General features: G+C 45.0%; 1 protein-coding gene across 3 annotated transcripts; it reads right to left on the bottom strand.

Annotated features, from left to right (window-relative positions):
• Window positions 1-30,924: 30,924 nt before the first annotated feature.
• On the bottom strand, window positions 30,925-110,880 carry LOC122926764. Of its 3 annotated transcripts, XR_006387714.1 has the most exons (6): window positions 110,681-110,880; window positions 103,434-103,556; window positions 59,851-59,998; window positions 33,523-34,268; window positions 32,693-32,847; window positions 30,925-31,016 (listed from the first exon to the last, which is right to left on the bottom strand). XR_006387714.1 is itself a non-coding variant. In XM_044278239.1 (5 exons), exons 2-5 carry the CDS (start codon window positions 103,544-103,546, stop codon window positions 32,775-32,777), a joined length of 1,080 nt encoding a protein of 359 aa, XP_044134174.1. In that variant the 5' UTR covers window positions 103,547-103,556; window positions 110,681-110,880; the 3' UTR covers window positions 32,375-32,774. The 3 variants fall into 3 exon arrangements, 2 of the variants coding, with proteins under 2 accessions (XP_044134174.1, XP_044134175.1); XM_044278239.1 differs by lacking the exon at window positions 30,925-31,016 and having other exon boundaries at window positions 32,375-32,847; XM_044278240.1 differs by lacking the exon at window positions 30,925-31,016 and having other exon boundaries at window positions 32,375-32,847; window positions 59,863-59,998.
• Between the last annotated feature and the right edge of the window lie 33,299 nt (window positions 110,881-144,179).

Below are 144,179 nucleotides of genomic sequence, written 5' to 3'. Positions count from 1 at the left end.
ACTTAGGGCGATGATGGAACAGGAGGTGGCCCAGGAGGAGGAGGAGGAGGATGAGGAAGAGGGGTCATTTTTAGCACTTTCAGGCCAGTCTCTTCGAAGTGACTCAGAGGGAGGTTTTTTGCAACAGCAGAGGCCAGGTACAAATGTGGCCAGCCAGGGCCCACTACTGGAGGACGAGGAGGACGAGGATGAGGAGGAGGTGGAGGAGGATGAGGATGAAGCATGGTCACAGCGGGGTGGCACCCAACGCAGCTCGGGTCCATCACTGGTGCGTGGCTGGGGGGAAAGGCAGGACGATGACGATACGCCTCCCACAGAGGACAGCTTGTCCTTACCCCTGGGCAGCCTGGCACACATGAGCGACTACATGCTGCAGTGCCTGCGCAACGACAGCAGAGTTGCCCACATTTTAACCTGTGCGGACTACTGGGTTGCCACCCTGCTGGATCCACGCTACAAAGACAATGTGCCCACCTTACTTCCTGCACTGGAGCGTGATAGGAAGATGCGCGAGTACAAGCGCACGTTGGTAGACGCGCTACTGAGAGCATTCCCAAATGTCACAGGGGAACAAGTGGAAGCCCAAGGCCAAGGCAGAGGAGGAGCAAGAGGTCGCCAAGGCAGCTGTGTCACGGCCAGCTCCTCTGAGGGCAGGGTTAGCATGGCAGAGATGTGGAAAACTTTTGTCAACACGCCACAGCTAACTGCACCACCACCTGATACGCAACGTGTTAGCAGGAGGCAACATTTCACTAACATGGTGGAACAGTACGTGTGCACACCCCTCCACGTACTGACTGATGGTTCGGCCCCATTCAACTTCTGGGTCTCTAAATTGTCCACGTGGCCAGAGCTAGCCTTTTATGCCTTGGAGGTGCTGGCCTGCCCGGCAGCCAGCGTTTTGTCTGAACGTGTATTCAGCACGGCAGGGGGCGTCATTACAGACAAACGCAGCCGCCTGTCTACAGCCAATGTGGACAAGCTGACGTTCATAAAAATGAACCAGGCATGGATCCCACAGGACCTGTCCGTCCCTTGTCCAGATTAGACATTAACTACCTCCCCATAACCATATATTATTGGACTCCAGGGCACTTCCTCATTCAATCCTATTTTTATTTTCATTTTACCATTATATTGCGATGCTACCCAAAGTTGAATGAACCTCTCCTCTGCCTGTGTGCTAGGCCTAAATATATGCCAATGGACTGTTGCAGTGGTGGCTGACATGAAGCCTGATTCTCTGCTATGACATGCAGACTAATTCTCTGCTGACATGAAGCCAGATTGTCTGTTACGGGACCTCTCTCCTCTGCCTGGGTGCTGGGCCTAAATTTATGACAATGGACTGTTGCAGTGGTGGCTGACGTGAAGCCTGATTCTCTGCTATGACATGCAGACTGATTCTCTGCTGTCATGAAGCCAGATTGTCTGTTACGGGACCTTTCTCCTCTACCTGGGTTCTGGGCCTAAATTTATGAAAATTGACTCTTACAGTGGTGGGTGACGTGAAGCCTGATTCTCTGCTATGATATGAAGACTGATTCTCTGCTGACATGAAGCCAGATTGTCTGTTACGGGACCTTTCTCCTCTGCCTGGGTTCTGGGCCTAAATTTATGAAAATTGACTCTTACAGTGGTGGGTGACGTGAAGCCTGATTCTCTGCTATGATATGAAGACTGATTCTCTGCTGACATGAAGCCAGATTGTCTGTTACGGGACCTTTCTCCTCTGCCTGGGTTCTGGGCCTAAATTTATGAAAATTGACTCTTACAGTGGTGGGTGACGTGAAGCCTGATTCTCTGCTATGATATGAAGACTGATTCTCTGCTGACATGAAGCCAGATTGTCTGTTACGGGACCTTTCTCCTCTGCCTGGGTTCTGGGCCTAAATTTATGAAAATTGACTCTTACAGTGGTGGGTGACGTGAAGCCTGATTCTCTGCTATGATATGAAGACTGATTCTCTGCTGACATGAAGCCAGATTGTCTGTTACGGGACCTTTCTCCTCTGCCTGGGTTCTGGGCCTAAATTTATGAAAATTGACTCTTACAGTGGTGGGTGACGTGAAGCCTGATTCTCTGCTATGATATGAAGACTGATTCTCTGCTGACATGAAGCCAGATTGTCTGTTACGGGACCTTTCTCCTCTGCCTGGGTTCTGGGCCTAAATTTATGAAAATTGACTCTTACAGTGGTGGGTGACGTGAAGCCTGATTCTCTGCTATGATATGAAGACTGATTCTCTGCTGACATGAAGCCAGATTCTCTGTTACGGGACCTCTCTCCTCTGCCTGGGTGCTGGGCCTAAATTTATGACAATGGACTGTTGCAGTGGTGGCTGACGTGAAGCCTGATTCTCTGCTATGACATGCAGACTGATTCTCTGCTGACATGAAGCCAGATTCTCTGTTACGGGACCTCTCTCCTCTGCCTGTGTGTGTGCTGGGCCTAAATATATGCCAATGGACTGTTGCAGTGGTGGCTGACGTGAAGCCTCATTCTCTGCTATGACATGCAGACTAATTCTCTGCTGACATGAAGACAGATTCTCTGTTACGGGACCTCTCTCCTCTGCCTGGGTGCCGGGGCCTAAATATCTGAGAATGGACTGTTCCAGTGGTGGGTGACGGGAAGCCAGATTCTCTGCTATGGAACCTCTCTCCAATTGATTTTGGTTAATTTTTATTTATTTAATTTTTATTTTAATTCATTTCCCTATCCACATTTGTTTGCAGGGGATTTACCTACATGTTGCTGCCTTTTGCAGCCCTCTAGCTCTTTCCTGGGCTGTTTTACAGCCTTTTTATTGCCGAAAAGTTCGGGTCCCCATTGACTTCAATGGGGTTCGGGTTCGGGACGAAGTTCGGATCGGGTTCGGATCCCGAACATTTCCGGGATGTTCGGCCGAACTTCTCGAACCCGAACATCCAGGTGTTCGCTCAACTCTAATTGTGAGTTCACTCGCAAATCTAATGAAAGGATTACCTGCCTCCACTTTGCCATAGTGTCACTGTCCTTACAATATTTGCCCTAAGTTTACAAGGGCCGGTTATTGTATTAACGCTTGTTCCAGATAATTGCTAAAATGCTCGTTCATCTGGTGAAAGCATTGTTGATGCGGCAAAATCATTGTCTCTGCACAGCAGATTGTACGAAGTAAAAAAAAAAAAATATCTTCTGCTCAGAATCATGGAATCTGTATGGGGACGAGCAATTGTAGTAGCGATAACTCTCCTCTATATACAGACGTGATTGCTGCATGTAAATGCTGCTCTCATCGCCGCAGTCGGGTATTTATCGGGAACATTCAGCTCGTTCCCAATAATTGTCTGTGCATCGACCCATGTAATGGGGCCTTTAGTGTGTTTCTGTAGCCAGCCTCAAATCATTAGTGAAATATTCATAAGGCAGATAAGTATTGAGCATTTCTTTTCCCTCCTGGAACGTTTTCCCTGCGTCATAAAACTGACCTGGTGAGTAGGAGAACCTGTAAGCTAGCAATCAGGATAGTGCCTCTGGTCCTGTAAAATGGATTTGTTTTCTCATGATAAATTCTTTTTAATATCCTTGTATGCATTAAACAGTTTCAGAGTGTGATCTTTGACTTGGACACATTTTCTATTTGAAAGTGGCAATATGGATATGTAGCTCCAGAGGGAGGAGGGGGAAGTCACAATATGTACGGACAGAGGCCGGCTCACACGCCGCTATTCCTAATGAGTGCCAGATATTACCAGTATAGATTTGGATATAAGTAAAGCCCTCACTTGGGGGAAAAGATTCTAATACTGATTGAGGATGATGGGAGTAAATTTCACACCCACATGATTGTATGTTTAACCACATGGGAATTCTTAAGATTTCAAACAATAACCAGAAGAAAATGAAATAAATTCTTTAAGGCATATTAAAATGTGAAAAATTGGTTTCTTCTGTGCGGAGACTGGACTGAACCACTGAAAGTTGGTAAATTTTACTAAAGCATTTCTAGTTCTTAGCCGCTGGAGGGAAATGTATTACTAAATGTCAGGCGGATGAATGAATGGACATTGTTGACATCCATATGCACTAATACAGAATATGGAACAGAGAGTAGTCTTGGTGATATAACCCATTTATTTCAATGGGGCTGCAAAAGATGGCAGCACTCCGTAGTTCCGTTCCGCGGACTCGCTGAAAAGATAGAGCATGTCCTGTTCTTGTCCAATAGGCATCTCTATCATGTATGGTCCGCAAAATGCACATGGCCAGTGTCTGTGTTTTGCGGATCCGCAATTTGCAGACGGCAAAACACTTGCGGAATGGACCCTAAACCACAAAGAATGGACCCTAAATCACAATGTGTGAATGGACCCTAAACCACAAAGAATGGACCCTAAATCACAATGTGTGAATGGATCCTGAACCACAAAGAAAAGCAGTAACATGGATTTAATATTAATGGGGCTGTCCAGAATCCGGAAATCATTGCTGCTTTCTTTCACATATGTCCACAGATTCTATATACTTTTGCAGATTTGTCACCTATTAGATCTAAGCTGCAAAACCAGACAGAGCCTGCGGACTGGTATGGCACGGTTTATACAGTATATGGAAGAAAGATATGTTTTGCAAATCCTGGACAACCCCTTTAAACACACATTTTTCTCAGTATATAGCTTGGCTCCTAAAAGCTGAATAAGACTGGTCGAAAATATTGATGTTGGGGTACTTTAACACTTGCGTTGCCGGGACTGCCTGCCGGATCCGGAAATCCGTATGCCAATGGATAGTATTTGTATTTTCTCTGGCCAAATACCATAACGCTGGGTTCACACCTGAGCGTTTTACAGCGCGTTCCTACGCGCTGTAAAACGCACAACAGGCAAGAACCAATGATTCCCTATGGGAATGGTTCTCACCTGGGCGTTTTACAGCGCGTACGATCGTGCTGTAAAACGCCCGACGCTCAAACAAGTGCTTGAGCTTTTTTTTTGGGCGTTTGTCGCGCGTTCCCGCACATAGAAATTCGGGAACGCGCGACAATGTGTGAACGCCAGTCTCTGTATGCGCGATTGTAAACGCCCGTACAATCGCGCATACAGAGCGCTCGTTTCAGAACGCTCAGGTCTGAACCCAGCGTAAGAGGGACTGAACTGATGCATCCTGAACGGATTGCTCTTTATTTAGAATGCATTAGGATTAAACTGAAGCGTTTTTTTTCCCCCCGTGACGGAACTCAATACCGGAAAACTTTAACACTAGTGTCAAAGTACCCTTAGCGTTTTCTTGCATGATAATTTCTGAAACATGGCAATATAGTCTGTTGCAAAAATCTGATTAGGTGGTAATATGCTTGTGTGTACCAGGGAGATTTGCTAATGAAAATGCACCAGAACTCTGTTTGCGTCCATGCTTTGCATCACATATATGTAGGGGATTCTTCCAGAGCCATTTTCCAACTTGTATGATCAGGGGACTTGGCTTATAATGCTAGAAAAATATTTGCAGTGTAATTCTTGGGTTAAATAAGCTGAGTTGGAGTAAGGGCTCATGCACATGACCGTATTTTATTTTTGCAAAAAAAAAAAACAACTGAACACACACATACAAAAAATACGTTTGTGTGCATGAAAGCTGGGAGGCTAAAGGTGCTCCAGATTTATCATCTGACATCAGATACTGTGATAAATCTGGCACCTTCTTAGACAGTCTAGTTTTGGTTTACACCATAACCATTAGGCTACCTGCACGCACACCTTGCGGATTACACACAGTTTTTTCATGTGGAAAAACCGCAGTGTAATACAGTACCAGCAAAGTGTATGAGATTAGACCAATCTTGTGTACATTTTTCTTTTTAGTTTCATGCTGAAATTAAATTAGCATGTCAGTTATAGGTGTGTGGATTAGATCTGCGGGCAATACAGCATCAAGTCCTCAAAAAAAACCACAAGTAACGCATGCAAAATTGGTGCAAAAACACACAGGATTTCTGTTGGCCCACAGCGATATGCAGGTAGCCATAGTCTGCATTAAAGAAGGCCTGTCACCACAATTTGACAATATAAGGCTACTTTCACACTTGCGTTCAGAGCGGATCCGTCTTGTATTTGTACAGACGGATCTGCTCCTATAATGCAAACGATGGTATCCGTTCAGACGGAACCGTTTGCATTATATTTCACTTAGACTAAGTACAATTTGTATTCAGATTGGATCCGTCCAGACTTTACATTGACAGTCAATGGGGAGGCGGATCTGTTTGAAAAATGCACCATATTGTCTCACCTTCGAACGGATCCGCCCCCATTGACTTCCATTGTAACTCTGGACGGATCCGTTTGCCTCCACATGGCCAGGCATCCGTCTGCTAAGCGGAGCGGAGGACAGACGGTGCCAGACTGATGCATTCTGAGCGGATCCGCATCCACTCAGAATGCATTAGGGCTGGACGGATCCGTTCGGGGGCGCTTGTGAGAGCCATCAAACGGAACTCGCAAGCGGAGCCCCGAATGCTAATGTGAAAGTAGCCTAAACTGCTTACATGGCGCTCTAGCACAACTACACAAGATTCCAATGGTATCTTTCTTGTATTCTTCTGACTTTCACCAGCTGAAAAAAGTTTTATTTATATGCAAATGAGGGCTTGCAAGTGCCCAGTGGCGTGGTTCTTGTTGTAGGTGCCCAGGCTGCTCTGCCTTCTTTTCCCCTCCCCTGCCTCTTGCTGGTCCCGACCTGTAAGGCCATTTCATTATCCCAAGTACCGGCCGAGATCCGGCACGTGTGCCGATTTAGCGCTGGCCTGGACGTGCACACTGCGATGCCCATTGTGGAGAGCGGCATCGCTTCATGTTGTGCGTTGGCAAATGGCGCGAAACGAGCGGCGACGGAGCAGAAGGAAGCAAGCAGGAAGACTGGAGGCAAGCAGAGCGAGAGAGAGGTAAGTATATCCCCATCGCAGTGCGCATGCTGGTGGTGAACTGCAGTGCGCAGGCTGGTGGTGAACTGCGCACGCACCGGATCTCGGCCGGTACTTGGGATGACTAAACGGCCTTACAGGACGGAACCAGAAAGGCTGGGGAGGGGAAAAGTAAGCAGAGCAGCCTAGGCACCTACAACAAGAACCCTGCCCCTGGGCACTTGCAAGCCCTCATTTGCATATAGATAAAACAAAAAAAAAATCATCCGGTGAAAGTCAGAAGAACGCAACAAAGGTACCATTGGAATCTTGTGTAGTTGTGCTAGAGCGCCATGTAAGCAGTTTGTATTGTCAAATTTTGGTGACAGACTCCCTTTAATAAATCTGCCTCAATGTGTTATATGGTGTTTCTACTGTGCGCATAGTAATTATTCTCCTCCTTTCCTTCCAGCTGGAGAAAAAGCAGGTTGTTCCTCCTTTCAAGCCTCAGATCACAGATGACTATGGTTTGGAGAACTTTGACACTCAGTTTACCAGTGAACCAGTTCAGCTTACACCGGATGATGAGTATGTACAAGATGAAAAATGATGGGGTCATTTATCAAACTGGTGTAAAGAAGAATTGGCTTAGTTGCCCATAGCAACCAATCAGATTTAATCTTTCATGGCTCCTTTGAAAGGTGGAATTGGTTGCTATGGGAAACTAAGCCAGCTTTAAAATACTCCTGAGGCTCCCAAGTTCCACAAGCGCACGGGTACACAGATATTCAACTGGCAGGTAGCTGGTCCCTCTCACCCAGTCAGCGGAATGCATGTGCTAACGTCTTAAAGGGATTATCTGGGAATATATATTTATGACCTTTGCCCTGGGTAGGTCATCAACATCAGATTGGCGGGGGTCCGACACACGGGACTCCTGCTGATCAGCTGTTCGAAGGGGCACTCAGGGCATTTTAACGTGTTGTAAGGCTACCTTCACACTAGCACTTGTACCCATTATAATGGCAGTGCCGGAAAACAGAGAGATCCATGTTCCCTGCCAGATGTACAAGCGCTCGTGTGAAACTAGTGTAATGTCTTTAAAATGCGGTTGTTCGTTTTCAATTTTGGATAGAAAGAAATACTTTACATTTATTTGCATTATGTATGTATCAAATACCATTAATCTATCAAATCAATTATATATATTTTTTTTTTTACAGAGATGTAATAAAACGAATAGACCAATCGGAATTTGAAGGCTTTGAGTATATTAACCCATTGCTGCTCTCCACTGAAGAGACAGTATGAAGGACTGAGATATTTATGGACAAACCACACGATTGATCCCGAACTTGTATCCCTAACTACAGTATATGCATGCGAGGCTGGAAACTGATGCCAGGTTCTTAGTCCAGATCAGCACTGCAGGATTTGCTGCTGAAAATCATCTACAGCGGAGACGCTTCTAGTGGATCTCTTCCTGCGTAGTAGCTGCTCTCTACATGAGGAGATGGCTTTCCGGCTCAGTTACACAAGGGATTTCACTTTTTGTGCCTGCCTATTTGAAGGGTCTACAGTGTATGTAAATTCCATCTGAGGGCGCCTGTATGGAAGAGCTGTTTTATTTCAGGCAATCATGTAAGCAAGCCGCTTCCATTAGTGCATTAGATGCTCTGTGCTGCACTCCGCTGGGAAAAAAAACTAAAGGAGAAAGTAAAGGCTTTGGCAGCATCTGGAATATAGTGACTTTCTCCTCCCATCAGCAATGTGGCACTTGTCAATCTGGGTAATAAATAAAAGTTGTTACACTGATTATATACAAGATTAATGTTGCCCCGGCACCTATACGAATGAATTGCACTGGTAATATTACAAGAGTAGATTAAGACGATTTGGACTTTTTCTAAAACAAAAAATCACAGTGATTTTGCACTTAAACTAAATCTACAACCAACGTGGTGCAGTAAAGGCAATAAAAAAAACAAAAAAACAATTTGTTGGGAGGTGAAATAACAAATTTGCACATTTGAATGGCTTTCTGGAAATCCACAATGTAATGTGCCTAATTCTTAGCTTGTAGTTGTGTGACATTTTGCTATTTGAACAATTCCAATGCAGTATTCCATGCAGAGACCCGCCCAGCCATAGGTCCTGGTAACAACATATCCCTATAGCCTTAACAGGTGGAATCGAAAAATCTCCTAATCACTTCTAATGCGTTTCCCTCATTTCTCGTCCTAATCGAGCACACATTTTCCACATGTTGGCTACTTGATTCGTTTTATAGCTGCAGTTTGGAGGTAGAGGTCAAGACACCCAGAGACTTGAGCCCATGCCACCACAAGTTATATTTCCACCTAAGCTTCTACTGGCAAATGTGTGATTGCTGATTTACACCAATGTCTTAACTTATGAGGCAAAATAAACTGCTTCTTGATCATTTATCTGGGGTCTCGCTTACATAAAATGTTACGGTCATCAGATCTAATTTACATGATTATTTGTGGCATAAGAACAAAATAACATTCCATACGAATGCCCCAAATATTTCAGTCATTTAAACAATATAAAAGCACACGCTGACAACTGTAAAATAAATAGAAGCATTGAGAATACATGGGAGTTGAACATCTGACACACTTAACATATACTGACTTGTGGCCACCAGTCCTCAGCACATTCCAGATTCACTATCCTCATAAAGAAAAGAAATAAAAAAATCATTGACCATTTACTAGCTACTAAGTTATTTAAAAAAGTATTTAATCACGAGACCTGTGATCGACCCTCCTCCGAACAACGTTTGATGTCTGCTGAATTTACAAATCCATTTTGCCGTTTGGTAAACCAGGGGGCGAGCTCTGTAACTCCATGTATCAGACCAAATGATATACTGCATCAGGGACGGGAGCAAAGATTTGGTCCTGTGTAACGTCTCGTGCGTGGATTTGGTGAAGGATGAATTACAGGTTCTGTATATTTGCTGACCATTTAACACCGAGAAAAACACACTACTTGATTTTATACATTTAATTTAAGGCATTTAAAAATGTTCCTGTGTTGCCAAATAGTTTTGTTGCTCATATGCAAGTGTATGAAAAAAAATGTTTTGTTCACAATGAAGGGGAAATTTTTTTATATATATATTAAAAAAAAAAAAGGACTTGTTTTATAAATTCAAGAAAATGAAGGCTGTAATTAACTGTGGTTCTGGTGGTTGACTAATATATGAAGAATATGGCTCTGGTAATTATCTAGTCGTCTTATTTGGAATAGTAAATGAACATTACAGCTAATTTAATGATTGTAAAACAGTAAATATGTTCTTGTAGTTTTGTAAATTTCAATGACCTTACGACCTTGCTGACTAAGTTAATTGTGCAGACGATGGTATACTAATCCATTAAACAATTAAGATCATTTATATTCTTGCACATTAAAAGACTTTATTGGACAATAAAAAGACTGTGTTCCTTTATATATCTGACTGAAGTAGGCCCATCTCATTCATTTTCTATGTCTGCGCCTCTACATAACTTCAGCTACTCTACCGCCAGATATGGGGGTTATTAAGACTGGTGTCTAAAATGCCAGTCTAAATAAATGACCCCCTTAGTTTTTATTAACTCAATGAGGGCAGCATAAAATAGTGACAGAAATGCGGATTTCGGCGATGTGTCACTCATGAGCTAAAAGTAAGTGGTTGCTGAGAACCAGAGTCATAATCATTGCAGCAGGGCTTGAAAAGAGTTATATCTACCTGAGAAGAGTCCTGGTTATTCATAATCTCCTGCTCTCTCGCCCATCTGCTGATGACTGGCAGTTCTCTCCTAGGGAGAAAACTAGGTAGAAGCCTGTCAGTCATCAGCAGGTGGGCAGGAGAGCAGGAGATTATGAAAAACCATGACTCTTCTCAGGTGGCCGTGACTCTTTTCCAGGCCCAGTCTGCAATGATTGTGATGTTGGTTCTCGGCAACCACTTAATTTTAACTTTTAAATGACAGACCACTGAAATCAACTCACCTGTTAGTATGGGCAGCATAAAGTTGATGCCAGATTCCCTTTAAAGATGTACCCTATGTCTGTGTGTTGTAGAGCTATGTATGTATGTAGGTGTGTGTGTGTATATATATATATATATATATATATATATATATATATATATATATATATATATACAGGTCCTTCTAAAAAAAATTAGCATATTGTGATAAAGTTAATTATTTTCTGTAATGTACTGATAAACATTAGACTTTCATATATTTTAGATTCATTACACACCAACTGAAGTAGTTCAAGCCTTTTATTGTTTTAATATTGATGATTTTGGCATACAGCTCATGAAAACCCAAATTTCCTATCTAAAAAAATTAGCATATCATGAAAAGGTTCTCTAAACGAGCTATTAACCTAATCATCTGAATCAACTAATTAACTCTAAACACCTGCAAAAGATTCCTGAGGCTTTTAAAAACTCCCAGCCTGGTTCATTACTCAAAACCGCAATCATGGGTAAGACTGCCGACCTGACTGCTGTCCAGAAGGCCATCATTGACACCCTCAAGCAAGAGGGTAAGACACAGAAAGAAATTTCTGAACGAATAGGCTGTTCGCAGAGTGCTGTATCAAGGCACCTCAGTGGGAAGTCTGTGGGAAGGAAAAAGTGTGGCAGAAAACGCTGCACAACGAGAAGAGGTGACCGGACCCTGAGGAAGATTGTGGAGAAGGACCGATTCCAGACCTTGGGGGACCTGCGGAAGCAGTGGACCGAGTCTGGAGTAGAAACATCCAGAGCCACCGTGTGCAGGAAATGGGCTACAGGTGCCGCATTCCCCAGAAACAGCGGCAGAAGCGCCTGACCTGGGCTACAGAGAAGCAGCACTGGACTGTTGCATGTCATTCGGAAATCAAGGTGCCAGAGTCTGGAGGAAGACTGGGGAGAGGGAAATGCCAAAATGCCTGAAGTCCAGTGCCAAGTACCCACAGTCAGTGATGGTCTGGGGTGCCATGTCAGCTGCTGGTGTTGGTCCACTGTGTTTTATCAAGGGCAGGGTCAATGCAGCTAGCTATCAGGAGATTTTGGAGCACTTCATGCTTCCATCTGCTGAAAAGCTTTATGGAGATGAAGATTTCATTTTTCAGCACGACCTGGCACCTGCTCACAGTGCCAAAACCACTGGTAAATGGTTTACTGACCATGGTATTACTGTGCTCAATTGGCCTGCCAACTCTCCTGACCTGAACCCCATAGAGAATCTGTGGGATATTGGGAAGAGAAAGTTGAGACGCAAGACCCAACACTCTGGATGAGCTTAAGGCCGCTATGGAAGCATCCTGGGCCTCCATAACACCTCAGCAGTGCCACAGGCTGATTGCCTCCATGCCACGCCGCATTGAAGCAGTCATTTCTGCAAAAGGATTCCCGACCAAGTATTGAGTGCATAACTGAACATAATTATTTGAAGGTTGACTTTTTTTGTATTAAAAACACTTTTCTTTTATTGGTCGGATGAAATATGCTAATTATTTTAGATAGGAAATTTGGGTTTTCATGAGCTGTATGCCAAAATCATCAATATTAAAACAATAAAAGGCTTGAACTACTTCAGTTGGTGTATAATGAATCTAAAATATATGAAAGTCTAATGTTTATCAGTACATTACAGAAAATAATGAACGTTATCACAATATGCTAATTTTTTTAGAAGGACCTGTATACATACACACAATGTATGTGTATTTATTTTTTCTGTTGTCTAAACCTGGAGTGCATCTGTTTTCACCTCACAATAAGTGGTCTGATACTAGTGTAATTGAGCCCTAAGGTTCTTCAGAAACTGGTTTTAGATGTCTGAAAAAAGATCACACTTTTCTCCTAAACCATTTTTGTATGCCACATGCCTTATTTCTCTAATATTTGTTTTAAAGGGGTTGTGCCATGATTTATGTAAAAAATTTAAATTAGACCTCATATAGTACACGACAAACTCTAACACAGATAGAACCAGCCCTGGACCTCACATGGATCCAGAGATCTCCATTCATTGCTGTGCTCAATTTATTTCAGGCTCAGGGGTTGTCCTTTCTGTTGCAGCTCGTTCCTCTATACCTGACAAAGCTTTTAACAGAGGATATGGCTGGTGGCAATTGAAGATTTAAACTAAACGCATGTGACCACGTGAGGTGGATGGAGAAATAAGGAAAAGAGCAAGCAGCAGGTGGCGCTTGTGGACAGATTTTATTGTATAACTCAGTGGCTATACCACAGGTCAATAATGCCTGTACAAGCGTCAGACGCCCACACCGGCCATTTTACTCTCTAAAATGCACTGTGTGCAATGAACGGCACAGGCAGTACAGCAATACTGCTGCTGCCTGAAATATCCAATAACAAAGCTCCATACAGTAAGGAGCTTTGTTATTTGCAAGGAAGCTGCCGATTTGTCAGTTTCTATAAGATGCCACACTATTCAGTGCACTGCTGTGGAGGAAGACTTGCTGCAAATGTACCACAGTACTTTACTGGCTATAATTGCCTGCTGTGCCCTCCAGACCATGCACATAGAGGTCACACTATATTTTTTCCGGAAGAGTAAAAATATTACTGTTACCATTTTTGAGAATTTTAGTGAAGGAGGAGTATGAAAGTCTACGTTGGAGGCTCCATTCAGGGCCTCTGTTGCAGATCTGTCAAAAAGACTGGACCCAAAAAGTCTTGCATGTAGGACTTTTATTTTGTCTGGTAAAAAAAAAAAAAAAAAAGGCAAGAAACTGAATTGACTCCATCATGGTCTGCATCTGTTCAGCTCTGTTCCTGTCAGGCTGGGTTCACATGATTATTTTGTCATAGATTTAATGTACACAAAAAACATATATATGTTAACGGATGCCTCAGACAGATGACATACTGTGGCATCTGTCACCATAGAGTTCCATTGTTAAAAAAAAATAAAACATGGAACACTACACTTTCCTATCCTACAGTCATGCCTCTGAAGGAACCCAGGGCCCACTGCATCTGGTCTCACAATGGGTCTGAGGATCTCATTTCAGAACCTAATGGCAGTCAGGGTACCATCTGGCTAGCACATGGAGGGCGGTGCGGCCCTCCAAAGAAATGGCTCCCCACACTATTGCTGACCCACTGCCAAATTGGTCATGCTGGAGGATGTTGCAGGCAGCAGAACATTCTCCACGGCGCCTCCAGACTCACAGGGCCCCAATGTCGAATCTTGATGTTCTCTGGCAAATGCCAATCGCCCCGCATGGTGTTGAGCTGTAAGCACAACATCGACTCGTGGATGTTGGGCCCTCATGTTTCTGACAGTTTGAGCAGACACATGGATATTAGTCATTCTGCAGGGTTCTGGCACTGCTCCTTCTGTTCCTCCTTGCAGAAAGGAAGAGGTAGTGGTCCTGCTGCTGGGTTGTTGCCCTCCTACGGCCCCCTCCACGTCTCCTGGTATCTGCTCCATGCTCTGGACATTGTGCTGACAGACACAGCTAACCACAGCTCACATTGATGTGCCATCCTGGATGAGCTGCACTACCTGATCAACCTCTGTGGGTTGTAGACACCCCCTCATGCCATCTCTAGGGGTGAGAGCAATGACCAAATGCAAAAGTGACCAAAACAATAGCCAAAAAGGATGAGAACAGAGAAGTGGTCTATATGGTCACCACCTACAGAACCACTCCTTTATAGGGGTTGTCTTGCTAATTTCTACCTGTTGTCTGTTTAACCCTTTCATGACCAAGGGTCATTGATGCCCCAGTGTCCAGGTCAAAATTTACAAATCTGACATGCGTCACTTTATGTGGTAATAGCTTTGGCACACTTTTACTTATCCACGCCATTCTCAGATTGTTTTCTCGTGACACATTGTACTTCATGATAGTCATATATTTGAGTCAATATATTTCACCTTTATTTATGAAAAAATCCAAAATTTAACCAAAATTTGGAAAAATTCACAATTTTCCAAATTTCAATTTCTCTGCTTCTAAAACAAAGTCATACCTAATAAAATATTTATTACTACTTTATGCTGGCATCATTTTGGAAATGTCATTTTATTTTTTTAGGACGTTAGAAGTTTAGAAGCAATTCTTACAATTTTTAAGAAAATTTCCAAAACGCACTTTTTAAGGACCAGTTCAGATCTGAAGTCACTCTGTGGGGCTTACATAGTGGAAACCCCCATAAATGACCCCATTGTAGAAACTACACCCCTCAAGTTACTCAAAACTGATTTTACAAACTTTGTTAACCCTTTAGGCGTTCCACAAGAATTAGGAAAATGGAGATGAAATTTCTAAATTTCACTTTTTTGGCAGATTTTCCATTTTATAATTTTTTTTTCTTTAACACATTGAGAGTTAACAGCCAAACAAAACTCAATATTTATTACCCTGATTCCGCAGTTTACATAAACACCCCACATGTGGTCGTAAACTGCTGTACGGGCACACGGCAGGGCGCAGAAGGAAAGGAATGCCATACGGTTTTTGGAAAGCAGATTGTGCTGGATTGGTTTTCTGAACGCCATATGTTTTATATTTTTCTGCCGATCGTCTTGTGCAGGGGCTCGTTTTTTGCAGAAAGAGTTTAGGTTTTTATTGGTACCATTTTTGGGTACATAGGATTTTTTGATCATTCATTATTACACTTTATGGGGCAAGGTGACCCAAAAATTCTGTTTTGGAACAGTTTTCATTTATTTATTTTTAGAGCATTCATCTGAGGAGTTAGGTCATGTGATAGTTTTATAGAGAAGATCGTTACGGACGTGGCAATACCTAATATGTATACTTTTTCTTATTTATTTAAGCTTTACACAATAATAGCATTTCTGAAACCCAAAAAATGATGTTTTAGTGTCTCTATAGTCTGAGAGCCATAGCTTTTTTATTTTTTGGGCGATTGTCTTAAATAGGGCAAAAAAATTTGCGTGACGAGGTGACTGTTTGATTGGTACTATTTTGGGGGTCATAAGCCTTTTTGATCGCTTGCTGTTACACTTTTTGTGATGTAAGGTGACAAAAATAGCTTTTTTGGCACTGTTTTTTTTATTTTATTTTTATGGTGTTTATCGGACGGGGTCTATCATGTGATATATTTATAGAGACGGTTGTTACGGACACGCTGACACCTAATATGTGTATTTTATTTTTTCATAGGAAAAGGCAATTTCTTTTTTTAATTTACATTTTTATTTATTATTTTCACTTTTTTTTTTAAGATCCAGTGGGGCTGATAGTTGTACTATACTTTGCAATGCTCTTGCATTCCAAAGTATAATACTTCCAGATGTCCTGTAGGTGGCAGCACTGGACACCTTTCCATGGCAACCATCAGGTGCTGCAATCACAGCGCTGCAGCCCCGATGGTTGAGAGAGGGAGCTCCCTCCCTCTGTTAACTCCATGGATGCCGTAACCGTGGCATCTATGGGGTTACAGGAGAGTGTCAGCATAGAGCTGACACTCTCTGCTGATGGCGGCGGCTCAGTAATGGATATTGAGGGAGGCTGGGGCAGGAGGGGCGGCTACAAAATGACTGCATGGGGCGGACCGCATCAGGGCAGCTAGGAGTTGAGCTGCAGGCGGCACAAGGGGGGGCACAGCCACAGATCGGGGGGTATTACGAGGACACATTACCCGATTTCATGCTCTGATCTGCAGAGCGCAGATCAGAGCATGAAACCGGCATTTTTTCACTGCCGCGATCCGATTGGTTAGTCTGCACAGACTAACCAATTGGATCGATTGCCGGCAAGGGGCCACTCCGATTGGTCCCTTGCCGGCATTACTGCACTGTATGCCGTCGGTGACAGCATACAGGGCAGGGGCAGAAGCTTTAATCCAAGCGAAGAGCTGCCAGAACGTTTATATACGTGGAAGCTGCACGGGGAATGTGCAGCTATCACGTATATATACAGATTGCGGTCGGGAAGGGGTTAATTTGCTCAACAGCAGGAGAAATTTATTCACAATCAGTGTTGCTTCATAACTGGACAGGTTGATTTCACAGAAGTGTGATTGACTTGGAGTTACATTGTGTTGTTTAAGTGTTCCCTTTATTTTTTTGAGCAGTGTATTATTACGTGACACAACCCTTTTAACCACTTCAGCCCCGCTAGCTAAAACCCCCTTCATGACCAGGCCACTTTTTACACTTCTGCACTACATTACTTTTACCGTTTAGGCTACTTTCACACTAGCGTTCGGGCGGATCCGTTCTGAACGGATCCGCTCATAATAATGCAGACGGAGGCTCCGTTCAGAACGGATCCGTCTGCATTATATTAGCAAAAAAAAGCTAAGTGTGAAAATAGCCTGGGACGGATCCGTCCAGACTTTCAATGTAAAGTCAATGGGGGACGGATCCGCTTGAAGATTGAGCCACATTGTGGCATCTTCAAACGGATCCGTCCCCATTGACTTACATTGAAAGTCTGGACGGATCCGCACGGATCCGCACGCCTCCGAACGGCCAGGCGGACACCCGAACGCTGCAAGCAGCGTTCAGCTGTCCGCCTGTCCGTGCGGAGGCGAGCGGAGCGGAGGCTGAACGCCGCCAGACTGATGCAGTCTGAGCGGATCCGCCTCCATTCAGACTGCATCAGGGCTGGACGGCTGCGTTCGGGTCCGCTCGTGAGCTCCTTCAAACGGAGCTCACGAACGGAAACCCGAACGCTAGTGTGAAAGTAGCCTTATCGCTCGGTCATGCAACTTACCACCCAAATGAATTTTACCTCCTTTTCTTCTCACTAATAGAGCTTTCATTTGGTGGTATTTCATTGCTGCTGACATTTTTACTTTTTTTGTTATAAATCGAAATTTAACGATTTTTTTGCAAAAAAATGACATTTTTCACTTTCAGCTGTAAAATTTTGCAAAAAAAAACGACATCCATATATAAATTTTTCGCTAAATTTATTGTTCTACATGTCTTTGATAAAAAAAAATGGTTTGGGTAAAAGTTATAGCGTTTACAAACTATGGTACAAAAATGTGAATTTCCGCTTTTTGAAGCAGCTTTGACTTTCTGAGCACCTGTCATGTTTCCTGAGGTTCTACAATGCCCAGACAGTAGAAAACCCCCACAAATGACCCCATTTCGGAAAGTAGACACCCTAAGGTATTCGCTGATGGGCATAGTGAGTTCATAGAACTTTTTATTTTTTGTTACAAGTTAGCGGAAAATGATGATTTTATTTATTTTATTTTTTCTTACAAAGTCTCATATTCCACTAACTTGCGACAAAAAATAAAAAATTCTAGGAACTCGCCATGCCCCTCACGGAATACCTTGGGGTGTCTTCTTTCCAAAATGGGGTCACTTGTGGGGTAGTTATACTGCCCTGGCAATTTAGGGGCCCAAATGTGTGAGAAGTACTTTGCAATCAAAATGTGTAAAAAATGGCCTGCGAAATCCGAAAGGTGCACTTTGGAATATGTGCCCCTTTGCCCACCTTGGCTGCAAAAAAGTGTCACACATCTGGTATCGCCGTACTCAGGAGAAGTTGGGGAATGTGTTTTGGGGTGTTATTTTACATATACCCATGCTGGGGAGAGAAATATCTTGGCAAAAGACAACTTTTCCAATTTTTTGATACAAAGTTGGCATTTGACCAAGATATTTTTCTCACCCAGCATGGGTATATGTAAAATAACACCCCAAAACACATTGCCCCAACTTCTCCTGAGTACGGCGATACCAGATGTGTGACACTTTTTTGCAGCCAAGGTGAGCAAAGGGGCACATATTCCAAAGTGCACCTTTCGGATTTCGCAGGCCATTTTTTACACATTTTGATTGCAAAGTTCTTCTCACACATTTGGGCCCCTAAATTGCCAGGGCAGTATAACTACGCCACAAGTGACCCCATTTTGGAAAGAAGAAACCCCAAGGTATTCCGTGAGGGACATGGCGAGTTCCTAGAATTTATTATTTTTTGTCGCAAGTTAGTGGAATATGAGACTTTGAAAGGAAAAAAGAAAAATCATCATTTTCCGCTAACTTGTGACAAAAAATAAAAAATTCTAGGAACCCGCCGTGCCCCTCACGGAATTCCTTGGGGTGTCTTCTTTCCAAAATGGGGTCACTTGTGGCATAGTTATACTGCCCTGGCAATTTAGGGGCCCAAATGTGTGAGAAGTACCTTGCAATCAAAATGTGTAAAAAAATGGCCTGCGAAATCCGAAAGGTGCACTTTGGAATATGTGCCCCTTTGCCCACCCTGGCTGCAAAAAAGTGTCACACATCTGGTATCGCCGTACTCAGGAGAAGTTGGGGAATGTGTTTTGGGGTGTCATTTTACATATACCCATGCTGGGTGAGAGAAATATCTTGGCAAAAGACAACTTTTCCCATTTTTTTATACAAAGTTGGCATTTGACCAAGATATTTTTCTCACCCAGCATGGGTATATGTAAAATGACACCCCAAAACACATTCCCCAACTTCTCCTGAGTACGGCGATACCAGATGTGTCACATTTTTTTGCAGCCTAGATGCGCAAAGGTGCCCAAATTCCTTTTAGGAGGGCATTTTTAGACATTTGGATCCCAGACTTCTTCTCACACTTTCGGGCCCCTAAAAAGCCAGGGCAGTATAAATACCCCACATGTGACCCCACTTTGGAAAGAAGACACCCCAAGGTATTCAATGAGGGGCCTGGCGAGTTCATTGAATTTTTTTTTTTTGCATAAGTTAGCGGAAATTGATTTATTTTATTTTGTTTTTTTTCTCACAAAGTCTCACTTTCCGCTAACTTAGGACAAAAATTTCAATCTTTCATGGACTCAATATGCCCCTCACGGAATACCTTGGGGTGTCTTCTTTCCGAAATGGGGTCACATGTGGGGTATTTATACTGCCCTGGCTTTTTAGGGGCCCTAAAGCGTGAGAAGAAGTCTGGAATATAAATGTCTAAAAATGTTTACGCATTTGGATTCCGTGAGGGGTATGGCGAGTTCATGTGAGATTTTATTTTTTGACACAAGTTAGTGGAATATGAGACTTTGTAAGAAAAAACAAACAAAAAAAATATATATTTCCGCTAACTTGGGCCAAAAAAATGTCTGAATGGAGCCTTACAGGGGGGTGATCAATGACAGGGGGGTGATCACCCATATACACTCCCTGATCCACCCCCCTGTCATTGATCACCCCCCTGTAAGGCTCCATTCAGACGTCCGAATGATTTTTACGGATCCATGGATCGGATCCGCAAAACACATGCGGACGTCTGAATGGAGCCTTACAGGGGGGTGATCAATGACAGGGGGTGATCAGGGAGTGTATATGGGTGATCACCCCTCTGTCATTGATCACCCCCCTGTAAGGCTCCATTCAGACGCCCGAATGATTTTTACGGATCCATGGATCGGATCCGCAAAACACATGCGGACGTCTGAATGGAGCCTTACAGGGGGGTGATCAATGACAGGGGGTGATCAGGGAGTGTATATGGGTGATCACCCGCCTGTCATTGATCACCCCCCTGTAAGGCTCCATTCAGACGTCCGTATGCGTTTTGCTGATCCGATCCATGTATCCATGGATCTGTAAAAATCATACGGACGTCTGAACGGAGCCTGACAGGGGGGTGATCAGGGAGTTTATATGGGGTGATCAGGGGTTCATAAGTGACGGGGGGGGGGTGTGTGTGTGTGTGTGTGTGTGTGTGTGTGTGTGTAGTGTAGTGTGGTGTGGTGTTTGGTGCGACTTTACTGAGCTACCTGTGTCCTCTGGTGGTCGATCCAAACATGGGGACCACCAGAGGACCAGGTAGCAAGTATATTAGACGCTGTTATCAAAACAGCGTCTAATATACCTGTTAGGGGTTAAAAAAAATCACATCTCCAGCCTGCCAGCGAGCGATCGCCGCTGGCAGGCTGGAGATCCACTCGCTTACCTTCCGTTCCTGTGAGCGCGCGCGCGCTCACAGAAAATCTCGGGTATCGCGAGATGACGCGCCGATGCGTCCAGTAGGAGTAAATCAACCACCTCCCGGACGCATCGGTGCGTTAGGCGGTCGGGAGGTGGTTAAACATTACAAACGTGTCTATATTACTTACCACTCGCAGGTACAGGGGAACTAAACAAGCTTTGCCAACTGTCGGCAGACAGAGCCTGGACTCTAGAGCTAAACTGCCTCCAGGAGACTTTTCAACAGACAGAGGTCAGGCGAGACTAAAATAATTCCATTTATGCTAGTCATAACCAATGTTATTCTGGAAGGATAACCTTCAGACTAGCTTATCTACTTCTAACCAGCTTTTCCTAGAAAGTAGAGATATCAAAGTCCAGGGAGTAAACTCAATGACCCTGGTTTTCCACCAGTCAATGCAGTTATGAGGACTGGAAAACATTCACCTGCTGTGGATCTAATCTTTAGTGCAGTCTACATACAAATATTTGATATACTCTACAGGTATGGCATACCACAAGTCAGCGTAATGATTATTATTTATTTATCTTTTACAATAAATGCATTTATAGACATGCATGCAGCAGGACTATTAACCTGTAGAGGACCAGCACCGTACATGTACGGCGCAGATGTCTGTGACTTAGGGACCAGCGCCGTACATGTACGGCGCTGTGATCGGGCGGGTGCAAGAGGTTATAGCCGGACCCCTGCTGCATGTGCCAGCATCGGTGAAGTCACTGATGCCGGCGCATTAAACCTTGATGTGCCACGGTCAGTGCTGACCATGGCACCTGCGATGTCCATGCGGGTATCTGAGCTTCCATCGGGGACCCGATGGCAAGGAAGGCAGCCCGATGCCTTCCGGGAGATCCTGTTCCTGGATCTCACAGGCAAACGGGCTGTAAGTGTATTACAGTCTGTAATACACTTACAGCCAATGCATTACAATACAGAAGTATTGTGATGCATTGTAAAGGGGATCAGACTCCCAGAGTAGAACAAAAAATAAAGTGTAAAAGAATAAATTGTTTTACCTCCAAAAAAATTAAGTTTCAAGTAACCTAATTTGTAGTACGTTCGCCTTGTGGTATTATGGAACACCCCCCCCCCCCCCCCTCCCCGTGTCAGTGTGTTTGTCATACCCGGTTGTCCTTACACATGATAAACTGATTTGGCTTATGTTAGTCTTGCTTTGTACATGATTATTTGAACTACTGTTGTTCTTCTCTTGAATAGTATGAACATGCTTGTCATTTCACTCTTTTCAATAAATTCTGATTGAACCATAAAGTTTCAAGTGGTAAAAAAAAAAAAAAAAAAAAAGCATTCTTGATATCCTAAGAAAATCGCCAATTTTTTTTATTTTTATATTATGGCTCTCCGACTATGGAGAGACTAAAACATGATTTTTTCTTTTTTTTTTTTCTTTAAAAAAATGCTGTTATTTTGTAAAAGAATATAAAAAAAAAAAAAAAAAAGGTATACATATTAGGTATCGTCGCATCCGTAACAACCTGCTCTATAAAAATACCACATGACCTAACCCTTCAGGTGAACACCATGAAAAAAAATTGTGCCAAAACAGCTATTTTTTGTTACCTGGGCTAATACAAAGCAACCAAAAATCAGATGTACCCTAAAATAGTACCAACAAAACTGCTACCTTATCCCGTAGTTTCCAAAATGGGGTAACTTTTTTGGAGTTTCTACTCTAGGGGTGCATCAGGGGGTCTTCAAATGTGACATGGCAGCTTAAAATTATCCCAGTAAAATCTGCTTGCTAAAAACTATATGGCGTTCCTTTCCTTCTGCGCAATACCGTGTGCCCATACAGCAGTTTACGACCACATATGGGGTGTTTCTGTAAACTACAGAATCAGGGCCATATAGAATTTTGTTTGGCTGTTAACCCTTGCTTTGTAACTGGAAAAAAATTATTAAAATGGAAAATCTGCCCAAAAAGTAAAAATCTGAAATTTCCTCTCCATTTTCCATTAATCAGAATGGCCTGTATAAGTAAAGGCGTTTTAAAGTTATCACCACATAAAGTGACATGTCAGATTTGCAAAAAATGGCCTGGTCCTTAAAGGGGTTGTCCAAGCTATTTTTTTTTTTTATTCTTTCTATGTTTCTAACTAGGCAATTAACTCACTTTATCTCCAGTGGCTGTTTCTCAGATTTTACTGAGGGTCACATGACCTGTGATGTCAGCTTCTCTCCCTGCTCTGATAATGTTCCTGCACAAAGCTGTGAGAGAGAGATGTCACTGTCTTGGCCACATTGCTCTCTCCCAGGATTCTTAACCCCTTCAGCTGCACAGACTCAGGGCTGAAGTGTTTACTGTGTAGCTGCAGGCAGTGAGGAGACAAATGCTGGGGCACAGGAGCTGAAAGAGAAGTTCTGCAGAGCATTGCAGGTAGGGGGGAGATCCTGTGTGTATTAGCAATGTCATTGTACAGCATCACTCAGGGCAGCACTTGTATTCACTCCCTTAGCAGAGCAGGGGGATGGGCAGAGAAAGTTTTTATTGCATGTAAACAAAGTGCCAGAAAAGATCCAGGGAAATGAGGAAATATATTTTTTTTTTTTGCCTAAAACTTGCTTAGCTTAGTTATATATTGCTGACCATCAGATTTACAGTGCTATATCTTTTTTTTCTCCCCCTCTCCCCCTGCACTGCTAAGGGAGTGAATACAAGTGCTGCACTGAGTGACATGTCTGCCTGCTGGGAGACTCTGCAGCATGTTGTACAAGTCCTAGCTGTACAATGACTCGGACAACCCCTTTAAGGTGAAAAAAATGGACGGGTCCTGAAGGGGTTAAATATCTTCCTATAAACACAGACAAAAATGTTAAAAAACCATCATTAAATTGCATAATGTGAACAGAACACCTTCTGAACAATGCTGCATCTCAGGCCACTGCCAGTAATAGCATTTCTGTGAGAGGATAACCCAGCACGCAGCATATTTGCAGTCCATTACAAATCTCCACAATTAATGAAGCATGTGCGAAACATCAAACAGCTTGATTGTACCTTATTATTGCTGGTATATGTGATTCTCTGCAAAGAGTTTCAGTCTACAATGTGCGCTGCAAATTCTAAAATGGACATTTACAGTAAATCATTTATCATAGTCATTCAGCAGATTGAATTGTTAGACAGTCTGGCACCATCAACCAGGTTTTGCTGCCATAAGTGGCCGTACACATTAGTCTAAAGTTCATCGTAATGGATGATTTCAACCACAACGAACTTTGTCGGTTGAAATTTAACAAGAAACGATCATTTTAAGCGACAGATGACAGATCATAATAGTCTGAAAAGAAGTCGGCCCTGTTTAACATTTTTGTCCAATAGTTGGACAAAAAAATCTTTCATTCAAAGAAAGATGGTTTGTGAAGGAAAGATCTTTCTTTAACCCCTTGCCGCAAATGGACGTAACTGTATGTCCTGGCCACATGTAACCTACTGCAATGAGGCATACAGTTATGTCTGAACCGTTTATCGTGTCACAGCGCCGGTTAAGTGGTTCCTTGCCCTTGTGATCGCTGTGATTGGTTAGTTTGCACAAACTAGCCAATCAGAGTGTAGTTACAACAATATTGCCGATACCAGTCTCTGATCTGCACAGTTCATGATAGTGGAGTTCAGAGCCTGTAATCTATTTGCGGCCCCCTCTCTAAACGCCATAACTATATAGAGATGGCAGCAGCTCAGGAACATACTGACTAGGGATGAGCTAATCGACTTCGGATGAAACATCCGAAGTAGATTCGCATAAAACTTTGATTTAATACTGTACGGAGCGAGTTCTCCGATGCAAAAAAAAAAAAAAAAAACATTTCCCGAACGCTGGTTTGGTTCCAAGGTAACACTTGGAACCGAACCCGAGTTCGGGAAATGTTTTTTTTACAGTATAAATCAATTTCTGAAGTTATTATGCGAAGTCTCGCGAGACTTCCCAAAGTAATCACTTCAGCTCATCAGAGCCAATACATTCTATGCTCGCTCTGTACAGTATTGAAACAAAGTTTTATGCGAATCAACTTCGGATGTTTCATCCGAAGTCGATTCGCTCATCCCTAAGGGTCCATTCACACGTCCATTTTTTCTTTCCTGATCTGTTCCGTTTTTTCAGGAACAGATCAGGACCAGATCTGGACCCATTCATTTTCAATGGGTCCTGGAAAAAATCGGACAGCACAATGTGTGCTGTCCGTTTCCGTTGTTCCGTTCCGCATGTCCGTTTAAATATAAAACATGTCCTATTCTTGTCCTGAAAAATCGGATCCTGGTACAATACAAAGTCAATGGATCCGCAAAAAACGGATGACATTCGGATGTCATTCCGTATGTCTTCCGTTTTTTGCGGAATCCGTTCCTGGAAACACATAGCAAATTTTTTTTATTTTTTTTTTCAATTTTTTTTCAAAGAAATCCAAACAACTTTATTTGATTATTGAATGTATACATGTTTCCGTTTTTTGCGGATCCGCAAAAAACGGATGACATACGGAAACATTTTCAGGAACAACGGATCCGCAAAAAACGGACTGAAATTCGGATTATAGAAAAATACTGACGTGTGAATGGACCCTAATACTGACACTGCTGCAACGGCCGAGATTGGTGCTGGCAATGTTCCGTGCCGTTTAACCCCTTACATGCTATGGCCAGTATCGACAGCTGATGTAGGGTTAACAGAGGTAGCTCCCTCATTCTGTTAACCCCTTACATCAGCTTTTGATACTGGCCGTGGCATGTAAGGGGTTAAACGGCATGGACCACTGCCAGCACCTCTTTCATAGAGCCACTGGTCTGCGATGGCGGAATCCGGATGTTTGCCATGGCAGATGGAGGCCTTACAAGGGCATCCAGGATTGTCATGTAACAAAGCCTGACAGGCCGAATGTCAGTGTAAAACTGACATTACAATAGACGATTACTGTACAACCATCAGATCCACTGGATCTTGCAAGAACCAAGTGAGGCTTGGTAAAAAAAATAATAATAGCTTTTCCCCCATATCTACTAATTTATAATTTGTAAAAAAATAAAAATAAACTACACATAATTGGCATCATCGCATCCGTAATGACCTGATCTCTAAAATAATAATGGTACTTATCCCACATGGCCAACGCAATAAAAAAAAAAAAAAAAAAAAAAAAAAAAAAACTGTGAAAGAATGGCTGTTTTTGTCACTTCACCTGCCCAAAAATTTGTACGGCAGGTGAATTACCAATTTGTAAAGTGGTAATTAACCAGATGGGCCCCTATAAAGCCTTCCTCCAACACACATCCCGTGCAATATTTTTCTGTCCTGCAGACAGGAGGTGGTCTCTTTGAGACCAACATCTCTACTTTTTATATTGCAGCACGGTTCCTCTCGCTGCGTTCTGCACCCCTTCTCCCCTCTATTTACCTTTAGCTATCCCTTCCTGTAACGGACAAGCTCTTAGGTACAGCCAGTGCAGTAAAGGTGTATCCAGCTCCAGGAGAAGCTTCTCTTCTGCTGCACTCTGCGCCCCCTGCTGATCGGAGGGGTGCTGCGCTTAGCCGGCCGCTCTCTGCGTCCTCTCTCTCGGCGGGCAGCAGGGAACTGACAAACTTCCGGTCCGGCTTTGGACCGGAAGTATGCTTTACAGTTATAGTTTTTTCCAGATAGAAAACATTGTTTTCTGTACTTCCACTCCGTTTTGCGACCTAAGAGTCTCTTTCTACATTATTACTCGGATGCAAAAAAAAAAAAAAAAAAAAAAGGGGGGCATATGAATTGGGTTCTTCCCCTCTTGGCTATTTCCGCTGGCTAGATCAGGATGTTGGGGCCAGCGCATGCGCAATAAACGCTCGGATGCCGATAATGGGTAATGCTGTGCGCAGGCGCCGTAATTCGGATGCGCGGCGCAGGTGAGGCATTTCACACTGAAGGGAGGCGGTAATAAGAAGAACCTAGGGCCGGCCTGAGTGTTTAAAGGGGAGGGGTTTCATATGAATAGCGAAGAGAGGCCTGGGGACCGGCCGCTTGAACGCCGCCCCTGGGCACCTTCAGACCTAATTTGAATATTGGATGAAAGTGTTTTTTGAAGGAAATAAGCGACGGACAGCTAAACAGTAAGTAGCATTCACATCTGAGTACTATAATGCTGAGAATGGTGTTAGTGTTCAAAAACGGTCAGTATAGGTGAAAGACTCCTTTTAAGAAGAGGCTATTCTGCCGCATCCGCTTCAGTTGCCGTGACGTCCTCGGAGGTTGCTAATTTTCTCAGGAAGAAGCTCCTGGAAATCCAGACGGATTTAAACTGTGGCATGGCTAGAGCTGATATCAATTCCCAATTCAAGTCTGCCCTCTTAAGTGCGGATTTTTTGAGTGAGGCTGCATCTCAACAGCTGAGGTTGGCTTCCAAGTCTATGGCTCTGTCTGTGGCTAGTAGGAGGCCCCGCTGGCTCAGACCCTGGAAGGCAGACAATGCCTCTAAATACAATCTCTGTGGCCTTCCTTATGAACCAGGGAGACTAATTGGGTCTGAACTAGATAAGATTATGGAGGAACTCTCTGACAAAAAAAGAATGTGTCTCCCTCAACAATCCTCTAGGGGGAGAGGTAGGCAATTTAGGGGATCCAGATCCCAATCCTACTAGAGATCCCGCAGAGGTCAGGGCTCTCATGGGAGAGGATATCCTCGCACCCAGGACCCGAGGGAGAATAAGTCGAGCCTTTGACGCCATCTCTACTCCTCTGGCATATCTTGTACTCGACCTGCTTATTCCCCCCGGCTTGCTCACTCCTGTAGACGGATGTCTCCGTGATTTCCCAAAAATTTGGAAACACATGATTTCAGACTAGTGGGTCCTTCAAGTAATAAGAGAGGGGTACAGAATACGTTTTTCAGCTCCTCCTCCTTCGATATTCGTGAAGACCTTTCTCCTCTCTCCTGTAAAACAGATCCTTCTTTACCTACAAAAACAGGCGCTGGTTGGTTTGAATATTGAAATCAGCTATAATTCACTACCGCACTGGTGTCAGCACTTTGTCCCAGCCACTATTACATGCCGCGCGGCTCCTCTCAGCTCACTCTGATTGACAGGCCTCTCAATCCTAGTGAGACATGCAGGACAGACTTCAGAGTTAAACACCTGATTATGAACATTGCTTCTCATAGTTAGAAGCATTATGATGATAGGTTCGCTTTCAGGAACATTTCTACCTAAAACCTGAAAATGCCCATATATTAGTTCAGAGATATTGGCATTTTATGCAGTTCTAGCAGTCATTTTGCAAAACAGTAGCCTTATTGTCAAATTAACTTCTTAAAAACAGGTTATGCTTCTCTCATCATGTTCAACAATGGTCTGTTTTACCAACATTTACGTTAAAAAATAAAATAAAATCATTAAGTGACAACTAGGGATAAGCGAAATAGACTTCGGATGAAACATCCGAAGTCAATTCGCATAAAACTTTGTTCTAATACTGTACGGAGCAGGAGCTCTGTACAGTATTAGGCCTCTTTCACACAACCATTTTTTTTTTCCCGTTTACGGGCCATTTTTTGCGTTCCGTATCTGGAACCATTCATGTACTCCGTATGCATTCCGTTTTCGTATTTCCGTTCCGTTGAAAGATAGAACATGTCCTATTATTGCCTGCAAATCAAGTTCCGCGGCTCTATTCAAGTCAATGGGTACGCAAAAAAAAAAAAAATTAACACATACGGAAATGTTTCCGTATCCGTTCCGTTTTTGCGGAACCATCTATTGAAAATTTTATGCCCAGCCCAATTTTTTCTATGTAATTACTGTATACTGTATATGCCATACGGAAAAACGGACCAGAAATGGAAACACAACGGAAACAAAATACAGAACAACGGATCCGTGAAAAACGGACTGCAAAACACTGAAAAAGCCATATGGTCATGTGAAAGCGGCCTTAGAATGTATTGGCTCTGATGAGCCGAAGTTATTGCTCCAAGTGGTACCTTGGAACCGAACCAGAGTTCGGGAAATGTTTTTTTACAGTACAAATTGATTTATGAAGTTATTGCGCGAAGTCTCATTGGAGCCAATACATTCTAATACTGTACAGAGCTCCTAGAACGAAGTTTTATGTGAATCGAATTCGGAAGGCGATTCGCTCATCCCTAGTGACAACGAATATGACTGCACTTCCTGTCTCTATACATCTGAAGGCCCTGACATACGGGCAGATTAACGCTAATGAGCGTTTGTATGAAAGCTCATTAGTGATAATCAGCTCATTTAAAGGTGCCGTCGATTACCCGATGAAAGAGCAAAATCGTTGGTGCGGACACCTAAATCACTGTTTGCCGGCAGCAATGAATCTGTATTTGGACGAGCGACGGCATTAGTGATCACTCCTCCCCATACTGTGGAGGAGATCGCTGCATGTAAATGGAGTGTTCTCCACTGATGAGCAACCATCTGCTCCATTGAGCATTTTAAAGACTTAAAGGGAGTCTTTCACCTAATCTGAGCGTTTTAGACCACTCAGATCAGGTTTTAGACTCTTTGACCCTCATTACAATCGTACCTTTCTCTTCTGTGTCCCTCGTCCAGATAATGAAAATAACACTTTTTAAACTTATGCAAATGGTCTTCTAAAGGTGCCCAGGGGTGGAGTTACTGGGCAATGTGCCCAGAAAAACACACCTCCAGCCGGCGGACGTCACGAGCGGCACCAGATGGCGGCGGGCTGGGAACTGGCCACCTGCGCACTGCTCTGCCCATTAGGGGCAGCGGAACAGCTTTTCATGTTGCGCATGCGCCGGCCAACTAAAGACAGCCGGCCGGCGCATGCGCAATATGAAAAGCTGTTCCTCTGCCCTTAATGGGCAGAGCAGTACGCAGGTGCGGGCCAGTTCCCAGCCCGCCGTCCTCTGGTGCCGCTCGTGACGTCCGCCGGCTGGACGAGGGACACAGAAGAGAAAGGTACGATTGTAATGAGGGTCAAAGAATCTATAACCTGATCTGAGCGGTCTAAAACGCTCAGATTAGGTGAAAGACTCCCTTTAAGCTACTAATAGACAAGTATGTGTCCATTCTTGTAAATTCTTTTTAGGATAGATTCACATGGGGCGGAAAATCCGCAAAGCAGATGATATATAGCCAAATCTTATTCACCTGCTGCAGAGATTTTTAAAGCGTCTAACCCCTTAAAGGGACACTGACAGGCCCAATAAGCATATTTAGGTATATATGACAGTACAGGTCTTATAAAGTGTATTAAAATCATCTAAGTACCCCCCCCCCGTCCACCTTATAAATACAGTAAACTGAAGGTTTATAACCTGCTTGAATCATCTTCAATCTTCCCAAGGGGCCGTTTTGAAGCGCCGCCCAGCTCATCAATATTCACTTCGCTGGGCGGCTACTACTGTCCCCGACTTCACAAGATACAATACAATCCTATGGGCATCGGCCTCCGTCTCATCTTCAGCGCATGCGCCCGGGACCCTCACTGGCCGGGATCACATCGCGCATGCGTACAGTCTGCATCTTAGAGGCCGCTTCAGCCTCTGCATTATGCGCATGCGCTTCAGAGCGGGGACAGCAGAAGTCGGCCAGCAAAGTGAATATTGATGAGCTGGGCGGCGCTTCAAAACGGCAGTTGGGGCAAGGCTGGCTGGGCGCAAGTGGAGATGAAACGCCGCCCCTTGGGCAGATTGAAGACAATTCAAGCAGGTTATAAAACTTCAGTTTACTGTATTTATAAGGTGGACAGGGGGGATACTTAGATGATTTTAATACACTTTAAAAGACCTGTACTGACATATATATACCTAAATATGCTTATTGAGCCTGTCAGTGTCCTGTTAAGGACCCTGGGATTTTAAATTTTTGCGTTTTTGTTTTTCACTTCCCGCCTTCCCATAGTCCTAACTTTTTCTATTTCTCCATTCACATAGCCTTATGAGGGCTTATTTTTTGCAGGACAAGTTGTACTTTCTAATGGCTCCATTTACGGTTGCATACCATGTAGTAGGAAGCAGGAAAAATATTCCAAATGGGGTAGAATTGGGGAAAAAACGCAATTCTGATAAAGGTTTTTATTTATTTTACACTGTACACTATGCGGTAAAATTAACCCGTTATCTTCATTCTCCAGGTCAGTACGGTTCCAACGATACCACACTTGTATAATTCTTCTTGCGTTTAAATACTGAAAAAAGAATTAAAACCTTTGAGGGAAAAAAAATTTCCAGAAACATATTTTGACCCCTATAACTTTTTTGTAGCTATGTGTACGGGGCTGTGCTTATTTTTTGCCTATCTGTTCTTTTCAGTGATACCAATTTTAAGTGTGTGCGACTTTTTGATCACTGTTTATTAAAAAATTATTGGGTAGTTTAAGTGACAAAAAATGGCAAATTCGCTATTTTTATATATTTTTTCCAGCTATGCCATCTGCCGTATGCAATTAATATTGTTATATTTTAATAGTATGGGCATTTTCGCACGCGGCGATGCCCATGATGTTTATTCTTTTATTGGTTAAGTATTTTTATTTTAAGGAAAGGGGGGTGATTTGAACTTTTAGTAAATTTTTTAAAATATTTGTAAAAACTTTTTTTTAGTCGCCTTGAGTGACAATAACTGTCAATCATTTGATTGCCCATAGTATTCAGTGATTGCTAAATCGCCATCATTGAAGACAGTTCATTTGCACTATATCAATACAAGGCTGCCACCTAGTTGCCTGTATTGATATATACATCTAATTGACTCTGAAGCCTGCTTGAGGCTTCGGTCAATTAGCGCAAGGTAACAGGTTCCCCAATCTCAGCCGGGGAACACTGTTACCAGACCGGAAGCACGCGACTACCGGTTCCGGTCGGCGCACATGCCGTGGTCACATTTGACCACGGCATCTGAAGGGTAAGATAAATGCGATCAGCCTTACCCACAAAGTGCTGTCACTTCTAAGCAACAAAGCAATTTATTACGGTAAAGGAATTGTTAATATATGCATTGTTTCAGCCATTCTGCAATCTAATATTGGTTTTTATTGTATGATATACAAAATACAAAGCAAAAGAAGAGTTGCAATTTTTGGATTGGAGCCACAGGGCGATCTTGGTGGTGACAGCCATCACTATGTAGAAGTGCACTCAATGAATTGAAAGGGGAAGTAGCACAACTTGCAAGTTTCCACGGCTCCAACCCCTAAATTGCTAAAAAAAATCCTGAAGTATTGTATTTTTTGCAATTCTGGGGTTGCAGCTGCAGAAAGTTTCAAATTGTGCTATGACCCCATTCAATTCAGTGACTGCACTTATACACAGCCAAAATTGATGTGTGGCCCCAGGCTTAAAGGGGTTATCCAAGACTATTAAATGCCCCCCATACGCACAACCCCCCCCCCCCCCCCCCCACAATGAATATACTTACCTGGCTGCCCACGCCGCTCCTGTTCCTCATCACCCTCGATGCTAGGGAGGCTTGTCCCCGCCTGCCATTGGCAGCTTCTTTCCCACCCAAGACCACCTCCCCTCCCCCCCGCCCCCCCTTCCACCCCGACACCGGATGTTTTCATCCACAGCAATGGCAGTACTGGGACCAGAAATGGCGAAGGGAGCAGGGTAAGTATATTCAGTGTGAGGGGCCCCGGACATGTGGGGCGGCACTTAATAGTCTTGGATAACCCCTTTAAAGTAGTATTCTAGACATGCATTAGGGTGGGTTTAAACACAGGCACCACCCCCTACCCCAGGAGTTGTGGTATGGAGAGGTTGAACATACACATACACACACACACACATTTGGAAGTGCCATACAAATCTACAGCAGGTATGGAAACAGCATGATACATAAAACAATACCTAATTTCACATTTACCTATGTACTATACATGTATAAAGATGTGCATCGAATACTCTCTCCATCAATTACAATCTGGTGACGCACTTGTTCGGTTAAATCACCACGCTACATCAACCGTTGTTTCCGATAAGCACTGAGCCAGATGGCTGTCCATATCAAGCTGTGAAAACCTGTTCATGAAAAAAATACATTGTCTTGTTATAAAAAAAAAAAAAAAAAAAAAAAAAATAATTCTTATATCATTAAGGCTACATTCACACGTCAGTATTTTCCTATATCCCGATTTTCGGTCCGTTTTTTGCGGATCCGTTGTTCCTGAAAATGTTTCCGTATGTCATCCGTTTTTTGCGGATCCGCAAAAAAATGGAAACATGTATAAATTTCAATAATCAAATAAAGTTGTTTGGATTTCTTTGAAAAAAATAAATAAAAAAAATAAAAAGAAAAAAAATTTGTTATGTGTTTCCAGGAACGGATTCCGCATAAAACGGATGACATACGGAATGACATCCGAATGTCTTCCGTTTTTTTACGGATCCATTGACTTTGTATTGTATCAGGATCCGAATTTTGCGGAAAAGAATAGGACATGTTTTATATTTAAACGGACATGCGGAGCGGAACGGAACAACGGAAACGGACAGCACACATTGTGCTGTCCGATTTTTTCCAGGACCCATTAAAAAAGAATGGGTCCAGATCTGGTCCTGATCTGTTCCGCAAAAAACGGAACAGATCAGGAAAGAAAAAACGGACGTGTGAATGGACCCTAATGTACAGCGTGTCAGTATAATATTAAATTCTCAAGAACAGCTAAAAATAATAATATTTTATGTTGTACTTACTGCTTTGGAAACTGCAGTAAACATATGGGACATTTGTCCAATGAGCTTGTAGCACCTGCTGATACGCCTGCACTCTCTTTTATCTTACGTCCTCTGCTACTTCCTTCTGATGCATCGGCTGTTATAACATGACTAGGCTGAGGCTTTTCTTCAGTTTCTGGTTCCCCTTTTCCATTGTGGACCTGTATTGTCTTGGTACTTTTCAAAGAAGTTACTGTAGCCCATAAATTAATCTTTGGTTTCTGTGAGGTCTGCTGCTCCTTGGTATGTTTTGTGGAACCCTTTTGTGATGGCTGCAGCTCCTTAGCGTTCCTTGAGGAACCTTTCTGTAATATCTGTGGTTCTTTGACATTCCTTGAAGAACCCTTTAGTAATGTCCGTGGTTTAGTGACATTTTCTGACACGCTTTTTTGTGACGTCTGAGGCAACGAGATATTCTTGGTTGAACCATTGTGTGGTGTGGGTAGGTTCTCTGTATTTCTTTTGGATTCCTCACTACAGACTGGAATCCTCACTTGCTTGATGGGCAACACTGTAGATTTTGTTTGCTGAACGTTTTCTGGAAGTGCTTCTGATAAGGGTGTCTTTATGTGCTCAATATTCTGCTGATTGTCCTCGACCTCTGCTGCACAAGGCTCTTCTGCATTATCAATAGTAAGGGCAGTAGGCAATGGAAACCATTCAAAGTTCATGTCTCCAACTTTAAACACTTCGGTGTCAATCATCTCCTCTTCCTTTCTGCTCATCTAAAGGTAATTTTTAAACATTAAGAAAAATGTAATGGGACACAAAATTCACCAACACAAAAGATATACCACAACTCTACCTGGCCTGCAGGTATGATTGAGAATATTATCAGTATTTCATGGTATAAAAACAAATAGTGTTATAGCATTAATTGCAGATTGACATTTAGAATATGTAATTTCTAAACTAGTGTAGTTAGAGATGAGCAAATCTAAGTTGACAAAGTGGAATTCGATCTGAATTTCAGGAAAAATTCGATTCGCCCCGTAGTCTAATTTCCTCGCTCTTCGTGGTAACGAATTGCATTTTTTTTCCAAAATGGCTGCTGCACGTGTTAAAAAGTGAGAGTAAGAAGCCCGGGAATGAGGGAGCACCCACAATGCCATGCAGATAGCCAATCAGCGGATAGCCAGCCCCTTTGATGTCACAGCCCTATAAAAAGCCTGTTCTCCGCCAGTTTACAGTGAACTTAGTGCAGGGAGAGACGTTGCAGGCACTAAGGACAGTGATTAGAAAAGACTAATAAAAAATAAAGCGATTGAGCAGTTCAGGAAAAGATCATTCATAGTGTATGGAAAGGATAGAGAGGCATCATCTACACTATAGGAAGAGCGGGGTAATAGGATGATTCTATTACACCTTGCTGCACTAATTGGGGTTACAAAGTGATCTTCTACTACAGATTTTAGGTTGTTTGCATTCTTTGATACATCTGTAATTCCAGTAATCCTTGATTCTGTTATTGGGGTAAAACTACGGTCTGATCGTACAGAATTTGGTGCGTTCACAGCGTTTCATATATATGATTCAATCCGTTAATCCTTGAATGTCTAATTGGTGTGACATTGTGGCCTGCTACTACACATTTTAGGTTGCTCAAGTTCTATTATGCATAAATATATCCGTTAATCCCTAATTGGGTAATAGGGCTGAAATTGCGGCCTGCTACTACACAATTTAGGGTGCAAAAGAAAAAAAAAAAAGAAAAAACCTGTTTGCAGAAAAATATATTCTTCACTTAACCTCCGACATAGGGCGTATATCCCGGTACTTAAGGACACAGGGCGTACGTCGTGTGTAGTTTTTATCACCGGACGACTGGCAGTGATCGGAACGGGGTGCCTGTTGAAATCATTCAGCAGGCACCCTGTGACAATGCCTGCCCCCGCTTTGCCGATCGCTACAAACCACAGGTCAATTCAGACCTGCGGTTTGTAGCGCTTATGCAAGTTTCTGATACCCGTTTTAACCCCTTCCATGCCGTGGTCCGTATGGACCGCTGTATGGAAGGGGAGGGAGCTGCCTCTCCCATCGGGGGGCTGCTGTGCCTTTGCAGCCCCCGGACAGGATGGGGTCACAGAGGGAGGGAGCCCCCCTCTCTCCCCTTCCCCGTCTGCTCAGTTGTGGCAGACGGGGAAGGTTCCCATGGCTTCTCAGGCATCCTGCTGTCCATGGTGCTGAACAGATCTGTGCTAAAGGCAGAGATCTGTTCAAAGTGTGAGTGAAATACAGTGCAGTACACTATATAGTGTACTGTACTGTATTATACAGAAATCAGACCCACTGGATCTTCAAGAACAAAGTGGGTCTGGGTAAAAATAAAAAGTTAAAGTGAAAAAAAGTAAAAATTCAAAAAACACATCTATCCCTGATAAAAAAAAAATATTAAAAAGAATTCCCTACACGTTATATATCACCGCATCCGTAACGACCTGATCTATAAAACGGTCATGTTACATTCCCCGCACGGTGAACGCCATGAAAAATAAAAAATAAAAACTATGATGAAATTGAAATTTTGTCCACCTTACTTCCCAAAAAAAGGTAATAAAGTGATCATATGTATGCCAAAATAGTACCACTTCATTCCGCAAAAAATGAGCCCCTACATTAGACAATGGCCCAAAAAAAAAAAAAAAAAACTATGGCTCTCAGGCTATGGAGACACTAAAACAAGTTTTTTTTTGTTTCAAAAATGATATTATTGTGTAAAACCTTTTAAAAAAAAAAAAAAAAGGGACACATTAGGTATTGCCGTGTCTCTAAGAACCTGCTCTTTAAAAATATCACATCATCTAACCCCTCAGGTGAACAACTTAAAAAAAAAAAAAAAAAAAAAATGGTGTAAAAAAAAAAAAGCCATAATTTTGTCACCTTACATCACAAGTGTAATAGCAAGCGATCAAAAAGGTATATGCACCCCAAAATCATACCATTAAAACAGTCATCTCATCCTGCAAAAAATGAGACCGTAACTAAGACAATCGCCCAAAAAAAAAAAAAAAAAAAAAAAAAAAACTATGGCTCTCAGACTATGGAGACACTAAAATTTTTTTTTTTTTTTGTTTCAAAAATGATATTATTGTGTAAAACTTAAATAAATTAAAAAAAAGTAAACATATTAGGTATCTCTGCGTCCGTAACAACCTGCTCTATAAAAATAGCACATGATCTAATCTGTCAGATGAACGTTTTAAATAATAAAAAATAAAAAAACAGTGCCAAAACAGGTATTTTTTGTCAAATTTTGAATTTTAATCCATTTTTTCCCGTAACAAAGCAAGGGTTAACAGCCAAGCAAAACTCAATATTTATTGCCCTGATTCTTTAGTTTACAGAAACACCCATATGTGGTCGTAAATGCTGTACAGGCACACGGCAGGGCACAGAAGGAAAAGAATGCCATATGGATTTTGGAAGGCAGTTTTTGCTGGACTTGTTTTTTGACACCATGTCCCATTTGAAGCCCCCCCTGATGCACCCCTAGAGTAGAAACTCCAAAAAGTGACCCCATTTAAGGAGCTACACCCCTCAAGGTATTCAAAACTGATTTTACTAACTTTGTTATCCCTTTAACTGTTCCACAAGAGTCAATGGCAAATTGAGATGAAATTTCAGAATTTCTATTTTTTGTTACTTTGCTTCACAAAAAGTTTAATATAGAGCAACCAAAAATCATATGTACCCTAAAATAGTACCAAAAAAACTGCCAACTTAACCCGTAGTTTCCAAAATGGGGTCATGTTTTTGCAGTTTCTACTCTAGGGGTGCATCGGGGAGGCTTCAAATGGGACATGGTGTAAATAAACCAGTCCAGCAAAATCTACCTTCCAAAAACCACACGGCGCTCCTTTCCCTCTACGCCCTGACGTGGGGCCGTACAGTGGTGTACGACCACATTTCGGGTGTTTCTGTAAACCGCAGAGTCAAGGCAATAAATATAGAGTTTTGTTTGGCTGTTAACCCTTGCTTTGTTAGTGGACAAAATGGAAAATTTGGCAAAAAAAAGTAAATTCTGAAATTTCATCTCCATTTGCCATAAACTCTTGGGGAACACAAAGGGTTAATGATGTTTGTAAAATCAGTTTAGTTTCTAGAATGAGGTCAGTTTTGCGTTGTTTCTATTATGTAAGCCTCACAAAGTGACTTCAGACTTGAACTGGTCCCTAAAAAGTGGGTTTTTTTAAAATTTCAGAAAATTTTCAAGATTTGCATCTAAACTTCTAAGCCTTGTAACGTCCCCAAAAAATAAAATGGCATTCCCAAAATCATCCAAACATGAAGTAGACATATGGGGAATGTAAACTAATAACTATTTTTGGAGGTATTACTATGTATTATAGAAGTAGAGAAATTGAAACTTTGGTATTTTTTTAATAAATAAAAATTATTTTTTTTAACTCCATTTTACCAGTGTTATGAAGTACAATATGTGACGAAAAAACAATCTCAGAATGGCCTGGATAAGTAAAAGCGTTTTAAAGTTTTAACCACATAAAGTAACACTGGTCAGATTTGCAAAAAATGGCCTGGGCCTTAAGGTGAAATATGGCTGTGTCCTTAAGGGGTTAAAGGGGTTGTCTCACATCAGGAAATGGCCTTTATCGGAGACAAAGTTAGTACAAGGCACTTACTAATGTATTGTGATTGTCCATATTGCCTCCTTTGCTGGCTGGATTCAATTTTCCATCACATTATACACTGCTCGTTTCCAGGGGTACGACCACCCTGAAATCCAGCAGTGGAGGTCATTCTTGCACACTGTAGGAAAAAGTTCTGGCCTATCTGGTGGCTGGGACTGTGGGAGTACGCATAGGCCAGTGCATTTTCCTATAGTGTGCAAGCAAGGCCACTGCTGCTGGATTACAGGGTGGTTGTAACAATGGAAGTGAGCATTGTATAATGTGATGGACAAATGAATCCAGCCAGCAAAGGAGGCAATATGGACAACAACAAAACATTAATAAGTGCCTTGTATTAACTTTCTCAACATCATACATGCCATTTGCTGAAGTGACACAGCCCCTTTAAAGAGCACCTGTCAGCAGATTTGTACCTATGAAACTGGCTGACCTGTTACATGTGCACTTGGCAGCTGAAGGCATCTGTGTTGGTCCTGTGTTCATATTTGCCCATATTGCTGAGAAAAAGGATGTTTTAATATATGCAAATTAGCCTCTAGGTTGCAATTGCAGAGAGAGCTGAGCCCATTGCTACTAGAGGCTTTTTTTGCATATATTAAAACATCATTTTTCTCAGCAATGCAGGCACATATGAACATGGGACCAACACAGATGCCTTCAGCTGCTAAGTGCACATGTAACAGGTCAGCCAGTGTCATAGGGACAAATCTGCTGACAGATGCTCTTTAAAGCACAATTAATGCAGATTATCTGAAATAGACTGTGCAGAATTCATGTCTTATGAAATCGACAGCAGAAAAATGCCTTCATTTATGTAGATGAATGTGAAGGCCTGTCTACGGTCCAAAAACACAAGACTAAGTTAGAGTTCTATCTGACAGCATTATTCAACAGATGGTAACTTTCAATCCTCTAAGTATTCTGTATCCCACCCAACAGAACTGAGGCAGTGCTTTTTACATAAAAGTCCTGTAGCCATAGTAACGGTAAAAATACTTAAGAGACATCACCCGAATTACTGAAGTAAAATGAAATAAAAGGGTGCATTTCCTGACTTAGGGCAACTGCAAAATTCACGTTTGTGCCAATACAGCTGGAGAGCATTAAATGCCATATAAATTGTTATTTAACTACAGAATTTTGGGAAACAGAATTTTTATTTGCAATCTACTGTAGCCAGAGCGGAAAATAATTGACACTGCCAGTTTAAGTAATGCAGGTTATTCAATCAAAAAGCTTCACAATCTGTTCAAGTAATAACTCGGCTCTGAGCATGCTTGTCATCCGCAAAGTAAAAATCTCTGTACAGACGCACTTAATACCTCACTCCAATCTAATCTGATGCCTGTGGATCCCTGTACTGCCAATGACCTGTAACGTACTGCCATTAACTCATGGCCAGCGCTAGGTCTAACAAAGGTGATAATTTATATCCTGAATTTCTTTTTCCACTAGAAACATCAGACTTTTTTTTAAAGATGGATGGACCACTTGTCTGCAGTTTCTATAGGACACACTTCTTATGTTCCCCTGTATTATCAGTGGTACTGGACCTGTCACCGCTCCTGACATGTCTGTTTTGATAGCTTCATGTATTCCCCATGTAACAATAATTCTGAAGCTTTTATTCTTACGGCTCTATGTTGTGCCATTCCTTTATTATTTCTACTAGAAGTTATGGATGAATTGCTAGCAGTTTACAGTAAGGGTACAGAGGGGTGGTAACCAGTTGGGGGAGGGGGGGGGGTGTCCCTGCACAGACTCACTCTATCCAATCAGTGCTGCCTTTTTCAGACTGTGCAGGTACAACACCCCCCCCCCCCAACTGGTTAGCACCCCTGTGTACTCTTACTGCAGACTGCTAGCAATTCTTTCATAACTCTGTGGCGCCAGGGCTGTTAGTACATCCAGTGATATACTCAATTGGCTAACTGTAGATATGGTCCAAAAGACGTTAAATTGGGTAAATGTGAACAAAACACCGGGTCCAGATGGATAACACCCAAGAGTCCTTAAAGAGCTCAGTTCAGTCATTTTTGTTCCCCTGTTTATAATTTTTAAGGATTCTCTAGGGACTGGTACAGTGCCAAGTGATTGGTGCAAGGCAAACATGGTGCCCATATTCAAAAAAGGTACAAGGTCCTCCACAGGTAATTATAGACCAGTTAGTTTAACTTCTGTTGTGGGAAAAAAAATTGAAGGACTCTTAAGGGACTATAAATAATATTATAAGTGATAACCAACATGAGTTTACCAAGGACAGAAGTTATCAGACTAACCCGATTTGTTTTTATGAGGAGATGAGTAGAAGCCTGGACAGAGGGGCGGCTGTGGATGAAGTGTTTCTGGATTTTGCAAAGGCTTTTGATACTGTCCCTCATAGACGCTTAAAAATTAAAGTAAGGTCTATTGGCTTGAAAAGTATAGTTTGTAATTGGATTGAAAACTGTCTGAAGGACCGTGTCCAGAGAGTTGTGGTCAATGATTCCTATTCAGAATGGTCCCAGGTTATAAGTGGTGTACCCCAAGGTTCAGTGCTGGGCCCTCTATTATTTAATGTATTTATTAATGATATTGAGGACGGGATTAATAGCACCATATCTATTTTTGCAGATGACACTAAGCTGTGTAGAACTGTACAGTCTATGGAAGATGTCCACAAACTACAAGCTGACTTGAACACTCTGAGTGATTGGGCATCAACTTGGAAAATGAGGTTCAATGCGGACAAATGTAAAGTTATGCATTTTAGTAGTAATAATCTCTGTGCTTCATATGTCCTAGGTAATGTAGCACTGGGAGAGTCACTTATAGAGAAGGACTTGGGTGTCCTTGTGGATGGTAGATTAAATTACAGCATACAATGTCAATCAGCTGCTTCTAAGGCCACCAGGATATTGTCATGCAATAAACAAGGTATGGACTCGCGGGGTAGGGATGTAATATTACTACTTTACAAAGCGCTGGTGCGGCCTCATCCGGAATATGCAGGTCAGTTCTGGGCACCAGTCCATAGAAAGGATGCACTGCAGCTGGAAGAAGTACAGAGGAGAGCGACTAAACTGATAAGGGGCATGGAGGGTCTTCGTTATGGAGAAAGATTAAAATAATTGAATGTATTTGGTCTTGAGAAGAGACGTCTAAGGGGGGACATGATTAACCTATACAAGTATATAAATGGGCCATACAAAAAATACGGCGAAAAGCTGTTCCATGTAAAATGTGCTCAAAAGACAAGGGGGCACTGCCTCCGACTAAAGAAGAAAAAGTTCAGTCTCCAGAAGCGTCAAAGCTTCTTTACTGTAAAAACTGTGGAATAGACTTGCTCAGGACGTGGTCACAGCAGGAACAGTAGACAGTTTCAAAAAGGGTTTAGATGAATTCTTAAAAGTAAAAAACATTAATGCTTATGAAAACGTGTAGAAATCTGAGTCTCACTTCCTTCTGGGATTCGTGTCTTTACCTATCCCTTGGTTGAACTTGATGGACGTTTATCTTTTTTTCAACCGTATTAACTATGTAACATGGGGAATGCATGAAGCTATTAAAACAGGCATGTCAGGAGTGGTGACAGGTCATATTAAAGGGGTTGTCTCATCATGGACAATGGGGCATATCGCTAGGATATGCCCCCATTGTTTTATAGGCTGGGACCCACACCTATATTGAGAACGGAGCCCCGCAAGGTGGTGGCTGGAGGACTCCGGTCCGGCCACCACCAAGCCGGCTCCCCAAAGAAGTGAATGGGAGCGTACCGCACATGCACAGTGCGCCCTCCTCCACTTGCAGCGCTCCGTTCTCGATATAGCTGCAGACTTGCACCTATAAGACAATGGGGATATATCCTAGCGATATGCCCCCATTGTCCATGATGAGGCAACCCCTTTAAGGTGTACTGTATGAAATAATAGAGGAAGGCAGTGGAATGTAATAAAATTAACTATTTGACATCTGGCATGGTTTAACCCTTTAAAGATATTTAGGGCAGAAGTGGAGTATGGATCAGGTTTAGTAGCTGAGCCTTCCTCATATATGCGGCAGGACCCAGCTGGGTTTTAATATAGCTAACACCCGCCTGCAGTGACAGGGATGAGTCCGATACTGGTCATTTAATCCCTCAGATGCAGCAGTCAATATTAGAAACTGTGGCATCTAAGCAGTTAGACAGAGGGATGGTGTTCCCTCTGTCCTCCGATCAAGTCCCCCTGGTGTAGATTGGTTGTTTTGTCAGCCTGGGGCCTTGTGAAGGAAGGCTCCCTGGACCGCCTGTGTCAAACCTTGACAGGAAGACTGCAACTATGGTATAAACGATCAAACGAATCTCCTAGGGGGAATAAAAATATAAAAAAATAAAAATATAAATAATTGAAATCACTCATTTTATCATTTTACATATGAAAACAAAAGTTATGACTGTCAGAATTTTTTTTAAGTAGTAAAGCATGGCAAAAAAACAAACAAAAAAACATAATATAGTAAATGAAATAATGCAATTAAAATACTTGTCCTGAAAAAAAAACAAGCCGTCATACAGCTTTGTGAACGGAAATGACTTTCGGAAGGTGGGAAGGAAAAAAATGAAGAAAAAGAAAAGTTTATGGCATCAAGGGGTTAAAAATAAATCCATATATCTCACATTTTACTTGCTTTGACTATTTTATGATATGGCTTGTCTTAAAAAAGGAGATTTTTGTATAACTTACCAGTTAAATCTCTTTCTCGCTCTTCCTTGGGGGACACAGACCTTGGGTATAGCTCAGCTCCCTAGGAGGCGTGACACTAAGTAAAACTGTTAAGCCCCTCCTCCATCAGCTATACCCTCAGCCTGGAGATAGAGGCTACCAGTTGCGTGTCCAAGTAGTGAAAGGATAACAACCAATAACGGAAACAACCAGCCAGCAACCCAACGGGGCGCCAGACCATAACCCTGTAACCAAACACAGAAGGGTGGGTGCTGTGTCCCCCAAGGAAGAGCGAGAAAGAGATTTAACTGGTAAGTTATACAAAAATCTCCTTTTCTCGCCCATTTTCCTTGGGGGACACAGACCTTGGGACGTTCAAGAGCAGTCCAAGAAGGGAGGGACCACAAACCCAAGGCGGAACACCACCAGAGCATCAGGAAACCGCTGCCTGCAAAACCAGGCGGCCCAACGCAGCATCCGCTGATGCATGCGTATGCACCCTATAGAACTTTGTGAAAGTGTGCAGAGAGGACCAAGTGGCTGCTTTGCACAACTGTTCAGCCGAGGCCCGATGCCTCTGCGCCCAGGAAGCTCCGACTGCTCTGGTGGAATGAGCAGTGACGCCAAAAGGCGGAGGTCTGCCCTTGGCTCGATAAGCCTCAGACACCGCCAGTTTAATGAAACGGGCAATAGCCACCTTGGAGACCGCCAACCCTTTGCGCGAACCCTCCGGAACCACAAACAGGGAGTCCGTGCGCCGAAAGGACCCGGTGACCTCCAAGTAAATCCTCAACGCCCTGACCACATCCAGACGGTGCAGTTCCCGTTCTCTGGGGTGGGAAGGAGAGGGACAGAGCGACGGAAGGACGATGTCCTCATTGATGTGAAAGGCGGAGACCACCTTTGGCAGGAAAGTCGGGACAGGCCGAAGCACAACCTTATCCTGGTGGAAGATCAGGAAAGGTTCGGAGCAAGAAAGAGCCGCTAACTCCGACACCCGTCGGAGAGACGTGACGGCCACAAGAAAGATGACCTTGCAGGACAGAAGGCGAAGGGAGACCTCCCGTAAAGGCTCGAAGGGGGCTGATTGGAGCGCCGAGAGCACCACTCCAGCGCTTGAAATGTCTCCTGTGAAGGAGAACGTAGCTCCGCCCCCAAAATGACGCGCGGAAGCCCCGCCCCCTGCCGGGACCGCTAAGCCCCGCCCCCCGTTCTCGGCGGGAAGGGGGAGAGAGAGAAGAGAAAAATTGAGTCAGCCCCGATGAGGGGGAGGGGGGGGGAGAAAGATAGCAGCGTGGGGGGGAAAGCGTGGGGGTGCTGAGGATGCTGCTGTGCTGCATTGTCCTGCAGATGAGCGCTCAGAATGAGCGACCACGGGTGCCCCCCTTACCCAGAGGGGTAGATGCTGCAGATAGGGACGGGGTATGGGCTGGAATAGCCATCTCACCGTGCGACGTCTTCACCCTCAGTCCTTTCCAGCAGGGTCGCCCCTTCAGCCACTGGCACCGCAGTGGCAGGAAGCTGGAAGAGGGGCTTGGCGTGCGGGCGACCCCCTAGCTGGCGGGATGTAGGGGAGCCATTGCTGCCCAGATCCTCCTATTGCTTCTGTGGGGGAGGCAGCAGTGCAGATAAGTTGGCACTGGCGCAGCTCAACCCCGGGAGAGCAGAGAGGTCAAATGCGTCTCTGGTATCCCTAGGAAAAAATAAAATAACAAAATTAGAAGAAAAAGTAAAAATAACAAGGAGAAAACAGCCCTGCAGTAGCAGGGAGTGTCTTGCCTCCTTGGACACTAAGCTAAAACTGGTAGCCTCTATCTCCAGGCTGAGGGTATAGCTGATGGAGGAGGGGCTTAACAGTTTTACTTAGTGTCACGCCTCCTAGGGAGCTGAGCTATACCCAAGGTCTGTGTCCCCCAAGGAAAATGGGCGAGAAAAAAAAACTTCACATAGCAACCTTACTGTCAGACCTGTCAAGAGACTGGGATCATACATGGGCAATGTCCAGGTCAGTACATCTTAAGATCTCAATTAAAGTAAATATGAGAGGTAACCTAACTCCTGGCAGAAATATCTGACCCTGAGGCATAACCACCATTGGCCCTGTCCTCATTCTGGTTCTTGTGTTCATGCTAGGCAGCCATGCCTGAATATAATTATTTTATGGGAAAAAAGCAGAAGATCTTACTAAAATCATGAAGTGGTTATCCAGGTACCACAAAATAAAAATAGGCTGGATACAGAGATAGCTACTTGTACTCCTAAAATGCATAATTTAGAGTTATTTACAGCTGCTATATGTATCGTTAAAAAACTGCTTAAAACTACGGTGGTTTGAGCTGACAGGAGAGTGGAGAAACATTGCAGCAGCCCTGATTTATCCCCTCCAGCCACAAAAAGCCCTAAAACCTATCTTCTCCCCTACAGCTCCCTGAATCTAAGGGGAGAAATGTTCAGATTGCGGTGGAACAAGCCTTGGGCTTAAAGGAGTTATCCAATAGTTCAAATACCCCCCACAATGCCTGCGATGCTAGAGATGCTGGTCACCGTCGCGGCCTGCTATTGGCTGCTCCCCCCCGCCGGTTGTTTTGATCCATGCGACGGGAAGATTCAGCGGTGGAGGGACACTGGTGCCAGCGACCAGGTAAGTATCATCTATAGGAGGGGCCCAGACATTGTGGGGGGTATTTGTACTATTGGATAACCCCTTAAGGCCCAAAGGTTTTTTGTTTGTTTTTTGCATTTCTGTTTTGCGTTCCCCGCCTTCCCAGAGCCATAACTTTATAGCCATATGAGTTTTTTTGTTTTTTTGCGGGACAAATTGTACTTTCCAATGCCACCATTATATTGCATATGATGTAGTAGGAAGCAGAAAAAAAACTGGGGTGAAATTGCAAAAAAAAAAAAAAAAGTTACTTTTTAAAAAAAAAAAATGACGTTTGATGTGTGATAAAAATGACCGTTACCTTTATTCTACAGGTCAGTACGAATCCAGCTATATGTTATAAGTATAGTTTTTCTTGCGTTTTGATGGGGGGGGGAATCAGTTTTATTTTTTTTGTTGCCATATTTTGACCCCTATAACTTTTTTGTAATTAAGTGTACGGAGCTGTATGGGGACTAATGTTTTGCAGGGCGATCTGAACTTTTCATTGATACCATTTTGGGGTGTGTATGACTTTTTGATCACTTTTTTAATATAATTTTTTGCAGAAAATGAAGCGACCAAAAACGGCGAATCGGCCATTTGGACGCTTTTTTCCGTTTTGCTGTTTGCCATATGGGGAATATATTTTTATATTATGGGCGTTTTTGCACATCAGGACACCCATGATGTGTATATTTTTTAGTTCTTTTATTTTGGGAAAAGGGGGGTAAATCGAATTTTTTTAGGAACCTTTTCATTTTTACACTTTTTTTTTTATAGTTCCCATAGGGAACTATAACATGTAATCATTAGATTGCTATTATCATAGACTCCAATGCACATGCATTGGAATCTATGACGATTTTACTAGTTTCCTATGGAGCCCTATTACAGTCAAGGGCTCCATAGGAAATACTATGCAGCAGACTACTGTCATTCATAAAGACAGGGACTGCTGCACACAAGCTCCGGCTCCTCCGATCGCTACACACGGGGGAGCCGGGGCACAATCAAATGTGCGCACTTTCGGTTTCAGCGTGCTCAGATGCCGTGGTCAGGATTGACCACAGCATCTGAGGGGTTAAATGTCCGCGATCGGCATTACTGCCGATTGCGGACATGAGCCGAGGGTGTCTGCTTGAAGAAGCAGGCAGCCACCCGCGGCTATGGTGCCCGCATCGGGCCCCATCTTTAAACACCCGCCCAGCGCTGTACATGTACACCGCTGGGCGTGAAGGGGTTGATTATATTTTTACTCTGGCACTCCCTAGAGGCCTGCTGTGTACACACTGGGCACATCAGAGACCCACCTTACATGGGTAGGGGCCCATCGATATACTACAGACCAGGGGTGTACAGTTGTGTTCAAAATAATAGTAGTCAGACATCACTAATTGAATGGGGCATGTTCAAAATAATAGCAGTGTGGAGTTCAATGAGTGAGGTCATTCATTATTTGAAAAACAGGTGGCAATTATTTCCCTTATTTAAGGAAGGAAGGCAGCAAATATTGTACGTGCTGGTTACATTTTTCTGTGGAATTCAGAGGAAAATGGGTCGTTCCAGACATTGTTCAGAAAAACAGCGTACCTTCATAAAATAATTGATTGGAGAGGGGAAAACATATGAAGAAGTGCAGAAAATGATAGGCTTCTCAGCTCAAATGCTCGCAAATGCTTTAAAATGGCAACCAAAACCTGAAAGATGTGGAAGAAAGCTAAAAACTACCTTTCGAATGGATAGAAGAATAGCCAAAATGGCAAGGACTCAGCCAACAATTAGCTCCAGGAAGATCAAAGAAGGTCTAAAGTTACCTGTGAGTACTGTTACAATTAGAAGACACCTATGTGAAGACAAGCTATCTGCAAGAAGCCCCCACAAAGTCCCACTGTTGAAAAAAAAAGACATGTGCTGAAGAGCACATTGACTGGCCTATAGAGACATTTTGTGGACTGATGAAAACGAGATTTTTGTATAACTTACCAGTAAAATCTCTTTCTCGCTCTTTCCTTGGGGGACACAGCACCCACCCATTCTTTGTTTTTCTCTACGCGGTTTCCGAGTTGTTTTACCCGTTGGGTAGTTGGCTTGTTGGTTCCACTTTTGGACTTTGCCTTTTTTCACTACTTGGACACGCAACTGGCAGCCTCTCTCTCCAGGCTGAGGGTATAGCTGTGGAGGTGGGGCGCAACAGTTTTCACTTAGTGTCACGCCTCCTATGGAGATGAGCTATACCCAAGGTCTTCTGTGTCCCCCAAGGAAAGAGCGAGAAAGAGATTTTACTGGTAAGTTATACAAAAATCTCGTTTTCTCGCCCAGTTTCCTTGGGGGACACAGAAGACCTTGGGACGTTCAAAAGCAGTCCAAAAGGGGGAGGAACCACAGCACCAAGGCGAAGCACCCGAAGGCATCAAGAAACCGCCGCCCGCAGACCAGGCGGCCCAAGGCAGCATCTGCCGAAGCCAGAGTATGCACCCTGTAGAACGCTGTAAGGAAGACCAGTGACCGCCTCGCACAGACGCATGGCCGAAGCCAAATGCCTCCGGCCCAGGAGGCACCGACCACTCTGGTGAAATGAACGGCGACACCAAAAGCAGAACCCTGCCCTTGGCGCGGTAACCACAGCAATAACCACTGTGAGAAAGCGGAGGAAAGCCACCCCGGAGGCCGCCAACCCTTTGCGCGGACCTCCTGGAAAACCAAGAGACCGAACGTCGACAAGAGTCGGAGATCTCCAAATAAAAAACCGCAAGGCCCAAACAACTCCCAAATCGGTGAAGTGTCCGTTCCCGGGGGTGGGAAGGGGAGGACGAAAGCCTCGTTAAAATGAAAGACAAACACCACCTTCAGAAGGAAGGAAGAGACGGGATGGAGAACAGCCCTGTCCTGAGGAAAGAGAAGGCTCGGAACAAGAAGGGCCGCCACCCAGGCACCCGTCAGAGACACGACGGCTACGGAAACACAACCGTACAGGACAGAAGGAGTAGAGAGAACTTCTGTAACGGCTCCAAGGGAAAGATTGGAGTGCCAAGAGCCCGGTATGCAATGCCCAGGGCGGTACCCAAGGGCAGTACAAGAGAACCCCAAAGCCGCTCCACGGAAGAGGGTCCTGACAGGCCCAGAGGGCCGGGGAACGCTGAAAGGGGAAGGACAGCGCTGACACTTGACACTTCAAGCAACAGAGTCCCAGTCCCAGACCTAGGTCGGACTGGAGAAAGACAGAACCATGGAGAGAGAAAGGCAGAGTGGGGGAACGCCCAGCTTCCCACAGAACCCCCGGTAAAACCCCTAAGTCCTACAACAGATCCTGGACAAAACACGGCCAGGAGCGAACACTAGCGAGCCCGCTAGAGTCGCCTGGGCAAGCGGGTGAAAACCCAATGCGAACAGGCGCAGACCAGTAACACGGGCAGAACGGTCGGCAAAACTGGTCCCGTCGGCCCCCGAGCAACGGTGTCCTGTAACCACCCGGAGTGGGGGAGCAGAAGGACAGACGGAAAGGAACCGAAGGGTCCGCCCAGCAACCGCCAGGACAAGACAGGCTAAAGTCCATGTCGATGTAGCCACCACAGGAAGACGTCCTACAGTCCCGGTGTGGAAGATCTAATGACAATCTCGACCGAATGGGAGTCCTCCCAAGTTACCGAGAAGGTAAGTCCATAGCAGGACCATTGCCTAGAATGGAAAAAAAAAAAAACGCAATCTGCACCCAGCGGGAGGACAGAACGCGGTAGACCCGGTAACCAGGCACACAGCTAGTACAGCCAGAGTGAACAAGGGAGACAGTACAAGGCCAAGAGGAACATCAGAACCATCCACATGAACAACCAAGCTCTCCCCAGAGGGGAGGGCAGTGAAGGAACAGCCACTGAAGCACGGCCGGGGCAAAAGCCACATCGGAGGGAGCCGAGCCGAACCGAGTGGGAGCCAAGCAGAGCCGGCGAGAAAAGGCAGTCGAGACAGAGGCCGGCATAACACCCTCCAACCGAAAGGAGGAGTGGGCAACAGGGAAGCCATAGGACAGCTCAAAGGCAGAACCCCACTCACTGAGACGCCCGGTTCACTGCCACGCAGAAGGCGAATACCCTGAAGAACCCAAGGTGGAGGTCCTACGGACCTGGATAAGCGAGCACCCAAGAGAAGTTGGGTGACCATCCCGAGAAAAGCGGCCCGAACCCGGTAGCGGACCAGCCTGAAGCGCAGAGGGGGCGCCAAAAGAAAAGACTCATACTGCACGACACCCGAAGAGGAGGAAACAGTAGTAGGCGAGGGAACAGCAGTCCCGCCAGAGCCAACGCAGAAATCGAGTGGCACTGCAAACGGCACTCTCGACCCAGTGACCACTTGCGCCGGGAAGCGAGTGCACGGGAGAACGAAAGGGTACGTATCAAAGAACCACGAACACTTCCCAGGTGGAAAGGCCAACGGACATGGTGGAATGCCGACACAACGGGACCACAATATACAGGCCAAACCAGAGAACGAGCACCACCCAGCTCGGCGAAGTAGAGAGCAAGTAGAGCCCATCTACTCATATCTAAAGAATACACCTTTGAATACAATGGCATTCTTCTAATGCTTGTATGACAGCACCCAAGGGTTACACAGGTGGACAGAATGATCTCTTTAGAGAAGAGTGCAAGGCCCGTGACAAGCACCACATCCCAAGAGAAAAAAAAAGGTATGTCGCAGGAGGAAGTGAGGCATACGTACGAGCAGCCCCGCAAGCAGTGAGAAGGCCAACCCACCTATGGGAGGAGAAGGCATACACGGCCCAAACAACGGACAGAGCGCACCAGAAATTCCGCTCACTGCAAAAAAATAGTCACCCAGTGAAGGGGATCAGCCACAGAGTCCAACAGTATCAACGGAAGTGCAAAGTGCAACCTGAAAGGGAGTTATGCACAAGACATCAGTATGGCATGCGATGGAAACGCAGGCAGGCCCCCCAGAAAAGGGGGAAATGTACCTGGCAACACTGCAGCTGGTAAGAATGCAAAGGCCCGTCCCAAAGGGGGGATGCCCAAGGCCAGTAACAACTTCAGAGAAGTAGAACATACCATAGTTTGCCCAGAAGGTGACCATGCACATGGCCGCACAGTACCCAGCGGGAACGCAGGAGGTCCGCCCAGTGAAAGGGGGACATGCACGGGGTTATCCTAGCATTAAGCGAGTGCGCAATAACCCACCTAACACCGAATACTGTGAGAGTGCAACTACTCCACAATGAAGGAGAACATGCAAGAGTCCCGCACAGCATATCAAGGACAGCCATGGGTCACGTGAGGGTGTAAACTTTCGCCCATGGATGAGGAGGGCCGTGTATGGCCCGCAACACATCCGGCGAAAGAGCAGTATTCCACCCAGAAAGGGGCGGGGTCATGCACACGGCCGTCATCGCATCCAGTAAAAATGCAAGCACCCCGCCAAGGATGCGGGACATGCACATGGCCAGCAACTCACTGGAGAGAAAACAACCACAGTCAGTGGCGTTGTGCGTATGCCGCCTGAGGAAAGGATACATGCCCATTGCTGGCAGCGATTCCAGTGAGTGCAGCACACCACCCAAGGAAGGGGTCGTGCACATGGCCGGCAGCGAATCCAGTGATAGTGCAGCAATCCACCTATGGAAGGAGTTCATGCACATGGCCGGCAGCAAATCCAGAGAGAGTGCAACATTCCGCCTATGGACGGAGGTCATGCGTATGGCCGGCAGCGAATCCAGAAAGTGCAGCATTCCGCTTATGGAAGGAGGTCATGCACATGGCCGGCTCATGCATATGGCCGGCAGCGAATCCAGCGAGAGTGCAGCGTTCTGCCTATGGACGGAGGTCATGCATATGGCCGGCAGCGAATCCAGAGAGAGAGAGCGCAGCAGTCCTCCTTTGGACGGAGGTCATGCGTATGACCAGCAGCGAATCCAGAGAGAGTGCAAAATTCCACCTATGGAAAGAGGTCATGCATAAGGCCGTAGCGAACCAGCGAGAGTGCAGCATTCCGCCTATGGAAGGAGGTCATGCATATGGCCGTAGCGAACCCAGCGAGAGTGCAGCGTTCCGCCTATGGAAGGAGGTCGTGCACATGGTCAGCATCGTATGCGGTAAAAGGGCAGTATTCCGCCTACAGAAGGGGGTCATGCACAAGGCCAGCCCGCAGCCAGAGAGAGTGCAGTATGCCGCCTATAATGGGGGGTCATGCACATGGCCAGCACAGTGACTGGAGAGGGCGACTAATTCTGCCTATAGAAAAGGCGGCCTGCACCTGGCCAGCGCCGTAACCCAGGAGAGGGCAAGGGTCCGCCTAGAAGGGGAACATGTATACCTGGCCAGTGCCACGGAGCGCAACATGCCACCTATGGAATAGGGGCAGGCATACGGCCAGCGCTCTAAGGCCAGGCTGCAGTATCCTGCGCAGCCAACATAAAATACAGATATTTCTTATATATTATATATTACATATTACACACACTTCATCATTAGTATTATTTTATTTATTTTTTTCTATTTATTATTGTAAAACACAGCCTCTTTGAGGCAGGAAGGGGCCACCATATAAGAGCACAGCCTCACTGAGAGGCTAGCCACCCTAGGGTCTCCTCCAGATGGGAGCCGTCGGCATCCAAAAGGTTAATACGGATCGGACCTGAGGGCGGTGCAGCGATCCCCTGGGGCGGGGGACCTCCGGCGGGAAGAATTCGCGCCTGGTAGTGCCCGCCCCCTCCAATCGAGGCCGGAATATTGCGGCCTAGTAGGCCGCGAAGCCGGGGCCTAAATTTTGCGGTGCCCGGAGGTACCGGCCGGGATCTGGAGGGAGCGGAGCATGCATACTACCGGCCGCGGGAGCCCACCCAGCGGGCCGGAAGAGTCAGGGGGCCGGGAAGGAGCCCGGGATAGAATCTTTCTGCGGCGCCCGACCGACCGGAAGACAGCCTCTCTGAGAGCACCTGCGGTCGGCCGGGGGCTGCTGGAAACCGCAGTCATGCCGGCCGCGGTGTGCCACCGCGGGCCGGGAAACAAGGGCCTACGCGCAGCAGTCAGGAGAGGCCATGGCCCCTGAGCCGTCTCAAAGGAGGATGCCTGCGCACCGGTAAGGCGAAGGGGAGGGGATGGGGGAACATGAAGGAGAGAGGCAGCTCCCTGGGCGGCATGATAGGGACGCCAGCATAACCCCTCAGTGATGCACCTATAGTGGAGGGGAGGAGAGGGAGCTAATAAAACAAACTAGGATGGCCAGACCAGCAGGGACCAGTATGGGGGTCAGTCAAGCAGGAGACCGGGGTGGGGGGGGGAGGGGGTCGTAGGGCTGGAGAAGCCACTCTCTCACCACAGCCGTCTTCACCCTCGGTCCGTTCCAGCAGGGTCGCCCCTTCAGCTACTGGCACCGTAGTGGCAGGACGCTGGAAGAGGGACTTGGCGTGCGGGCGACCCTTACGCTGGCGGGATGCAGGGGAGCAGGGCTGCCCTGGTCCACCTTGCCTTCTGTGGGGGAGGCAGCAGTGAGGATGACCGGCACTGGCACAGCTCAACCCCGGGAGAAACAGAGAGGTCTAGTGCGTCTCTGTTGTCCCGTATCTGGAACAAAAAGAAAAAAAAAGTAAAAATCAAAAATTTTAAAACAACAAAGGAGAAAACAGCCCTGCAGAGCAGGGAGTGTCTTGCCTCCTTGGACACTAAGCAAAAAACTGGCAGCCTCTCTCTCCAGGCTGAGGGTATAGCTGTGGAGGAGGGGCTTAACAGTTTTCACTTAGTGGCACGCCTCCTATGGAGATGAGCTATACCCAAGGTCTTCTGTGTCCCCCAAGGAAACTGGGCGAGAAAGTAAGATTTATCTTTTTAGGTCTAGTGGCCGGAGACAGTTTGTCAGATGACCCCCAAACACTGAATTCAAGCCACAGTACATTGTGAAGACAGTGAAGCATGGTGGCGCAAGCATCATGATATGGGGATGTTTCTCATACTAAGGTTTTGGGCCTATTTATCGCATACCAGAGATCATGGATCAGTTTGAATACATCAGAATACTTGAAGAGGTCATGCTGCCTTATGTTTAAGGGCTTATTCACACTTGCGTTCTTTTCTTCCGGCATAGAGTTCCGTCATCGGGGCTCTATGCCGGAAGAATCCTGATCAGTTTTATCCTAATGCATTCTGAATGGAGTGAAATCCGTTCAGGATGCATCAGGAGGTCTTCAGTTCCGGAACGGAACGTTTTTTGGCCGGAGAAAATACTGCAGCATGCTGCGCTTTTTGCTCCGGCCAAAAATCCTGAAGATTTGCCGTAAGGCCGGATCCGGAATGAATGTCCATTGAAAGGCATTGATCCGGATCCAGCCTTAAGCTAAACGTCGTTTCGGCGCATTGCCGGATGCAACGTTTAGCTTTTTCTCAATGGTTACCATGGCTGCCGGGACGCTAAAGTCCTGGCAGCCATGGTAAAGTGTAGTGGGGAGCGGGGGAGCAGCATACTTACCGTCCGTGCGGCTCCCGGGGCGCTCCAGAGTGACGTCAGGGCGCCCCAAGCGCATGGATCACGTGATTGCATGGCACGTCATCCATGCGCATGGGGCGCTCTGACGTCACTCTGGAGCGCCCCGGGAGCCGCGCGGACTGTAAGTATACCGCTCCCCCGCTCCTACTATGGCAACCAGGACTTTAATAGCGTCCTGGGTGCCATAGTAACACTGAAAGCATTTTGAAGACGGATCCGTCTTCAAATGCTTTCAGTACACTTGCGTTTTTCCGGATCCGGCGTGTAATTCCGGCAAGTGGAGTACACGCCGGATCCGGACAACGCAAGTGTGAAAGAGGCCTAAGAGGAAATGGCCTTGAAATGGGTGTTCCAACAAGACAACGCATGCGCATTGACATAAAATACATTGGCGATGCGAAAGTATGATGAAACAGCACTGACTGTGGTGAGTGGTTACATTGTCTCACTGTCACACGAGTGCCTAGTATTGATTGGATGTATGATAAGGAAAGACCCACCCACAGTAGTTAAAAACACTGGCTCACCTGGCGCTCGTGTTGACAGTAGCTCCATTTCCCCTGAAGACGCCACATCTGTGGTGAAACATGTTGGGGGAGCTGCAATCCGGCCTTTAGTTTAGGTGCGACTGTAACTCAGTGTCCGAACTTGGTGTAACTGCAGACACACATCGTGTAAAACACAAAGGTGGCAGGGAGTCGCAACAGAGTACATACGAAAAAAGTGAAGCTAGGGACTGAGAATTAATGCGACTAGATATGCGGCCTCCATGAATGCGATCTATATAGACATGAACATAAGAATCCAGCTAATAGAATAAAGAGCTGGCAAGTGGAAATTAGAAACCTGTTGAAATACTAAGCATGATAAGGGTAGACGCATTCTGATAGGTAGAATATATAGGTGAAGCAAACTATATTCCTAACCGCCTGAGTTCACCAGCACCTATAATTTTAAAACATTTTTTCTTTTTCCCGATTTACATTAGTCTTAATAAAAGGAAATAAATGTTATGTTTTAAATGACCAGAAACGGGAATCCATTAGCCTTAGGCTATTTGAACCTTATTATTTAAAGGCTTTCTACCACTTTGTTTTCACATAATTAGCTTTCAGACACTAGCGCTCCGCTAGTGTCTGCTCTGCCAAACAATCCTAATATAATAGCTTTTGGGGCAGCCGTTTCGCTAAAAAACTAACTTATATTGATATGCTAATGACCCTCTAGGTGCTATGGGGGCGTCATTAGCACCTAGAGGATCGGTCTACCTTCACAAGATGCCGCCGCCCAGCGTGTCCCTCCAGCCCGCCCATCTCCTCCGGAATGCGATGACGTCATCGCAGCAGGCGCAGTGGAGATGTCTGAGCAGGGAAGCGGTCGGACATTCACTGCGCATGCGCCGAATACAGCAGCGCACGGCGCATGCGCGTGAAGTCGTCCGTTTGATGCATTCCGAAGCAGATGGGCGTGCTGGAGGGAGGCGCTGAGCGGCGGCATCTTGAGAAGGTAGACCGATCCTCTAGGTGCTAATGACGCCCCCATAGCACCTAGAGGGTCATTAGCATATTAATAAAAGTTCTTTTTTTAGGTAAACGGCTGCCCCAAAATCTATTATAGCAGGATAGTTTGGCAGAGCAGACACTAGCGGAGCGCTAGTGTCTGACACCTAATTATGTGAAATCCAAGTGGTAGAAACCCTTTAAAGTGGCCCTGGAAAAAAAAATTAAAGTGGCCCCATGTTGCCGCGGAACTAAATTGATAGAAGACGGGGCAATATAAGTAGTCATTGACAACAGAAGTAGAAGTAGGGCCTGAATACCACAGTGAAGCACAAAGTACCACCCCTGCAGAATCAAATACCACTAGTGCAGCACAAAATTCTGCCGCCTTCTCCACAGTATTCAACTGTATCATCGTCGTGAGGATGTAAATACAGTTGTGTGGAGATGTCTGAGCAGGGAAGCGGTCGGACATTCACTGCGCATGCGCCGAATACAGACGCGCACGGCGCATGAGCGAGAAGTCGTCCGCTTGATCGCATTCCGGAGGAGATGGGCGGGCTGGAGGGACGCGCTGGGCGGCGGCATCTTGTGAAGGTAGACCGATCCTCTAGGTGCTAATGACGCCCCCATAGCACCTAGAGGGTCATTAGCATATCAATATAAGTTCTTTTTTTAGCGAAACGGCTGCCCCAAAAGCTATTATATTAGGATTGTTTGGCAGAGCAGACACTAGCGGATCGCTAGTGTCTGAAAGCTAATTATGTGAAAACGAAGTGGTAGAAACCCTTTAAATCCTGGGCCAAAGGGTCTTTGAAGGAAACCAACAAGACAACGACCCCAAACACACCAGTAAACGTGCAACATCTTGGTTCTAGACCAACAAGATTGAAGTTATGGAGTGGCCAGCCCAATCCCTGGATCTTAATCCAATAGAAAACTTGTGGGGTGACATCAAAAATGCAGTTTCTGAGGCAAAACCAAGAAAAAGAGAAGAACTGTGGAATGTAGTCCAATCATCTGGGCTGGAAAACCTATTCACAGGGGCCAGAAGTTGGTTGACGCCGAACAACACAGATGTAGACTAGTTCTCAGAAACAGCGGTTATACTAGGGCTGCAGCTAACGATTATTTGAATAATCGATTAGTTGCCGATTAATTTCTACGATTAATCGATTAATCGGGAAAAACGACAAAATTACAAAACAGAGAGGTTTATATGATCTTACTTGAAAAATTATGTTCAAAGGCCATATTAAAACAAATTGTGGACGACACTATTATGGGGGATCTGTGGACGACACTATTATGGGGGATCTGTGGACGGCGTAGTTATGGAGAGGGGGATCTGTGGACGGCGTAGTTATGGAGAGGGGGATCTGTGGACGGCGTAGTTATGGAGAGGGGGATCTGTGGACGGCGTAGTTATGGAGAGGGGGATCTGTGGACGGCGTAGTTATGGAGAGGGGGATCTGTGGACGGCGTAGTTATGGAGAGGGGGATCTGTGGACGGCGTAGTTATGGAGAGGGGGATCTGTGGGTGGCGCAGTTATGGAGAGGGGGATCTGTGGGTGGCGCAGTTATGGAGAGGGGGATCTGTGGGTGGCGCTGTTATGGAGAGGGGGATCTGTCGGTGGCGCAGTTATGGAGAGGGGGATCTGTGGGTGGCGCAGTTATGGAGAGGGGGATCTGTGGGTGGCGCTGTTATGGAGAGGGGGAACTGTGGATGGCGCTGTTATGGAGAGGGGGATCTGTGGGTGGCGCTGTTATGGAGAGGGGGATCTGTCGGTGGCGCAGTTATGGAGAGGGGGATCTGTGGGTGGCGCAGTTATGGAGAGGGGGATCTGTGGGTGGCGCAGTTATGGAGAGGGGGATCTGTGGGTGGCGCTGTTATGGAGAGGGGGAACTGTGGATGGCGCTGTTATGGAGAGGGGGATCTGTGGGTGGCGCTGTTATGGAGAGGGGGATATGTGCACTGTTATGGGCATAACAGTGCACAGATCCCTTTCCTCATAACAGTGCACAGATCCCCCTTCCCATAGCAGTGCCATACACAGACCCCCCCTCCTCCCCATAGCAGTGCTATACACAGACCCCCCTCCCCATAGCAGTGCCATAGACAGATCCTCCCCCCTCCCCATAGCAGTGCTATACACAGACCCCCCTCCCCATAGCAGTGCCATAGACAGATCCTCCCCCCTCCCCATAACAGCCCCGGCCCCGATGCTTATAAGTCGAACTAATCACTGCATCTTTATTTTACCTTTTTACAATGACGCTCCTGTAACAGCCAGGCAGAGCGGACGGCGGCGTAACGTCACTCAATCACGTGACGCACCTGCTCCGCCCACTTCATGAATGAAGGAGGCGGAGCAGGCGTGTCACGTGAGTGAGTGATGTTACGCCGCCGTCCGCTCTGCCTGGCTGTTACAGGAGCTCATTGTAAAAAGGTAAAATAAAGATGCAGCGACCGCCCGCCCGCATAGCAACGAATCGGCGATTATTCGATAACTGGATTCGTCGACAACGAATCCAGTTATCGAATATAATCGATTAATCGTTGCAGCCCTAGGTTATACAACTAAATATTAGTTCAGTGATTCAAAGGAAAGCAAAATCTTCCAACATTTTTCAGTTTATATAGTGAATGTTTGAGTTTGTAAAGAAGAATACAAACACTGCTATTTTTTTTGAACAGTCAGATATTCACTTTTCTTAATTTTTTTTTGAGGAACAACACAAATTTTTCTTCATGTTCGCATTTGGAATAGAATGTGTAGTGTTCCCAATGCATTTCTGCGTATGGGAATAAAAGCTATTAGAAGGATTTTGAGCTTTATTCACTTTTTTAAACACACTGCTATTATTTTGTATTTCCTATCTAGGACAGGTGGCCCTGGGGCTCCAAAATGGACCTGAAGTACCGCATCTAGCAGAGGTTCTGCCAGCACTCCTGCAATCACCAGACAGTGTCACCTCCAGTGATATAGAGCAGATGCTCTGTCATAAATGATTACTGAAATCTACAAGCTGCCATATATTTCAATCAGTAGCCTGTACTGTATCCGCCAGCAGTGCAGGGGATATCAAGATCAGCGTAGCACAGTCCTAGGAACACTCCCAATAATTGCCCTGTGTAAAGGTGCCGCCGATCACCCGATGAACAAGCAAATGTTGTTTCACTGGGAGAAGGCCTTATGCACACGATCACCCGTATGTTCGTTCCGCAAACAGATATATGGGCGGACAAAGATAGGCATTTCTGCAATAGTGCGGAATGGGAAAGTGCAGGGTGCACATGACTGGTATCCGTGTTTTGCGGCTCAGAAAACACTATAGTGTGCACAGTGATGCAGGGGAGGATGCATTGGAAGGTTAGGGGAGATGCAGACAGCAGAGAAGATTGGCGGGCTTGGGCACTTTGAAAAGAAAAGCCCAGTTGGGCACTTGGAAGCAGTTTTTCATAGGAATAAAAGTGACTGGACATGGAATAAACACCCAGATCACATAAAGGTATGGTTCTAATCCTTTTACAGCGCTCTAATGGCTATTGCCGGTAGTTATTTTAGTAAAATTTACGTGACAGACTCCCTTTAATCATTGCTTCAGCCATCTGCTTCCCAGAAACAATGATTGTCTGTGGCGGGGCGATCACTCGTCCCCATATAGCAGAGGTGATTGCTACATGTAAATGCAGCTTTCACCTCCTGTAACGAGAAGGAAATTATCAGGAACTTTTTTGTGACCAATTTTCACGATGCAAATCCACAGCATTGTACAGTACCAGCAAAATGGATGAGATTTTATAAAATGTCATCCACACGCTGCGTAATAAAAAACATGTATTTTTGCTGCCGATCTTCATCACAGATTTCACCTTTTGCAATGGAGTGGGTGAAATCCACAGCAATCTCTGTGGCAAACCCCCCCCAAACACATGCGTTTTTTGCCACAACATGAAAATGAACCTTGAGCCTCATGCACACAGATGATGCTCGGCCGTTCTGTGCATTGGAGACCGCAATTTGCGGTCCCCAATGCACGGGCACTATCCGTGCATTGAATGAGTCTGTGATCCGTCCACACCGCAAAGAAATATAATTTTTTTGCGGTGTAGAGACACGGAGAGAAACCCCACGGAAGCGCTCCGTAGTGTTTCCGTGCCTCCGTTCCGCACAGCCCCTTCAGGATTGCGGACCTATTCAAGTGAATGGGTCCGTATCCGTGATGCGGTGAGCACGCGGCCGGTGCCCGCAACAGCCATGTGCATGAAGCCTTAAAGATATAAAAGTGACTAGAAGTGAGTGAACAACAACACGTTAATTAACATCTTCTATTGACTGCACCTTGAGACTGACATCTGGTAGGCTAGGCACGGCTCCCCAGCCCACATTGCTGAGGTCTAGATACACGCTGCTCAGGACCTGCTTCCATATTTGTTCAGCAGCAGTTAATTCGATTTCATCAAACCAGGAACCAGTGAAGTCCTGTCTCCTGAAAGAGATCAAATGCAGCAAACCATGAGCAGGAGCAGAAAAGGTTCACACCAAGTGCCACTTCTGCCAAATCAATTCAGCTTACACAGTAAGTGCTGGAAACATGTAATGTCAGGAGGGGACAAGGAATGCTTCTGAACCGAAAAAAAAACAACAAAGCAAAAAACATTAGTCTGGATCATTAAACCTTAGTGACTGACATTTTTCACATGTATAAAGATGCAGCTGCATAAAGCATGCACGACTTTAATATAATACACTGGTTTGGAGATACATTACAGAAATAAATTGCAGAAAGCAATACTTGCTGCTACCTATACTCCTTACCAGGAGGTTGTACATGTCAGTGGCTCAGGTAGTTTAATTTTCTACATTATGTCAGTCGACATGCATGAAATAAAAATCATATTTAAGGTATTTTTTTTGCAAGCGCCTTCAAAAGCAGTTTTACATGGTTTTGGAAATAAAGCCAGCTCTGAGTTTGCATGGGGGAGGGAGAATACAAGATCATGCAGCGAGTAAAGGATTATTATTTTTTTTATTCATTTAATTTAAATGCACTCTTAGGCCTCTTTCACACGGGCGAGAATTCAGCGCGGGTGCAATGCGTGAGGTGAACGCATTGCACCCGCACTGAATCCAGACCCATTCATTTCTATAGGGCTGTGCACATGAGCGGTGATTTTCACGCATCACTTGTGCGTTGCGTGAAAATCGCAGCATGCTCTATATTGTGGGTTTTTCATGCAAAGCAGGCCCCATAGAAGTGAATGGGGCTGCGTGAAAATCGCAAGCATCCGCAAGCAAGTGCGAATGTGGTGCGATTTTCACACATGGTTGCTAGGAGACGATCGGGATGGGGACCTGATCAAGGGAAAATAATAGCATTCTTAATACAGAATGCTAAGTAAATTAGGGATGGAGGGGTTAAAAAAAATAATAATAATAATTTAACTCAACTCATCCACTTGTTCGCGCAGCCCGGCTTCTCTTTCTTCCTCAAAGAAGAAGAAAGAAGACGGGCCAAGCAGCGCAAACAAGTGGATGAGGTGAGTTTAATTATATATATTTTTTTAACCCCTCCATCCTGAATTTACTCAGCATTCTGTATTAAGATTGCTATTAATTTCCCTTATAACCATGTTATAAGGGAAAATAACAAAATCTACACAACACCTAACCCAAACCCAAACTTCTGTGAAGAAGTCCAGGTTTGGGTATGGGTACCAAACATGCCAATTTTTCTCACGCGTGTGCAAAACTAAGGCTGGTTTCACACAGGCGTTGCGTGAAAAGATGTGGGTGCGTTGTGGGAACATGTGCGATTTCTCTGCGCGAGTGCAAAGCGTTTTAGCTTTGCACTCGCGCAGAGAAATCGCACATGTTCCCACAACGCACCCACATCTTTTCACGCAACGCCTGTGTGAAACCAGCCTTAGTGTATATGTCCGTCCTAGTCACATGAATAGGAAGGAGCTGTCCCATTAAAGTGAATGGGACAGTGGAGTTGTAATTACACTGATTGCTGCTGCGACAACGAGCAGCGCTCGTACATGTGCTGCAGTCTCTTCAAACAGCTGATCGTGGGGGGTGCCGGGTGAAATTGATAACCTATTCTGAGGATAGGTCATCAAAAGAGATGAGCGAATTTCATATTTTGAAATTCGTTCACACTTCGTTTGGTAGTAAAAGGTGAATTGCGTTATGAATTCCGTTACCATGGACCATAACGCAATTCTATGACGGAATGCCTTTAGAGTCATTCCGTTATTCATTCCGTCGTAATAGAAGTCTATGGGCTGCAAAACTGATCCGTTTTGTTTCTGTTACGCAGGGGAGTCCTCTCCTGCATGACAGAAATGGGACGGATCAGTTATGCAGCCCATAGACTTCTATTATGACGGAATAAATTATGCATTCAGTCATAGAATTGCGTTATGGTCCGTGGTAACGGAATCCATAACGCAATTCTCCTTTTACCACCAAACGAAGTGTGAAAGAATTTCATAAGTGGAAATTCGCTCATCTCTAGTCATCAATATAAAAAAAGTGCACAACCCCCTTTAAGTAAATTTTTATAAAACGGTAAAATAGGTCATTTTCAACATCATAAAATATGGGTCTGAGATATGCAAATCGCTGCACTCTGTTTTTTATAAAAATGTATTTATATGTTACACAGCCTCCCAAATTTTTAGTTTTAGAAATCGGGGTTTGTAGACAGCATGCAGGTAAACATGCCCTTCAAAAAGCTGTTCAGCAGGGGTGCTGGGAGTCGGACCCCCATCTATCCTCAGGTGATCAATATTATGGAACCGGACAACCCCTTTAAGTGTTTTACAATGTGGGAATGTACAAAAGCAGATGGCTTAGACTTCTCATCATGTAGCAGGCTATAAATTACCCTGTATTGAAACAAAAGCATAGACACAAATAATAAAACAAGTAATCCAAAAGCAGCACTGTGCTGTGCAAAAACGAACCAATCATCTGGGGGGAGGATGAGGCATGTTTTAGTGTTTTTAGCTATATTTTCCATAGGCACATGCAGTTGACAGCTGTCTTCCCACATCTTGTGACCTCTTTCACACACCGCTGAACCCGCTCACCCTCTATGTACGCTTTTGACCCTTCTTGGAAATGACATATAGTCTTACATCAAGGGAGATTATGGAGCACCCAGGTTTTCACTCTCTCTCAGCATTTCAAGCACTTGGCCGTCTTCGATTCCCCGTGCTTTTAAGCCTTGCTGTCTTCACGCAAGGTGTATTACGAGACAAGAATAACAGCACAGAAATGTAATTAATTTAACGGCCTAAGTGGCTTGACTAATCAGGTTTAAATGAAAATCACCATGAGAAAGAAAAAACACGCCTGTCCATTAATTGTGTGCCAAAGGCGGTAAGCATGCCGGAGCCTTATGCAATAATTTTATTTCCTCATCTGGAATTCAGATAGAAGAAGAAGAACAGATACCAGTCATTGAGGAACCAAATTTACATTCTGTATCCATATGCTAAAAGATTTATCAGTATCATGCCCAAAACACAAGATTATGGAGTAGCAAATAAAAATCAAGGCACTTGGGAGGCCACGTATTGTAAGCTATAAACATGCTATCCACGCCACTTCTGGAAAACGTACTTCTCTGAAAACTAATGTATATGGAAATGCTAGGAGACCTGGTCACCAGTATTGAATATTCCGTTTTGGTGAAGGGTCTGTAATTGAAAATAATTATGTGCCAGTTTAATGTGTTGATAATTATATATAATTGCATACACTTTAGAGTGCTAGGCTACAGCCGGATATAGCATTTGCGGCACTTCTCTATATGTTTTTACCTCGCCAATCAACTTTTTAATAATTTAATCAAAGTATGTTCTTCATCAGAACAATGTCTGGAACAACTCATTTTCCTCCAGTATTTCAGAAGGAAATGCACTATAACCATATAACATGTGCGACATTTGCCACCCTCCTACTTTTAAATTGAAAAATTGACATTGGTTATGCATCATGGTTGCTTCCTGAACTGTATAAACAGCGCTCACTGAGCATTGTGTATACAGCGATCAGGAAGGTAGGGGTGGTAATAAACCATTCTATATAGGGATGAGGGGGGCACACTCATAAGAAGAACACTTACAGGGTGATGTACACTAAATTTAATAAGCAATAAAAGCAAACCCCTAAAATACACATAAAACATACATCAAAAATAAAAATGAATTATGAATATGCGATATGCAGCAATCAAATGCAATATATTACAACAGGATGACGCCAATGTCCCACTGGTAGATGTAATTGCTGTCGTGTTGTTGGTACACGATATGGTGATGATATGACCTTTAATGTTCCATTTGGGAATTTGTGGCGTCAAGCTTGTTGATAATGAGTGTCCTTCACTATAGATGTAGCACTCTAGCCCCTTTGGGGTGATGTTGTAGAGCCCGCACCGTGCTGTGTCTCAGGACACTATTCCAACTGGAGATTAGGTATCTCAGAGTTAAAGTCCTGTGCCTTTGAATACGTGTGGCACTCCGTTCACTTAAGATGTAAATAGTGACCCGGATCAAATGTTAAAGTCCAATGTGTGAGTTAGACAGAGATGCGTGTGTGCCCTCCAAGTTACTTACTTTGATTCTTCGCCGCTGTGTCTTTCTTTTCTTACCCCTTCCTGCTGCGTAGCTGCAGCGCTAGTCTCCCAGGTAGCCGTACACGGCTGTGGCGTCCCACGTGACCTGGTCTCTGGAGTTCAGGGTAGACGCTTGTGTATGACGTCACTAGTCTGCGGCAGTAACTTTGGTAATGGAGGTTAATCACTTTCGTTTTGAGATCGCTGATGTTTTTCGATCTTTGTTGATGTCCAGCTTCTTTTGTATGTTCTTAGGAATCCACGCTCACTCTGATATGCCAGACGCGTTTCAAGGTATTACACCTCTTCCTCAGTGGCCACCGAGTGAGTGGATTCTCACTGCTTATATATCCTATTGTTCCACCCACCAATTAGTTGTGCCTATTCTAATATATGGGGTGGATTTGATCGCCGTTTTTCTTCCATAAAATGAATAACATTCACAGTTACAAATGTGCTAAAAATATAAATGTGCTAAAAATATAAATAACAATATTCCCCTGTATCTTAAAACATGCTCGAGATGGTCTATAGGTAACCTATATGGTCAGGACTAAATTTTTACAAAAACCGCATTGGAACCGCATCAATGTGAATTATGTCACATGCGGTTTTTGCATTTTTGTATCTAGCAAGATCATATAGATCCCATCTAGGTCAATGGACTCAAAAACGCATATATTTATATTATTATTTAATGCGTTTTTGTGTTTCTTTGTTCTTGTTTCCTTAATATACTCATTTTTTGAAGGGTAGTCACTAGGGAAGGCTGTCTGGTGGGGAGGGGAGACCGCAGCCGCCATAATTGGCAAAACTGCGGTGTCCCATCCCCACCAAACAGCCCCCCCCCACTCACAGGAATCCGAATACTTCCATCTCCGCATTCAGCCCCTTTGGGACGATGGTATCATATTCAAAAATTCTGCGGGATTCCTGTCTCGACATGTGTGCAATGTGGTTTCCTCCCCTCCACATTTTTTTGACCCTTTCTATAGCTGTAAATTTGAGGCTGGTTGGGTCACAATTGTGCTGGATCTTAAATGTTTCGACAGGGAATGTGTTTCTAGACCCTTCTTTATATTTGCCACATGTTCCGCTACCCTTTTTTTGAGTGTCCTTTTTGTTCTCCCTATGTATTGCTTCCTACATCCACATTCTAGCAGGTATATCACATCTGTGGAATCGCAGGTCAAAACTTCTTGTATTTCTATACTGAAAGAATTTACTGTAGATGTTACCCTAGTTGTTTTCTTAGGGGAAGCTAGGTGATTTTGCAATTGGTGCATCTTCCACATTTAAAGAATCCATTGATTGTCAACCAGTTTTTTCTTTGATTTTGTTGTTGTTGATTCTCCATTTTAATTTTCACAGTTGGGGCTACTTTACCTGCTAAGTTGTTGGCCCTTGTAGTAGGTTATTTTTGGTGCATCACTTAATAGTGGGCCAATTATTTTATCATTTAGTAGGTGTTCCCAATGTTTTCGGATGCTTCTTTCTATCATTTTATATTGGGAACTAAATGGAAGAATGATTCGTATTTTTTCATCCTGTGGTTGTGATGGGCCTACTTCAAAGAAACTTTTCCGTTCCATCTTTTTTACTTTCTCTAGTGCTTTCTCTATAGTCTGGATTGGGTAGTCTCTTTCTACAAATTGTTGTTTCAAGCCAGCGGCCTCTTCATCAAATTTGCTATCCATCGTGCAGTTTCACTTCAGTCTGCGAAACTGACTGGTTGGTATATTCATCAGCCATCGTGGGAGATGGCAACTAGCAAATCTGATGAAGCTATTTTTGGCCACTGGCTTGAAAAAGGTATTGCATTGTAGCTGGTTGTCTTTGATCCATATTTCCAAATCTAGAAATTCAACTTTCTCTTTGCTAATAATTGGACTGAATATTAGATTGTTGTCATTTTTATTTATATCACTGAGAAAGGAGTTGAGGGATTCAGTTGTATTACACCAGATGAACAGGATATCATCAATATATCGCCGCCACAGCACCAGATCCGTCCCCAGCCTGGGCAGGATGACCTCCCTCTCCCACTGAGCCAAAAAGAGATTGGCATAGCTGGGGGCGAATCTGGTGCCCATGGCGGTACCGGTACACTGTAGGTAGAACTCCTGCTCAAATGCAAAGTAGTTGTGAGTAAGGATGTATCTTACTCCATCCAGTAGGAACCCTAATTGTTCCACAGAGAGTTTTCCTCCTGTGGAACAATGTCCTACAGTGTACCGGTACCGCCATGGGCACCAGATTCGCCCCCAGCTATGCCAATCTCTTTTTGGCTCAGTGGGAGAGGGAGGTCATCCTGCCCAGGCTGGGGACGGATCTGGTGCTGTGGCGGCGATATATTGATGATATCCTGTTCATCTGGTGTAATACAACTGAATCCCTCAACTCCTTTCTCAGTGATATAAATAAAAATGACAACAATCTAATATTCAGTCCAATTATTAGCAAAGAGAAAGTTGAATTTCTAGATTTGGAAATATGGATCAAAGACAACCAGCTACAATGCAATACCTTTTTCAAGCCAGTGGCCAAAAATAGCTTCATCAGATTTGCTAGTTGCCATCTCCCACGATGGCTGATGAATATACCAACCAGTCAGTTTCGCAGACTGAAGCGAAACTGCACGATGGATAGCAAATTTGATGAAGAGGCCGCTGGCTTGAAACAACAATTTGTAGAAAGAGACTACCCAATCCAGACTATAGAGAAAGCACTAGAGAAAGTAAAAAAGATGGAACGGAAAAGTTTCTTTGAGGTAGGCCCACTCACAACCACAGGATGAAAAAATACGAATCATTCTTCCATTTAGTTCCCAATATAAAATGATAGAAAGAAGCATCCGAAAACATTGGGAACACCTACTAAATGATAAAATAATTGGCCCACTATTAAGTGATGCACCAAAAATAACCTATACAAGGGCCAACAACTTAGCAGGTAAAGTGGCCCCAACTGTGAAAATTAAAATGGAGAATCAACAACAACAAAATCAAAGAAAAAACTGGTTGACAATCAATGGATTCTTTAAATGTGGAAGATGCACCAATTGCAAAATCACCTAGCTCCCTAAGAAAACAACTAGGGTAACATCTACAGTAAATTCTTTCAGTATAGAAATACAAGAAGTTTTGACCTGCGATTCCACAGATGTGATATACCTGCTAGGAATGTGGATGTAGGAAGCAATACATAGGGAGAACAAAAAGGACACTCAAAAAAAGGGTAGCTGAACATGTGGCAAATATAAAGAAGGGTCTAGAAACACATTCCCTGTCGAAACATTTCAAGATCCAGCACAATTGCGACCCAACCAGCCTCAAATTTACAGCTATAGAAAGGGTCAAAAAAATGTGGAGGGGAGGAAACCATATTGCACACATGTCGAGACAGGAATCCCGCAGAATTTTTGAATATGATACCATCGTCCCAAAGGGGCTAAATGCGGAGATGGAAGTATTCGGATTCCTGTGAGTGGGGGGGGGCTGTTTGGTGGGGATGGGACACCGCAGTTTTGCCAATTATGGCGGCTGCGGTCTCCCCTCCCCACCAGACAGCCTTCCCTAGTGACTACCCTTCAAAAAATGAGTATATTAAGGAAACAAGAACAAAGAAACACAAAAACGCATTAAATAATAATATAAATATATGCGTTTTTGAGTCCATTGACCTAGATGGATCTATATGATCTTGCTAGATACAAAAATGCAAAAACCGCATGTGACATAATTCACATTGATGCGGTTTCCAATGCGGTTTTTGTAAAAATTTAGTCCTGACCATATAGGTTACCTATAGACCATCTCGAGCATGTTTTAAGATACAGGGGAATATTGTTATTTATATTTTTAGCACATTATATTTTTAGCACATTTGTAACTGTGAATGTTATTCATTTTATGGAAGAAAAACGGCGATCAAATCCACCCCATATATTAGAATAGGCACAACTAATTGGTGGGTGGAACAATAGGATATATAAGGAGTGAGAATCCACTCACTCGGTGGCCACTGAGGAAGAGGTGTAATACCTTGAAACGCGTCTGGCATATCAGAGTGAGCGTGGATTCCTAAGAACATATAAAAGAAGCTGGACATCAACAAAGATCGAAAAACATCAGCGATCTCAAAACGAAAGTGATTAACCTCCATTACCAAAGTTACTGCCGCAGACTAGTGACGTCATACACAAGCGTCTACCCTGAACTCCAGAGACCAGGTCACGTGGGACGCCACAGCCGTGTACGGCTACCTGGGAGACTAGCGCTGCAGCTACGCAGCAGGAAGGGGTAAGAAAGAAAGACACAGCGGCGAAGAATCAAGTAAGTAACTTGGAGGGCACACACGCATCTCTGTATAACTCACACATTGGACTTTAACATTTGATCCGGGTCACTATTACATCTTAAGTGAACGGAGTGCCACACGTATTCAAAGGCACAGGACTTTAACTCTGAGATACCTAATCTCCAGTTGGAATAGTGTCCTGAGACACAGCACGGTGCGGGCTCTACAACATCACCCCAAAGGGGCTAGAGTGCTACATCTATAGTGAAGGACACTCATTATCAACAAGCTTGACGCCACAAATTCCCAAATGGAACATTAAAGGTCATATCATCACCATATCGTGTACCAACAACACGACAGCAATTACATCTACCAGTGGGACATTGGCGTCATCCTGTTGTAATATATTGCATTTGATTGCTGCATATCGCATATTCATAATTCATTTTTATTTTTGATGTATGTTTTATGTGTATTTTAGGGGTTTGCTTTTATTGCTTATTAAATTTAGTGTACATCACCCTGTAAGTGTTCTTCTTATGAGTGTGCCCCCTCATCCCTATATACATTATACCACTTTCTTTGGTCCTGAGGGTAGGACCTGAGGGTGAGCACCTTTCCATACAAATTATTAGTGAGCCGCTGTACTCTTTTTACAATAAACCATACTACCTTTTCCACGGTGAGTCTGGCTGTCTCCGACAATTGGCTCCCCAGTTGTGCAGCTACAACCTCAGCAAGTAGTTACAGGGGTTGCCACACAGACGTGCCGGACACATTATAGTGGCTGTCCCATGAAAAATATTCTACAATTTTCAAACCAGCACCTGGATCTGAATACTTTTGTAATTGCATGTTATTAGAAATTATTCAATAAAAATGGATCAGTATGTTGCCACCTTCTGTTTGTTCTTTTCTTATTTCTTTGTCCACCTCACTGAGAAGGCTGCACATTAGGGGTCGACCGATATAGATTTTTATTATTATTTTTTTAGCAGATGCCGATAACCTGTGAACTTTCAGGCCAATAGCCGTTAACTTATACCGATATTCTGTGCATTTTCATTTTTGAAAAAAAAAAAATCTGTTTCAGGAGATTAAAAAAAAATATATATTTTAATAGTTTGGACATGGCAACATGTGATATGTTTATTTATTTATTCTTTATATATTTTATATGTAAAATTGGGAAAGGGGGTGATTTATACTTAATTGTTTGGGTTTTTTTTTACTTTTTTTTAACCCCTTCTCGACTGCTATCCGTCCATATACGTGATATTTGCACATGCCCCTTGCAACTACCACGTGTATAGACGTCATGGCAGTTCTTTAATCCAAGCGCTGCAAAGCGCTTGGATTAAAGCTTCTTCCCCTGCCCTGGTGCTGTCACGGACAGCACACAGTTCAGTAATGCCGGCAAGGGACCAATCAGAGTGGTCCCTTGCCGGCAATCAATCCGATTAGTTAGTCTGTGCCAGACTAACCAATCGGATCGCGGCAGTGAAAAAGTGCCTGTTCTAGACTCTGATCTGCGCTCTGCAGATCAGAGCCTGAAATCAGGTAATGTGTAATGAAGCCCCCCAATCTGTGCTCCCGATCTTTGCCCCCTTCCTGTGCGCCTCCAACCCCCCCACCCCTCCTGTGAGCCCTGCCTCCGATGCGATCCCCCCCCAATCCATGTATTGTACCCCTGATGCGGTCCCCCCATGCATGCATCCTGCCCCTAAATGTGCCCCCTCCTGCTGGCCATGCCCCCCCCCCTTTACAGCACTGCCCCTATCTGTGCCTCCTGCCCCCGATGCGGTCCCCCTGCTTTATTTGATGTAGGCGGCTCCATTCCTGAGCCGCCATCAGCAGCGAGTGTCAGCTGTAACCCCTTAGATGCCGCGGTAGCGGCATCCAAGGGGTTAATAGAGGGAGGGGGCTCCCTCTCTCAACCATCGGGGCTGCTGCGCTGTGATGGCAGCGCCCGATGGTTGCCATGGCAACCGGACGCTTTGCAAGGACATTTGATAGTATTGTACTTTGCAATGCGAAAGCATTGCAAAGTATAGTACAGCCATCAGCCCCACTGGATCTTCAAGATCCAAGTGGGACTTGATAAAAAAAAAAAAAAAAAAGTGAAAATAATAAAAAGTTAAACTAAATAAATAAATAAATAAATAAATAAAAATGTAATTTAAAAAAATAAAATTGCCTTTTCCTATAAAAATGAAAAAGAAAAAAAATACACATATTAGATATCACCTCGTCCGTAACGAGTCTTTATAAATATATCACATGATCGACCCAGTCCGATAAACACCATAAAAAATAAAAACGGTGTCAAAAAACACACTAAAAACATAATTTTTTTTATTTCAAATATGCTATTATTGTGTTAAAGTGAAATAAAAAAAAATAAAAAGTGTACATATTAGACATTGGCGCGTCCGTAACAACATGCTCGATAAAAATATCACATGACCTAACCCCTCAGGTGAACACCGTAAAAAAAAAAAAAAAAGTGCCAAAAAGCTATTTTTTTACCTTACATCACAAAAAGTGTAACACCGAGCAATCAAAAAGGCATATGCCCCCAAAAATAGTACCAATTAAACCATCACCTCATCCAGCAAAAAATGATACCCTATTTAAGACAATCGCCCAAAAAATAAAAAAGCTTTGGCTTTCAGACTGTGGAGACACTAAAACGATTTTTGGGTTTCAAAAATGCTATTATTGTGTAAAACTTAAATAAATAAGAAAAAGTAGACATATTAGGTACCGCCACGTCCGTAACGATCTGCTCTATAAAACTGTCACATGACCTAACCCCTCAGATGAACGCTGTAAAAATAAATAAATAAATACTGTTCCAAAACAGCCAATTTTTGGGTCATAAGGTGTAATAAAGTGTAATAATGAATGATCAAAAAATCCTATGTAGCCAAGAATGGTACCAATAAAAACCTAAATTCTTTCTGCAAAAAACGAGCCTCTGCACAAGACTATCAGCAAAAAAATAAAAAAAATATGGCGTTCGGAAAATGGACACACAAAAACATAATTTATTTTTCAAAAATGCTTTATTATTTAAAACTGAAACAAAGAAAGTAAACATATTTGATATCACTGTGTCCCTAACAACCTGCTCTATAAAAATAGAACATGATCTACCCTGTCAGATGAATCTTGCAAAATATTAAAAATAACAAAACCTTGCCTCACAAATAACTTAATATAGAGCAATTAAATATCATATATACCCCAAAATAGTACCAATAAATCTGGCACCTTATCCCCCAGTTTCCAAAATAGGGTCACTTTTTGGCAGTTTCTACTGTAGGGGTGCATCAGGGGGGCTTTAAATGGGACATGGCATCTAAAAACCAGTCCAGCAAAATCTGCCTTCCAAAAACCATGCGGCGCTCCTTTTCTTCTGCGCCCTACCGTGCACCCTTACATCAGTTTACGACCACATGTGGGGTGTTTCTGTAAACCGCAGAATCAGGGTAATAAATATTGAGTTGTGTTTGGCTGTTAACCCTCAATATGTTAAAGAAAAAAATGTAATAAAATGGAAAATCTGCCAAAAAAGTGAAATTTAGAAATTGAATCTCCATTTTCCTTTTTAATTAATGTGGAACACCTAAAGGGTTAACAAAGTTTGTAAAATCAGTTTTGAGTAACTTGAGGGGTGTAGTTTCTACAATGGCGTCGTCTATGGGGGTATACACTATGTAAGGCCCACAAAGTGACTTCAGATCTGAACTGGTCCTTAAAAAGGAGATTTTTGTATAACTTACCAGTAAAATCTCTTTCTCGCTCTTCATTGGGGGACACAGAGACCTTGGGTATAGCTATGTCCTCTAGGAGGCGTTGACACTAGATAAAGCTGTTAGCTCCTCCCCTGGTAGCTATACCCCCTCCAGCCTGGAGAGAGAGCTTCAGTTTGTGAGAAGCAGTAGGAGAAGCAAGCTAAGAAAAAACACAGAACACCAACCATGGCAAGGACCCAACAGGCTCAAACCATCAACTGCCACAACTGTGACCAAACAACAATACTGGGTGGGTGCTGTGTCCCCCAATGAAGAGCGAGAAAGAGATTTTACTGGTAAGTTATACAAAAATCTCCTTTTCTCGCCCATATTCATTGGGGGACACAGAGACCTTGGGACGTCCAAGAGCAGTCCACAAGGGGGGGGGAAAGAAACACAGACCCATGGAGCCATCGCCCCTGCAGGCAACAGAAAACTGCTGCCTGCAAGACCAAGCTTCCAGAGGCGGTGCCCGCCGATGCATAAGTATGCACTTGGCAAATATTTGTGAATGAGCGGAGGAGGGCAGTAGCCGCCCCGCACAACTGCGGCTGAACCTTGAACCATCCGAGCCCAAGAGCGCTAACCCCTCTGGTGAAAGGAGCCGCAACACTGAAGGGTGGAACCCTGCCCCGGGGACAGAAGTTCAAACAAATGCAGACGTGCAATTGACACCCTGGAGGCCGCCAATGTTATGCGAGGACCCTCCGGAAAGACAAAACCAAGGCGAGCACGTACGCCGGAAGGAACTGGAGGCTGACAAATAAACAGTCAGAGCCCTGACAACGGCCAAACGACCCAACACCTGTTCCTGAGGGTGTGAAGGGGAGGTACGCAGTGATAGAAGGCCAGATTCTTCATTGAGATGAAAATCAGAGATCACCGTCGGGAGAAAGGAAGAACGGCCCCAGGGAAGCTCCTACCCCTGGCAAAACCAGGACAGGTTCAAGGGGAGAATTCCGGAGTGCTAAAAAGACCAAGGTCTGATCCCAAGGCGGTAAAAGGAGGACGGCATGGAGGAACCGTACGGCTATTCCCAGTAGGAAGGAATTGAGGACCCTGGGTGGGTCAGAGGACGCTGGAAGGCCACACAGTGCCGAACCTACCCAGCTAAGAACCAAAGCCCAAGCAAAAAACCCCGGATCCACCCCTGCTAAGGGGAAGCGCTCCACGGAAACGGAAGTGGTCCACCAATGTCCCCCCGAGCCGACCAGGTGTGACGGGAGACTGAGAAGCTGCCTGAATGAGGCATGCCCAACCGCAAGCCAGGAATCAACACATTGGATAGTCAAAGGTAGTGACGATATGAGAATCATTGACGGAAGAACTCCGTTAGCGACCGTGTATCGACGGTGTAGCAAAACCGCTTGACGGAAGCAAACAACCAAACCAAGATTAGAGAAAAACTTCTGCCTTAAGGAGGAAGAAGAGAAGGGGTGTCCCGTTCCAGGAACAAAACTCCATCAACAGACGCGACAGCACCCCCGCACATCCTGGCGTGGGGAGTCTCATAGTCTAGTCACGGAATGCGTAGCGAAAAGGCATGACTACATCGGACAGACATGCCGACACCAGTCAAGTATCGAGAGGTAGAGGTACACACCGGTAGCGCGCCCAGGACCAACGGTAGGAGTCACCTGTAGAAGGAGGAATACAGGAACGCCACAGGCCAACAGTCGGTCCGGAACGAGACCGAAAGAAAAAGAAAAAAACCACAGAACCAAAAACCCTGCATCACATAGATGAGGGGGAGTAGCAACAGAGGAACCACCAAGGTTTGCGGAATGGCCGTGAACCCCGAGCCAGAGAAGGAAGAACGGAAAGAGAAGGGGGAAGGACGAAGTCCGTTCCCCATCCGAGACTAGCAGTATACAGAAGTAGCCACCGGATGAAGCAGGGATGCCATACCCCGCCAAGGAGGAGCCTATGCAGCGTACGCCACCGAATACGGAGACAGAAGAATCCGTCAACTGACGAAGGAGCCGTACAGGAGGAGCCAGATTACGCAATGGCTACTACAGGACCCCCATACCGTAGAGGAATCCGGTAGAAGCCACGGTACCATACCGCCCCAGGGAAGGAGAGCTAACTTTAAACGCTCCACCCGGGAAGGGCGCTGAACAGGAACAACTGCCCAGCAAGCGTCAGGGTAGAACCCCTACCTGATAGAATGCCCCACTGTAGCGACTGCGAACGCTAGTACCCGCACAGGCTGAATAGGCTGCAAAGCTAAACCAGAGTGCCAACCCAAACACTTCCCACATCAGGAATGGTGGAAGAGAGTAAGGAGTCAGTGTAACACTTGGCCCGTTGGCACGCAAACCAGATATGTGCAATGGTGTACGCACCACTACTGATGCGGACAACACCGTTCCCGATTGGGACAATGGAAACCCATAGAGATGGGAGCCCCTAGGACACAAGTGGGTTTGGGCAGGAGTTATAATCCTGCCCAAAACCAGCTCCAAGGAACACAATGAGGAATAGCCACGTATGCACTGGCGGAACTCATATAGTACTAGAGTAAGTGTACCGAGCACCGTCAAGTACCGACTGTCGCCACGCCCCCAATGAAATAAGCGCAGGCACCTAGAGCCGTGGCGCCGTTGAATTGCAGAATCTGAAGATGTACAGATACTCCCCCGCTAGTGATCACTAGCGAAAGAGGGTAAGGCAAGTAGTAAGAACAATGACGCGCAACACTCCGCCTAAGGAAGGATAGTGCGACAGTCGGACCGTATCCAAACTGGTGCCACAGGCAGACACCCCACCAGAAGGGGGGTTAATATCCACGGTGAAAACTAGTGCATATGGCAATCCTGTACCCTATGGGAGAGCAATTAGCACCCGAGACAGGAGGTAATGGATACAGTACCCCTTGTGACCAGTGAGAATGGAATCGCTCCACCAATGGAAGGAGCTAATGAACACGGCAGGTACAGAACCCAGTGGAGGTACAATTCCGCCACCTACAGAAGGGGGAATGCACTGAAAATAGTGTTATTGTACCTAGTCCACCCATGGCAGGGGACAAAGTATAAAGGTGAACACCGTATCGTAGTGGTGCAACTATACCGCCTAAGGAAGGGGGTAATGCCCACGACAAGTGCCACTGGCCACCGTAGACGCAACCTAAGGAGATTGATTCGGATTCACGTCAAGGCCCGACTCAGTGATTCTCCTCACCCCCCCCTTCGGGCGGACCCACTCCCGTGAGAGAGGGTGCACCCGAGCGTGACCCTGGGAGGAAGGGAGGGGGTGTGGAGATATCGAGGAGAAGACGACCTGCTGTGGTCCGCTTGCGCGCAGGTATATGCATTAGAAAATCGCCCCTAGCAGTCGCGGACTGCGCAGTTGGGGCTTATCAACCAAACTACCTGGGGGTGGATTGGGAACAGAGGTCCCGTATACAAAGGAACCCGCGGAAAATTATCAACCCAACAACCCTAGAGGGTGGATTGGGAATTTCCAGTCTTTTCCCCCCACTGGAATCGCGCAGGTGGGGAATTATCAACCAAACGACCCCATGGGGTGGATTGGGAATTCCAGAGGTTCTCCACAGTATGGCTCAGGTAGAGCATATCGACCAAACGGCACCGGAGGACGGATTGGGATCCCGCAGAGATCCTTAACTGAATTGCGCAGGTGGAGAATTACGGGAATACTTCAGCTGTCCTCCTGTGAGTTGCGAAGGTGGAGAGTTATCAACCAAACGACCCCAGAGGGTGGAATGGGAATTCCAGAGGTTCTCCGCTGTATTGAGCAGGCGGAGAATTATCAACCAAACAACCCCGGAGGGTGGATTAGGAATTGTGGAGGCTCTCCGCTGTATCGAACAGGTGGAGAACTACCAACCAAACGACCCCGGAGGGTGGAATGGGAATTCCAGAGGTTCTCCACTGTATTGAGCCGGTGGAGAATTATCAACCAAACGACCCCGGAGGGTGAATTGGGAATTGCGGAGGCTCTCCACTGTATTGAACAGGTGGAGAATTATCAACCAAACTACCCCGGAGGGTGGAATGGGAGTTCCAGAGGCTCTCCGCTGTATTGAGCAGGTGGAGAATCATGACCAATGACCCCGGAGGGTGGATTGGTAACTGCAGCGGTCCTCAACTGCATTGCACCGGTGGAAAGAATCAACCAAGCTTCCCCTGAGGGTGGGTTGGGAACTGTCAGAGGTCCTCCACTGGACTACGCAGGTGGAGGATTATCAACCAAACGGCCCAGAGGGCGGAGTGGGAAACTACGGTAAGAGAGGTCGTCACATGTCCGGGGCAGGACACGGGCCCATTTTTGTGCCGCACAGTCAGAGTGGACATGACTGAGGGGAGTAGGGCCTGAATGGAGGTAGACATTTATTTCCAGCTTCATTTAACCTCTTTTTTTTTTTTTTTTTTAAAACTGGTCTGCCTAGCCTCAAGTGGATAAGAGGCAGGAAGGGGTTAACAGTGCAATAAGCAATTTTATTTTTCCCAGGCCATCCAACCCCTGATAATCCGGAGCTGGCCCAACAGAAGTGGCTGGCCGGAAAGGGTTAACCAATAACGACATTAGGTCCAGGGGCGGTGCTGATGGGGGCGGGGCAGCGGCAGCTAGGCGGGAAGAATTCGCGCCAGCCCGCCACCCTCCCCCTCTGAGTCGCGGCCTAGCAGGTCGCGAAACCAGGGCCTAAAGTACCGATGCACAGCCACCCCGGACCCTCCCCCTCTGTACTGAAGTCAGCCGGAGGGTGGAGGGACCCGGAGCGGAGCGCGACACACATCCCGCCTGAGAAGCCGCACCGCGGCCGGGATGACAACAGGGGAAGGAAGCCTATAGGCCCCAAGAGAAGCCGGGGCCTAAATTTGCAGCGGCGCCCAGAGGACCGGGATGTTCACCCCGCCGCCGGAATCGTGACAGCCGGAGGTCCATGTTAAGTAAGTGCCCCTCGGCGCGAGACTACCGCAAGGGGTCAGATGTCCGCGAACAGCCAGGGGCGTTAACCCTTTCGGAGCTGCGTGCGTGACGCCTGCTCCCGAAAGAGTAAATTAAAGGATACTGCAGCCAGTGGAGACGGACTGCGCCCAGTCTTTCGCCGGAGGTGCCCGGGGAGAAGATACATTAACCCTCTAAGAGCCGGAAACAGTCGGCCTAGAGGGCAAGTGAAAGGGGGACCGCGTGTCGCATGGCGCCCGCCGGATTAACCCCTTCTCTCTTTTAGGGGTCTTGTCATAGTTGATTAAAGCCCCCTGGCCGTTAACCATAGGGCGACCCAGACTGTCAAAGATGGAGGGAGGGGGAAGAGGTCTTCATACTCACCTAGTCCCATGTACTCACCTCTCTCATCCTCTTCTCTTCACCCTCCCGAAGTGGACCCTCAAGGTCACCTTTTCCAGCAGGGTCACCTCCTCAGCAGCTGGCACCGGAGTGGCAGGCGTCTGGTATGGCGGGAGGGTCTTCTCTTTGGCGGACCTAGGTGACCCCTTGGCTGGCGGGATGCAGGGGAGCGAGGCTGCCCTGGTCCACTTTGTCTTCTGTGGGGGAGGCAGCAGTGCGGAATCGGCACTGGCGCAACTCGACCCCGGGAGAACAGGGAGGCGAGGCGACCACTGTTGTCCCATCTGAAAAGGAAGGAAAAAAATAAAATCTTCAGGAGATCCCTGCAGAGCAGGGAGGTCTTGCCTCCTATTGACACTAGAGAAAACTGAAGCTCTCTCTCCAGGCTGGAGGGGGTATAGCTACCAGGGGAGGAGCTAACAGCTTTATCTAGTGTCAACGCCTCCTAGAGGACATAGCTATACCCAAGGTCTCTGTGTCCCCCAATGAATATGGGCGAGAAAAGTGGGTTTTAGAAATTTTCTTAAAAATTTTAAGAATTGCTTCTAAACTTCTAAGCCTTGTAACGTCCTAAAAAAATAAAATGACATTTCCAAAATGATGCCAACATAAAGACGACATATGGGGAATGTTAAGTAATAAATGTTTTATGAGGAATCACTTTCTGTTTTAAAAAGCAGAGAAATTGAAATTTTGAAAATTGCGAATTTTTCAAACTTTTTGGTAAATTTGGGATTTTTCTCATAGATAAAAGGTGAAATATATTGACTCAAATTTACGACTGTCATGAAGTAGAATGTGTAACGAGAAAACAATCTCAGAATGGCTTGGATAAATAAAAGCTATTACCACATAAAGTAACGCATGTCAGATTTGTAAAATTTGACCTGGACGCTGGGGCATCAATGACCCTTGGTCATGAAAGGGTTAATAACGATCTCACACAGCAGCAGGGAGATTACCATGGCAGCCAAGGCTTCAGTAGCATCTTGGCTGCCATGGTAACAGATTGGAGACCCAGGATTACACTGCTGCCATGGTAACCGATCGGAGACCCAGGATTACACTGCTGGGGCTCAGATCAGTAGCTGCCACTGCCACCAATGAAGAGGAGGGGAGGGGACCCTGTGGCCACTGCCACCAATGACTTTAATAATGGGGGGTAGGGGGGTGCACTGTGTCAATGTTTTTAATACTGGGGAGGGTGCACTGTGCCACCAATGATAATTAACATTTAATACAGTAGGCGGGTGTGTCGGCGCAGAATCACATAGCTGGCCGCCTGCCTTTGACGGAGCTGCGATCAGCGGCAGCAGTTAACCCCTCAGGTGCAGCACCTGAGGGGTTAACTGTCGCTGATCGCAGCCTCCTGTCATATAGGTTGGGCACTGCCTCCTGTATTTGTATTAGACGTTAATTATCATTGGTGGCACAGTGCGCCCGCACCTCCTCCTCCCGTCTCTCCTCATTGGCAGCGCGGCACAGGGGGAGGGAGTGAGTGACTCCTCCCCTGTGCTGCTGAGGGAATATGAGCGTGCTGACAGCAGCGTGCTCATGTTCTGTGATGGAGCGCTGGATGCATTATCGGCAAAGTTAGATGCAGTTAGATGACTTTAAAAATCAATAATATCGGACGATAATATCGGTAACTTCAATAATCTGTCAATCCCTAACGCACATGCTCAATTTTATCCTTCAGCTGCCTCCTGAGTTGTTATAGGAAGTCCATGGACACGCCTCCTGAGCTGTAATAGGGAGAGAGCTGCAGCTCGTGTGAAAGAGGCCTAAGGGATAATGGAGTAGAGGGCTCAGATATCTCCAGAAGTCCCATACTGCTGTACAAAGTGCCGCCAGGTATTCACGACCAGTGCTTTGTTCTACTGAAATAGGTTGGGGCCCCTGTTCTCTTGATCAGGGCCCCCATCAGTCAGACTACTGCTGATCGGACACTTATCTCCTATCCTGTGGGACAACTCCTTTTATATTGAATAACATTGGGTATATGTTTAAGAAATAAAGAATTTCATACCTTTTAACATTTTCTTTTTTGGGTTATGTATGTTTTGTGAAAAAACTAAAAGCACTAAATCCCTTTTGTTACCGAAATTATTTTATATATAATACAGCACATTTATATAATATTGCCTAGAAAAAGCTTGATTAAAAAAAGAAAACTAAAATAAAGGTCAGACAAAGAAAAACACATCTTAATGTTCCCAGAGTATATATTTTTTGTCACAACATGATGTCCAGTCATGTGAGAACAGTTCTCAAAACCAGGATCCACTTCTGACCTCCTTTTGCTTGACTTACTGCCCTTCTCCAATGACACCTATCAAGGGATTCACTGCATCCTTATAGTCATCCTGGTCTGTCACAACACAGGACTGGGTTCATGGGCCTGAAAGTTACCTTATGAAATTATGTAACATATGATTTTAACCCTTTCAGACAAAGTTGTTTTTTTTCTTTATTTTTTACATTTTTGTTTTTCCACTCCCAGGTATGCTGGCTGTGAGTCTCACTACATCTATACAGGAACTGGTCCTGGCGTGCGGCCGGTTCTTGTGTGTAACTTCTTAAGCTGAGCCAGTTGCAGCTAAGGCATCTGGCTGCCTGCTGTTGTATTGCCCCTTTCGGCTACTTGTGCTACTTATGCTGTGTCTGCACATCCATATTTGCACTGTAATCTTGTTGCACATATCAAGTGCTAACTCTCAAGGGAAGAGTAAAAGAAAGTCCAGACACAGAACCTGCTTATCATGTGAACAATTGTTACCTGATGACTTAATACATATATTTGTTCTCCATGTGCACCACCTTCTCAAAATGATGCTGAGGCCGATCCGGCGTCCCAAGATGACGGTGTGACTACTAACCCTAGCAGCTTTATTGATTGCTTTAAAGAAATATTAAATGAAACTTTTGAGGAAATTCACTCCAAAAAAGCAAAACTCTATGAAACATTCTAATTGTAGACGTTCATCGTCTTCTGACTCTTCTTCTGTACAGATTCTGTCTGACCGGAAAAATTCAGACCCTGATATTTCTGAGGATTTTTTTATTTTCCATAAAGACAAAGGTGCTAGACTAATTAAAGGGAGTCTGTCACCAGATTGTGACCTTATAGACCGCTTACATAGCGCTCTAGCATAGCAGTCTATGATTCTAATGGTACCTTTGATGTTTGCTTGTGAAGTTCCCCCAAGGCAAAAACTGACTTTTATTCAAGGGATCGAAAGTGCCCAGGGAGGGGTTCACCTCGTTGGAGCCCAGGCTGTTCTGCCTCTTTTCGCCATATCCCCGCCCTAGCCTCTTCCTCTGCCCGCCCCGCTCTTCCTTTGCGCCCTGCATCGCAGTAGCTACTACGCATGCGCCGGCCAACGGTGAGAAACAGCGGCGGGGAGGCGGACCAGAGACACCCACAATGGGCATCGCAGTGCGCATGCCCCGGCCAAGCAATGGATAGTGCAGGCGCGGGATCTCGCTGCAGAGAAGGAGGACACAAAGGAAGAGCGGGGCGGGCAGAGGAAGAGGCCGGAGGCGGGGATATGGCGAAAAGAGGCAGAACAGCCTGGGCTCCAACGAGGTGAACCCCTCCCTGGGCACTTGCGATCCCTTGAATAAAAGTCAGTTTTTGCCTTGGGGGAACTTCACAAGCAAACATCAAAGGTACCATTAGAATCATAGACTGCTATGCTAGAGCGCTATGTAAGCGGTCTATAAGGTCACAATCTGGTGACAGACTCCCTTTAAAGCTATTAAAAGTGTCATGGAGTTGGATGATTCCCACGTAATAAGCTAAGGTGCTACCCAGTCATCCTGGTTTAAAAGTTCTGTTCGAGCAAGGCTGGCAGACATAAGACATGACTATAACGTGATTTACTTGATTAAGTGTCCGTGCGGCCTGGGGTATGTGGGAGAAACAAGATTTGTAAACCCAAGTCCACTATTAGGACTAAAAAGACCCTATTACCACTACCCTATCATTTTGATAAGTGCAGACATAGAATTTCGCAGTTAAGATTCCAGGTCCTGGAACAGGTGATAAGACCAAGGAGAGGAGGGGATATCAAAAAACTCCTCCTCCACCGTGAAGCCTATTGGATACATACGTTGGATACATTGTATCCAAAAGGTTTAAACCATGATTATGAGGTTGCTACACTGAATCTAAGTAGTTGCCGGGATTTACTTTCACTTTTGTCCTCGTGGAGTTTCACTCCTCCCCGCAGCAACGCTGACCTGTAGCAGCTAGCGCTGGCTGGATTTGTCTTTATCTGAGGCCTAAAGTAGACATTCCGGTGGCTAATTTGGCAAAAAAATAAATAAATCTCTTTCCTGACAATGAATCATCCTTGACAGGGCTCATGCACACAGCCGTTGTTCGGCCGTGCCTGTATTGCGGCCTGCAAACAACGGATCCGCAATATGCAGGAACTGGCCGTGTGCACCCCGCATCATCGACCCACTCACTTGAAGGTTCTATTTTTTTGAGGTGCGGACGGATAACGAACCCATTCAAGTTGAATGGGTCTGGATCCGTTGCGACAGCCGTACGGATGGTACCTTTGCATTGGAGACCACAAATTGCGGCCTCCAATGCACGGAACGGCCGAACAATGGCTGTGTGAATGAGCCCTTAAAAGTTTCACTTGACCATAAAGTAGACTGCCATGCTGTGAAGAAGCTATCAAATTTCTGCTGCAGTATTTAAAGCATCATTGGCTGCGGATACAATGAGATTTTTTTTTTGATTTTCCATGTGGATAGATTGAGGCCATCGGACCCCGGTCGGAAGATATAGCCTCCAAGCAACATTTTTGTTCTCTACCTTTCCATCCTTCTAGCTAGTTTTGCAAACAACTTAAGAATGTCTAAAAAAAAAAAAAAATCTCATTGAAGCGAAAGGCAATTTTTTTCCCAAGATCCAGGAAAATTCAAGCCACAACCTTTTCATTCACAAAGACAAAGGAATGGTTGAGCCTATCGTGGATCCGGCAGACTGCGTTCCAGAGGTTCCAGGACTGTCATAGGGAACCAAAGTTCTTCCTTTTCCAAGAATTTTTTTTTTCAAAGACCTTTTCTAACAGCAGCCCTTCTCTGCTGCATGTAGGCACCAGATTGGCGGAATTCGCTCACATTTGACAAAATGTCACCACCGATGCCTGGGTCTTGTCCTGCCTCCAAACAGAGGTCACCAGGTCTGAGTGAAAACCTTATGTTTAAGAACAAATTTCTAGCAAAACAAGTCCTAAAAGAAGTGCCAAAGGTGGAATATTTAAGGCATTTACTCTATTCTCTTTGATGTTCCCAAACGAGAAGACAGATGGCGACTAATTAAAGATCTTCAATTTCTAAAACAAGTATCCAAAGAAAATCTCTTTCAAGATGGAATCCATAAGGTCGGCTACGGCTATCATTCAACAGGAGAATTTCATGGCAAAACCGATCTAGCAGATGCCTATCTGCATGTACCCATAAAAAGAGAACACAGGAAATACTTGCGGATAGCTCTTGCTCTAAACATGCAGATGGGTCCACTATTAGTTCAGGAGTCTTCCATTCGGGATCAATTGTGAGACTTCAGGGCATCCAAATAATTTGTTAATTTGTTATCTGGACGACTGGTTGCCGATTCGTCAGATCTCCTTCTCCAGCATTTGATCTTCTCCAGACATACAGATTATTAATAAACTGGAAAAAGTCAGTGCTCAGTCGAACTACCAAGATCCAGCTTCCAGGATATGGTCTAGATTAAGAAAGCATGTTGATCACTCTTCCTTTAGAGAACATAAAAAAAAAATCTGATCTGTTCATCAGCTCCCGACTTTACGACAAATGACAGTTAGAAAATCGGTGCACATTCTAAGGCTACTTTGAAATCAGCGTTGTGCTGTCCGGTGTTGAGATCTGACACAGGCTCTCAAAACCACAGAACAACGCTTCAGATTTGTCCCCATTTATTGTCAATGGGGACAAAACTGAACAAACTGGAACGGAGTGCACCGGAATGCATTCCGTTCCGTCTTGTTGTGTTCCCATGCCGGACCCAATATTACTGCAAGCAGCTTTTTTGTGTGCGGCAAAGGAAACTGAACAAGCCGGATTCAGCAGCAAAGACCATGCAAGACAATTTTGTGTCCGAAAAAAAAAACGGATACCGCACCCACTAACTTAAAATGGTTTTAGTGCCAGATTTCTTCATTTTTGATATAATACACCCGGATCAATTCTGAATGGATTCAGCCGCATGTTTTATTAGAACGCAAGTCTTTTGCTGTGGTTTTGAGATTCCCTGGCGGATCTCAAAACCGTATAGCAATAACGCCAATATGAAAGTAGCCTTAGTCCCATGACTTCTTCCATATAGGCAGTACCATGGGCTACGGCTCATTTCAGGCTATTACAGATGCCCGTTAGGTCTGGACAGGTCCTTGTGTCTCCATCCTCAGGCCCGTGTGAGCTTCAAATGGTGGCTTGTCAAAACCAATCTGACTCGAGGCAGATCACTCAGACTGGTACAACCCAAGATATTGACAACAGATGCATTAGCCTCAGGCTGGGGAACCCACTTAGACCATCTTTGAACACAAGGATCATGCTAGTCCAAGGATTGCTGCCTTTCGTCCAATAAGATGGAGGTGAAACTGATAAACCTGGCACTGAAACACTTTCAACATTTCCTGACAAGCAAGAAGTAAAAATACAGACAGACAATCTAGTCTGTGTGTACTACCTCAACAAGCAAGGGGTACCAAATATCTGCACATTCTACAAGATCCACTGCTGCTTCTTGGGTGGAGTATTTCCAGCTGTCCTTGGACCAAAATTGCCAAGCTGCTACTTGGGCTTCTTCAAACACATTTGCCAAACGCTACAGATTGCATAGGTCTTCAGCTGGCTTAGCCTTTGGAGTTTCAGTGTTATCAAATGCAGCTGGGGACAGCACCCAACCTTAAGAGCTGTATTTATTTTATTTTATTTGGCTACCCAAATCGCATTAAGTGCTGCCTGTAGGACAAGAGGAATGGTTAAATTTTGCTTAGCTGAAAATTTCTGTTCCTCGAAGTCCAAAGGCAGCAACTATTATAACCCACCCAATAAAATGTGTTTTCTTTGTGTTTAAAACATGCCTCCTTTTTGGGGGGGGGGGGGGGTTATAGGGCTGCTATTTTGCCTACTAAACTAGGTGTTTATTTCTTTTGTCCTAATCTGGCATACAGGATTTAACCCATTCAATACTGCCATTGGACTTTGAGGAACAGAAATTTCCAGCTAAGCAAAATTTAACCATTATGAATGACTGAGAAAAAAAGATTACAGCACGTCTCATTGTCTGACAAATTACAGGCAGAGGAGGATACATCTGCATTTTTTTTTTATTGTTATTTATTAAATAACATTACGCAGGCCCTAAAACGATGACACTTACAATTGGGGTACACATACCCCAAAACAGTGTCACATACAATTGGGGCACACAACAGCACGTCAATAGAGTACCAACAAAGTCCAATGTCAGCTCAAAAATAAAAGGAGAAAAGAAAAAGAAAAGCCATACATTGCATGTTCATTCTTCCCCCCAGCTAAACACAAAGGTATTTATCCAGCTACCCGCCAAAGGTGTTGTCATATGTGCAACAATAAAGCCTTTCCATTTTTGAAAGAGCCTCTTTGTGTGTGTGTGTGTGTGTATCCTTGGACCGTAATGTAGCGCTCAATATGCCAAAAAAAATTCAGTTGTTCCACAATAGTGTGTATTGAAGGTATCTCCGCTTGCAACCGCCTCTGCAATATACATACAAATCGAGTGGAACAGATGGGGAAGAGACATCCTCGAACCCTCCCACCTCCTCAAAGTGAAATAGAAAGAGTTGAGGGGTTAATTCCACCCTCTGCCCCAACATCTCTCTGACCATTCGAGCCACCCCCTCCCAAAGCTGCTTGCTCTTCGGACATGTCCAAAGCCCATTGTATAAGTCTGTATAGCCCTTGCCACATTTAGGACAATTTGTCATACGGTCAGGTTTATCTGGGTGCAGGGGTATATTAAAACCAAATATGGCTCTATGTATGATTCTTAATTGAGTATCCCTCCAAGCTTCATTTAGAATATGGCTTCTCATCCGTAATCATCCTTTTTCCATTTTCTGATCTACGTTTCCATCTCCTAGCTGTTCAGACCAATTTTTTAAGTCAGGCTGCCTTCCCCCTTGGGTCCTTTCCTTCCGTATTCTATAATAAAAAGAAGAGACTGACACCTTACCCCTCCCAGTTCCAGAATTTTGTCTAGGGCGTTCTGGTTCACTTCTTTATGTACTACTAGATTAGATATATTTGCCGCTTTAATCAGCTCCTAAATGGAGAGCCATCTGGGCTCAGAGTCATGAAGCAGGTGTCTTACTAGTGTGATCCCTTTAGATTTCAACTCTACTAAAAGGATATTGGTATGCCCATCTATGAACTCTGGATTATTCCATAACCGAAGATGTTTAAATATTCTATTAAGATAACCAGTACCGTCTCCTCAGTATTCTCCATGTCGCTACAGTATAGAGACTGTTTGATCCACGTGGGAATGCACCGTAACCTAACATGCAAGGTCGCCACTAGGGACCAAGGAGCACAGAAGCCTATTTCAAAATACAACGATGAGTAATGACTAGTCCCATTAATCCAGTCTGCTATATGTCTAGCCATGCACGCCAAGTTGTACCCTCTAATGTTTGGAAAGGCTATGCCACAATGTTCTTTTGTAGCTATAAGTTTATGCAAATTGATTCTGGGACGTCGTCCATGCCAAAGGAACACCATGAATGCATTAGTTAATTTATTGACATGTGTATGCTTTAGCAATAAAGGAATGGTCTGTAGAGGAAACAACAATTTGGACATGGACATCATTTTAACCACTTCAGCCCCGCTAGGTGAAACCCCCTTCATGACCAGAGCACTTTTTACACTTCGGCACTACACTCCTTTCACCGTTTATCGCTCGGTCATGCAACTTACCACCCAAATGAATTTTACCTCCTTTTCTTCTCACTAATGGAGCTTTCATTTGGTGGTATTTTATTGCTGCTGACATTTTTACTTTTTTTGTTATTAATCAAAATGTAACGATTTTTTTGCAAAAAAATGACATTTTTCACTTTCAGCTGTAAAATTTTGCAAAAAAAACGACATCCATATATAAATTTTTCGCCAAATTTATTGTTCTACATGTCTTTGATAAAAAAAAAATGTTTGGGCAAAAAAAAAAAAATGGTTTGGGTAAAAGTTATAGCATTTACAAACTAAGGTACAAAAATTTGAATTTCCGCTTTTTGAAACAGCTCTGACTTTCTGAGCACCTGTCATGATTCCTGAGGTTCTACAATGCCCAAACAGTAGAAAACCCCCACAAATGACCCCATTTCGGAAAGTAGACACCCTAAGGTATTCGCTGATGGGCATAGTGAGTTCATAGAACTTTTTATTTTTTGTCACAAGTTAGCGGAAAATGATGATGATTTTTATTTTTTTCTTACAAAGTCTCATATTCCACTAACTTGCGACAAAAAATAAAAAATTCTAGGAACTCGCCATGCCCCTCACGGAATACCTTGGGGTGTCTTCTTTCCAAAATGGGGTCACTTGTGGCGTAGTTATACTGCCCTGGCAATTTAGGGGCCCAAATGTGTGAGAAGAACTTTGCAATCAAAATGTGTAAAAAATGACCGGTGAAATCCAAAAGGTGCACTTTGGAATATGTGCCCCTTTGCCCACCTTGGCAGCAAAAAAGTGTCACACATCTGGTATGGTCGTACTCAGGAGAAGTTGGGGAATGTGTTTTGGGGTGTCATTTTACATATACCCATGCTGGGTGAGAAAAATATCTTGGTCAAATGCTAACTTTGTATAAAAAAATAGGAAAAGTTGTCTTTTGCCAAAATATTTCTCTCACCCAGCATGGTTATATGTAAAATGGCACCCCAAAACACATTCCCCAACTTCTCCTGAGTACGGCAATACCAGATGTGTGACACTTTTTTGCAGCCAAGGTGGGCAAAGGGGCACATATTCCAAAGTGCACCTTTCGGATTTCACAGGCCATTTTTTACAGATTTTGATTGCAAAGTACTTCTTACACATTTGGGCCCCTAAATTGCCAGGGCAGTATAACTACGCCACAAGTGACCCCATTTTGGAAAGAAGACACCCCAAGGTATTCCGTGAGGGGCATGGCGAGTTCCTAGAATCTTTTATTTTTTGTCGCAAGTTAGTGGAATATGAGACTTTGTAAGGAAAAAAGAAAAAAAAAAGAAAAATCATCATTTTCCGCTAACTTGTGACAAAAAATAAAAAATTCTAGGAACTCGCCGTGCCCCTCACGGAATACCTTGGGGTGTCTTCTTTCCAAAATGGGGTCACTTGTGGCGTAGTTATACTGCCCTGGCAATTTAGGGGCCCAAATGTGTAAGAAGTACTTTGCAATCAAAATCTGTAAAAAATGGCCTGTGAAATCCGAAAGGTGCACTTTGGAATATGTGCCCCTTTGCCCACCTTGGCTGCAAAAAAGTGTCACACATCTGGTATTGCCGTACTCAGGAGAAGTTGGGGAATGTGTTTTGGGGTGCCATTTTACATATAACCATGCTGGGTGAGAGAAATATTTTGGCAAAAGACAACTTTTCCTATTTTTTTATACAAAGTTAGCATTTGACCAAGATATTTTTCTCACCCAGCATGGGTATATGTAAAATGACACCCCAAAACACATTCCCCAACTTCTCCTGAGTACGGCGATACCAGATGTGTGACACTTTTTTGCAGCCTAGATGCGTAAAGGGGCCCAAATTCCTTTTAGGAGGGCATTTTTAGACATTTGGATCCCAGACTTCTTCTCACACTTTCGGGCCCCTAAAAAGCCAGGGCAGTATAAATACCCCACATGTGACCCCACTTTGGAAAGAAGACACCCCAAGGTATTCAATAAGGGGCCTGGCGAGTTCCTAGAAATTTTTTATTTTTTGCATAAGTTAGCGGAAATAGATTTTTTTGTTTTTTTTCTCACAAAGTCTCACTTTCCGCTAACTTAGGACAAAAATTTCAATCTTTCATGGACTCAATATGCCCCTCAGCGAATACCTTGGGGTGTCTTCTTTCCGAAATGGGGTCACATGTGGGGTATTTATACTGCCCTGGCTTTTTAGGGGCCCTAAAGCGTGAGAAGAAGTCTGGAATATAAATGTCTAAAAATGTTTACGCATTTGGATTCCGTGAGGGGTATGGTGAGTTCATGGGAGATTTTATTTTTTGACACAAGTTAGTAGAATATGAGACTTAGTAAGAAAAAACAAAAACAAAAACAAACAAAAAATTTCCGCTAACTTGTGCCAAAAAAAATGTCTGAATGGAGCCTTACAGGGGGGGGTGATCAATGACAGGGGGGTGATCAATGACAGGGGGGTGATCAATGACAGGGGGGGTGATCAATGACAGGGGGGTAATCACCCATATAGACTCCCGGATCACCCCCCTGTCATTGATCACCCCCCCCTGTAAGGCTCCATTCAGACATCCGCATGATTTTTTACGGATCCATGGATACATGGATCGGATCCACAAAACACATGCGGACGTCTGAATGGAGCCTTACAGGGGGGTTATCAATGACAGGGGGTGATCACCCCTCTGTCACTGATCACCCCCCCTGTAAGGCTCCATTCAGACATCCGCATGATTTTTTACGGATCCATGGATACATGGATCGGATCCACAAAACACATGCGGACGTCTGAATGGAGCCTTACAGGGGGGTTATCAATGACAGGGGGTGATCAGGGTGATCACCCCCCTGTCACTGATCACCCCCCCTGTAAGGCTCCATTCAGACATCCGCATGATTTTTTACGGATCCATGGATACATGGATCGGATCCACAAAACACATGCGGACGTCTGAATGGAGCCTTACAGGGAGGTTATCAATGACAGGGGGTGATCAGGGTGATCACCCCCCTGTCACTGATCACCCCCCCTGTAAGGCTCCATTCAGACATCCGCATGATTTTTTACGGATCCATGGATACATGGATCGGATCCACAAAACACATGCGGACGTCTGAATGGAGCCTTACAGGGGGGTTATCAATGACAGGGGGTGATCAGGGTGATCACCCCCCTGTCACTGATCACCCCCCCCTGTAAGGCTCCATTCAGACATCCGCATGATTTTTTACGGATCCATGGATACATGGATCGGATCCACAAAACACATGCGGACGTCTGAATGGAGCCTTACAGGGGGGTTATCAATGACAGGGGGTGATCAGGGTGATCACCCCCCTGTCACTGATCACCCCCCCTGTAAGGCTCCATTCAGACATCCGCATGATTTTTTACGGATCCATGGATACATGGATCGGATCCACAAAACACATGCGGACGTCTGAATGGAGCCTTACAGGGAGGTTATCAATGACAGGGGGTGATCACCCCCCTGTCACTGATCACCCCCCCTGTAAGGCTCCATTCAGACATCCGCATGATTTTTTACGGATCCATGGATACATGGATCGGACCCACAAAACACATGCGGACGTCTGAATGGAGCCTTACAGGGGGGTTATCAATGACAGGGGGGGTGATCAGGGAGTGTATATGGGTGATCACCCGCCTGTCATTGATCACCCCCTGTAAGGCTCCATTCAGACGTCCGCATGTGTTTTGCGGATCCGATCCATGTATCCATGGATCCGTAAAAATCATGCGGACGTCTGAATGGAGCCTTACAGGGGGGTGATCAATGACAGGGGGTGATCAGGGAGTGTATATGGGTGATCACCCGCCTGTCATTGATCACCCCCCTGTAACGCTCCTTTCAGACGTCCGCATGATTTTTACGGATCCATGGATCGGATCCACAAAACACATGCGGACGTCTGAATGGAGCCTTACAGGGGGGTGATCAATGACAGGGGGGTGATCAGGGAGTGTATATGGGTGATCACCCGCCTGTCATTGATCACCCCCTGTAAGGCTCCATTCAGACGTCCGCATGTGTTTTGCGGATCCGATCCATGTATCCATGGATCCATAAAAATCATGCGGACGTCTGAATGGAGCCTTACAGGGGGGTGATCAATGACAGGGGGGTGATCAATGACAGGGGGTGATCAGGGAGTGTATATGGGTGATCACCCGCCTGTCATTGATCACCCCCCTGTAAGGCTCCATTTAGACGTCCGTATGCGTTTTGCGGATCCGATCCATGTATCCGTAAAAATCATACGGACGTCTGAACGGAGCCTGACAGGGGGGTGATCAATGACAGGGCGGTGATCAATGACAGGGGGGTGATCAGGGGTTTATAAGGGGTTAATAAGTGACGGGGGGGGGGGGGTGTAGTGGAGTGTGGTGTTTGGTGCGACTGTACTGACCTACCTGAGTCCTCTGGTGGTCGATCCTAACAAAAGGGACCACCAGAGGACCAGGTAGGAGGTATATTAGACGCTGTTATGAAAACAGCGTCTAATATACCTGTTAGGGGTTAAAAAATTCTGATCTCCAGCCTGCCAGCGAGCGATCGCCGCTGGCAGGCTGGAGATCCACTCGCTTACCTTCCGTTCCTGTGAGCGCGCGCACCTGTGTGCGCGCTTTCACAGGAAATCTCGCGTAACTGTACGCAGGGCTGCCACCTCCGGACCGCACATCTGCGTTAGGCGGTCCGGAGGTGGTTAAGTAGGTAGCTATGACCCATTAATGATAATGGGAGGTTGCAGTTCCCGTAGTATCTTAGCAATCAATGGAGCATAGTTTAGTCTACAAATTGACTCCAAGGTAGTCCCTATTTTTATTCCCAGATATGTAATGTAGGATTTAGCTACCGGTAGTCCCTCCACATTAGTGACTCATCCCCCATGGTATTTACCCTGAATGAAAAACACTTTGTTTTTTGTATAATTGATTCGGAGTCCTGAAAAGGACCCAAAGGCCCTCAGTACGTGCATCACTTTGGCCATATCCTTAGTAGGATCAGCCATAAATAATGCTATGTCTTCAGCAAATAGGGCTAACCGCAACATTTGCTTACCCACAGTCAGTCCTTCAAAGACATCTGGCAAGTCCAGGTATCTGGCCAATGGTTCCATTGCCAGATCGAACAGTAATGGGGACATAGGACAACCTTGTCTGGTACCCTTCGGTAAGGGGAAAGGGTCAGACAAGTATCCCGCAGTACATATCCTAGCCTTATCCTTTAAGAAAGATTCGAATAGACCTCTAAAACCCATAGCGTCTAAGACCAGATCTAACCATCTCCAGCTAACATTGTTATATGCCTTTTCGGCATCCAATGTAACAAAGGCTGGGCTCCTCCCCAGATATGCCAGGGATCTCGCAACGGATATCGCCAGCAACACCTTGCAAATATTAGTGACTGCCGATCTACCCTTGATGAATCCCACCTGTCTAGGGGAGATCAGCGAGGGCAGAATATCTGCCAGTCTATTAGCCAGTAATTTGGATACTATTTTCAAATCCTGATTTATTAGTGAGATTGGCCTATATGAAGATGGGTCTTCAGGATCCGTCCCCTCCTTGAGGATTAACCCCTTAAGGACACAGCCTTATTTCACCTTAAGGACCAGGCCATTTTTTGCTAATCTGACCAGTGTGACTTTAAGTGATGATAACTTTAAAACGCTTTGACTTATCCAGGCCATTCTGAGATTGTTTTTTCGTCACATATTGTACTTCATGACACTGGTAAAATGAAGTCAAAAAAATAAAAAATTTTGCATAATAAAATACCTAATTTACCAAAAATTTGGAAAAATTAGCAAATTTCAAAGTTTCAGTTTCTCTACTTCTGTAATACATAGTAATACCCCCAAAAATTGTGATGACTTAACATTACCCATATGTCTACTTCATGTTTGAATTATTTTGGGAATGATATTTTTATTTTTTGGGGATGTTACAAGGCTTAGAAGTTTACAAAAACCCAATTTTTAGGGACCACTACAGGTCTGAAGTCACTTTGCGAGGCTTACATAATAGAAACCGCCCAAAAATGACCCCATTCTATAAACTACACCCGTCAAGGTATTCAAAACTGATTTTACAAACTTCGTTAACCCTTTAGGTGTTGCACAAGAGTTATTGGCAAATGGGGATGAAATTTGAGAATTTCATTTTTTTGCCAAATTTTCCATTTTAACCCATTTTTTCCACTAACAAAGCAAGGGTTAACAGCCAAACAAGACTGTATCTTTATTGCCCTGACTCTGCCGTTTACAGAAACACCCCATATGTAGCCGTAAACTACTGTACGGCCACACAGCGGGGCGTAGAGTGAAAGGTGCGACGTATGGTTTTTGGAAGCCAGATTTTGCTGGACTGTTTTTTTACACCATGTCCCATTTGAAGCCCTCCTGATGCACCCCTAGAGTAGAAACTCCATAAAAGTGACCCCATCTAAGAAACTACACCCCTCAAGGTATTCAAAACTGATTTTACAAACTTTGTTAACCCTTTAGGTGTTGCACAAGATTTAATGAAAAATAGAGATACAATTTCAAAATTTAACTTTTTTGGCAGATTTTCCATTTTAATATTTTTTTTCCAGTTACAAAGCAAGGGTTAACAGCCAAACAAAACTCAATATTTATGGCCCTGATTCTGTAGTTTACAGAAACACCCCATATGTGGTCGTAAACCGCTGTACGGGCACACCGCAGGGCGCAGAAGGAAAGGAATGCCATACGGTTTTTGGAAGGCAGATTTTGCTGGACTATTTTTTTGACACCATGTCCCATTTGAAGCCCCCCTGATGCACCTCTAGAGTAGAAACTCCAAAAAAGTGACCCCATTTTAGAAAGTACGGCATAGGGTGGCAGTATTGTTGGTACTAGTTTAGGGTGCATATGATTTTTGGTCGCTCTATATTACACTTTTTGTGCGGCAAGGTAACAAGAAATAGCTTTTTTGGCCCGTTTTAGTTTTTTTTTTGTTATTTACAACATTCATCTGACAGGTTAGATCATGTAATAATTTTATAGAGCAGGTTGTCACGGACGCGGCGATACCTAATATGTATACAATTTTTTTTATTTATGTAAGTTTTATACAATAACTTCATTTTTAAAACCCAAAAAATGTTTTAGTGTCGCCATAGTCTAAGAGCCATAGTTTTTTCAGTTTTTGGGCGATTATCTTGAGTAGGGTCTAATTTTTTGCGGGATGAGATGACGGTTTGATTGGCACTATTTTGGGGTGCATGCGACTTTTTTGATCACTTTTATTACCTTTTTTGGGAAGTAAGGTGGGCAAAATTTCGATTTTCTCATAGTTTTTATTTTTTTATTTTTATGGCGTTCACCGTGCGGGGAAAGTAACATGACCGTTTTATAGATCAGGTCGTTACGGACGCGGCGATACCTAATATGTGTAGTGTATTTTATTTTTTTAATTTTTATTCAGTGATAAAAAAAAATCTTAACTTTTTTCACTTTTTTTTTTACAGTTTTTTGACCCAGACCCACTTGGTTCTTGAAGATCCAGTGGGTCTGATGTCTGTATAATACAGTACAGAACCCTATATAGGGTTCTGTACTGTATTTTACTTACACTGAACAGATCTATGCTTTTAGCATAGATCTATTCAGCACCATGGACAGCAGGATGCCTGAGCAGGCGTCCTGTTGCCATGGGAACCTTCCCCGTCTGCCACAACTTCGCAGACGGGGAAGGGTGAGTACGGAGCTGCGGGGGGCTCTCTTCCTCTCCATCGAGGGGGCTGCAAAGGCACAGCAGCCCCCCGATGGGAGAGGGAGGGAGCCTCTTGACCCTGACAGTTAACCTTTTCCATACAGCGGTCCGTACCGAGCGCGGTATGGAAAGGGTTAAACGGCTGACATCTGCACAGATGTCAGCCGTTTATACCAGGGTGTCAGCAATGTGCTGGCACCCTGGTATAACCCACTAGAAGCCAACGAATTTTCAAGGGGAGGCGGGCGGGGGATCGCGATCCCGCCTGCCGCACCGCCCGCCTCCCGCAACGCCCCCACCGCACCACCCGCCAGCATCAAATCGTGCAGGGGTGCAAAATCTTGATTTTAGGCACTCTAAAGTTTCTGATCCCTGCGGATCAGAAACTGCAAAAAGCGCAGCAAACCGCAGGTCTGAATTGACCTGCGGTTTGCTGCGATCGCCAACACGGGGGGGGGGGTCACATGACCCCCCTTGGCGTTGTGACAGGATGCCGGCTGAATGATTTCAGCCGGCATCCTGTTCAGATTAACCCCTGGGGCGCCGGAATGCCTATTTAAAGTTAGGACGTACCGGTACGTCCTGTGTCCTTAAGGACTCGGGAAATAGGGCGTACCGGAACGCCCTGTGTCCTTAAGGGGTTAAAGGGATTCTGTCACCCCGTTTTAGCCTATAGAGCTGTATAACTGTCCCATAGCGTTGTGTGCTTTTATTGTGTTTAAAAAAAGATTTTATAGATATATAAAGAGACTGGTAAGGAGCCCAAGGGGCTGTACTAACCTTCTGGAAGCCCAGCCATGCCCCCCTGTGAAGGAGCCCAGAACCGCCTGCGTCCTCCGAATCTCCTCCTTGCTCACAGTTAGATTGCCGTAATCTCACGATGCGCGAGCTCGCGCATGCGCAGTGCTGGCATAGTGTTCCTTCCCTGTGTTGGCATCAGCCTCAGGGAAGGAACTGCGCATGCGCGAGATTATGGCAATCTAACTTTGTGAGCAAGGAGGACATTCGGAGGATGCAGGCGGTGCTGGGCTCCTTCACAGGGGGGCGGGGCTGGGCTACAAGAAGGTTAGTACAGCCCCCTGGGCTCCTTACTGTTGTGGAAATTTTATTAGGATGTGTATTTAATATATTGTGTATTGTCTCTCAGTGTCAGGGTAAACCATTGGAGTGGATATCTTCCCGTGTATGTCCTGTCACAGCTGCTGGGCGCAGAGGTCTCCGTCGGCGAATGGTCCATGTGCTAAGCACTGGGCTGTGGGCCGGGGGAGACTGATGTGTTCAGCAGAGCAGTATTTTGTTGGCTGATGCATAGACGCCGGCTAGGGCCCACGCGCAAGACGCGGATTTATTGGCTTGGCGTGGATGCATTTGTTAAGAGAACAATATATGAAAGGAACGTGCGTTTGTTGTCTCTAGTGCGCCTGATTAGCCGCTGGAGATAATGATGTTGTTCTGTAAATAAACATGCATAAGGATCACTGAGCAAGGCTGGATAAAATTAGCTCCAGTGGTAATGGAAGATTATTGCATACATGTGTTTGTTGGCTAGGGTATTCTAAATGATGGTGTCTCGTCTTCCTATGCCATCACTTCCTGTATGTCATCACTTCCTGCATCCTTGTTATAGGCCAGCCCCTTTTACACCTTTTGTGAGTAAATAAAAGTGAACAGACTGAGCAAGAATTCAACATGAAAACACCTTTGGCTGACTGCGGTTGAGATTTTTACCTTTCCTTACACAAAGACATTGGAGAGCAGATTTCTAATATTAATATTTCTATATCATTACGAGGCTCATTTACAGATCTATAAAATCATTTTTTAAACACAATAAAAGCACACAGCGCTATGGGACCGGTATATTGCGGACATGCTAGCGGCGATCTAGCCGTGCATGTCCACAGCTCTTTAGGCTAAAACGATGTGCCAGAATCCCTTTAAGGTAATGAAAGCAGTGTTCATGTGGTCAGATAGTCCGTTCCCCTCCATAATAGAAGAGAATAAAGTGGTGACTACTGGGACTACCTGAGCACTCATTGCTTTACAGAAGTCAGAGGTATATCCATCTGGGCCTGGAGCCTTTCCAGGCGGAAAGGACTTTATAGTAGCCTGAATCTCCATTGTAGTCAAAGGAGCATTCAGAGAAGCAAGCTGTTCATCGGTAATCTTAGGCAAAGACGGTGTGTCCAAGAATGCTCGTCCCTTCACCTCCTAAAACTTAGCCATATAGTCCCTCAGTATGCCATTAATATGTTTAGGTCTGTGCTCCTTGGTCCTATACCCCTCTTCATACTGATAATGTGCGTCATTGGATGCCTACCCCTCGCAAGCGACGTTAGCAGCCTCCTCAACTTATTTCCAAACTTATGTAACTCAGCTTCAAGTCAAGTCTTTCCTATACTTTCCTTCCTGTCGTCCCATATGTCAAAGTCTCTCTGAGCCGAAACCCATCTCTCTTTGGTGGTCTGGGCTGAGAGAAAGTTCACATACGACATTCTCAAAGCACTGCTCGCCTTCTCGAAGTTCGCCCTTGCTAGCTTCTTTATAGAAGAAACATGAGCCATTAGGCACCCTCTCAGGGCAGTTTTTGCTGTTTCCCAAAATAGTGCGGGTTAATGGATATGTTCCATGTTACAGTCTACATAGTCATTACACCAACCCTGCAATATCTTTATAAAGTCCTCATCCTGCAACAGATAGTTCGGGAACTGCCACACCAAGTCTCCTCCCCTAGGGTGCTGATCTTCAAGGTCAAGAAGCAAGGGAGAGTGATCTGATATGACCATATCTCCAATAACTATGGCTGATACTCTCTGAAGAGCTGCTGGAGACAAAAACATATAGTCTATGTGAGACCAAGTGTCGTGTGCATGCGAGTAATGCGTAAATTCCCGCCCCTGTGGATGAGGTAGTCTCCAGCTATCTCTAAGGGACAGGGTTGTTACGCTGAGCGCTCCGGGTCCCCTGCTGGCCTCGGAGCGCTCACAGCGTATGCCCCCAGGCAGCACTCCAGTGTCTCGGCGTGTGCGTCCTCGCTCTCTTAGATTCAAAGGGCCAGTGCACCAGTGATTGGTGCCTGGTCCAAAGGGGTTATTAAGGGTTAAGGTTTGTGAGAGGCAGTGCTGACTTAATTAGGCTGCACCTGTGCACTGCCCATTTATACCTTCTCCTCCCACAGCTTCCTGCCGGATCTTTGTGCCTTGTGCCTCAGAGAAAGCGTTCCACTGTGTTAGTTTGCCTTGCCGGTTGCCGAACCCGTTGCTACCGTCTACTCGCCTTAGAACCTTGCCGCCTGCCCTGACCTCTGCTACGTCCGACTACGCTCTTGCCTTCTCCCTGTGTACCACGCCTTATCAGCTGCCAGAGAGGTCGAGTTGTTACTAGGGGACACGACCTGGTAGTTACCGCCGCAGCAAATCCATCCCGCCTTGCGGCGGGCTCTGGTGAAGACCAGTAACTGCTTAGAACCGGTCCTTTAGTACAACCCGCGCCATCGCCTCTCTGGTCCAGAGGATCCACTACCTGTCCTGCCGGTACGTGACAAGGGTTTTTACAAAGTCTGCCAAGCTGTCATGGTTGCCCTTCGTTCTATTATATCTTCTTGCATACTCATAACCAGATTAAAGTCCCCGCCCACTATTTTGGTCGGAAGCATGTCCTGTAGTATTCTGGGGCATAAAGATTCTAAAAATCCTTTCTGGCCTTGGTTTGGAGCATCTTATATAAGATTAGGTCCCCAAAAGGCACAGAGACATGCATCCGCACAATCCTCCCTTTATCGTCTTCTTCCACTGAATGTATAACATGAGAGAGGTGTCTTCCCATGAGTATCACCCCCGCCTTGCGCTCTACCGCTGCGGAGCCATATACTAATCCAACCCACATCTTTTCCATTCTATGGTAGTCTTCCTTCAGAAGATGGTTCTCCTGCAGAAGTACAATATCTATCTTCAATCATTTAAGGTGCCGCAATACTTTCATACACTTATTCGGGGAGTGCAACCCCTTAACATTCCAAGAGATAATTTTCATAGTCTATCTTTGCAGGAAGACCCATGTCCTGACCAAGCATCCTTACTAGGCAAAATTTCTTATAAGAACTGCCTATCAACAAGGCGTTGCTTCCCAGCGCAGCAACTCCCTCGCGACTCAGTACCCATGACATGCTACAGTGACATCCCAAAAAAACATATATAACCAAAACTTAAGAAACAAAAAACTTCAACTTAGGGTACTTTCACACTAGCGTTAGAAGAATCCGGCAGGCATTTCCGTTGCCGGAACTGGCTGCGAATACGGAAATCCATATGCAAACAGATACCATTTGTTTCTGGATCCAGATCCGTCTGACAAATGCATTACAATACCAGATCCATCTCTCCAGTGTCATCCGGAAAAACGGATCCGGTATTTATCTTTTTCACAGATTTAAGGAAGCAGGATCCATTTTTCCAGAACACTTGGTACCGGATCCGGCATTAATACATTTCAATGGAAATTAATGCCGGATCCAGCAATCCAGCAAGTGTTCCGGAATTTTGGCCGGAGAAAATAACGCAGAATGCTGCAGTATTTTCTCCAGCCAAATACCGTAAAAGGGACAGAACTAAAGATATCTTGATGCATACTGAACGGATTGCTTTCCATTCAGAATGCATTAGGACAAAACTGAAGCGTTGAGCCCCTATGATGCAACTCAATACCGGAAAACTTTACCGCTAGTGGGAAAGTAGCCTTGGACATATCTCCAGACGTGACTTCCTTTTTTCTGGTACTCGCAGCAGAACCTCATCGCATCAGTTATAATGCAACATATTTTACTTTCTTAACCAGTGCCAAGAAAAGCGTCCATGTGGTCTTCTCATGTAAAGTCCCCATTTACTGCATATCCATGGAAGTGTTCCCCCCGGTTGCACCCCAAGCTAGAGCTCAATATCATTTTTCTCTGGCGGTCTTATAATGTCTCCCAGTAACAGGGCGTTTCTCTTTCGGCAATCTCTGAGAGTTAGATAGCGACCCCAATGGAATTTGGCCCCATTCTCGACATCTAGGTGACATAGCAGCCTCCTCTCGTTCTCTTCCATCTGGGAGGAATAAATAGGCCTCTGCTTCACTCGGGTCTTCAAACTGCCAAAATGATCCATCCTGCTGTTGGATTTTCAGTATGGCAGATAAGCAAGTTGAAACCTCATACCTTTCTTATGCAGTCCCGAGCAAACAACACTAAAGGCCCCGCGCTTCATTGTGACCTCCGCCGAGTAGTCAGCAAAGAGTAGCACCTTAACTCCTCACAAGATCAGGGGTTCCCACCACATTCTATAGGCCCTTAGTATGTCTTTCTCATCAGTATAGTAAGTACTTGCAACTTACTTGCCTTGGTTTTTGCAGAGGCGTTAGTAGGGGGATATCGCGGGGGCCTGACACAGTGTGCCCTCTCCACTTTCCTCCTAACAGACAGACCCAAGGCCTGGAGCAGCTCATATTCAAACACATGGCGGAGATCTTTCAGCGGCACAGATTCAGGTACTTCGACCAATCTCAAGTTACTTTGTCAAGACCGATTTTCCAGGTCGTCGACCCGGTCATTTAAACGGTTGGCCAGCTGGAACAGATCCTGAAGTTTGGTCGTGACTTCAGCAGAGTCATCCTCCATGCACGCCACCCGCTGTTCCACTTCTGAGAGCCTGTGCTCGTGGAGCTTCACCTCCTCCTGTAGCTTGTTCAGCGCCATATGCACTGTCGATGATAAGGACGCAATAATGTCCGGCGCTAATCGTTTTGCCACCTCTATGGCTAGTTGTCGTACATCCACATTTCCCCCTACATTATCAAATAAGTCCACCTGCGAGTCTACCTGTCTGTCCTCAAGCGTTTCACTCTCCATGGGCTTTGGAGTGTAAGGGGGAGACGGCGCCATCTTGGAATGCTGGGGGCATGTTATGTCGGTAACTCGGCCCGAGGAGGTGGATTTCTGCCCACTCCTAAGTAGATAGCGCTCCATACACTTTCAGGAGCCGGTAAGTGTTGGATTTAACTCCCGTCAATACAGGAGGATGTGGCGGAGCGGGCTACAATTTGTTGAGCGGCAAGGAGCTGATGTCTCTGCGTCCTCACATACCAGCGCCGGAACCGGAAGTCCCACAACTCACGATTGCATTTTGATGCTGTGCAGAGTGACAATTCAAAGACAATGTAATAAATGGCACAGGGACAAGGCATGGTGCAATTTCAAGCTCCTTGCTCTGTGTCTGATGTGTTTATATGAAGGAACTGCTCATAATTCAATGCATCTAAAACATTAAAATGGATGAAAACAAGGAGATTGAAGTTTACAGTGATAACATTTGGTCTATAAAAGTTAGATTACTTATGTAATTTTCTCAATGTAATGAAAATAATTTCTGCAATAATAAGTGGAATGGGTGGACTACAGCATCCAGTCAGATTAACAAAAAAAATGGCTACGGGGCGACATATGTATAAATATATCAAAGGCCAGTACAGAGATCTCTCTCATTATTTATTAACACCTACCCCTGTATCTATAAAGCCTCATTCACACGTCCGTGTTTGTGCTTAAAGGGTTTCTGTCACCAGAATTAACCATATTAAACTGGCTGACATTAGCGGAAGTGGGAAAAAAAATCCAAATTGGGGGAATTGGGAAAAAACGCCATTCTGACAAAGTTTTTTTTTATTTTTACACCGTACACTATGCAGTAAAATTTACCAGTTATCTTTATTCTTCAGGTCAGTACAGTTACAACAATACCAGACTTGTATAGTTTTTCTTGCGTTTTAATACTGAAAAAAAATTAAAACCTTTGAGAAAAAAAGAAATTATTTTATCACCATATTCTGACCCCTATAACTTTTTTGTAGTTATGCGTACAGGGCTGTGTGAGGGCTCATTTTTTGCGGGGAGATCTGTACTTTTCAGTGATACCAATTTGGGGGAGTTGAAGTGATAAAAAATGGCAAATTGGCAGTTTTTATATTTTTTTTCGTTATGTTATTTGCCGTATGCCATTCATTTTATTATATTTTAATTGTATGGGCATTTTCACATGCGGCGATGCCCATGAGGTTTATTTTTTTTGTTGGTTAAGTATTTTTATTTTAAGGAATTTGATGATTTGAACTATTTTTTTTTATGTTTTTAACTTTTTTTTAAGTCACCCTGGGTGACTATAACTGTGTTCATTAATGGGTATATAGCCATCATTGAACACTTACAGGCGTTGTCCGAGTTATGAAAAAAAAAAATATAGCACTGAAAATCTGATGGGCAGCAATATATAACTAATGTAAGCAAGTTTTATGCAAAAAAAAAAAAATATATATATTTCCTCATTTCCCTGGTTCTCTTATGGCCCTTTGTTTTCGTGCAATAAAAACAATCTCTGCCCCTCCCCCTGCTCTGCTAAGGGAGTGGATACAAGAGCTGCCCTGAGTGACATGTGTGCCTGCTGGGAGACTCTGCAGCATGTTGTATGTGTAGGACTACAAGTCCCAGCTGTATAATGACACTGCTAAGGGAGTGAATACAAGAGCTGCCCTGAGTGACATGTCTGCCTACTGGGAGACTCTGCAGCATGTTGTATGTGTAGAACTACAAGTCCCACCTGTATAATGACACTGCTAATATACACAGGATCTTCCCCCTACCTTCTTGTGCAATGTTCTCTCTAGTCCTTCAGCTCCTGTGCCCAGAATTCTCACTGCTGCAGATACCCAGTGTGTGTAGCTGAAGGGGTTAAGAATCCTAGGGGAGAGAGCAGACGGCAGTGAAGGGGGGTGAGGCCAGCACAGTGACGTCTTGGTTACAGGCTTGTAAACAAAGTTTATCAGAGCAGGGAGAGAAGCTGACATCACAGGTCATGTGACCCTCAGTGAAATCTGAGAAACCAGCTACTGGAGATAAAGTGAGTTAATTGGAAAGCTGTTATATATGCCCAGTTAGGAACATAGAAAGAACAAAAAAAAATAATTACTCGGACAACCCCTTTAATTTTCAAAATAAGAATACAGTGCTGCCACCTCGTGGCCTGTATTGGTATATTCATCTAATAGGCTCTTAAGCCTGCTTGAGGCTTCAGTTTATTAGATCAATGTAACAGGTTCCCTGATCTCAGCCGGGGAACGCTGTTACCGGAGCAGAAGCACGCGGCTTCCACTTCCGGACTGCTCTGATGTCATGGTCGCATTTAACTACGGCATCTGAAAGGGAAAATGTATGCGATCAGCAGAAACCTGGTGGCTATGGCACCCGCTGCTCGAGTGAGGGGGCGACATGTTTAGAGGTCCTGAAAGGGGTTAAAGTGGTTGTCGCATCTCAGACAATGAGGGCACATCACTAAGATGTGTCCCCATTGTCTTATAGATGCGCGTCCCACCGCTAGGACGCACACCGATATCTGGAACGGAGCACCGGAAAGTGGTGGCTGGAAGACTCCGGTCCGGCCACCACCAAGCGCGTTCCTATAGAAGTGAATGACCGGCCACCGTTCCCATTTACTTCTATAGGCCCGACATTTACTTCTATGGGGTCGACTATTTTCGGCGGCCCCATAGAAAACTTTATAGAGGGCACCCTCTACCACTTTTGGGGCTTCGTTCTCAATATAGGTGGGGCTCGCACCTATCAGACAGTGGGGGCATATCCTAACGATATACCCCCATTGTCTGGGATGAGAATAACCCTTTAAAGACTGAAGTAAAACGCTGGTCTTTCATAAATCTCCCCCTATAACTAATTCACTCTCAAGTTTTTTAAGTGGCCACAGTTTTTGTGTCAAGCTATTGCATATAGTGTCTTCTATACAGCATTATCTACTAAACAGCGTTCATTTTGGTCTCTGCATAGTTAGGTCATTTATAAATGAGGAAAACTGTAAAGCTTTAAATTAGAAAAATGACAAACCATGCTAGAACGACAGGCACACCACTGTGGAGACATACATACTCGGCATGTCACTATTTTAATGTTTATCCAAAAATGTCATCTGTGATATATATATATATATATATTTTTATAAGTATGTATCTCTCCAATAGTTTCTGTTTCTACCACTTATGTAAAGAAAAAAAATAGCATTATCAGTGTCAACTCACAAGTTCAGAGCAGAGGAGGCCTGTGGTCTGACCTCCACCTCTTGTCCACCCTGAGCTGTGCTTGTACACTTCTTCCTTTTCAGCTTGAGCTTCGCAGACCTCTCTTCAGACATGGTGAATAACCTACAAAGCATCAGAGAGTTCAGACATGAAACATTCGATAAATGCAAACACATCTGTTATAATGTCATTGCTCAACATTCATCAGTGCTGTCTGAGGCTCGAGCTACATGACTCATGCAAGCCAATGCGAAGGTCCAAAGACGCATGCTCAGCAATTCGGAAACTCTGTCATCGATAAAAGGGTTAGATCATCACAAAACGCGGTCATTGAATTGCATACACCAAAAAATAATAATAATACTACATAAATCATTTGAATCAATGTTATGCCTCATTCAGCTGGTAGAGTGAGTACAAAATATTTTTGGGGGTTACTAACAGTTCTATACTGCTGTGCTTGCAAATCTGTGCTACTTTTGTTTATTTGTGCTTTATATGCACCCTAGAGCGGTTTGTTGAGTCTTGTGCCCACTAGAATAATGGGGCACTGCTAAAAATAAAAAAATTGGGACTTTTTACAATTCTCCACTGCTCTCGAAGGGCTTAGCTGAAGGGTGCAGCGTCATACTGGCCCGACGCACTTAGGCCTCTTGCCTACGAACATTTTTTTTCCACGTTTACATCCCGGAACCATTCATTTCTATGGTTCCGCAAAAAAAGGAATGTACTCCGTATGCATTCCGTTTCCGTATTTCCATTCCGTTAAAAGATAGAACATGTCCTATTATTGCCCACAAATCAGATTCCGTGGCGCCATTCAAGTCAACGGGTCCGCAAAAAAAGGAACACATACGGAATGTACTCCGTATGTCTTCCGTATCCATTCCGTTTTTGCAGAACCATCCATTGAAAATGTTATGCCCAGCCCAATTTTTTCTATGTAATTACTGTATACTGTATATTCCATATGGAAAAACGGAACGGAAACAAAAAAACGGAACAACGGATCCGTGAAAAAGGGACTGCTAAATACTGAAAAAGCCATACAGTCGTGTGCAGAAAGCCTTACAATAACTGATGCCAGAAGACAGGCCCGGCAGTTCCTAGCCGGCATGGATGTTAGTTTCCGCTGCATGGACAGCACAGACTCAACAGCTTTTTTTAAAGGCCTTTCATGGACGAGATTGGAAAAACCACAATAAGGCTCCATTTGTCACTGATGTGCGCTCCCCGCATTTTCTGCAGACAAAAACATGCACTACTTTGCCCCGTCATGTGGACCAAACACTCCCATTGAAGTCTATGGGTCTGTGAAAAATCACTGACAACGTGGACGGCATCTATGTTTGGTCTGTTTTTCACTGACCACTGATAGGAGATGCTCTGTAAATTAATTTTCAGCCGAGCAGTGTTCGTGGAATACAGACAACACGCAGACATCAACCTGACACTGAAATGTGAAGGAGGCCTAAGGCCCCTTGCAGACGAGCGTGTTCGGATTAGGTCCGAATACGTTCAGTGAAAAATTTGCAATTTCGCAAGCAAAGTCATTCAGTTTTGCCTGCGATCATGTTCAGTTGTTCATTTTTGTCTCGCGGGTGCAATGCGATTTAATGCGTTTTTCACGTGCGTGATAACTGAAGGCATAAAAGCAACATCTCTTAGCAACCATCCGTGAAAAACGCATTGCATCCGCACTTGCTTGCGGTAAGCAATGCGATTTTCACGCAGCTCCATTCACTTCTATGGGGCCAGCGTTGCATGAAAAGCACAGAATATAGAACATGCTGCAATTTTCATGCAACGCACAAGTGATGCGTGAAAACCAATGCTCATGTACACAGCCCCATTGAAATGAATGGGTCCGGATTCTGTGCGGGCGCCATGCATTCGCATCACGCATTGCAACCGCGCAGAAAACTCACTCGTCTGCAATGGGCCTAAGGGTATGTCCACAAAGGTATGTGACTGTAATCACCAGCATGAACCGCAGGGCGGCCTCTCACTGAATACAAGGGGAGGTTCTAGCAAAATTCACACCAAATTCAGCTGACAGAAAAACTCAGTGTGAACAGTCTCTCAGGGTGGCTGCGCACACACAGGATTTGTTCCTGAAATTTCTGCAACTCTGCTATATAATGACCCCATTCAGATGAATTGAAGTGATTCTCAGTCACAGAAATTTCTGCAACAAATTTGTGGAGTGTGAACTGACCCTTAACAAATCTAGCAAGTTTCACCCAAGTTTATCATCCTTCAGGGGCTGACTTGGAGCATGGCCCTGGAAATAAACCTAAAAGTGACCTCATGTTGTAGGTGGGTCCAAATGGACAAAAGGAGGGGCCTAGAGAAGTAGGCCAAGACACAAGCAGCAGGCGGGGCCAACAATACCATAGTAGAGCACAAAATACCGCCCCAGAAGAACCCAATACCCCAGTGAAGTAGAAAATACTGCCCCAGAAGAACCCAATACGCCAGTGCAGCACAATATACTGCCCCAGCAGAACCCAATACTACAGTGCAGCACAAAATACCTCCCCAAAAGAACTAAACACCTGAATATAGCACAAAATACTGTCGCCCCCACTGTCTCACATTCCTGAGGATGGTGATACAGCTTAATTCAGGAGGGGACCTGAAGCCACCAGCCAGGTATGCTAGTACCTGATACTCCACAGGATAGGTCCTCAGTATCTGATTAGTGGGGTGTCCAACACCCGGGACCCCCTCCGATCAGCTGTTGAAAAGTGAATGGGGCTGAGCACGATACCAAGCACAGCCGCTAATAAAACGTACGATGCTGTGCTTGGTGAGCAAAGATAAGCCTGCAGCAATCACAAGAGCCCCGCTGCCTTCTTCTGATTGGCGGGGGTCCCAGGTGTCAGACCCCCACTGATCAGATACTGATGTGACCTATCCTAAAGACAGGACATTAGTATATAAGTCTCAGAAAACCCTTTTAGTTAATGCTGACAGCATCAGATCATTTTGTACCTAGCTGACAGCGAGGGGGCCCTGGTGGCCCTCGGCCTACCAGGAATATTTCCATGTAGGATAAATGGCCAGTCCGCCCCGTCATCCTTGCTTGAGCCAATGAGAAAAATTTGATTTCCACTGGTCTAATCTACTGTTATTCTAATTCACACGGTGTATTAGGGATCGACCAATATTGAATTTTTAGAGCAGATTACGATACCGATAATCTGTGATCCTTCAGGCCGATAACTTATACCGATATTCTGTGCATTTTCAAATATGCTGAACATGTTTATTGTTAACATTTTTTTTTTTTTATCTTTCTTTTTCATTTATACTTAATATTTGGTGTTTGTGGGGTTTTTTAAACTTTATTTTATTTTTATTTTTACTATTAGCTTAAAGGATAACTGTCACAATTAGACCCTAATTTCAATTTTCATATATGTAGTTACTAATAACATGATATTCCAGAATCAGTTACTATTAGACTGACTTACCCCATATTTAATAAGATTCATCCCTTAGCAACCAGTCTGCATAAAACTGTAATTTCACTATTCAGTTAAGATGGCCGCCACTGCCCCTACCCTGAGGCTACCGTCTGCCCTCACTAGCCAGTAACAATAGCCCCCCAAAAGTGTCAGTAACCACAGCCCTCCCCTTAAAGGGTTAATTTCCTGCAGCACAAAGGGGTCCTCTTACCACATGTTGCCTTCATTTATACACTGAGCAGATGGCAGATCTCCCTTCCCTGTTGTGCGCTGCTTCGACTCTGCATTGTCCCAGTCTGCTGAGTGAGGGAGCGTCTGCCAAGCGCAGGGACAGGGAGAAGTGCACACAGCCCAGGCACTGTTATCAGCTGCTGGGGAGGCATGGGCGTAGGGATCACCATAGCAGCCATAGCAATGGCTATGGGGCCCAACGCCACTGGGGGCTAAGGATTATTATTATTTTTTTAATTCATGTGGCGCAGCTTACAGGGGTCGCAGGCCCCTCCAGGGCAGACAGAGAAAGCGCTATCTGCAGGGCCTGCAGGCTGTGGGCGGTGCGATAGGGCGCGACCGGAGGCAGAGAGGCATACCTGCAATGAGGAGATGGAGTGGTCCCGCTCCCAGTCTGGGCGGCAGTCCAACTGGCCGGAAGTGAAGGAGGCGGAGCGTACAGCGAAGCTGCGTGCTGCTGGGCCTGGCAGCACTGCTGGAGTGTGGGCGCGCAGACGTTCAAGTGGCTGTGAGGTGAGGGCTGGCTGACTCTGGGACTGGTAAAACTTACTCTGGAGTCCTGGACCATTATATCTGGGGAGGAGCAGCACCCTGGTGGTCTGGACCAGTACATTTAAGGAGAAGGGGGGAGCAGGACCCTGGAGGTCTGGACCAGTACATTTAAGGAGAAGGGGGGAGCAGGACCCTGGAGGTCTGGTCTGGACCAATATATAGGGGGGGGAAAGGACACTGGAGGTCTGGACCATTATATCTGGGGAGGAGGGGGGAGTGGGATCCCCAAGGTCTGGACCATTATATCTGGGGAGGAGGGGGGAGCAGGACCCTGGAGGTCTGGACCATTATATTTAAGGAGAAGAGGGGAGCAGGATCCTGGAGGTCTGGACCATTCTATAGGGGGGAACAGGACACTGGAGGTCTGGACCATTCTATTTAGGGGTCAGCAGGACGCTGGAGGTCTGGACCATTATATAGGGAGGAGGGGGGAGCAAAACCTTGGAGGTCTGGACCATTATATATTGGGAGTAGGGGGAAGCAGTATCCTGGGGGTCTGGACCATTATATTTAAGGAGAAGGGGGGGGGGGATCAGGACCCTGGAGGTCTGGACCATTATATTTAAGAAGGGGGGAGCAGGACCCTGGAGGTCTGGACCATTATATAGGGGGAAGCAGGATCCTGGGGGTCTAGACCATTATATATGGGGAGTAGGGGGAAGCAGGATCCTGTAGGTCTGGACCATTATATGGGGAGTAGGGGGAAGCATGAACCTGGAGGTCTGGACCATTATATAGGCAGGAGGGGGGAGCAGGACACTTGATGTCTGGACCATTATATCTGGGGACTGGCGGTGGAAGATTTAGGGTGGGAGGTCTAGGAGGGGTGTGGGGATGTTGGGGTGGGAGGTCCTGGAAGGGTGTTTGGGTGGGCGCTCTGGAAGGGGTGGGGGTCTGAGAGGTATGTGGGGGTGGGAGATCCGGGAGAGGGGGGCCCATAAATTTTTTTTTGCTATGGGGCCCAGTTATTTCTAGCTACGCCCCTGTGGGGAGGACCTGGCTTTAATCATTTACTTACAGTCCCTGTCTGTAATGTGACCTTGCACGCTGCCTGCTTCTGCGTCCTCCGTCCTGCAACACATAGACGGACCCTGCACAGCAACCTGATTTTAAGCAAAGGTAAAAGTAGGCAGTACAGGGAACTAAACTGTGGAATTAAGGGGTAATTGAATATACAGTGAAAAGTTGAAATAGGGCCACCAAGGAGATATTAATCACCACAATCCAATAAAAAAAATAAAAAAATACGACAGTTATACTTTAACTTAGGGGCTAGAACCCTTGTCCTATTCACCCTGATAGAGCTCTATTATGGTGAATAGGACCTCACACCCTCCTTGCTGCCCTGTGCATAGTGCACACAGGAGCAGGGAGCTGACTATAGCAGCCAAGGCTTCAGTAGCGTCCCTGGCTGCCATGGTAACCGATCGGAGCCCCAGGATTACACTGCTGGGGCTCTGATCAGAAGCTGCCACTGCACCACCAATGAGGAGGGGAGAGGGGACCCTGTGGCCACTGCCACCAATGATTTATACTGGGGGGGCACACTGCGCCACCAATGAAGATAACTCGGCCATTAATTCATATACAGTAGGTGGGAGCTGGCTGTAGAATCATATAGCCGCACCCGACCTTTATGAGCGGTAGATGCGATCCGCGGCAGTTAACACCTTAGGTGCAGTAGTGGTTAACTGACGTGGATGGCAGCTACTTGTCATAGAGGTCGGGTGCGGCTATATGATTCTGCAGCCAGCTCCCACCTACTGTTGAATTTGAATGAGTGCGTCAACATCATTGGTGGTGCAGTGACCACAGCCCGGCCCTCCTCTTCTCCTTTCATTGGTGGCAGCGGTGGCAGAGGGGGAGGGAGACACTGCTTCCTTCTCCCCTGTGCCTCTGAGGGAACACGGATCGCCCTGACAGCAGCGCGATCCTTGTTCCCGTTTGTTGTCGGCAAAATAGATGCCGATACTGATAACTTTGAAAATTCTGAATATCGGTAAAACCGATAATCAGTCGATCCCTTCTGTGTATTTTGCAACAGCACAATCTGCTGCATATTCTGACACAATTTTCATTATGAATGCCAGGTCCCGGTTTAGCCCCATTAAAGGGGTTGTCCAGGTTCAGAGCTGAATCGCGCAGGTCAAAGGCTTTTTTTAGGAGATCCAGTGACATACCGGGCTCTCCATAGGGGCTGCTTGGTGGAGGCTTCTGCCTAGCAGTGAGCCCAGTGACGTCACTGATGGGCGGACTTTAGCACAGCCCTAGTCTGTAAAATGGCTAGGACAAAGCTACAGCCCGCCCATCAGAGTCGGTGACGTCACCGGGTACACTGCTGGGCGGAAGCTTCCACCAAGCAGTATAAAAATATAAACAAACAAAAGCTGTGAACCCAGACAACCCCTTTAAACGAAGCTAAGCCGCGTGTGGACACCTGCTGCGTCCCTCCGAACATGTCCTTTCTTGGCCCAGTCGCAGCTATCAACCGTGACCACAAGAAGCGCAGCACAGCCTCCCAGTTATCAAAACTGGTGAAAAGGAAAACTGGTTTAGTGGCCCATGGCGACCAATCAGATTCCACTTTTAATTTTTCAGAGCTGCTTCGGAGAATGAAAGGATCAATCTGATTGGTTGCTAAGCCAGTTCTACTTTACACCCGACTGATAAATCTCCCCTGTATTCAAGCTTGTTTTATCCTAATGGAAAACGACCTAAAAAAAATACATTTATCGCCAAAGTGTCTGTAAAATGTTTAAGCTCTGCAACTTTCCTCACGTGTATCCGGCACCTAAGGGGTTACATCCCCTCATTATAAATATACAGGCTGGCAGCGCCATGACCGCTGGGCCGAACAATGCCTAGTCCTGTGTCATTACCGGCATTGTTCTCCTGGTTAATTATAATTAGGCCGCCACCTGATTAATAGTCACAGCGTGCAGCAAAGTGATTAGCGCTAGATGTGACAGGGAGCCATCACTGCATACGTACGCGGGATATGGCGGCGTCTCGCCTCCTGTGTGAGGGCGGGAAAATGTGCAGCGGGCGCTTTACCACAGGCTTCCTGTCAGCGCTATGTACTAAGCGCAGGAGCCGAGAGACTACACCAGCATCGCCCCTTAGTCAGTCACATACTCTCTCAGGAACGTGCACCATGATACATTGCAGATTATAGCGACAGAGGCCGGACACGGACGCCTCCTCCTTTACTCAGTGCAGTTCAATGGGCGGAAGTACGTGGGATGCCTCAGCTAGGACTCCATTCAGGAAAGTTTTGGAGCAGCAGTCCTCCCTAAAAACTCCATAGCAAGAGAATTATCAGCATATACCTCCCAGCTTTTGAAATGCTTAAAAAGGAACAATGGCAATAGGGGAGATTTATCAATACTGGTATAAAGGAAAAGTAGTTTAGTTGCCCATAGCAACCAATCAGATTCCACCTTTCATTTTGCAAAGGAGCTGTGAAAAATGAAAGGTGGAATCTGATTGGTTACTATGGGCAACTAAAGCCAGCTTTTCTTTACACCAGTTTTGATAAATCTCCCCCAGTGACCCTCAGGCAACTAAGGGGCTGTTCGCATGGTGGGACTGTTGATAAAATATTGTCACGTGGGCGTTCAAAAAGTCACAAAAGAGTGGTCATTTTTGTATATTAGGCCACGCCTCTAACTTTACCCAAAACATAATGATACACATCCAGTCCCCTTAATTCCCCTACATAGTGCGGTAATTATTTCCCCTTTGTGCCAGCACACAGTAGTAATGCCTACATTGTGCCCCTAGTTGTGCCCTGATATGTGCCCCCTTACAGTATTTTTGTCCAGATATGTGCCCCCTCACAGTAGTTATGGCCTCACAGTACTTATGCCCTGATATGTGCTCTCTCACAGTAGTTAGGCCCAGATATGTGCCCCCTGACAGTAGTTAGGCCCAGATATGTGCCCCCTGACAGTAGTTATGCCCTGATATGTGCCCCCTCACAGTAGTTATGCCCTGATATGTCCCCCCTCACGGTAGTTATGCCCTGATATGTCCCCCCTCACAGTAGTTATGCCCTGATATGTCCCCCTCACAGTAGTTATGCCCTGATATGTTCCCCCTCTGTGCGGAACAACTACCCCAGCCCCATTGGCCGGGGGGGGGGGGGGGGGTCGGTAGGAAGCCATGCGGGTAATCCGCTGCGTGAAAGAGAGCCAAGCCCCGTTCTGGACAGCAGAGAAACAGAGCATTAATACCTAAATAACAATAAATGTAAACATCATGGTTATCACCGCGACCGAAAATGCCCTTACTATTCTAATATTAAAAAAAATAATCAAATACGGCGAATGGCGTAACAGAAAAAAGGGTCAAAATGGCCAATTTTGACTCTAAAATGGTATCAATAAAAACTATAGATTCTCCCGCAAAAAATGAGCCACTATACAGCTCAGTAAACAATTTTTCTTTCAAAGTTTACATTTATTTGTACACTATTTAGACATACAAAACCTCGTTATCATTGTAATCGTACTGACCCAGAGAATGAAGTGCATCGGTCAGTTTTGCCGCAAACGAAACGCTGTGGGAACAAAACCTGTAAAACGGTGGAGAAATTGCGTTTTTTTATCCAATTCCACCCTATGTGGTATTTTTATACACATGTTGTTACAGATGCGAACATACCAAATATTGTTTGTTATAGTTCTACATAATAAAGCATTTTTTTTAATGATTTTTTAGTGTCTCCATATTCTGAAAGCCATAGTTTTCAAAAATTTTGGGCGACTGTCTTATATAGGGGCTAATTTGTATGAGATTACGGTTTGATTGGTACTATTTTAGGGTGCATATGACTTTTTTTTTTTAAGGTGTTCATCTGAGTGGTTACGTCATGTGATATTTTTATTGTAATGTGATATATTATTATATATGTGTCTTTTTTTTAAATTTCACTTTAGCACAATAATAGCAGCTTTGAAGCAAAAAAAAAATCATATTTTAGTGTCTCCATTGTCTGAGAGCCATAGCTTTTTTATTTTTTGACCGACTGTCTTAGGTAGGGTCTTAATTTTTGCCGGGTGAGGTGACAGTTTGATTTGTACTATTTTGGGGGGCATACGCCTTTTTAATCGCTTGGTGTTGCAATTTTTGTGATGTAAGTGTCACACAAAGGGGTGGGAAAGGGTGTATGACTAACTCCACCCCCACCTCTGTCACTGCCTACTTGCACTTACCCATCCTAGGTAACAGAGCGCAACTGGGCGGCGGTCCCTGACCTGAGTAAGTGAACACACAAGACAAACAAACACAAAGATGTCAAACTAGCAATGACTAAATCATATAATAACTGCGGTACCAGGAAGGTTGCGGAAGCCAAACCATACAAGCAAAGGGTCAATACCAGGAGATGCAAACACAACCAGGGAAAAGGTGAAGACGAGTCAAAATACGAACCAGCGGTCAATACCAGGAGATGCAAACATGACCAGGGAACAGGCGAAGACGAAAATGAGGAACGAGCCGGGAGTCCAATACCAATACCAGGAATGTCTCAGGAAAGATACGCCAAGTAATGGACCTAAATCACAGGCAACCTGTGGCCAGCAGGCTGCCTATTTAAATAGTGGAGGAGAGGAGTCATGTGACGTGGCCTGCATACAGCTGAGCGCCGAGTGCCCAGCTCGGCGCTCAGACTTATTGCCATCACCATGGGAGCGGAGGACGCCCGCCACGCTGATGAGGTGTGCGTGGCCAGGTCCTCCCCGCTCCCTATTGCTCTGGAGACGAGGAAGCTCTTCCTACAGGATGCCGGCGGCACAGAGGAGAAGCGGTGCAGCCCCGGCGTCCTGTAACAGTACCTCCCCCCCTTCTACGAGGGACTCCCAGAACCAAAGTGGCTGGAGAAGGTTTCTCCGGAAGAGTGAGATTACATTTTTTAATCGACTTGGTAGCATGAATCCTATTCACTGGCACCAAGGATCTCTTCACGGGTCCATAACACCTTCAATGAACATGATAGTGAAATGAGTTTCAAATTCTCCTTACATCAATGATTTTAGATATGATAAACTCATCTTGACTGTCCACCAGTAACCGGGAAGGGACTGCCTGTGACGAAACTATGGGCGGAATATATTTCATAAGCAAAGATTTATGAAATACGTTGTGAATGCGAAATGAGTTTGGCAGCTTCAACCTAAACGATACAGGATTAATAATTATCGAGAATTTTTATATGGTCCAACAAATCGTGGCGCAAATGTCTTAGAAAACCCTTTAATCAATACATTTTTTGTGGACAACCAAACCTTCTCCCCAACCTTAAAATCCACCCCTTTGAAACGCTTCCTATTAGCATTAATTTTCTCAGTTTCCTGGGCCTTTACCAGGTTCGATTGAACCCGAGCCCAAACTGTGCACAGTTCTGAAATAACACAATCAGCTTCAGGGTTAGGTGAGGAAGCAGATGAACAGGCATTAAATCGAGGATGGAAACCTAAATTACAGAAAAACGGAGATACTCCTGTAGAAGAGTTTATAAGGTTATTGATGGCGAACTCTGCCAAAGGAAGGTATTTCACCCACAATTGCTGATTATCAGAGATGTAAGACCTTAAAAATTGTTAAACAACTTGATTCATACGTTTAGTCTGTCCATTAGTCTCGGGATGAAAAGCTGACACAAAGGACAGTGATATCTTACATCTCTGACAAAAGGCTCTCCAAAATTTCTAAACAAACTGAACACCCCTGTCAGATGCAATCTTCTCAGGAACTCCATGCAATCGCACCACTTGCTCAATAAAAACAGAAGCCAGTGTCTTGGCATTAGGAAGCTTGGCTAGAGCAACGAAGTGTACCATTTTACTAAATCTATCGACCACTACCCAAACCACTGACTTACCCTCAGAGGGTAGCAAGTCAGTAATGAAATCCATAGAAATATGTGACCAGGGTTTACTAGGAATGGGTAGTGGTCGTAACTCACCGGCAGGACGTATTCTAGGAGTCTTAGACCTGGCACATACTTCACAAGCAAAGACATACAATCTGACATCCCTCAATAGAGTGGGTCACCAATAAGACCTGGACACAAGCTCCTTGGTGGCCTCAATACCGGGATGACCACATAATACCATATAGATTGTAAGCAGGGCCCTCTCTCCTTCTTTACCAGTTTGTAACTCATCTTGTTTATGATTAGTGCAGTTGTCTGTATTATGTATGTATACCTCTTCTCATATGTATAGCGCTATGAAATAAATGTCGCTTTAATAAATAATAATAAAACAGAATCATGACACTCACCCAGCGGCCGGAGACGAAAATACCCAGGGACAAATAACTTATCTGATGGTGTCTGTGCCGGAGCTAGGTGTTGTGCTGCCTCAATATCAGACATACGATCCGTCTGAAGATAATGATGCTACAATGATATTAGCAGATAAAATGGGTTCAGGAGGAGTTTTAGGTGGTTGGAACGCACAAAAGCTTCAAGACAAGGCATCAGCCTTCACATTCTTACTTCCTGGCCTAAAAGTGATAGAGAAGTTAAAACGCGTGAAGAATAATGCCCACCTGGCTTGGCAAGGATTCAGCCGCTTTGCTGATTCAAGAACTAATAAATTCTTATGGTCAGTAAGAACACTGATGCAATGTCTGGCCCCCTCTAAAAAATGTCTCCATTCCTCAAATGCCCACTTAATGGCTAACAATTCACAATTACCAATATAATAATTTATTTCAGTAGAAGAGAATTTTCGTGAAAAGAAGGCACAGGGTCTTAGGTTAGTGAAATTAAAGGATCCATGAGAAAGAACTGCCCCACCCCGTCTTCAGAGGCATCTACCTCCACTATAAATGGTCTCTCCTGATCCGGTTGAACCAAGACTGGGGCGTTCCTAAATGTTTTTTTAAGGGTTTTGAAGGCTTCAATAGCCTCCCAAGGCCAGTTAATAGGATCCGCCCCCTTCTTAGTAAGATCGGTCGGGTGCTTAGCAATTACCAAATTTTTTAAATGAATTTACTGGTAATAATTGGAGAACCCTAAAAAGCGCTGTAAGTCTTTAATGGAGGATGGTCTCACCTAGTCCAGAATAGCTTGTACCTTACCCAGATCCATCTTAAACGAGTGTGGCGTAAGGATATAGCCTAGATCAGTGATGGTGAACCTTTCTGAGACAGAGTGCCCAAACTGCAACCAAATGCCTACTTATTTATTGCAAAGTGCCAACACCGCAATTTAACTTGAATACAATATAGCATATTGTTCATGTACTTTATCATATAGCTATAATAGCTTAATAGCCTACATTCAGTGGGCTGCCTGTGCTGTTCATAGTGCGTCCTGTGCTGATGAATGGCAGGAAAAGTCTAAAGCATATTGGTACATCATAGACTTTTTCCAGGGCGCAGGTGCCCACAGAGAGGGCTCCGAGTGCCGCCTCTGGCACTCGTGCCATAGGTTCGCCATCACTGGCCTAGATAGAGAATTTCTTGCACCCCGAAAATAAATTTCTCTAGCTTGACAGATAATTGATCTGTATAATGTGAGACTCCCAATCAGAAGAAAAAATCTAAATATCATCAAGATATGCAATCATAAATTTACCAATAAATCCTCTGAAAATATAATTCATGACATTTTGAAACACTGCAGGAGCATTACTAAGCCCAAAGGGCTTGACCAAATATTCAAAATGTCCCTCAGGAGTGTTAAAAGCAGTCTTCCATTCATCCCCTTCTTTAATTCGAATTAGATTATAAGCCCCTCTAAGATCAAGTTTGGAAAACCATTATGCTCCTAGAACCTGACTGAACAGACCGTGAATTAATGGGAAAGGATATTGATTTTTAACGGTCATTTTGTTCAATTCCCGATAGTCAATACAGGGTCTGAGGCCTGCATCTTTCTTTTTGACAAAAAAGTCCTTTAATAATACTTTCCTTGAGAGGCGAATGCGCAAGGCTTGCTGAGAAGATATGTCTTGGTGAGCTCCGCTCGCCGAAGAAATCCTGCATTAGACCCGCAACAAGGGGAGGAACAAAGTCCCGAATACCCCTGCTCCGTCGCAGACATTACCGGAGATTTTCCGGCAGTCCAGAAAGACCGTCATGGCGGACCCCTCCTCACCTCCGTCCTGTCCTGCTTCGTCCTCAGAGGGAGGACAGCCATTGATTGCAAGCCTCATAGATCCAGGTCAGGCCATTTTATATAAAAGCATAGCCTCCCTGTTTAAAGCGGAGCTTTCACAAGCGGTGGAAGAATTTTCCCGCCAAATACAGGACTTGGGGAACCGGGTCTCTGAGTTAGAATCCCGGACTGACGACATATCAGACGCCATTAGCGCTGATCGGGATGACATCAACTCGCACGCAGCACAATTGGCAGCCCTGGAACTTAAAATAGAGGACCTGGAGAACAGATCCAGGAGAGGGAATCTGCGGGTCAGAGGCCTCCCTGAAGCGTTCCAGGACCTACAGGCCACCATGACCACGTTATTTGGGGCTCTCTTACCCCAGGCTGAACCATCGCAGCTGCGGATGGACAGAGTCCATAGGGCCCTGGGCAAACCCAGATCAGCAGACCTGCCACGGGACGTTGTTCTCAAATTTCACTACCCCGAGGTGAGAGATCAGGTGCTAGCAGCTGCACGCAACCGACCTGAATTGCCGGGACTACCCTCATCAGTTCACCTATATGCGGACTTAGCACCGTCCACACTCCGCAAACGCAGAGAAATGCGACCGGTAACGGCTGCCCTGCAAAATGCACAGATTCGCTATAGGTGGGGTTTTCCTTTTAACCTGACCTTTCAGCTAAACTCCCGTTCACATACGGTGAATACTCCAGAGGAAGGAATGGATGTTCTGCAACGGGCAGGAATCCTGATTGAACGCTCTGAAGTCACAGCCGCCCCACCAAGGCCACAAAGACCGGCCAGAGTCTGGACCAAGGTGCCATCATCTTCACCTCAAGCGACCAGGTCGGCGGTCAATTGAGATCGTGAGTCTGGTGACCGACACCTATTCTACATATGAACTGGGCTATCGTTTCGGACACAAGTACCACCTTCCTTCTGGTAACCATCTGGAGATTTTTCGGACCCAGTTTTTTTTTTTGTTTGTTCAGTTGCTCTATACTTCACTACAGGGATTCGGCGTAACGGACTTTCATGTTGCCCGCTACTTTTGGGATGATTGGAATGGAGCCGTCTGCCCCTTTAGGGCACCGTCTTACTTCCACTAGCCTGCTTCAACTTGCTGACCACGTTAGGCTCAGCCACTCTGTTGTTATGTTGTGCTTCCGAGCACTTTATTAAGCTTCTTTGAGCTATTAGTTCTTCATGGGGGCATTCACTGTTGTTTTTATAGTTTCCAGCATTGTTTGTGCGACTGTAATCGACTATATATGATTATTTTATGTGTAAGTTGCTAACCCATAATGTGCGGGGATTTAACTCCCCCAGAAAACGTAAGACAGCCTTCATCACATATCTCAAACACCTACCGGATGTTATATGCCTACAGGAATTACATTTTACCCCGTCATCGCATCCAAAATATTTCCACCGACACTACTCTAGATATTTTTCTTCCACGTATCATACCAAAAGTAGGGGGGCGATCACCTTGCTTAGAAATTCCTTCCCATTTGAGCCGACCCAGACCATCACTGACCCTGATGGGAGATATGTCATATTAGTGGGCACATACAAGGGAGAGACCCTATGCATAGTCAATGTGTATGCTCCAACAACAGACCCCATTGCTTTCTTTCAGGACGTGGGATGCATTATTGAAACTCTCTCCTACCATAAACTTCTATGGTGCGGAGACTTCAACTTTGTCATTAAACCTATACTAGATCGCTCCTCCCCCCTGAGCCAGCCTCGCTCATGCACTAACTACACCAAAATACATTGTGTTCTGTAATCTTTATCAGTGGCTGATTCTTGGAGAGAACATAATGGCTCACAGAGAAGCTACACTTACTACTCCTGCTCATAGAGTATATACCCGCATTGACATGATACTGGTGTCTACTAACTACCTCCCACAAATCTCCTACTCCAGGCACATTGTTTCATCTTGGTCTGATCATGACATGGTCTTGGTGGGGATTTTATCCTCTAACAAATCCAGCATACCGTACTCATGGAGACTGAACGAATCCTTACTAACACGACCGGCCGTGTATGATCAGCTCCAAGACGATTTGAAACACTTCTTCATCGAAAATATCTCGCCCGATATTGACCCCATGATGCTGTGGCTAACTCACAAGGCTTACATGAGAGGGAGACTAATAGGGATAGCTTCTAAGTTGAAAAAGGGAAGGAATTCAACACTACTTGCTTTAGAGGCTAAATTGACAAGGTTGGTTCGAGCTCATCAACAAACTCCCTTACTTTACCTTCTGAAAGCGATTAAAGATGTTAAGGCTCAGATGAATGTACTACTCTCCAATAACACAGAGAAGGCCCTCCGCTGGACAGCTTCTTACTATTACAAGTACGCCAATAAACCAGATAAGATGCTGGCCAGCCAGCTTAAGGCTAGACAAAGAGTTAATCAGGTTTTCCAAATCCGTACTAGTTCAGGCCAGACCACCTCAAATCCGGGCCTCATCTACGACACATTTCACTCCTTTTACAAAAAAAACTCTACTCCAATTCTGGGGAAGCCCACGTATCCACAGGGGAGGACTTTTTATCTTCCATCCCACTCCCAAAACTCACTCCAGAGGCATCAGCAGGGCTGGGAGTGGATGTCTCAGGAGAGGAAGTAAAATTTGCGATTAAGAATCTGAAGCTAGGTAAAGCCCCGGGTCCTGACGGATTCTCTGCTCTTTATTATAAGAAATTTGCTGCCACACTAACTCCACACATTACCCAGTATTGCAATGGCCTATTACAGGGCTCCAAGCCTCCGCCGGAGTTTCTGTCAGCCAAGATCACAGTGTTGCCCAAGCCAAATAAAGATCCCCTGTCACCTTCCAATTGCAGACCCATCTCTCTCTTACATCTAGACAACAAAATATTCACATCTATTCTAGTGCGTAGACTTAACGGGCTACTCCCCGACCTCATACATAAAGACCAAACTGGGTTTATACCCGGAGGGAAGCCCCGGATAATATCAGGAAAGTTCTAAACTTAATACAGAGGGCAAACAAATCTAATACTCCATTAGCAGTACTGACACTGGATATACAGAAGGCCTTCGATACTGTGACATGGCAATACCTGCATAGGGTACTCTCCACTATGGGTTTTAGAGGCCCATTTATAGCAGCTATACAGTCCTTATACTCTGAGCCTGAAGCCAGCCTTAAACTACCTGCTACTAGCTACTCACCTATTCCAATCCATAGAGGTACTAGACAGGGTTGCCCCTTATCCCCAGCCCTATTTGCACTTGCTATGGAACCGTTGGCCTCCCACATAAGGGCACATCCGGATATCACTGGCATCTCGGTATAAATTGAGCCTTTTTGCGGATGATATTTTGTTGTCTATTACTAAACCGGCCATATCCTTCCCCTCACTAATGAAGATGCTGGACTCCTTCTCATCAGTCTCCGGGCTCAAAATGAACCATACCAAATCGGAGCTCCTATTGTGTAATGTTAAACCCCACATGAAATCCCTTATTCTAGAAAACTTCCCGTTTCAACACAGACCTCGCCATATCCCATACCTAGGGATACAACTGCCCACCTCAATTGATTTGGTCTATAAAACTAACTTTGTCCCACTGTACCGTAAGCTCAAAACTGATCTTTTGTCTAGGAACATATTGCCTGTGTCCTGGGTCGGTAGGATTAATATCATAAGAATGGTAGTCCTTCCTAGACTCCTTTATCTATTTCGATCATTGCCGGTTCCAGTTGTTAGCAGAGACCTAAGAGATCTCCAGGCTGTCATTATGAAATTCATTTGGGCTAACAAACGCTTCCGAATTGCTCGGGCGACGATGTGCCGCCACAAATCCCATGGAGGTCTTTCAGTTCCAGATCTTATAAAATATTATAAAGCGTCCAGACTGGCTCAACTATTCTTGACTCATTTAGACCCTAAAACACATCCACTTTGGATTCCATTAGAACAGTCTTTGATAGCCCCATACACCTGGAGAGCCCTGACCTGGTCTACCTTTCCACTACCAGAGGTCATTCTCACTAATTCCATATTTACACACTTTTCCCTTATTTTATGGAGGTCAGTTAGATTTAAGTTCTCACTGCAGTCCAAAATCTCGCTGCTAACATACCTAGTAGGTAACCCTGCTTTCCTCCCGGGTACACAAGCACCCTCCATGGAGTGGTGGGTTTCTAACAAGCTGTGCACCCTCTACAGGTTTCTGTCTAGGGGTAAATTACTTTCTAGGTCAGACTTTGATGACAAATACTCCTCCCCTGTCCGGGAGCAGTTTTTAGCCAGGCAGATTTTCTCCTTTCTACAATCACTTTGTATTAATAATCAGTCTGTCGATTTGTTACCTACTCCTTGTGTAAACAGGGACTATTATCCCAGATTTATGGAACACTTAACGCTCCACGGGATGGAGTTAAGCTGCCTTACATGAGGGCATGGGAGGAGGATCTCCACGAAAGTTTCTCTACATCCAGATGGCACCAACGTTCACAGACTGTCAGAATTTGATGTAATCTTCTAAACTACCACTAGTGGCCGCTGTTTCACCCACTCTGAACTTGTGCTGCAATTTCACTCCTCCACCACTGGAGGCTGCTGTGTTATCTGAGGATTTGCCCTTAACTAAGATGGCAGTTGTGATACTGATTGGGAGCCATCTTGTTTCCTGTTTGGGCCTACTTATACCCGTGAGGCAATGCAAACATTGCTCGAGTATTGTGACTTGTTCCAGTCTCCTGCTCCTCAGAACCGTCCTTTCCAGACCGTTCCGATTCTTCACTGGATTCCCTACCTTGCGATCTACTCCTCAAGTCTGCGCCTCGTTTGTTCCTTCTGGCCACTGGATTCCAGCTGTGTCTACCAGCAGCGTAACAGGATACTCGAGCCATGCCATGGAATCCGCCGGGGAACTGGACTTGGAGGTTCGTGTAAATAATATGAACTGTTTACTAACCAACATCTACTCTGAAATGCAAAATTTGAAAACAAAATACTTAGCATTTGAAAACCAAACATCTCATAGTGTGCAAGTATTTGGACAAGCAACTCAGGATTTACAAAACATGGTGGCTCAACACGCAGAGCAAATACAGGAACTTCATACCCGGGCCATGGTTCCAGCTTCTTTATCCACCTTGCCTCTTCCACCCTTCAGGTTTGGAGGGGACCGTGATAAGTACCGTGGATTCATTAATCAATGCAAGTTATATTTTGGTGCACACACTTCTCACTTCCTCACTGACAGATCTAAGGTGCTGTGTATTATGCTTCTGACACATAAGGCTGTAGCCTGGGCTAATCCTCTTATTGAGACTAATGATGCACGCCTAGATGATCTGGAAGCTTTCCTTACAGCTATGAGCCAAGTATTTGATGATCCTAACCGATGTGCCACAGCAGAAGCAACCCTACTGGCCTTACGTCAGGGCAGGCGCTCGGTTGCTGAATATGCCACAGAATTTAGGAGGTGGGTCATTGATACTGAATGGAATAATGCCGCAAAATTATCATTTTTCAAGAATGGACTATCTAATGCACTTAAAGATGAATTAGCACGTGCTGATGCTCCCACAAATTTTGATGATTTCGTACATCATTGCGTTCGTATTGATACTCGACTGTCTGAGCGTAGGCAAGAAAAGTGGAGTTCTACCTGGCTTCGTAATAATCGATACTTATCTGTTCCACCCTCCACCTCTAGAGACTTTGAAACCAAAAAATACACTGAATCTGATGCTGAACCTATGCAGATTGACAGCATACAAAAACGTGAAAGTGCCGATAGAAGGGAACGCAGACTTCGGGAGAATCAATGCTTCTACTGTGGTAAACCTGATCACTTTCTCATTAATTGTCCAAGTCGTCGACAGAAGTCAGTGGCGGTTATAGTGGATCCTGACCTATCTGAGGATGAATCAGTTTCTTCTGAACCAGTGCCACCAGTGAATGCAGTCATCCATTCAATCTCTTCAATAGCACCTAATATTAAGAAGGAAAACAAGAACTCTCATTGCTTCATTTCTATCAAGTTTCGTACCAGCTCACAGTGGATATCTACCTCTGCCATGGTGGACTCTGGAGCAAATGGGAACTTTATGGACATTGATTTTGCTAATAAGCATGGAGTGAAGATCCACGGGAGACTTTCACCAATTCTGATGGAAACTGTTGATGGGTCCCCACTGAACTCGGGCCCAATTGATCAAGAGACTGAACCCTTGGAGATAATTATGGAACCCAATCACCAAGAGGTTTTATCTTTTTTACTAATATCATCACCCCATTTTCCAATCATCTTGGGACTACCATGGCTGCAAGCTCAAAACCCTCAGATCAACTGGGAAACTAAAGTAGTATCCTTCCCACCAGAGGTTCACTCAGAACAGACTTTATCTAATCAACCTCAAGTAGATGGTACTGAGGACCTCGAAACATCACCTAAACTGCCATCTATGTATAAAGAATTTGTGGATGTTTGTGATAAGAAGAATGCTAACAAGTTGCCCCCACATCGACCTTATGACTGTCCCATTGAACTGTTGCCGGGAGCAGCTATACCCTTTGGAAGCATATATCCATTAGCAGAGCCTGAACTAAAGGCTCTCAAAGAGTACATAGACGAAAATTCAGCTAAAGGGTTTATTCGTCCATCCACTTCACCAGCAGGTGCACCAATTTTTTTTGTTAAAAAGAAAGACGGTACCTTAAGGCCTTGTGTTGATTATAGAGAACTAAATAAAATAACAATAAAGAATCGTTACCCTCTACCTCTTATACCTGAGTTGCTGGATAGAGTCAGTTATGCAAAAATATTCACCAAACTAGACCTACGAGGAGCCTATAATTTAGTGCGTGTTAGACCTGGTGATGAATGGAAAACAGCATTCAGATCACGTTACGGACATTTCGAGTACTTAGTCATGTCTTTTGGACTGTGTAATGCACCTGCCACCTTTCAGCATTTCATTAATGATATTTTCAAAGATCTGCTAGATCAGTTTGTAGTTATCTATCTGGATGACATACTAATTTTCTCTAATTCTGAGGAAGAACACCAAAATCATGTCAAAATTGTGCTACAGCGTCTACGAACGCATCAACTCTATATTAAATTGGAGAAATGTGAATTCCATCAAACAGAAATTCAGTTCCTGGGTTATGTAATTTCTATTGTAGGATTGCATATGGACTCCAGCAAGATTCAAGCAATAATTGACTGGCCAACCCCAAGGAATGTACAAAGAAGTTCAACGTTTTGTAGGATTTGCAAATTTCTACAGACGATTTATCAAACATTTTTCTGCTATAATTACACCAATTACTCAATTAACAAGGAAAGGAATACCATTTATTTGGTCTCCCCAAGCACAGGATGCATTCCTCTGTCTAAAGACAAAATTCACCACAGCCCCTATACTGATTCATCCTGACCCTAAACATGCATTTATCGTTGAAGTTGATGCTTCTGACTGTGCAATAGGGGCTATTCTATCACAAAGAACAGGAGAAAAAGACTTGCTTCACCCTTGTGCTTATTTTTCCCGAAAACTGACCTCCTCAGAAAATAATTATGATGTGGGAAACAAGGAACTTTTAGCCATCATTGCTGCTTTCCAAGAGTGGCGACATCATTTGGAAGGAGCAGCACAGCAGATAGTGGTGCTAACTGATCATCGTAACTTAGAGTTCATCAGATCTGCTAAATGTTTGTCTCCCCGTCAAGCTCGGTGGAGTCTGTTTCTTAACCGATTCAATTTTGTGATCTCTTATAGACCTGGCTCACGAAATGGAAAAGCTGATGCCTTATCCAGACTGTTCTCAAATGATTCCTCTTCACCTGCACCACCAACTACCATTCTGTCGGAATCCAATTTTGTGGGGGTCATTACTAACAAGGATCTGCTAGAAGACATAACCGGATCAGTCTCATATGCTGCCCTTCTCCTAAATCCACCAGATGATATATCCCTTATGTTTCAAAATAAAGTTTGGACTCATAAGTATTGCATTTATGTGCCAGAGAGTATACGACTGAGAGTATTAAAATTAATTCATGACTCCAAGCTAGCAGGTCACAAGGGAATTCAGAAGACAAAAGAACTTCTGTCACGCTTCTTTTGGTGGCCTAATTATCAAGAGGATGTGAAGAAATATGTTTCTTCTTGTAACACCTGTGCCATGAATAAAACTCCTCGAACTTCACCAGTGGGACTTTTGCAGCCTCTGTCAATCCCGTCCTGTCCTTGGGGGTCTATATCCGTGGACTTTATTGTCGATTTGCCTGTTTCTAAAGGGAAAAGTGCCATCCTAGTTGTGGTTCATCGATTGACAAAGGCAGCTTACTTTATACCATGTGCGGGTCTCCCTTCTGCCAAAGAAACTGCTGAACTTATCATCCAAGATGTCTTTCGTCTCCATGGAGTACCAGATGAAGTTGTCTCTGATCGCGGAGTACAATTTACGTCCAAATTTTGGAAGAATTTTTGTAAAACACTGGACATTGATGTTAATTTGTCATCCGCTTTTCACCCCCAATCAAATGGTCAGACTGAACGCACAAACCAAACTTTGGAGCAGTATCTCCGATGCTACATTTGCCATTTGCAAGATGACTGGGTTGATTTGCTTCCAATGGCAGAATTTTCATACAATAATACTCAGAATGCTTCCACCAAACAAACACCATTTTTTGCTAATTTGTGTTACCATCCAAGTATCCTCCCTAATTTCCCCAGAGACACTTCTATTCCTGCTGTCAATGACAAAGTTCAATCTCTCCAACAGAATCTGGAGATGTTAAAGGACACATTAAAGATTGCTCAGGAGAGATATAAGCAAACAGCAGATAAATCCTGCAGGCCTTCTCTAACTTTCAAGGTGGGAGATGAGGTGTGGCTTTCTACGAAGAATTTAAAACTTCATGTACCTTCAGCAAAACTAGGTCAAAAATTTATTGGGCCTTTCAAGATTATTGGGCAAATAAATGCAGTAGCTTTTCGGTTAAAACTTCCCAGGACAATGAGAGTACTGTCATGGAACCATGAACCAGACGTACAACAAGAGATAAGTGGAAATAAGAAGGCTTTATTGAAAACCAAGCTGTAGGGCAAAAGTCCAAACGGATGGCTAAACCGAAGCAGGATCTTGCGAAGCCAGAGGTCAGGAACCAGAAGGGTAGTCAGACGAAGCCTGGATCAGGAACCAGCAGGGTAGTCAGACGAAGCCTAGATCAGGAACCAGCAGGGTAGTCAGACGAAGCCAGGATCAGGAACCAGAAGCAGCAGCAGTCTTGGAAGCATGTGAACACAGGAGGACCAAGCAAGGAACTGAAGCCACAGACCTCCTATATATATGAGCTAGGCATCCAGCTCCTCCCAGTGGGAAGGAGAAGCCGCAGGGTGGGAGGCTACAAGAAACCCAGAAACCAAGATGGCCGCCAGCACATGTCAAACGAAGGAGAACAGCAAGAAGGTAAGACCATGACAGTACCTCCCCCTCAAGGGCCCCTCCTCCGCGGAGTAAAGAATGGTTTCTGAGGGAAGCGTGCGTGGAAGGCTCGGAGCAAGGCAGGAGCATGGACATCTGCGGAGGGAACCCAGGAACGCTCCTCTGGACCATAACCACGCCAATGGACCAAAAACTGCACCCGACCGCGGACCAGGCGTGAGTCCAGGATATTGCTCACCTCATACTCCTCATGATTGCCCACTTGGACCGGACGAGGCCGAGGAACCGAGGAAGTGAAACGATTACACACCAGTGGCTTCAACAGGGAGACATGAAACACGTTGGAGATCCGCATGCCAGGAGGAAGCGCAAGGGCATAGGCTACCGGGTTTACCCTGCGAAGCACTCGGAAGGGACCAACAAAGCGAGGCGCCAGCTTGGGAGTGGGCACTCGAAGATTGAGGTTGCGGGTGGACAACCATACGCGGTCTCCGACCTGGTAGGAAGGAGCGGGCGCTCGTCTGCGATCAGCCTGGAGTTTCTGGCGCTGCGCAGAGACCTCAAGGGACCTCTGGATCTGTACCCAAGAAGCATGTAGGACGGAAAGGTGATCCTCCACAGCCGGAATATCCTGGGGAGAGAATACCTCCGGTAACACGGCAGGTTGGAACCCATAATTGGCCATGAAGGGAGACGTCCCAGAGGAAGAGTTCACCGCCGTGTTCCTGGCAAACTCAGCCCAAGGCAGGAGGTCAACCCAATTGTCTTGGTGATCGGAGACATAGCAACGAAGGAATTGCTCCAAGGCCTGATTGGATCGTTCTGCGGCCCCATTGGACTGAGGGTGGTAGGCCGAGGAGAAAGAGAGATGAATCCCCAACTGGGAGCAAAAGGCGCGCCAGAACCTGGACACAAACTGACTCCCCCGATCCGACACAATCTCCTTGGGCAAACCGTGCAACCGGAAAACCTCCCTGGCAAAAATCGTGGCCAACTCTTGTGCAGAGGGTAACTTCTTGAGAGGAACACAGTGGCACATTTTGGAAAACCGATCCACAATCATGAGAATGACCGTATGGCCTCGGGATGCAGGGAGGTCCACAATGAAATCCATCCCCAGGTGTGACCATGGACGCTCCCCGGTGGCTATGGGTTGCAAAAGGCCCAACGGAAGGTGCCGAGGGGACTTACTCTGGGCACAAACGGAGCATGCCGCTACATATGCGGCGATGTCGGAACGTAGAGAAGGCCACCAGAACAGACGTGAAACAGCCCAGGACAGCTGATTCTTTCCAGGATGCCCCGCGGCCTTGGAGTTATGGTAGGTTCGCAACAACCGAGTGCGCAACTCCTCAGGCACAAAACATCTGCCGTTGGGTCTCCCAGAGGGAGCACCAGATTGAGCCGCCAAAATCTGCTCACCCAGAGGAGAGGTCAGGCTGGTGCGAATGGCGGCTAGGATCTGATTCGGAGGTATGACCGAAGTCGGAATCGACTCCTCCCCGGACAGCTCGGAGTACTGCCGTGATAAGGCATCCGCTCTGATGTTCTTGGAACCGGGTAGGTAGGAGACCACGTAATTAAAACGTGACAAGAACAGAGCCCATCTGGCCTGACGTGGTGTCAATCTCTTGGCCTCAGAGAGGTAGGTCAGATTCTTGTGGTCCGTCAGGATGAGAACCGGAACCACCGAGCCCTCGAGCAAGTGCCTCCATTCTTTAAGGGCCTGCACGATGGCCAATAACTCCCTGTCACCAATCTGATAGTTGCACTCCGCGGAAGACAGTTTCCGGGAGTAAAACCCACAAGGAAGCAGAGGACCCTCTGGTGTTCTACGCTGAGACAGAAGGGCGCCTACTCCCGTCTCAGACGCGTCCACCTCGAGGACAAACGGCAACCCAGGGTTGGGATGCGACAGAATCGGAGCCGACACAAAGGCGGACTTTAGAGCCTCAAAAGCTCGGATGGCCCCGAGCGGCCAGACCTGGGGATTACTGCCCTTCCTGGTCAGATCCGTGAGAGGCTTGGCTAGCATGGAAAAGTCCCTGATGAACTTCCGATAATAATTGGCGAAGCCCAAAAAGCGCTGCAGGGCACGAAGACCACTGGGCTGGGGCCACTGTAAGACAGCCGAAACCTTCTCAGGATCCATGGAGAACCCCTCAGCGGAAATGATGTAACCTAAGAAGGTTACCTGGGATCGGTGAAATTCGCATTTCTCAAGCTTACCGAACAGCTTGTTCTCTCGTAACCGTTGCAACACTCGTCTGACATCCAGAATGTGGGCCTCCATGGATTCAGAATATACCAAGATGTCATCCAAATAGACCACCACACACTGCTGCAACAGGTCACGGAAAACATCGTTGATGAATTCCTGGAAGACTGCGGGCGCATTGCACAACCCAAAGGGCATAACCAAGGATTCATAATGACCGGTCCTGGTGTTAAACGCGGTCTTCCACTCATCGCCCGCCTTGATCCTTACCAGGTTATATGCCGCCCTCAGGTCGAGTTTGGTAAAGACCGTGGCCCCTTTGAGGCGATCGAACAGCTCGGAAATCAAGGGTATCGGGTGAGCGTTCTTGATCGTGATGCGATTGAGACCCCTATAATCGATGCAAGGCCTCAACTCACCGCCCTTCTTTTTCACAAAGAAAAATCCAGCCCCTGCCGGGGACGAGGATTTGCGAATGTGTCCGTGTGAAAGCGCCTCCCTCACGTACTCCTCCATGGCCTCATTCTCCGCTACCGACAGTGGATAGACTTTGCCACGAGGAGGAACGGCACCAGATTGTAACTCTATGGCACAATCGTATGGGCGGTGCGGAGGTAGGGCAACCGCACGCACCTTATCGAATACATCCCTGTACTCCTCGTATTCAGGAGGCAACAGAGAGTCCGAGGAAGTACACAGCAACTTGACAGGCCCATGCAACTAGCCCCACACTGCGGTGACCACGAGAGGATCTCGGCCGATCTCCAATCGAAAGTCGGATTATGCTTCTGGAGCCAGGGGTACCCCAAGACCACCGAGTAGTGTGGAGACGAAATAACCTGGAGACAGACCGACTCTCTGTGAACGGCACCAATGGCCATCCCCACTGGAAGGGTCTCCTGAGTCACGTGTGGCGGCAGAAGGGGTCTGCCGTCTATCGCCTCAAGAGCCAGTGGGGAACCTCGAGGCTGCAGAGGAATGGAATTGGCGGCAGCGAACACACTATCAATGAACAAACCACCAGCACCAGAGTCCACCAACGCCTGGGTCGTCACCGAGCCCCCGACCCAGGAGAGGACAACAGTAATCAGTGGTTTGTCAACACGGGAAACCGGGGACGAGGAGACTCCACCCAAGATCTGCCCCCGACAGGATCTCAGGTGCGAGCGTTTCCCGGACGGTTCGGGCATGCCAACCGAAAATGCCCACCGAGACCACAGTACATGCATCGGCCCTCGCGTCTCCGGAGTACCCTCTCCCCCTCGGACAGGCGAGCAAACCCCAGCTGCATGGGTTCACCCCCAGACAAGTCATCCCCAGGAGGCGTGGGAGGAGAGGGAGGCACGGGTGGGACAGCAAACGTAGGCGCCAATCTGTTAGAAGACCTCCGCAGGCTCTCCTTAAAGGAAGGTCTCTCCCTGAGTCTGGTGTCAATCAAAATCAGGAAGGAAATAAGAGACTCGAGCTCCACTGGTAGGTCCTTAGCTGCAACCTCATCCTTCAAGGCATCCGAGAGACCATGAGAGAAAGCAGCGACCAGAGCCTCATTATTCCAGCCCACCTCTGCTGCCAGGGTACGAAACTCAATGGCGTATTCAGCTACGGATCGTGAACCCTGTCTGATGGACATAAGGAGCTTCGCAGCAGAGGCGGCACGAGCCGGCACATCGAATACCTTCCGAAGAGAAGCAACAAAACCGGAAAACTCGGCAACCACCGGATTGTTGTTCTCCCATAAAGGGCTGGCCCAGGCCAAGGCCTTGTCCGAGAGCAGCGAGATCAAGAAGCCCACCTTTGATCTCTCAGTAGGAAAGGCATGTGGCAGCAACTCGAAATAAATGCCCACCTGGTTAAGGAAACCTCGGCACTGAGTTGGCTCTCCCCCAAAGCGCTGTGGAAGGGGGGCAGAACCGGTCATACCCCGAAACACCGCAGGCGCAGCAACAGGTGTCGGGGTAGACTCTGGCGCAACAACCGGAGCGGCAGTAGGAGCGGGCCCAGGAGCGACAACCGACCCATCGGCAACGGAAGCTAAATGAGCCGTGCGTTCAAGCAGGGTTTGCAACGCCACAGCGAACCGACCCAACAGGTGATCCTGCTGATCAAGTCTGGCAACCAGCGTAGGTAGCGAGGATGGCCCTGTACCGTCAGAATTCATGGCTTGGTCCTAATGTCATGGAACCATGAACCAGACGTACAACAAGAGATAAGTGGAAATAAGAAGGCTTTATTGAAAACCAAGCTGTAGGGCAAAAGTCCAAACGGATGGCTAAACCGAAGCAGGATCTTGCGAAGCCAGAGGTCAGGAACCAGAAGGGTAGTCAGACGAAGCCTGGATCAGGAACCAGCAGGGTAGTCAGACGAAGCCTAGATCAGGAACCAGCAGGGTAGTCAGACGAAGCCAGGATCAGGAACCAGAAGCAGCAGCAGTCTTGGAAGCATGTGAACACAGGAGGACCAAGCAAGGAACTGAAGCCACAGACCTCCTATATATATATGAGCTAGGCATCCAGCTCCTCCCAGTGGGAAGGAGAAGCCGCAGGGTGGGAGGCTACAAGAAACCCAGAAACCAAGATGGCCGCCAGCACATGTCAAACGAAGGAGAACAGCAAGAAGGTAAGACCATGACAAGTACATCCTGTGTTCCATGTATCACTTCTAAAACCTGTTATTCCAGATCCATTTCCAGGACGTAATCTGCCTCCTCCCGATCCAGTTGAAGTAGATGGACAAGAACATTACACTGTTGAAAAAATACTGGACTCTAGAATTTTCCGAAATCATCTACAATACTTTATTAAATGGCAGGGGTATGGCCCCGAGGACAATTCATGGGAACCTGTAAACAATATTAGTGCTCCCCGACTGCTTAAAGAATTTCACCAAAGATATCCAGAAAAACCGAGCCAAGCATCGTCCGGAGGTCGATGCTGAAGGAGGGAATAATGTCAGAATTTGATGTAATCTTCTAAACTACCACTAGTGGCCGCTGTTTCACCCACTCTGAACTTGTGCTGCAATTTCACTCCTCCACCACTGGAGGCTGCTGTGTTATCTGAGGAATTGCCCTTAACTAAGATGGCAGTTGTGATACTGATTGGGAGCCATCTTGTTTCCTGTTTGGGCCTACTTATACCCATGAGGCAATGCAAACATTGCTCGAGTATTGTGACTTGTTCCAGTCTCCTGCTCCTCAGAACCGTCCTTTCCAGACCGTTCCGATTCTTCACTGGATTCCCTACCTTGCGATCTACTCCTCAAGTCTGCGCCTCATTTGTTCCTTCTGGCCACTGGATTCCAGCTGTGTCTACCAGCAGCGTAACACAGACGCTCACTAAAGGGTCATGGCAAACAACACTAGCAGAAACTTCCATAAAAATTTTACACCGCACATATTTAGTCCCATCCAGATTACATCATATCCACCCTGAGGTCTCTCCCAGATGCTTTAGGGGATGTGAAGATATTAGTACAATGCTCCACATCTGGTGGACTTGTCCAGTAGTCAGGAGATTTTGGAGTCTGATTAGCAATCTTCTATCTTTCATTCTAGGATGTATCTATCCGACATCCCACCAGCTGTGCCTACTGGGTGACAAACCTACTTGGCTTCGATACCCCAAATTTAGGCTATCACAGTTTATACTGCTAGCGGCTAGAATACATATCGCCTATAAATGGAGATCATCCACACTTAGCTATCAAGCGGTATTAGACAGGATCAATAGGATCCTACTATATGAAAGATTGTCGGCCATCCGGATGGATACTTTCTCCACCTTCGAAAAATTCTGGGAACCTTGGCTATCCTCCTCTCACTACTCAGACATACGTTACTGTATTACTCTATGATTTATAATGGCATGACGGGATGTGTACCACTAGATCACCTTTTGAGTTTGTACTCTGTCTTAACTTTGTATGCACAGATTTTGCACTAAATGCGCTACATTGTATACCGCAATAGGAATGTCAACATGTATTGTTATTTCTTATGAAGTATATTCATGTTTAATGATTGAATTATTCTGTATTGCATTGATGTATTTTTCTATGCTCTCATCAATAAATACCCCATTGAAACTAATAAGACTTTCCTTAATATAGTCTCTCAAGGAAATACACTCCGGACCAGATAAATTATATATACGACCCTTCGGAAACTTAGAACCTGTGACTAATTCAATAGCGCAGTCATATGATCTATGGGGCAGCAGACCCTTCCGGTCGGATGCAGTAAACACATCAGTATATTCCCCGATATATGGAGGTACCGTTTTTGACTCAGCAGATACTACCACCTGCACAATAGGTAAACAAGAACTACATTGAGGACCCCATTTCTCAATCTCGCCCCTGGTCCAATTAATGACAGGATTTTGCAATTGGAGCCATGGCATACCTAAAACCACTTAAACGGGCGAATTTTCCAAGATCAAAAAAGAAAAATTTTCTGTATGACACACCCCTACGGTCAAAGTTATCTCAGGTGTACAAAATTTAACCATTCCTCCCAACAAAGGGGTAGAGTCAATAGCCACAATGTAAACAGGGTTAGGAAGGGTTAAAATAGGTATCCCCACCTGAAGAGCAAATCTGATATCCATAAAGTTAGCGGCTGAGCCAGAGTTGATAAAAGCACTCCCTGAACCTCGGTTTAAACCTAAAGAAATAGTTACAAATCCCACATTTTTTATTTTTTTTAAACCCTAGGAATATCTTGACTCTCTGATTTGGTTGATCTTCCAGATGGGGGGACCTTAGGACACTGCTGAATCCAATTATCAGAGTCGCCACAGTAAAATCATGTACCGCGGCGGCTGCGTTGGTCTCTTCTGGTCATTGCCAACTGCATAGGTTCGTCAGTCGAGAACTCGGACTTGACTCCCGCAGGACCTGTCTCGGGTTTGGACATACAGTTGCAAGAAAAAGTATGTGAACCCTTTGGAATTATATGGATTTCTGCACAAATTGGTCATAAAATGTGATCTGATCTTCATCTAAGTCACAACAATAGACAATCAGAGTCTGCTTAAACTAATAACACACAAATAATTAAATGTTACCATGTTTTTATTGAACACACCAAGTAAACATTCAAAGAAATAGTCACAAATCCCACTTTTTTTTTTTTTTTAAACCCTAGGAAGTACCTTGACCCTCTGATTTGGTTGATCTTCCAGATGGGGGGACCTTAGGACACTGCCGAATCCAATTATCAGAGTCGCCACAGTAAAATCATGTACCGCGGCGGCTGCGTTGGTCTCTTCTGGTCATTGCCAACTGCATAGGTTCGTCAGTCGAGAACTCGGACTTGACTCCCGCAGGACCAGTCTCGGGTTTAGACATACAGTTGCAAGAAAAAGTATGTGAACCCTTTGGAATTATATGGATTTCTGCACAAATTGGTCATAAAATGTGATCTGATCTTCATCTAAGTCACAACAATAGACAATCACAGTCTGCTTAAACTAATAACACACAAAGAATTAAATGTTGCCATGTTTTTATTGAACACACCATGTAAACATTCAAAGTGCAGGTGGAAAAAGTATGTGAACCCCTAGACTAATGACATCTCCAAGAGCTAATTGGATTTTTGGGAATTTATTCAAAATTGAAGGCATACTGAACCAGCATGCCTACCACAGCATCTTGCAGCGGCATGCTATTCCATCCATTTTGCGTTTAGTTGGACCATCATTTATTTTTCAACAGGACAATGACCCCAAACACACCTCCAGGCTGTGTAAGGGCTATTTGACCATGAAGGAGAGTGATGGGGTGCTGCGCCAGATGACCTGGCCTCCACAGTCACCGGACCTGAACCCAATCGAGATGGTTTGGTGTGAGCTGGACCTGCAAAGTGAAGGAAAAAAGAGCCAACAAATGCTAAGCATCTCTGGGAACTCCTTCAAGACTGTTGGAAGACCATTTCAGGTGACTACCTCTTGAAGCTCATCAAGAGCACACTTTTTTGTTATGTATATAATTCCATATGTGTTAATTCATAGTTTTGATACCTTCAGTGTGAATCTACAATTTTCATAGTCATGAAAATAAAGAAAACTCTTTGAATGAGAAGGTGTGTCCAAACTTTTGGTCTGTACTGTATATCAAACGTTTTGATCCCTGGGAATCTAGAGCAAGGAGAGTGAAGCGTTTACATAGCGATCTCGCTTCTCTCTGCAGGAGACAGTCTCACTTGAAGTCTATAGGACCGTCTCGAGAAGAAGGCTCAATTATCTAGCCTATTTAGCATCTAAGGGTTAATAAATATGCTTCAACCCCTCTAAAAGAAATAAGTCTGATCAAGCAACCCCAAATAGGCAATACTAGCCTATAAATATGTCCCCATAAAGTGATGATCAAGGAAATAAGAAGACAAAATAGTTATTGTATATATCAATCTTGCATACTACTGATCTCAACAAATACCGCATCCAAACGATTAAGCAATGTTTAAACTGCAAATGAGTATTGATCGCTACTTTCAGTGTCAGAAGGTTGACAGCGCCGACATAAACAGGAAGTAAGCAGCGAGGTTACTGGCCGGGGTTACGCTTCTAGATCCCCATGGCAACAATCCCGCCCCCTAGCGTGCATCACGCAGCAGAGCGCTGCCTACTGGCTCTCCTTTGCTCCCTAAGGATTAGTGTGCGCCGTATTAGGTGGGCGGTGTTCTGATCATAAAAGGAGACAGATCCCATTAGCAAGCTGCCACTGCCGTTGTTTACAAAGAAACTCTGCCACTGCATAGACTCTCTGCAAGGCACAGATCGCTCCCTGATGAGCCATGATATTATGGCGAAACGAGTCGGATGGTGCTTGTAGGCAGCTGAAGGAGAAGGACGACTAGGTCAGGCCCTAGGTTCCTGCGGCTGGGGGTCGCTCTTTTCAGGGTGAGTGCTCCGACTACAGCCAGTTAGCCTATCTCCCCATTCTAGACTAGAGGATGAGGGTCAGAAACAATTAGGCCTAGCTGAAAAGTAAGTAGGGCTCACACTACGCAATACTTACCTGGAGAAGCTACCCGCACCATAAACCATCAATATCTGAGTAGGGCAATAGACCATTTAATTCCCGTCTCCTTCCAAACAAATTTTACTAACTTTGTCTCATTTATTTTAACGGGAATAAAAAAAGTTACGTATAATTACCACTGAGTAATCAGATAGTCTCTCAGATTGCACACTGTGTCATTTATATTCTATTCAAAATCGTGATCGCAAGTGGCAGGATTCCTCTCCGTAGCTCCAAATCTAAAATCCTGGGCCAATGAGGCCAGAGGCATATTTTCTGAAAGAGAATATACTCAATCAGTTTCATCAAACAGTATCAACAGTGTTTAAAAATCTCACAGTAGCAAATAAAGATTTGATTATATCCTGGTGGGAAATCCAGTCACTTGAACGTTACCTGAAAGAGAAAATTGTGCCTAAAGGCTTGAGGATCAATCTAACTCCAGCAGATAGACTGAGGAACATTAGTCTAGTTAAAAAGTGGGAAGAAGAAGCAACTGCGAGCTCCCATGGATTTATGCGCCTACTCTTAGAAGAAGAAAAGCTTGCCTTTGAACATAAACAGAAAAGGGTCAACATTGAAATTTAGGGACGACACTCAGTTACAGAAAAAAGAAGAGCTCTTACAGTACTTGATCGATAGGTTTCATTACACTGTCCGTGAGCGTAAACACCAGCAATACGTGAGGGACTCAATAGAATTCAAGGAAAATAGAGCTTACCTCTTTTTACATAAAATACAGCAGAAGGAGGCACAGAGTGAAATTTCCTCCTCTGAGGCACAGGGGTCAGGCAGCAAAATTGGGAGGAGGAGAAGCAGAGGGAGAGGAAGAGCAGGAAGAGGTCACTACAACTGGACCTGCTCAAATAGGACTGATTGCAACACACGGTATCCAACATGTGCCCATACTATCTGGGGGAGAAAAACAGAACTGGATCGCACATCAACAATGCTATGCTTTGATCTAACTCGCTTCTCAGCGCTATATTAACCACTTCAACCCCGCTAGCTAAAACCCCCTTAATGACCAGACCACTTTTTACACTTCTGCACTACACTACTTTCACTGTTTATTGCTCGGTCATGCAACTTACCACCCAAATGAATTTTACCTCCTTTTCTGCTGACTAATAGAGCTTTCATTTGGTGGTATTTCATTGCTGCTGACATTTTAACTTTTTTTGTTATTAATCGAAATTTTCACTTTAAGTTGTAAAATTTTGCAAAAAAAACGACATCGATATATAAATTTTTCGCTAAATTTATTGCTCTACATGTCTTTGCTAAAAAAAAAAAATGTTTGGGTAAAAAAAAATGGTTTGGGTAAAAGTTAGAGCGTTTAAAAACTATGGTACAAAAATGTGAATTTCCGCTTTTTGAAACAGCTCTGACTTTCTGAGCACCTGTCATGTTTCCTGAGGTTCTACAATGCCCAGACAGTACAAACACCCCACAAATGACCCCATTTCGGAAAGTAGACACCCTAAGGTATTCACTGATGGGCATAGTGAGTTCATAGAACTTTTTATTTTTTTGTCACAAATTAGCGGAAAATGATGATTTATTTTTTATTTTATTTTTTTCTTACAAAGTCTCATATTCCACTAACTTGTGACAAAAAATAAAAAATTCTAGGAACTCGCCATGCCCCTCACGGAATACCTTGGGGTGTCTACTTTCCAAAATGGGGTCACTTGTGTGGTAGTTATACTGCCCTGGCAATTTAGGGGCCCTAATGTGTGGTAAGTAGTTTGAAATCAAAATCTGTAAAAAATGGCTGGTGAAATCCTAAAGGTGCTCTTTGGAATGTGTGCCCCTTTGCCCACCTAGGCTGCAAAAAAGTGTCACACATCTGGTATCGCCGTACTCAGGAGAAGTTGGGGAATGTGTTTTGGGGTGTCATTTTACATATACCCATGCTGGGTGAGAGAAATATATTGGCAAAAGACATTTCCCATTTTTTTATACAAAGTTGGCATTTGACCAAGATATTTATCTCACCCAGCATGGGTATATGTAAAGTGACACCCCAAAACACATTCCCCAACTTCTCCTGAGTATGGCGATACCAGATGTGTGACACTTTTTTGCAGCCTAGGTGGGCAAAGGGGCACACATTCCAAAGAGCACCTTTAGGATTTCACCAGCCATTTTTTACAGATTTTGATTTCAAACTACTTACCACACATTAGGGCCCCTAAATTGCCAGGGCAGTATAACTACCACACAAGTGACCCCATTTTGGAAAGTAGACACCCCAAGGTATTCCGTGAGGGGCATGGCGAGTTCCTAGAATTTTTTATTTTTTGTCACAAATTAGTGGAATATGAGACTTCGTAGGAACCCGTCTAACAGAGAACGCCTTGACGCTTGGCAGACGGGCTCAAATAATTTTGTACAAAATAATTTGCCAAGTATCTCGCACTTATAGTGTAGCACTTGTTATTTCCATGCAATTTTTGTACTTTATATTGCAGTGCATTGTCACATTGCATGTCTGTCTTTCATGTTATTTCCTTGCCCCAGCAATGTGCTCCTGCGGTTGTTATGTGACTGAGCCCCTTTTTTTGTTTCCCTTGTAGTTTGTAATTGAGGTGTGGCTGCCTCCTCAGTCTCACATTTCTGACCACCCTGTCTGCCCCATTGTCTGATTTTAATTAGTGTCAGTGCATAGTCAGGCCTGCTCCACTTCATTCACTGAAGCCACAGCACCAGGACTCTCACTGCGGTCCTTGGTGGCTTTTAGGCGCCGGTGGTGTTGTGGAGTGGGCCTGCTGTGTAGCCTGCATTCCCTGAAGTGGATGGTAGCCGTCATGGCACCCAACAGGTAGGTTACAATGCAGGTACGTGGAACCTACACTCCCTGAAGTGTACGGTAGCCGTTATGGCACCTAACAGGTAGAATTTAGCGTAGGAACCCGTCTAACAGAGAACGCCTTGACGCTTGGCAGACGGGCTCAAATAATTTTGTACAAAATAATTTGCCAAGTATCTCGCACTTATAGTGTAGCACTTGTTATTTCCATGCAATTTTTGTACTTTATATTTCAGTGCATTGTCACATTGCATGTCTGTCTTTCATTGATCACCCCCCTGTAAGGCTCCATTCAGACGTCCGTATGCGTTTTGCGGATCCGATCCGTGGATCCGTAAAAATCATACGGACGTCTAAATGGAGCCTTACAGGGGGGTGATCAATGACAGGGGGTGATCAGGGAGTGTATATGAGGTGATCACCTTCCTGTAAGGCTCCATTCAGACGTCCGTATGTGTTTTGCGGATCCGATTCATGTATCCATGGATCCGTAAAAATCATACGGACGTCTGAATGGAGCCTGACAGGGGGGTGATTAATGACAGGGGGGTGATCAGGAAGTCTATATGGGTGATCACCCCCTTGTCATTGATCACCCCCCTGTAAGGCTCCATTCAGACGTCCGTATGTGTTTTGTGGATCCGATCCATGTATCCATGGATCCGTAAAAATCATACGGACGTCTGAATGGAGCCTTACAGGGGGGTGATCAATGACAGGGGGGTGATCAATGACGGGGGGGGGGGGGTGATAAGGGAGTCTATATGAAGTGATCAGGGGTTCATAAGGGGTTAATAAGTGACAGGGGGGGGGTAGTGTAGTGTAGGTGGTGTTTGGTGCTACTTTACACAGCTACCTGTGTCCTCTGGTGTTAGATCCAAACAAAAGGGACCACCAGAGGACCAGGTAGCAGGTATATTAGATGCTGTTATCAAAACAGCATCTAATATACCTGTCAGGGGTTAAAAAAATCACATCTCCAGCCTGCCAGCGAACGATCGCCGCTGGCAGGCCGGAGATCCGCTCGCTTACCTTCAGTTCCTGTGAACGCGCGTGCCTGTGTGCGCGCTATCACAGGAAATCTCGGGTATCGCGATATGACGCGCCGATGCGTCATTGAGCGCACAGCTGCTGCCTCCGGACCGCAGATCTGCGTTAGGCGGTTAAAGTGTACAGCCCCCCATACTTCATGCTGTACAAGAGGCATTAGTGTACATTTTGATCAAAAGGCATAAGCCCACTCACCACGCCAAGGTCGCCTCTTTAAGTGGGACCTACTCTGACAAAAAGGCGCAGCGACAATGCGGTGACAAAGCGGCACTGCGCTAGTAGGCGGCGGGACCCAGGAGTCAAACAGCACCTCTGCTGTATGACAATGCCACCCATGGCACTGGGTCCTACCATCACAGCGCCACAAAAACAAAGGCCACCACGCAATACTGCACAGTTTTGTCACCGCAGTGTCGCTGCTCCTTTTTGTCAGAGTAGGTCCCACTCAAAGAGGCGACCTTGGTGTGGTGAGTGGGCTTATGCCTTTTGATCAAAATGTACACTAATGCCTCTTGTACAGCATGAAGTATGGGGGGCTGTACACTTTAATATAGCGCTGAGAAGCGAGTTAGATCAAAGCATTGCATTGTGGATGTGCGATCCAGTACTGTTTTTCTCCCCCAGATAACATTTACCCATATAACAGCTACCCATATAACAGCGCCTTCCTTCTCTGCCACGTCTTTTTTAGCTCCGGCACCCACAATAGCCCCATATCAGCTGAGAAACAAGACCCAGGAAGGTATAGATACTTAGTGACTACTGAGAACAAATTCAAAATAATTAACCTATGGTCCTATGAAATCACCGCTATAGATGTTTCATTTCTAAATAAAGGACTATCATATGTTCCCACTGTTCAATATGACTGCTTTGAATGGAGTAAAATATATTGCCCTCTTTATACTTAAACTACAGTGGCACAAACACTTCAGACTGCAGGATAAGAAAAAATGTGATTAATTAAATATACAGTACAGACCAAAAGTTTGGACACGCCTTCTCATTCAAAGAGTTTTCTTTATTTCCATGACTATGAAGGCATCAAAACTATGAATTAACACATGTGGAATTATATACATAACAAACAATTGTGAAACAACTGAAAATATGTAATATTCTAGGTTCTTCAAAGTAGCCACCTTTTGCTTTGATTACTGCTTTGCACACTCTTGGCATTCTCTTGATGAGCTTCAAGAGGTAGTCACCTGAAATGGTCTTCCAACAGTCTTGAAGGAGTTCCCAGAGATGCTTAGCACTTGTTGGCCCTTTTGCCTTCACTCTGCAGTCCGGCTCACCCCAAACCATCTTGATTGGGTTCAGGTCCGGTGACTGTGGAGGCCAGGTCATTTGGCGCAGCACCCCATCACTCTCCTTCATGGTCAAATAGCCCTTACTTTCAAAGTTTTCCCAATTTTTCGACTGACTGACTGACCATAATTTCTTAAAGTAATGATAGCCACTCGTTTTTCTTTACTTAACTGCTTTTTTCTTGCCATAATACAAATTCTAACAGTCTATTCAGTAGGACCTATCAGCTGTGTATCCACCTGACTTCTCCTCAACGCAACTGATGGTCCAAACCCCATTTATAAGGCAAGAAATCCCACTTATGAAACCTGACAGGGCACATTATGAAAATTATTAATATTAATGATGTAGGACTCAGATTCACCTCCATATGTGACCCTAGATCCCTTTCCTTTTTGGATGTATTAACAACATCAGGACATCAGTCTTTCGCAAAACAACTGCGACAAATAGCCTACTTCGCTGGGAGAGTGCACACCCCTATTTCCTGCGTAAAGGCTTACCGAAAGGCCAATATCTGAGGCTATGTTGCAACTGATCCAGCATGAATAAATTCTAAACACAAGCAAATGACCTAAGAACCAGATTCAGGGACAGAGGTTATCCTGATGGTATCCTCAGATCTGCGTTCGAAGCAGCCTGCAGAGCGAAAAAAGAAACACTTCTGGTCCCCAAAAAAGTAGATACTAAACCATCATGTAATAGTCAGATCCAATCTATTGGTACATACGACAATGCACATTTACAAATCAGACAAACACTTACAAAATACTGGGACATTCTCTGTGCTGATCCAGACCTTGAAGGGTAATTGGGGGATACCCACAGATTACTTATAGAAAGGGGCGGAGTCTAAAGGACAGGCTTGTAAACAGCCACTTCCAACCCCCACAACTAACAGGGAATTGGCTGTCTAGAAGGCCATTGGGAATGTTTAGATGTGGCAAATGCGCGACCTGTAGCCAGGTGAATACTACAAAAAAATTCAGGAGCTCGCACGCAGGAGTGGAGTATGAGATCCGTGATTTCATAAACTGTATAACTGCTGGAGTAGTATACCTGGCCTAGTGTAGCTGCCCTCTAGACTACGTAGGAAAAACAAAGAGGGAGTTTAGACGTCACACGAAAGACCATTATAATGACATTGTCAATGAAAAGAACACCTCAGTGGCAAGACATGTAATCCAAGTGCATAGGGGTGATGCATCTTGCCTTAAATTTGTAGGCATTCAACACATTCCTCAACCAATAAGAGGGGGTGACTGGGATAACAAGATCCTGAAGGCGGAGGCAAAATGGATATTTAAACAGAAATCGGTCACGCCTAACGGCTTGAATGAATACCTTTCATTCAAGCCATTCCTTCAATAAAATTTTTGCAGATGACACTAAACTGTGTAAAGTAATTGACACGGAAGAGGACAGTATACAGCTACAGAGGGATCTGGATAGATTGGAGGCTTGGGCAGATAAGTGGCAGATGAGGTTTAACACTGACAAATGTAAGGTTATGCACATGGGAAGGAATAATGCAAATCACCCGTACATACTAAATGGTAAAACACTAGTTAACACTCACATGGAAAAGGACCTAGGAATTTTATTAAACAGCAAACTAAGCAGTAAAAACCAGTGTCAGGCAGCTGCTGCCAAGGCCAATAAGATAATTGGTTGCATCAAAAGGGGCATAGATGCCCGTGGTGAGAACATAGTCCTACCACTTTACAAATCACTGGTCAGAGCACACATGGAGTACTGTGTACAGTTCTGGGCTCCTGTGAACAAGGCAGACATAGCAGAGCAGAAGAGGGTTCAGAGGAGGGCAACTAAAGTAATAACTGTAATGCGGCAACTACAGTACCCTGAAAGATGATCAACATTAGGGTTACTCACTTTAGAAAAAAAAAAGACTGAGGGGAGATCTAATAACTATGTATAAATATATCAGGGGTCAGTACAGAGATCTCTCCCATCATCTATTTATCCCCAGGACGGTGACTGTGACGAGGGGACATCCTCTGCATCTGGAGGAAAGAAGGTTTGTACACAAACATAGAAAAGGATTCTTTACGGTAAGAGCAGTGAGACTATGGAACTCTCTGCCTGAGGAGGTGGTGATGGTAAGTACAATAAAGGAATTCAAGAGGGGCCTGGATGTATTTCTGGAGCGCAATAATATTACAGGCTATAGCTACTAGAGAGGGGTCGTTGATCCAGGGAGTTATTCTGATTGCCTGATTAGAGTCGGGAAGGAAGTTTTTCCCCGTTAAGTGAGGAAAATTGGCTTGTACCTCACAGTTTTTTTTTTGCCTTGCTCTGGATCAACTTGCAGGATAACAGGCCGAACTGGATGGACAAATGTCTTTTTTCGGCCTTATATACTATGTTACTATGTTAATAGAAGACTTGTCTCCTGGTGACAAATCCCCTGTCCAGAGGTGAAGCCTATGGTGTATACCAATTGGCTCTACCTACGCTTAGTGACAGGGATCCGCCCCCGGTTCTGGTAGGACTTAAAATCTGACTTCTGAGCGTTGGTATGTGGAATATTCTTAAAATACCAGTCGCAGAATACCCCAAAATAACCCCCCCCCCTTCTGTTATTCTGTGGAAAACCATTGTGTGGCATTATGTGTCACTCAGACCTCATTGCGTTATCAAACTGCAGGGGCTCTTACATTTTTACAATAGATTGCTGTCTATAGGCAGAATAATTGATGTGTGTAGATGAAGAAAATTTAATTATCTAGCATTTTGCGTCACTCAGACCTTACTGTGCTACTATATTGTAGGGGCTGTTACATATAAACTGTATGTAATAGATATGCTATTTATAGGCATAAGAGTGGATTTGTTCACATGAAGAAGGCTCAATTATCTAGCCTATTCAGCATCTAAGAGTTAATAAATATGTTTGTTTCAACCCCTCTAAAAGAAATAAGTCTGATCAAGAAACCCCAAATACTAGCCTATAAATATGTCCCCATAAAGTGATGATCAAGGAAATCAGAAGACAAAGTAGTTATTGTATATATCAATCTTGCATACTACTAATTGCAACAAATACTGCATACAAATGATTAAGCAGTGTTTAAACTGCAAATGAGTATTGATCGCTACTTGCAATGTCAGGAGGTTGACAGCGCCGACATACAGGTCCTTCTAAAAAAATTAGCATATTGTGATAAAGTTCATTATTTTCTGTAATGTACTGATAAACATTAGACTTTCATATATTTTAGATTCATTACACACAACTGAAGTAGTTCAAGCCTTTTATTGTTTTAATATTGATGATTTTGGCATACAGCTCATGAAAACCCAAAATTCCTATCTAAAAAAATTAGCATATTTCATCCGACTAATAAAAAAAGTGTTTTTAATACAAAAAAAGTCAACCTTCAAATAATTATGTTCAGTTATGCACTCAATACTTGGTCGGGAATCCTTTTGCAGAAATGACTGCTTCAATGCGGCGTGGCATGG

This window comes from Bufo gargarizans, chromosome 2 (assembly GCF_014858855.1).
Source record: "Bufo gargarizans isolate SCDJY-AF-19 chromosome 2, ASM1485885v1, whole genome shotgun sequence".
Classification (NCBI taxonomy): Eukaryota; Metazoa; Chordata; class Amphibia; order Anura; family Bufonidae; genus Bufo; species Bufo gargarizans.
The sequence above is the reverse complement of the archived record's forward strand: the minus strand, read 5'-3'. Positions and strand labels throughout refer to the sequence as shown.

Bases quoted from the DNA above. Each gene is read 5' to 3' on its own strand.
- LOC122926764 (XM_044278239.1), bottom strand. From the start codon at position 103,546: ATGTCTGAAGAGAGGTCTGCGAAGCTCAAGCTGAAAAGGAAGAAGTGT. The intron at 34,269-59,850 runs GTGCAGTCAATA...AATTACCTTTAG, and splicing joins TACCAGATGTCAGTCTCAAG to ATGAGCAGAAAGGAAGAGGA. The intron at 32,848-33,522 runs GTAAGTACAACA...TTTCATGAACAG, and splicing joins TTACTGCAGTTTCCAAAGCA to GTTTTCACAGCTTGATATGG.